Here is a 144,179-nt window from a genome sequence, read left to right as displayed (position 1 = left end):
GTTTAACAAGGGCTATAATTTGTGCAGCATGTGTTTGGTGTGGAAAGACAATTTAATGGAGGCATATTTCCTCCCATTTACAAATCAAACCCTCCTAATAACGTGAGTCAGATCACAGGGAGCTTAGGGAGATGCTTCATCTCTCATATGCTCTTTTCTTTCCTGGGTAGCGGGTGCTTTGAGGCAGCAGCTACATTTTCCTGTCTCTGACAGTCTGACAGAGCTCAATGAACTGTTGGCTTTAACATCTCACAGAGTATTATAAAATGAGCATAGAAGTGGCCTGTATAAAACCAATCGTCTCCTCTTCTTTTACCTTTGCGTTTTGTGGTATTTTTAGCATAGTTTGAGGCAGTGATTGGAATGAAGACGTCAAACTTGCACTGTGAAACCAGTTCATCCTGCAAACAGACTGCATATTTGGTGTTTGAAGAGGGGTGGAGTAGCGTATGCCACATACAAGCTCCCTTCAGCCCTTGGTTTGGGCTTAAAACTCTGGACTAAAGCCCTGGGACCAAAATGCTCTCGTCCATTCTTTGAACTCTCAGCAGGGAAAAGACGCTGCCACAGAGAGCTCGGACTCACGTTTCAGACAGCTTGGTGCAGGTGGTTAAAAGCCACAAAATGAAAGAACAAAATTGTGCAGAGTGAGAATGAACAGGATTCTGGTCATTATAACTAGCTCTATTAAGGGTCAGGGTGTTTGGGGTCCCTTGGGGCAGGTTTTGGGTACTGCAAAGCAAAGGGGCAGTCTCTGTCCACCGTTCATGGAGCACAGCCTGGGTTGACTGTCCCTTGCTGGCATCTCTGAGGGCTTTGGTGGTGACCTGCCTTGGGGACACGCTGGTGCTTCTGATATTTCCATTTTGCACTGCTATCCTCTATGACTCGGTATGGAGCTGTGGGTTACCTCATTCGTTCTCTAAAGTGGGAGCTGAGTGGTCTGGGCTCAATCTGTGTGACCTTCCTGACCTCCCGTTTTCTTGAGCTCTTTCTTTTTTAGTAAAATAGAGTTCTTTTTTCCACCTTGTCATTTTGTAAAACAGTTTTATATGTGAGTGATATGAAAAGTGAAGCCAATGAAGAGAAGGCCATGCCACGCTGTCTATTTATATGTCAGAGCACTTACTGAAGCATACCCTAATTTTCCTCAGATTTTTAAGCTTTTTGGGACAGGAGCTATGTCTCTCCATAGGTCTGAATGAGTCCTAAGAAGATGACTCCCAAATCTTGAGTGGGGTCGTTACGGAGTGATCATTCTTGCTAAAAGAGACACTCACAAGCACTTAGCAGTTGCTGAGGCCATTCAGCGAGATGTAAAATACTTGTGTTTGCGCAACAGCAGCATGATTCTGAGGAAGAGATTTGAGTTACTGGGGAAAAAGTTGTGAAGTGCAAACACGGGCCCAGGAGGTGCCTACTGGGGCAAGGCTGGTGAGATCCATAAAGATGACTGTGGATACACAGTATGTGTACATACAGACTGGGGAACGAGAGGCTGGAGAGCAGCCCCACGGAGAGGGATCGGGGGGTTCTGGTCGACAACAAGTTGAACATGAACCAACAGTGTGCCCTGGCAGCCAAGAGGCCAACCGTGTCCTGGGGTGCATCAAGCACTGCATTGCCAGCCGGTCGAGGGAGGTGATGGTCCCGCTCTACTCTGCACTGATGCGGCCTCATCTCGAGCACTGTGTGCAGTTTTGGGCACCACAGTACAAAACGGATGCGCAGCTACTAGAGAGTGTCCAGAGGAGAGCCACGAAGATGGTCAAGGGTTTAGAGGGGAAGCCGTACGAGGAGCGGCTGAAGTCACTTGGTCTGTTCAGCCTGGAGAAGAGGAGGCTGAGGGGAGACCTCATCATGGTCTACAGCTTCCTCACGAGAGGAAGAGGAGGGGCAGGCGCTGATCTCTTCTCCCTGGTGACCAACGATAGGACTGGAGGGAACAGCAGGAAGATATGCCAGGGGAGGTTTAGGTTGGACATTAGGAAAAGGTTCTTCACCCAGAGGGTGGTGGAGCTCTGGAACAGGCTCCCCCGGGAGGCAGTCATGGCGCCAAGCCTGACAACATTTAAGAAGCATTTGGACAACGCCCTCAGACGCATGGTGTGAATTCTGGGGTTGCCCTATGCAGGGACAGGAGTTGGACTCAATGATCCTTGTGGGTCCCTTCCAACTCAGGACATTGATTCTATGATTCTATGCTGGGTGATGTTTGCCAGCCTTGCCGTCTCCTCTGTGCCTTGATAAGGGAAGTGAGTCCACGAAGCCAGAGAAACCACAGTCCTGGCTTTGCATATTCCCATCTGAAGCTGCACCTGAAATCATGACTGTGTAAACACACATTTGCCAAAAGCACAAGGAAAATTCTCATGGCTGCAGCACTGAAATAACAAGATACTTCCTGAAATTTAGCTGCATGTTTGATATTGACTCAAACCGGTCTGAACACACAGTGTACAGGGGTGTTGACACACCAGCCTGCTTGGCAGAAACTCCATGTTATAACTCAATTTTATATTTGTACCTGGCCTACATGCTATAGAAGCTGGACCACACAACGATCTCAATGGGCTGACAATCAAAAGGAAGCCAAAGAACTGAAAAATAGCCATTGCAAGGGGAAAAACAGTGCTGTTGGCAGAACCGTAGATGGGAGTTTGTATTATATCTCCTTCCCCTTCTCCATGTTGTGCCTGAATAATTTGCAATAATTTTGTCAAATTCTCTGATCTCTTAGGACTGATTTGCACATGCAGGACCATGAAAAACTGCAAACCACCCAGGGGTGGAGTGCCTCAAAAGGTAAGACTCCGAGTTATTTCTTGATTTCTCAGCCTGTAGGTGGTTTTGCTGCACATGTGGATGGGTTTTTCTCTGCAGCCAAATCATGCTAGAAATGGAGGGGAGTATTTAAGAAAAGGCTAAGGTTCTCAGGTGATGTTGTTCCTACAGCTCAGGCTATTTAAAACAAAACACACAAAAGGAGGCTATGATACCTTGCAAAACCTCTAATGATAAAATCATGGTAAAATCAAGATAAACCTGGTCGTGGAAATACTTGTGAAAAATTTCTAGCATTGATCCTGTCAAAGTAATGAACTTGTGCCCTACTCACTAGGAAAAGCCCCTTCCAACTTGCTGCTTTGGTATCAGAAAATGTAACATTTGTCCATAATTTTCTTTAACTGAATTGAGCTAGTACTGACTGAGTAGTTTGCAAGAACTAATGAGAGCTGAACACCATCTGGGATGCCTAAATCAGGGCCAAGTTATTAGATGTGCCAGTGTGGCTATTTGTGAAGATGTTTGCCGTGCCCAAGTTAACATAATCATTTGGAAAGCTTGTTTGGTTACAAATCCAATCCTGAATCAGCAGAATCAAAAGTTGCCAATTCAGAGACAGCGTCGGTGTTTTCTAGCCCAGGTCAGCTGCACAGTCAGTGTACGGAGCAGAGAGCAGTTCACAGGAGGAGCCTTTGCCTCCCTATAAAATCAAATGAGGGGAAGAGTGGCACCTCATATTGTAAGTGGGACCACACCTGAGAAGTCTTTATCAACTCTATTGGGAGTTATTTTAGGGGCTCCGAATTACAGTGTTTGGGGGACTGGGCATTTTAGGGACAGTAGTACCTATGCTGGAGGCTGAGGAGGCTGTCTGCATCTGATCTTCTGTTGTATTTTGGTTTCTGGAGCTGGTCTGCAATGATGTTAGGGCTTTGGGAAGAGAGACTGCTACCTATTACTGCTGTAATCTCCTGTTTAAGACCTGCGTGCAGCTTTGAAGCAGAACCATATGAAGACATCACCATTCTGGTCTCATTCTGGTTTGAAACATCACAGAAGAAAATTAAATAAGGAGATAATATAACAACTGCTTTACAAATTATCCCACAGGTATTATGAAGGCGAAGCGGTGCAGATAAAATACATGGAGCAATTCCAAATCCATTAGCAGTGGATGTGCTTAGAATCCCCGTGTCTATTATGGAAATTTGTGGGCAGGTGTCCATAAATTGATAAAAACGCATACTCCAAGCAATGCTTACAAAGCTGAGGCTGGAACAGTAATGGGGGAGCTGTTCAAGGCACTGACGCTATGTATTCTCCATAGCTATACACACAGAGAAACAAGACGAAGCTGGGAAAATCAGAATTAATGGCAATTTAACTTAACAAGGAGAAGTGATAGTTTCACGAGTGCTTATAGAAGAAATTAAGTCTGTTTAATGCAGAAATTAGGAAAAAGGAGAAAAGACATTGGGTATAATCAGGGGCTCAGTCTGACTCACACCAAAATAAAAAGCATTTCAAAGGCATAGCTGTCTTTGCCTTATCAAGCCTATACTATGGAATAAGGTCTAAACAAATGAGGAAGCACATGGTGTTATAGATGCAGTAACTACCTGGTCATGGAAAAAGGGAGAAGGTATACAAATAATTCCATGGGCAATGTTAAAGCAACTTGTTTGTAGAAAAGAAGGTTCAGGGGCAACTGAGGAGGGTAATAAGATGAATTTTGGAAAGGAGAATGAAAGATGACTGTGGGCAATGCTGTGTGAGGTTTTAAAGCACAAAACACTCCCTCATGCATATGACCAAGCAGCTGAGGCTTGGAAGCTTGCCTAGAGGTGGGATTTGTATTACGGACATTGCTGAGAAAATTCTGTATAAACTTGTTTCTGTTGAAGTAAAAAAAGCAAAATAGGCATCAGCTGACATATGAGCATAAAAATGTCACCCACAGGATTTCAGATTCAATTTAAATGAATAAACTTGTTGTGGATTGAATAAACCAACAGAGCATATCTATACGGGATATCAAGAAGTGCAGTTGCTAAAAAAATTTTCTTTCCCTTTTCTAATGCAACACAGCTGAGGAAGAAAGCAAACTGACTTTATCATGTTTTTAACCACAGTTGTGCAGACACAACTGTTTGAATGGTTTGTACAGAATTTTATCACAGAGGGAAGCCAAAACATCTATGTCTGAGCTGCATGGGAAGCTGTAAGAATGCAAATGAGGAGAAGAAATTTATTTGATTTATATGGGAGAAATACGGCCATGTAAATTCCAGTCTCTCCGTACTGTAAGTAAAAGTGAGAAAGGGATGCACGTGAAGCAGAGACATCTTTGTATGATACCGTCAAACCATTGGGAAGTGCTCATGTAACAGCAGTAGGGTATCCAGGTACAAGCCTTTGTAGGCTACATTTGATTTTATTAAGTAAAACTACATGAAGGATGTGGTTGAACTTTGTCTGTGGAGCAGACGGATAAGGTGTCAGTGATCACACTGCAGGGCAGGGCAGTCTGGTGCATATTTGCGTGATGTCCTTTCTACTTGATGCCAAAATCAAATATTGCAGAGCTCTTGGGTGGTGTCAGCTAATACAGTATGGGGAGACTGCATTTGTAGCAAGACTAGGGCGGTCTGGTGTCTTGAGCTTGATGGCAGTATGTGAAAAGGAGCTACTCCCTTCATGGTGTTAGTTATTAGATATGTCTTCTTGTTATGCCAGTAAGTGTAATCTTACTACACAAGACTGGGAAGCACTATGGGGTCTTTTATTCTACCCTCTTTCCTGGGCCGTGGCTGCAAATGTTAAACTTGAGCCTGCTGGGAGATCTTGGGGGTTCCCCTGGTAGATGTCCACACGTGCATGAGCTCTCTGGAAGTGTGTTAGGTCAGCCAAGCTCTCAAAATTCTTCTTTACCTCCATTGACCAACAGGGTCCAGGTGAGTAATTCACATGTGAACATTTACTCTGCAGACATCTGGAGTTAGGAGAGATGAATGTCACCTCTGTCATCCACATTAGGTGGATCATGACCCAGCAAATTGTGTGACTTGCAACACAACTCCCTTCTCAGAGGGAAGAGGAGAGAAAACAGCAGAAGAAAAATAGGAAATCTGGCAGCAGGATCAAGTTCCTCTTTTTATGTTATAGTTGACCTGTGTGTGGCTGTCTTCATTTTGCACCTTTTTTGTTAGGTTTGTGGGTGAGAGGGGAAACGGATTGTTTTAAGATGGAGGTAAGCCGATAAGTGAAGTAAAATGAAAGAGAGCCTCTGTGCCTGCAAAAATGACAGTATTCTGGAGACTAATACTGTGTGTGCTTTCAGCAGAATTACAAATACTCCCGCTGTAAGGCAGTCATGTAGTAGGTGGGTTTGAGTGAGAGAAGATACCAGTGTTGTAGGAATTACAGCATGGGCTACAGAGATAACAGATCTTTGCCATGTTTGTTTCCTGGTGCTTAAGCACAGCAAGTCAGGGGGAAAAAAAAACAGAGCATTTAAGGCTGTCATGTCAGGGAGTCATATATGTGCCCAAAGTAACATCATGACTACATAGCCCCCATGCCCCTGGGTGCTCAGCATCTAGGCCTGCCAGGTGCTGAGCACCCACGATCCCACTGCAATCACTGGGAGCAGACTTTGCTGAACAGTCTCATGTTCTCCAGCCCATAGGTTTCACAGTGGTACAGCCCTTCTCCTTGGCCCTGTCATAACTTGTGCTGGAATGTGGTGCTCAGAGTTTCCCGTGGTGGACGAGAGGGCTTCCTGATGGGTAAGGTGCCACGGGGTACGCAGGTACATCACTTGCTCTGACACATAGCTGCCTGTGAATGGAGTAACCAAGCGTCCTGGTGGCCACGTGGCTGCTGTAGGGCTTGGGACAGATGCTGCTGTGGGTGCTAGAGAGTGGAGCCATAGAGGAGGACAGGACTGTGGTGGTCTCTCTGACCATGGTCGTCTTCCACACCAGCTGTGACTCACATCCTGCAGTTGTGTGACAGATGCCTGCTTCTCTCTTCGCTGTGCATTTGGAAATGGGGATGTCTTCCCTTGTGGTCAGGCTATGCTGGTGCTAATGAAGGGGGGTGGCCCTTCCTAAAACCCTTGTGGTGGTGGAAGCTGAAGTTTCCCCCCTCAAAAAGGCTATAGGGGAGCAGGGATGGTTCAGAAAGAATGGCTTTGATAATCCAAAGGATAGGAAACAGCTGAGAACAACAGAGTTTTGTGACTTTTTGAAGAGAAAAAGAGATGAGGGAGGGCATGGTAGAGGTCTATAAAACCCAGAGAGGCCTGGGAGGGGGTGGACATCATGTTCACTGCCTCTTCCAATGGAAGAACTCCAGGCCAAGCAATTGCACTAAAAGACAGTGTCAAAACAAATAATGTTTGGTTTAGGCAAGATTTAGGCATCAGGTTTAGGCAAGCTGTGGAGCAAGTCACGCTGGGGAGCTGTGGTTGCTAGAGGTGCTGGGGTGAAGTGCTTTGCTCTTCCTTCTCTCCCCTCCCAATTCAGCTGCTACAGACCAAGAAAATCCAACCCTTGGGGGGCTTGGCCCCCTTAACAGGGTTTCTCAGGAGTGTGCCCTGCCATCATTTCCCAGCAGATACTCCTCTTGCCATAACTGCTGCTATCTCTACTAACCAATTCAGAAAAAAGAGGCAGGGCTGCTCCTTACCTCCCTTTCTCTGGAAGACTTGGACCTCCAGGAGACCTCATGCCTGAACAACTTCTAACACAAGTTTTCCTGGAGAGGGTGGCCCAAGCTTACGCTTTGCCCAGGCTGTGGCAGGGCAGAGACGAGCTGCAGCCTCGCTGGTACGCTCCAGACTCCACACCAGCTTCAGTTAGGCAGCATAAGGTGTCGTCTGTGTGCCTTGGGGGTTCCTGTCAGAAAGCAGAGAGAAAGGGGCCATCAAACTTTTATGGCACGTTGTAGTTAATTTACATGAGAACTCTTCTTCCATTTCAGTGCATGGAAAATGGTTTTATAGTAGCTGTGTCTGTTCCAATCCTTTTACATCAATAACCATCTTTTCAGGACTGAATTTATTCATGAAAACCCAGCAACTTTCTCCAAGAAGTCTGAAATGCTAGAGAAGCCAAAAATGATGATTTATTAATTGTGAATTTAAAAAAACTTTGCTTTAAAAACCTACTGTATTTGAGAACCTTGTCCTCTGTGCTCTGAACAGAGTAGTTTTACTCTGAATTTGTTCTGGTATATCAACATTACATGGTCCTGCGCTAAGTAGCAACAGCTGAACTGCTTCATCTGTTCAACATTGTAGTTATGTACCTTATACAAAATGCTTCTACAGCGGGAAACTGTGAACAAGTGTTTCCTGCTCATCTTTGCCATTCCACTAATGATTTTAGAGGCTCTAATGTATCCCATCCATTTGTCTTTTCCAAGCATCAGTGTCCTAATTTTTGTAGCTGTAAGTTGTCTGGAAGCTACTCCATGCCCTTGGTCACCTCAGTCACTCTTCTCTGTCCCCTGCCAGTTTCTACTGTCTTCTTTTGGGAGGACTGCACAGAATATTAAAACTAGGTGTATAGAGTGGCATAATACTTTTTGTCACAAAACGAAGAAATGATGGATGCTTCATTCACAGAAAGGACTCTTAGACATGACATAAACAAAATGTCCTTGTAATGAAATCCCCGAATGAATTTTCACAATAAACCATTTGTTCTGAAGTGTATGAGAACATCTGCCAGCTTTGCATCTGCCTGGGTGGAGCCCTTTTCCTCATTGCCTGTTTTCCCAATTCTGTCCAGCAATGTGCTTTACCCGGACCGTGCTTCTCCTCAGCATTTCAGCGCACTACATGACGTTACTCAAACCCTCGCTTGCAAGCGTAATAGCACTGTTCAAACTAATGATAACCATATAATGAAAGCTAGCCACACCTTTTGGCTAATCTCATCTACACTCTCTAATCAGCTCACTCCGTCAGGGGTTGAGGAAATATTAGTGGTTAAACACTTGAGTCACAGTGGTTTCTAGAAGTCCTGCCCGGGAAGCAGGAAAATGTCTGGGCTCACGTAATCCCTCAGCCAGAGAGCCCTCCGCAATCAGCATTGCATCGCTGGAGGTGCATTCAGACAGACTGCTTCTGCCTTTTTTGCCCCCCTATAGAAACACAGAACGTTTTCCATGTTTAATTATCAAGTAGCTGTTTTGAAAAAAATATTCATGTGTTGTTCTTGTGTTATTAGTGTCAATTGATACCAAACCAAATCCCACTGTCGGAGGGCAGCAGGATCCCGCTGTGGATTTCCAATAGAAAATTCCAATTTCAGCTCACAGTTAGTATTTTGCAGTCTGTGCTGCCCCTGGGGTGTTCAAACAGATCAGACAAACCTCGCTGAACTCCTGGGTGACCTCCTCCAGGGCACTGAAGTGTCCCTCATTTCACTTTTATTTATTTAACTTCCAAACTTAAGCAAACCAAATCAAATTACTGTCATAGTAATTCTGAGCCTGTGTCTCTACACAGAGATTAATACAGTTGAATTTGTCCCCTTTAAAAGTTAATTCAGGCTGACTCCCCTGGGCCCCCTGTGCAGTAAAGCCTTTAGTGGTCTCCCACAGAGCCAGGATACTGGCTTCTTCCAGGGAATTAGATAAATAAAAATACCTGGGGTGAGATTAATGTCCCTTAAGCTCATAAAGCCCCTTTCTAGTCCCTGCAGGGCAGTGAGGCACAGGTCCGCTGGCCTCCTCTGGCCAGGTACATTAAGAAGCGCCCTGGAGTGGTGAATCACGGGCAGCTGGACCCTGATGGATGGCTGGCACCATGTGAGATAATTGTCCCTCCTTAAGATGGGTCAGTATCCTAAATGTGAAGGAAACTACCTCAACTCTGTAACGTAATGATCGGTGGTGACTATAACATCCACTGAGCTAATTGTTCTCCAGAAAAATGCCCCAAATAATTACAAAGTGAAAGAGCTCAGCACTGTGAAAGGCACAGTCCCTTGAATGTGTGAGCTGGACTGACTAAGAATAGCTTGGAATGACTTTCCAAATAAATCGAGTTTCCATATTTTGTTGTATTTGAATCAGTTTTCAGAATCAGCCCTGAAGCATTACCTACTGAAAATTAGTGTGTCACACTCAATCCCCCTAATCTCCTGTATCACATGCAAAATGGGAACTGTATAAACACAGGTATCTAGTGCTACTAGAGATGCCAGGGAGCTCAGCCACCCACAAGGGCTGGCAGGTATAGCACAGGATCCATAAGTCACCCACGTGTTTCTGGAGCAGTGAAGGCAGACCAAGAGGGATGTCCTTAAGCGTCATAGATGGCACTGCCCCTATGGGGGCAGAAGTGCTTTGCATCCTTATTTCTGAACCTGGGTCCTCTCCTGTCTCCAGTTGTTGTCCTGATGACCACCTAGAGGTACCTAGAGTCCTACCTCAGACAGCTGCTAGAACTACTTTGTTAGGATAAACTTATCTTTGGGTGAAGGAAGGAAGAAACAGCTCTCCTAGTACCTTCATAGGCCTCACAGGGAACTTGTGAATCTAGAACAAGTACTCTGGATTGTGGTTTCATCAGCATCTGAGCCAACCTGATGGCTCCATCTTCCCTCCTGTCCTTCCTCCTGCTCCCTGCTGCATGATGGCTCTCCCTCCTTTCCTCCTGGCTCCAGACTCCCTGGTTCCTCCTGCAAGATAGTTCCAAATTGTCCACTTGTTTCTGGTGGATTAGTGAATTAAACTGGCTCAGAGCAGCGTTGCTACAGTTGGTGTCGGAATACGGCTGAGAGCAGAAGAGGGGATTGGTAAGGGGCAGTGATGCCCCCACCCCTTCTCAGCAGCAGTGAGCTCTTAAATTGGCTCAGATTGCTGCATGAAACCCCACCAATGATAAATGTCTAAGCTAGATGGCACAAACATGTCCCTGTGTGTTTTCCTTAGCACCTAGAACATCTGTGCTGACTAGCCAAGTGCTAAACCAGCCATAAACCTTAGAAAATAAAATTAAAAAAAAATCCTAAGAAATGTTGATGCCCTTTATTGTGTCCCTGTGACACAACCTGTTTTTAACCAAGATGGAGAGCAGTTTCTGTTTGGAAAGACCTGAATTAACCTTTGTGATGTAAGACATTCCTCTTGCCAAGAGATCAGGATTTTCTTTTCTTTCCCATTTGCTCCTCAACACAAGTCTTTGGTAACACTTGAACATGAATTGCAAAGCGACTGAACTGAGTAGTAAGGTCTCCTCTTTTTGTGCTAATTGTATTAATTGCAGCAGATTGTTTATCCTCTTGCGTGAATGGCATTTTTTAATACATGAAACAGGTTTACTTTTGCAAAACTGTGCAGCACAGTGAAGCACGTATATACTTTATATATGAGAGATGAAATGATCAGCTAGTCAACACCCTCTGTATTTGGTCAGCAGGTTGATGTTCAGTTTTTTTTAATTAGGTTAAGCAAGACATTGCCTAAAATATGCTTGTGCTTTGTCCCAAAGTTTGCATTTGTGTTGTTCCAAGGACTAATGGAAATGTTGCGTTTGCTGTATTGTTGTGACACCATAGATCATAATTTCCTGTATGAATAATTTGAAAATTTTATACTGTGCTTGCAAACGCCCCAGGGAAATAAGGAACTGGAATCATCCCCATACTGCAGCTGCATAAGCTGTAGTTCAGAGAGGATGTGTGACTTGTGCGGTCACAGTAACATCAACATCGCTACAGGCATCAGATTTCATCCTCAACCCATGCTGTAAATCCTGATGTACCTGCACACACCATTACCAGTATCAGGATATAGGATTGTAGGATAGGATCACAGGAGAAATGAGGCTGGAAGGGCCCTCGGGCGCTCTCTAGTCCAACCCCCTGCTCTGCGCAGGCTCAGCCATGAGCGCAGACCAGGTTGCTCAGGGCTTTGTCCACCAAGGTATTGAGAACCTGCGAGGACAGAGACTGTACAACCTCATTGAGCACGTTGTTCTAATGCTGGGCTGTCCTCATCATGAAAACATTTCTTTTGTATATGCAGGACATATAGGGAGCAATATCCCTGAACCCTGGAGGGAACTCAGCTCCCCGGCTTTTTCTTGTGCCTATCCACTCCACCAGTTTCTAATATCTTGGCCAAACTCCCATTGATCTCATTGGGATATTTGTACACTGGGGAGAGTAGTCTGGACTGGCAATTCTGGAGAGAGGGTCTGCGCATGTGGAAAAGGAGTAGAAATTGTATTATTAGTGCAGCAAATACTTGAAGTGCATGAAGCCCTGTGAAAGGAAACACATACCCCATTTTGACATTGTCGCACCCCAGAACATCATGCTGTTGTGTTTGTGGAGCTGTTTTCTGAGCCAAAATGCTGGCTGAGTCATAAGCTGGTTCCACCTGACCGTAGCAGTGGGGAGAACCCACTCGTGGCAGGAGGAGGAAAAAATGTCTCTGTAAAGGGGCACGATGAGCCAAAACCACAGAGTTTTGCAAGGCTTCACTAAGCAGCTAACTACACTTGTACACTTCAGTGCTTTCGGAAAACCTATCTAGAATGAGTCATGTATATAATTAAGTGTTTAAACAGCCTCACCCTACTGTGGCAGATATCTCGGTGGGTTAATCAGAAACACAGGCAGAATCCCTATGGCAGCCAAGGGAACAAGAGTGGTGTGTCTTGCAGGTGCTGGATGAGTTGCTGAAGGCTGTTTTGACACTGGACAACAGAAAAGCATAGGAGATGGAGGAAAAAAAGCGAAGGTAATGTATCTTCTATTTTTCTTTTTTTTTGGCAGTGAAAACATAAGACATTCTGCAGCGAGAAAAATGAGGTTTAGAAATACTTAAAGACTTAGGCTTTTAACATTGAGGTGCTCGCATGAGGGTTTCACTTATGTCAGAAAATTTTGTATTTATTATTTTAATACTTTAAAAGTCTTTAAGGAAAGATCATTAATTCTACTGAACTGCAAATGGGAGAAGATTAATGTCTCTGGCAAGCATATTTTCATGTGTCTTTAGGGTTTTTCCTGTCCACTGTTTTTTAGAAATGTAGTGTCTTTGGGATTACCCTGGTTCACACTTGGTGTGCACCAACCAAGCAGTGCAAGTAGGAGAACAGAAATCAGACAGAGCGCCCTAGTCCGGGGCTTTGGGGTTTGAATGTATGGGAGTGGTTTCTATGGACATGTCGAGTGGTCTACCATAACTGGTATCTCTGCCTGAAGTTTTGTGATTCTGCCTTGAAGAAGTATTTAGAAACAACATGCCATGTTTCTTAGGTAGATGCATGTATGCTTCACTTTACCCAGTGAGAACTTCTTTTGACTTCAATGGGATGCATCTAAGGGCAAAATTTGACACTTAAATCAATGCTCAGGTGCAGCAGCTGGAAGTAATCTTATTTTCCTGAAATCAATCCAATTAATGAGCTGAGGATTAGCTCTAATTTGTGAAGCACTTGTTTTTCATAAGGAAAGGATACTGGCTTTTTGCTGAAAGAGAACAGAAGAATCTATGGGTGTTTGTGCCTATGAGTGTATATGTATGCATATAACCATGTTTATTTGTATGTTTCTGTATTTCTGTTTACAATAAGATTATTTAATTAGGATGTCTTGCTTACAGTGTATTTTCTTGTTTCTGCCTTCTTTTGCATTAGAGCTGAATGTGATACTAGCAAACAAATTTTGCCCTGGCTGTAGTAGACCAAACCCAGAACTTTTTCATGGATTTTGTAGTGTCTCTACAGACTCAGAGATGTGGAACTGAGACCAAATCTTGGCCAAAATGCTTAGGAGATTTGCCTGAGAATTTACCATAAATTCATTTATCTATCTAAATAGTAAATAAATAGCAGTGGCTAAATAAATTTAACGTAGTGACAAATTTTAATTTGTGCCTGTACTAAATTCTAGGACAACTGCACAAGGTTTTGTGTGTGAAGAGAAAGCCATGTTTTCTTTCAATAGTTTGCTTCCTTCATTGAAACAGTCTAGGAAAATGTACCTAAAACTGCTCTAGTATTAGCTCTGGTAAGATTTAGATCAACTTTTCTGTTCCTTCTGCTGAAATGGATTTGTTCTGCTGAGACAGCTACATGGTTTTGGAGCCCAAGTCATTTACTGTCCTGTGGGTCTGATCCTGCAGACAACAGAAATTGTCTCTGTCAGATGCCTGTGGCATTGGATTAGTCTCTGCACCAGAGAGTTCCCAGGTTCAGGGTTTTTAAAATTGACTCTAAACAATTTATTACCTTTGGAAAGTGGTAATGGTTTGTTTTTCATGGATTAGATACATCTCATTTCAGTTGATGTAGCTGATTTTTAAGAAACCATAGTTGCAACAATGCTAAGTGTTGTAAACCGCTTGGGAATTTGAATTGTTCACAGGAAAGTGTGAAATAACACAATGACATGAATCCAATCTAAAAAATATTAATATCAATTTCCTGTGGGTCCTTTGGTTAGATTGCTCACTCTGACATCAATAGATTTTTACTCTGAGAATGCTGAAGTATTTGGTATTTCATTCAGTTCATGGTCTTGTTTTCTTATCTACTGCTCTTTTAACTTGGGAAGTGAATCTAGTTTCTATGGGTACTAAGGAAATACGGGTAATCTCAGAGCTGACATTCTACCTATTGATTCTGTTTTTATCGCAGGTGGAGTTCTGGGATAGCTCTAGAGAAATAAGTAATTGCTTCAGAGTTGCCATCAGCATACCTGACAGCAGGATTTGATCCACTAAAAATAAATGATGCGACTTCAGCTATTTATTAAGGTGTAACTGACTGACTTTTTAAAAATTGCACAATTATTATAAATGAAACCAAAAATAATTTTACAATTGAAAACAAAGCACAGTTGTTCCCAGTTGTGTACATCTCTTTGCCACCCCATAGTCTGAACACTTTGAGGCTGCTGGCATGCAACTGTGTTGTGTGCAGCACTGGAAGGAAATCCACATTGCGAGGCAGCTTTGGGCTGAGGCAGGCATGGGGAGTTTGTCAGAAAAACCCCACGACATGCAGCAAGGAAGGAGCGGGGCCACCCCTTGGCAAGTTCTGGGTGGCTGCAAGAAGCACCTGACTATGCTGACACTGCTTTGGAGGAGGCTTTGGGTTTCTCTGTAAGTGCTCAGGGAATTGTAATCCCTCCTTTTTCTGCCCTGTGCTATGGATTATCACCTGCACCATTGCTGAGGAAAAGGCAGGGGGAGAATCGCCTCACAAGCTCCCTGGGAAGCATTTTGCTCTCGTCAGCACTGTGCCTAATGGCATAATGTAGTCCTTATGTGTAAGCATGAAATGAACATCTGCCAGGGCTCTGGGGCATCAGTTTGTTTAGCTGGATCATGATGGCATTTGGCACCTTGGGGCTCCGTTGCTCAGTGTAGCAGGTTGACCTCTCCTGACTTGGTTGGCTATGTCCAAGCATGGGATTTGGATGTGCTAAGTGCCTGCAGTTTGGCTTAAGCCAGCACATCCCCAGCTCCCATGTGTAAAAGTTCTGGCACATGAAAAACTTGAGGGTTCAGATTTAGAGCTCTAAGTATTGGGCCAATGCTCAAGATGCCCTTAATTCATAGCAAGCTGTGAGCTATGAACACAAGTTTTGCTTCCTGGGAAAGGCAAAATCCAGCTTGAGGGTTGTACGACTTGTCTGTGTAGAAGTAGCTCCTGGTGTTAAGCCTGTAAACACAGCGGAAAAACCTCCTGCTGCTGGTTTTGCACCTGGATAAAGTGTGGTGGCTTATGAGGCCCAGAAAGTGCTCTCCACTGAGAAACAAACAAACAAAAAAATCAGTGGAACTCTGAAGTATTTTGAGCAAGTACCTCCGAGCGCTTTTTGCCTCAAGGATGCATAAAATGCAGCCTTCTTCCTCTTTGTCGTTACATGCTTTGAATCCTTTTTTCATGGGTCAGGGTGATGTACAGGCATTGGAGAGCAAGTCTGTGTCTCCAGCAAGTGACCTGGGAAGTCCAGGGCAGCAAGGTCCTGGTTTCACTCTCTGCAGATGGAGAAAGCTGTCCTGGGAGAAGGGGATCTCCTCCAGTCCACTTTCCCTTGGGGAATGTAGAAAAACATCTGTGATCTTCTGTGACAACCAGCAACTTGCTGCACACTCAGTGGCGGTGAATCACTGGGACATCCCCTGCCAAAGGTGAAACCACTGCTCTTTGAATCAAGTCATTCCTCTTCTTCCCAACTCCGTGTTACTTCTTTATTGCTAGTTGTTTTCATTTTATTGCCTTTTTATTGTTTATTATGGAGCTACTGTAAAAGCTCTGGGAGGCTGGCATTCAGGTCTTGCTCCTAAAGCTGCTAACAGTATCACAGAATAACTTCACCTGACTAAGATGAATTGCATGGATAGAAAAGGTGACTGATGGTGAGGTCTTTGGACAGGACTTGGAAAACACGCATTGACCCCCGTGTGTAACACCAGCCTTGGGTCCTGCCTGCAATGCACATGTGCTGTGCACACCTCAGGGAAGTTTTGCTGAATTGGTTCTGATACAGCTTTTCCCCATCATTCCTTTCTGTTATATTTTATGTTACTTGAACCAATGTTTACTTCTGCCTTAAACTCTTTATTACAAGCCCATCAAATAAATACATTCAATGGGGACCAGGACTGTAGGCATCTCCTGCAGAAACCTTGCTGCTCACAGGACACAACTCAGCCCTTTTTATCCTCAAAGGATGCCTGTAATGACCCGGTGGGGCTTCGAAGAGGCACCACCAGGTGGCATTTGAGGACCAAAGCACTGGTGGCACAGACAGGTTTTGCAAAGTCACTTACTCCTCCATCAGGACAGGATGATGGATAATCTCACTTTGGAGTGGGGAGATCTGCTGACTCCAACCATAAGCGGGCAAGAACTCGCACCGCTGTCTCCCCTTCACCGACCCAGAGAAATGCTGACATCAAGTTACTTGTGTAGAGCCCTGAAGTAGAGCTAAACTGATCATGTTCATAAAAAGATGAGCTGTGCTCTATGTGGGGCTCAGTGCAAAGGCAGGGAAACAATTACATTTGGGCTTCTCAAGTGAAATCCCCTGGATTTTACAAAACCGTCTTTTTTTGGCCTCAAAACTCTCTACACAATCTCTCTGTATTTGAAATCTGTCTCTGTCTCATTAAGAAAGTATGATATATCTTTTTTTGTTGTTTTTATACCCTCCTGCTCAGGCTTGCCACATGGGGGTGGGATTAATCTGGACAAATGTAGATGTCTCAAGTGTCTAGACTCCCTTCCCAGTTGATGGGGAGAAATGAACACTTCAGGTGCCTGATTCATTTGGATGTATTTCTGATGTCTACTTGATACGTATTGCCTGGGATGACTGGCTGGGATGCAGCAGCCTACTTCTAGATATCTGAAGTTAGGTGAGATGAATCTGTCACTGGCGTCTAGATGTGTGGCAACAGATCACACTCAAATAAACCCCATATTGTGACTTTATGGGGTCTTTTTGTCTTTATCCTCTTATGCTTTCTGATGAAAGTGCTGGCCAGGTGGCTGAGCGGGATCCAGCTGGTGTAAGTGGGGAAACTGTCAGAGGGACTGTGCTGCTTGACACCAACTGAGCATCTTGCCTAAATTTCTTTTTCAATGTTGGTCCATATTTCCTACTTTGTTTTCATGTGAAAGTCACTCTGAAAGTCCTGTTTCCTGGGATTTTTTTGTTCTTTTTTTAAGCTGCACCTTTGCAAGTATAAAAATTGAACCAAAGTGTATTTTTCCTGCTAGCTTTTTACTCTTAGTGCCTCCTGAGGAGATGAGGTGGATTTTCTGTGTGTTTTATAGAATTTCTGAAGAACCTAATCTTTTTTTGTGATAATGGAGATTTTAAAATTTTGTGTTTCTGGCTGTGTGGGCTTGAGCCATGCAAAAAGCCTGGAAGAACCATTATCCAACCTGTACATGCAGACTGAGGGTGAGACATACACGCTGTACCTGATCAGCAGTAGCTCTGGGCTTCTATACTCTTAGGAAACAGGAGATAATTGGATTAAATTTAACCTGCAACAACAGACATATTATGTGAAATTACTTGGCATTTCCTGCAGTTAATGATCTGTACTGATACGAGGCAACTCAATTGTGTCTGAACCCTGTTCTCATCGGCTGTGTATCTTCCAAGCTGTAGCTCCGGGCTTTGGCTAGATCTAAAATGATGGGTTTAGCCAACACTGTCAGAAACGCTGCCCTGGTAGAAGTGGCTGAAAAAGGCACGTCCCTTACAATGGAATCCACAGATGGAAAACTACCAGGCTGTGGTGTGGCCCTGCTGAAGGCAAAGGGGTCAAAAAGCCTGCTGTACATCACTGTGGCTTTCTCCAAGAAAGATGTTGTAGGATGGTCTCTCCACCGAGAGCAAATGGCTGTATTGCCTCTCCCAGAGGGTCTCACATTGCTCCAGCTAAAGTTCATTCATACCGGGGATTTGTCGGTGGCAGGGAATTATAGAAGATAAAAAAGAGACTTGCTGTAATGCATTGCTTGTGACAAAAATAAGTAATCCTTTCTAAAGCTAAAATCAGCTCTCACTTCTCATCTTTTTTCACATGCCTCAACTATGTCCTAAATAATCCCGCCTTTTGGGCAAGCAGATAGGAACTGCGAGCTATGACTTATAGCCTAGCCTCTGTAGGACCATTAACTTCTCCGTTCCTTGATATTACCATCTTTAAAAATGGTAAATTTTTTAAAAAAGTCCATGCTTGCCCTTGCAAAGCTCTCTGAAATCCTCAGAAGAAAGGATTTGTAGTTATTATCAGGCAGATATTTCTGCTGCATTACTGAGGAATACATTTAAAATAAACAAAAGGAGGAGTCTTCTGAAAAGGGCTTATCACAGTAGAAAGGCAATAGGAGGCTGGATGGGATTATTCTGATTAATTTTAGGTATTATATAGGATCCAGGCTGCTTGTTGTCACTGAGGGAAGTATTCCTCCTGAAAACAATTCACATAATACCAGATAAGCCTTTGCTGTTACATGCTGTCTGGAAGAGCCTGTCTGTCTCCCCTGGTCTGCTAGGGGGGATCCTGCCTGCTAATATGGAGTGAGACCCTCCCTTCCCCAGCCTCAGCAATGGTGAACATAGTGGGTGACTTTTAATTCAAGTTTGGGGCAATAGTCCTATTCACTAGAGCACAGCAGCTCTGTTAGGGGCTGCAGCGCAAGGAAAAGCGAATCAATTGTGCTAGGGAAAAAATGTTTTTGAAATACTGGATATGGAAAATGACTTCAGTGATGTATTGATTTCCTCCTCCAGTAATATGAACACCCTCAGCAAGTCTGCAGATGACACCAAGCTGAATTGTTTTGTTAGTGGGAAGGGATGCCATCAGAGGGACTTTGACAGGCTTGAGGAGTGGGCCTGTGCGAATCTTGTGAAATTCAACAACACCAAGTGCAAGGTCCTGCACCTGGGTCGAGGCAACCCCCGGTGTCAATACAGACTGGGAGATGAATGGATTGTGAGCAGCCCTGTGGAAAAGGACTTGGGGATACTGGTGGATAAAAAATTGGACACAAGCCAGCAACATGTACTTGCAGCCCAGAAGGCCAATTGTATCCTGGGCTGCATAAAAAGAAGTGTGGCCAGCAGGTCAAGGGAGGTGATGCTCCTCCTCTACTTTGCTCTTGCAAGACCCCACCTGGAGTCCCCTGCCACCACTGCATCCAGCTCTGGGGTTCCCAGTACAAGAAGGACATGGACCTGTTGGAGCAGGTCCAGAGGAGGGCCACAAGAACCCCTCTCCTATAAGGAAAGGCTGAGCACGCTGGGGTTGTTCAGCCTGGAGAAGAGAAGGCTCCAGGAAGACCTTATTGTGAACTTCCAATATATAAAGGGGTCTTATTAGAAAGATGGAGAAAGATGTTTTACCAGGGCCTGTAGTGACAGGACAAGGGGCAACAGTTTTAAACTGAAAGGGGGTAGGTTTAGATTGGACATAAGGAAGAAACTTTTTACAATGAGAGTGGTGAAACACAGGAACAGGTTGCCCACGGGAGTTGTGGATGCCCCATCACTGGAAGTGTTCAAGGTCAGGTTGGACGGGGCTTAGACCAACCTGATCTAGTGGAAGATGTCCCTGTCCGTGGCAGGGGTGTTGGACTAGACAATCTTCAAAGGTCCCTTCTAACCAAAACCGTTCTATGATTCTACGAACAGAAGATTAATTATTTGTCTGTATGTTTACACAAAAGGGGGTATATTAGTAATTCTTCCAACAATGTTTTTTCATATAATAATCTGTATCTTATTTCTTCTTTGTTTGCTTTTCTTCTTTATTAAATAGTCCCAGTAAAATATGAATGAAATTTGAAGAACAAGGGTTGCAGACCTCATCTTTTGCAAGGAGGTTCATTCCAAATTTTTCTTTGGAGACAGGCTCCTTGCCAGACTATGCAGACAGCTATTTTTAACCAGCCATTTCCACCTCTGATACTAATAATGTTAGTGGCAATTGCTGGAACTTGGCTGCTTCCAAGCACCTTGAGAAATACTGCAGTAACCGAAAGTGCTTGGTTCAACCAAATGTGCTTATTGTTGACAAAGTGTGAATCATACCCCAGAACAGCAAACTCCTTTGAGTTGCACCCTGTGAAGGCAGGATGCTCTCAGGGACATTGATGGGAAACAAATATTGCAAGATAAAGATGTTTATTTTAGTCACTAGTAGTACTCTAGTCATTTTATACAGCCTTTGTTTGAACAGCTTCCTTCCAACACAAGTAAAGTAAAGGAGCAATATTGATGAATGATGTTATACTGATGGCTATGATAAAAGTGGAGAGAGGAGATGTTTGTCTGGGAAACCTTCAGGCCCTCTCATCTGCAAGATACAGCTGACTTTGAATGAAAGGGTGATCTTGTGGAAGGTCTGGGCTGGTTGCAGAGTTTCTTTTTGCAAGTTTGGATTTTCTGGTAGCAAATGGAAACTGAATTGCTGCAGCACCAGTGGCGACCGTTTTCCAGTCCAGTTTAAAGGCATTTGGCAGCACCAGCGTGAAGCACGTGTACTTGTGGCTGGCCATTGCTACCTCCCTGGCCAGCACCCCCAGCGGGTCACCTGGCGCTGAGTGGCAGCAGCCCTGTGTCCTGCTTATAGCCCTTGGAAGCTCCCTGGGATTTGGCTTGGGCAATAACCTACTGCTCTACAAATAATTGTTCAAGGTGATATTATTTTTTTTCTCTCTCTCATGACTAGTTCAAGACCGGAGAAGGAAGGAGTTTATTTGGCCTGGCAGGGTACGGGCTATCCACAGTGAAAATCAAATCACCCAGCAATGACTGCTGTCTGAACTTGGACACAATTACTGTACCAGCTATTTCATAAAATGCTCAGTTTAAACTTGATATCTACAGAAATGCTGAAGGCAGCATCTGCTCTTCTGGCTTTCAAGAGATATAAGTCTGTTACAAAGATAATCCTCTAAAATCATACTGAAGATTAATTTGAAAGTTTTGTAGAACAGGAGGTTATTCTGGAATATATGACTGTTAAGCTCTAGCATTTCACAGCCCCACTGAGCCAGAAATAAATGAATTCTTAGCACTTTAAGAGAAGTCGGATATTCATCCTGTTTCAAGAAATGTCAGAAACACCTGCTACTAGCCTCTTCATTTAGGAGCATCTTTTACATTGGTCAACGACTGTCTTGTTACTCATTCAGACTGGGACTGAAGTAGGCACAATAAGAATAGATTTATGATGGAAGGATAGATTTAAAAAGGAAAGAGATCCAATGTTGGTGATGTAGGATCACAGGGACATAGGAAGTGAAAAAGTGCTGTCAGCACATGGGCAATGCAAAAGTCATGATTTTAATATCACACATAGGCAGCTGTAAATAGACAACTATATTATGTGCTCAAGAATTGGCAGTAGCTTTTGGTAAAACTCTGGGAGGGCAACCTACATCCCTTATCCTCTACATCTGCCCATCAGGGTCCTTGCATGTGCCCAACAGGTCTCTTGCTGCTGGACCTCTGCGTTTGTCTCGGTAAGGCGAGCTACAACCTTTCTGAGGCTGGAATAAAAAAAAGGCTCTCTGCCAGGTGGAGTGACTTCTGAGCTGCTTTGTGCTCAGACACCTCTTTGTTTATAGAAATCAACCTGCTTGGCCTCCTGAACAGTGTTTAAACTTCATGGTAGAGAATCTCACCGTGTATGTGATGATGAGCTCAGACGCCGAGCACTTCCCACAGCAAACAGTCTGGTTTTGTTCCTATGCCAGAAAGGATTCATTTGGGATTAATACTTCCCTGCTGAATAGCCAACAGTTACGTTCCAGGGCAAACAATGTGCTGATGCAACAGAAGCATCTTTGCAAATGTCACTGCTTAATTGGCATTCACAGAATATTTTATGTCATCACTGGAGAGTGATGAACCAGCCAGCAGTTTGGGGGTCATATTGGTGGGCTGTAGTTTTGAGCCATGAGCCCTAATATCTGTACTGAGCAGAAAGCAGAGCTTCGTTTCCCCATCAGAGCACGGGAGACCTCACGGCTCTGCCTTTGGGACAGAGGGTTTGATACAAAATAGGGCAGCCCTAAGGATGTTTCATATCCATGGCCCAGGCAGCCTTTGACGACTGGGAACGCACCTATAGGGAAGGGAGGGAGAGGAGTTAAACCATGGCGGTTTAATTCGTATCTTGACAGGAGACTAACTTCTGACTTGGGACTGATCCTATAACTATGACCAAACCTTAAGTATTATTGTGCACTAAGTTCACTCAGATGGGACTTGTTATTCCTCTCGTCTTCTAGCTCCACAGTCATTTGCTGACAAATCTTGCCAACAGTCTTTGGAAAGTCGAAGATTAAGAATGTTGGTAGTACTGTAAAATAACAAGTCCCTCAGGGAGAAGTAGGATGCGCAGCTGAGCTGCAAAACACGAGCTTGAATGCTGAGAGCTGGCACTGCCTGTGAAGGGTTGAACCACTGCTTGTGAGAAATGGTTCAGTAAGGGATACTTGTCTGCCTGACTTCACGGGAGCAAAGCTTTGTCAGGAGCGGTTCCTGTCCAGGACGGAGACCCAGGTTTGTTTTTACACCCACAGGGCACTAAGTGAGGTATTAGCACTGATTATAGGCTGATTATAGACCCCTCCTGGCTGACCTGGCAATGAGGCTTCGCTCTGCCTTGCTGGCTGAGCTGGTTTCTTTTGCAGACCAGCACAGACCCAAGCCTGTCACTGATGCTTCATTACTTCTATAGATATAGTAGTTTTTTATGACATTGCAAAAGTAGAACCAAAGGCATTAGCAGGGGTCTGAGCCACTTTGTGCTACCTGAGCCACTCTGCAGCACTCGCTGTACAAGCAGGTAGGTGGGAGGGGAAGCAGAGGCGCAGAGACCTGCCAGCAGCTGCTTGGCTGCCTTCAGGCAAAGTTGGGATTACAATTCAGGGCTCGAGAATATGACCCCCTCTGCACTTCAGTATGTTTTTCTCTTCTTAAAATAAAAATTTCTAGTAATGCAAGTGCAAAAAGATTGAGTTAGAGATCATAGAATCATAGAATGTCCTGAGTTGGAAGGGACCCACAAGGATCATTGAGTCCAACTCCTGTCCCTGCATAGGGCAACCCCAGAATTCACACCATGCATCTGAGGGCGTTGTCCAAATGCTTCTTAAATGTTGTCAGGCTTGGCGCCATGACTGCCTCCCGGGGGAGCCTGTTCCAGAGCTCCACCACCCTCTGGGTGAAGAACCTTTTCCTAATGTCCAACCTAAACCTCCCCTGGCATATCTTCCTGCTGTTCCCTCCAGTCCTATTGTTGGTCACCAGGGAGAAGAGATCAGCGCCTGCCCCTCCTCTTCCCCTCGTGAGGAAGCTGTAGACCATGATGAGGTCTCCCCTCAGCCTCCTCTTCTCCAGGCTGAACAGACCAAGTGACTTCAGCCGCTCCTCATACGGCTTCCCCTCTAAACCCTTGACCATCTTCGTGGCTCTCCTCTGGACACTCTCTAGTAGCTGCGCATCCGTTTTGTACTGTGGTGCCCAAAACTGCACACAGTGCTCGAGATGAGGCTGCGTCAGTGCAGAGTAGAGCGGGACCATCACCTCCCTCGACCGGCTGGCAATGCAGTGCTTGATGCACCCCAGGACACGGCTGGCCTCTTGGCTGCCAGGGCACACTGTTGGTTCATGTTCAACTTGTTGTCGACCAGAACCCCCCGATCCCTCTCCGTGGGGCTGCTCTCCAGCCTCTCATTCCCCAGTCTGTCTGTACATCCAGGGTTGCCATGTCCCAGGTGCAAAATCCGGTACTTGCCCTTGTTAAACTTCATACGGTTGGTGATTGCCCAGCTCTCTAATTTGTCTAGATCTCTCTGCAGGGCCTCTCTGTGATGTGAACATCTTGTGATGATATCACAAAGCCAAGGTCACCCTGGATAGGGCACTGAACGTAATATAAATAAATGCTTCCACAAAGCATTTATTTTATTTATCAAATTTGAAATATTTTCCTTTACATCAAACATCCATCAGTTCAATATTCAGTAAGAAATGCACTCACTGAGGGTAAACTGACAGCCTTGCCCCACACCAGCCAGGACTTGCCGCGGTCAGCAAGTTCTGGCTCTCCACCCCTGGCTGACCACCCTGCAACACACTTGCCGGAGCTGCAGGAAGCATCGGGAAAATGCTCCTGCTATGGTCCTGTACGGACACTTCCACATCTGCACTTCTCTTGGCCCACGATCTTCTCGCAGCATCACTTACAAAAGTCAAATCCTGCTTTTTATACTAGGCTCCATCAAACGTCTTTACTTATTTTCAGCTGGATCATTAGCTGGATGCCTCTGCCTAGTTTTTAACACATAGATTCCTTCCTCTAAAATTACAGTAATCCCATTTCTCGGGCCACCCAGTCACTGAGATAACATGCCAATTTATACCTACTGAGGAGGTGGCCTATTTAAGCTTCTCAGTTTTTCTAACCAAGTATCACGTTCTCTTAAATAATGTTGTTTCAACACTTTGAGGACCCCCAGCACCAGACAGTTTGCGGTTCAGGTTTGCTGACATACAACAACAAGAATTAACTCCTATTTGTAGCTGCTTGCATTTGGCAGCAACGTGTCCGGTTTGGGACCATTTGGCTCAGTGCAGATCCCACAGAGCAAAAGGCACTGAGTCCCTCAGGGTTTCAAAGGTGATTGAGAAAAATATTCTGTACCCATTAGAGAAACCCAAAACAAAACATGTGAATCGCTAAGTGCCTATAGTAGTTGTGAGGAACCATTTTGTTCAAGGGAGTCTTTCCTTAGATGCACTGGCCCATCTCAATAAATACTGTGGTTTTGATCAGAGCACTTTTCAAACAACACTGAAGCCTCCAGATGCTTTTCCCGTGGGACAGGTAAATGTTTTAAATCCATTAACTGAACAGGCCACCCAAAGCTACATAACTTTATGAATGTGACAGGAGTGAACCTGGAAATAGGCTCAATATCTTGACTTTCTTCTTATCCCTTCCCTTCCACTGGAGACCTGGCTTAGCCCAAGACTGGTCTGCTTTTTTATGAGAGAAGAGGGGCTGAGTAATTTTTTTAACATATTGACTACTGAAAACCTCCCCTTATGTAAGCTTTCTGTTCCTTTACACTCCTAATCATCCTATAACTTGGTGCTGGGCACAGTCCCCACCTCAGTTTATCAGGCAGCTCAGAGGAACACCCCCTTTGTAAATACAAGGGAGTTTTCTGTTCAGCCCCAGATTCGTAAAATGAAACCCCAGCACTTTCTGTTCAGCTGTTCCTGTGGCACAGAGCACTTCATCAGACAGACGGATTACTGTCCCGTGCCGCCTTGCACAGCAGGCACGAAGGCATCGGTGCTGTGGCCGGTGGGCTGATGCTCACAGCCCGGCGCACAGGGTGTTTCTGCTGGACTGCAATGGGAGATGCAAAGCACAGTCAGCCTCTGAGCACAACAGGAAAAAATTAGTTCAACAAATATACTGGGGATGGATTTACCAGGGGAAGGGAGAAAAGCAGCAAGGCTCAGGGAAATATAGCCTCTCAGGCAGCGATTTGAGACGTGAGTGTTTTGCGATCTGTGATGGACGGATGGTGAAGGCAGGGTGCCGGCGGCGCTGTTTGCTGCCACTTTCCTGTGTTAACACCACAGCTAGAACCAGCCCCCTTTATTTCACACCAATTTCAATATGATGCTGTTAACCACCTGCTGAAGACAGCTTCAGTTTTGGCTACCACCTCCCTGAAGCCTGTTATCCCAACCCTGGACACCGTGCCCCACAGAGGGCATCTGCTGTGTGCCACAGCAATAGCCAGAATTATTCTGGTGACATTTTTCACTGCCCTTGAGGCGATGGCAGGTAGAGGCCAGGACCCCACCGTGTTTGGGCCAGGTTATGTGCGCAGACGGAGACAGTCTCTGTCCCGAAAAGCTTTTAGTTTTGCTAGCAAAGACAGGCAAAGGGTGGGGGGAAAGGAGTTATCGGTACAAAGTTCGTACATCACGTAGCCTGATTTCAATAATTCAGCACGTATCTTCTGTAGAGCAGCCATCACTTTTTTAGTGATTAATAATAAAAGGAAAGGGTAGTACCTAGCACAAGACTCTCCATTGTACCAGGTGCTCTGCAAACATGGATTGATTTCCGTGTATATATAGACACATATATGGAGTCTGCTTCTGCCCTATTTGTTGCACCGCAGCTCTGGAAGCGTGAACTTTGGGAAACATGAGCAGCAGTTGCAGCTGGAAGCATAGCAACGTGGTCCTTCCCAGCAGTGAGAACAGGAGATACCACCCTCGCAGCCTTTCCCTGCTGTTACTACATTTAGTTATAAAACAGTCAGTGGGACTTCTCCTCCATGCCAACTCTTGCCAGTTTGCAGGCACACGGACTGAGGAGCAGTGTACATGTGGATATCCATGTCTTTCAGCATTAAACCTCCTCTTAAAAAAGCCCTGTAGGCAGCTCAAGGCAGGCATCCCATGTAGCCTGGGGGCTGATTTACAGTTCTTTGCACATTGAACTTTGTCTGTAAGTCTGTAAGTCTGAAAACATTTCCTATACAAAATGAAACAGTCAAGACACACATACTCTCTACTTTCTGCTTCTTCCCAGCAAAGTGTCTCCTCTTTAGACCTTTTAATCAAGAGCTGGTTTTGTTACCACCTCAATAAAAAAAAAAAAAAAAAGGAAAAAAAAAAAGAAGAAGAAAAAAAGAAAAAATAAAGAAAAAAGTCCTGATTAGGACAGAGCAGCTGCTAAAAAGTTGCCTCAGCTTTTGCTACTCAGGTACTAATTGGGTGCTTGGTCTAGAGCCACTGTTTCCAGTTGAGGAAAAGGGATGCTTGCTGGCTTGTTTCGGGTCTTATAGGTAGTTTTGTGCACTTAGGAAAGATGCTGTTTGGGATCCAGCTGGTGTAGGTGGCTCACAGCCTGGCAGGAAGGCTCTCAGCCTTTGCAAGGAGTGTTTGGTTGCCTGCCAGGATGCTCGTGAGCAAAACTGATCAGCCTTTTTCCAGCAGAACTGCCAATTCAGCTTATTCAGTTGCAAATTTTAGGGTAAGGTAGTTAAACCATTCTGTATTGGTCATGAATCATTTCTGAATTCAGCCCTGCAAGAGAGAGATGGGGTTGGACTTTGTTGTTGGTGGTGGTTTTTTTGGGTGTTACCAGGCTGTGAACAACCCTCCACTGAGAGGGCTCATGGGCTGCTCATGGTGTTCAGGGTTTCATCTGGAAACAGTGCTTTAAAACCTGGCTTTGGTGAATGTGCTTTGAAGTGGCAGTGTTCTGTGGCATATCCCAGAGACCACACTGTTCTGCTGTCAGCCTAGTCTGCCTGGACTAGAAGTGCTATTATACACGTTGCTATACCCTTCCTTAGTGTAGCTCATGCTTTTCACTGAAAAAGTTACTAAGCCTTTTAGGGAATTAGAAAGCTAAAGCAAGAGTAACTGCCTGGGACATAGGCACATTATCACCCAAACCTAAAGCATGTGCTGCTGGTGATTTCTGTTATTATTTTTTTATGGTGGCTTGTTTGTGGTAGAAACAGAAGGAAGATGAAAGAAAGTAAGAAAAGAAATTGAAGAAAAGCACCCCCATAAGAATCCAGAATAAGAACTTTGGGCTAACTGTGAACTTCAGAAGGGTGAATAAAACAAAAAAGCAATTAATTTTCTGTTCCACTGGAGAAATAGGGATTTTTGCACAGGCTTTTTAATGATATAGGATCATATGAGATATGTGATTTAATTACCATTTCTCCTCCTAGAAGAGCTCTGCCCAACTGCTCAAGTCAAACACGAGTATGATTGGTGCCGGTGAAGGGCAGGGCAGCTTCTGGACAGTTAGGCTGGAAGCTTGTACCTTGTTGAACCGAGGCAGAGCAAATCATCCTGACCTGCAGAGGCAGCTGTTTCCCAAAAGTCACCCAAAAGAAACGAAAGGATGGAGAATTTTGAACCTGGCTGATCGCTTGGGTTAAGCTGCTTAACGTCGTTTCATTTCTCTGCTGCGTTTCTCACTCCAGTAAAACTACTGATGCCTCACATGCTATGGGTGCTTCATCACAGCAGAGAACTTAATTATGTATCTTGGGAAGAATGTATCCCCCCACTCTGCTGGGGTTCAAATACTTAATTCCAAAGGTGTCCTTAAAGAGATGTTCATCCTCATGGTAATAGACTATCCTCTCTATAGGTCAGTTCCCATCAGACAAGGTTAAGAACAGCGTGAAAATGGTCTTGTGGGAAGTGCAGAACAAAAGAGGCCTTGTGCCTCTGTAACCTGCTCTCAGCAAGGACTGGAGTCTGTCCAAGAGGAAATGTCAAGGAAGTAGCTGTACATACAAGACTGGAGGCAAGAGCTGTGAATAATGTGAAAGTTTACTAACTAAAAATAACATTTATTAAGCCTTTTAACTGGGGAGGTGGGAGGAGTAGAAGGGGGAACCACAACCCATAGCCTTGTACTTTGGGCTGCAATAGAGAGAAGTCAGGCAAGTTATAGGTAGAAAAAGTGAGAAAATAGAGAAGAAGAAATTATGTTCTTACTAAATAATAACTGGGTGTAAGTACATGAATACTTAAAATAGGACTGTTTTTCAAGAGCGTGGTGGCTTAGTCTGTCTGAAATCTAAACCTTTTCAAGGTGTCTTGGTGGGTATGAAAATCTCGGTGTCCTTTTAGTTTGGAGCTGTTGCTTGAGGGCAGCATGTGGCTCACTGGCTTGCTCCTGCAGGTCTCTGCAGAGTGAGAGGAGTTAATGTTCGTACAGGAATAAGTCTTTGTTCTTGTTCAGTGTTTACCAACTTGGCAAACCAGGCACCACATTTGCTACCAGCAAGTAGCAAAATTAAATGCAATCTTAAATGCAAATATGAGCTTGGAGAGCCTGTTTACAATGTAAAAGGTAGTGACTGGAAGAAAAACAGCAGGACGGAGCCCTCAGCAGTGGCACCTCAGGTGCACAGGTATGTCTAATACCCACAGGGAATTCTTCCAAGGTTTGAGTTAAATTCAGCTAATTATATTTAAAGACTTCTTCTTGAAGGAAAAAGAAAATAAACAAGTCCTTTAATGCTTGTTTAACTGCTCCTGGAAGATGTGATTGTTATTGCCAGTATTTATCTGTTCCATACTGCCTTGTGCTTTCTTTAATCATTTCTACCTGCACAAAGTCAAGGGAAGACTTTCTGAGATCAGCAGGTGATGGCTCAAGCTCCCTGTGGAGAGAGGAAAGGACTCTAAGAGGTGCAGGAACAGGAGAAAAGAACCCCCTGTGTGTAATAACTGCATTCTTTATTTTGTGGGCATATGTCATTATTTAATAAATCTGTTACCCAGCTCTTGTGCATTGATATAAGAAAAGTCATTGAATAGGACCTCTAATTTGCACCTGTTCAGGATGTGGCTTCTTTGCTGTCATGACTCATGATGTATGAGGATGCTAAATGTGTCAATAAAAAGTTATTGCTTTTCTGTAGAAAGGACGGGGTTTGAAAGAACCAAGTCTGTATGTGCCTGGGTAAACTGCCAGTGTTTGCAAAGGTCCCGTGCTGTGGTGTTGTTCAGAGTGTGTTTGAATATACCTGGTATTTCTTCTTCTGGATCATCTTTTAGTCTTTCTGCATATAACTGCATAGAGGGAAATAATATTTTTTAATTAGAATGCTAAAAACATGGAGGCAACTGGGTCAAACCATAAGGTCTCCTTCACCCCAGTTTCTGCCTCTGAAGAGAGGCAAAGGGTGGATACTTGGGAAAAGGGTCGGTGTAACAGGTATGAGCAAGTGATCCTGCCCTTAGCAATTTCATGCAGTTAGGAAGTTTATGAGCTGGATGGATATCGGACCCTCTGGCCCCAAACTCCATAAATTTACCTGAAATCTCTTTGAATTCTTTGGTCTCAACAACCTTCCTTGCAATGTGTCTTATGATTTCTGTGTCTCACTGAAGAACACTGCTTCTCATTTGTTTTAAACTTGCTGCCTGATAATGTCATTCAGTGCTCCTGTTTTGTGGTCTGGGAACTGAAACTGAGAAACTCCTCTATTCATCTCCCCGTGTCACTCATTATTTTACAGCTCATTTCCAAACACCACTTCAGCTGCAGTTAGACAATACAGTAAATCCAGGTTCCTCTCAAGAACAGGGTGATCACATCAGGCCATGCTAATTGGGGATGAACTCACCTTCCTGTTCAAGTGTGTTCCAGAAACGGATTAGTTTTTTCACTGTCAGGCTTTATGCTGGATTAGGTATAATTCTGGCAAAAGCTCGTGTTGTGTGCTTTGATCATTCTAACAGAAATGTGATAACGAACCCATACCTGATTCAAATCCAGCATGACTGCCAGGTGACCCAGCCGTGCACAGATCTGGTATTTATGACCAGGGAACCATCAGAACATGAGAAATGCCCTACGAGGTCAGATCCAGTATCTGTCTGGCAAGGTGCTCTGTCTTCAGCAGTGACAAAAGGAGGTGATATTTAGGGAGAGGACGTGAGCCTGGCCACTTTCTGTGGTCTGTTTCCCCTAGAATCCAGAACATTTTTATCATGAGTGTTAATGGATACATCCCTGTCTGGTCCTTTTCGTATTTTTAGACCTGTTTCATCAAGTGCATCCTCATTCTAGTGTTGTGGGTTTTGCTGACTAACAAGCAGCTCTGCTTTCACCTTATTCACAAGCTTAAATTTATAAACTTTGATCCTATTCCCACTTAGTCATCCCTTCTCCAAACAAACAGTCCAAGCTGTTTCAGTCTCTCTTCAGGTGGCTTCTCCCACCCTTTTCTGTGCCTCCTCTAACCCTGTTATTTTTCTTCAGATGTGGAGACCAGAGCTGCACACAGTATTCGAGATGTCAACATGAATTATTCTGTGATCCACTCTTATGATCCCCTGTGGGTTCACCAACATCACTGGCTTCTTCCCCAGTATCCATCCTGATGATACCTAGGACTTTTTTGACCAAAGCTGCACACTGAGCTGCTGACTTCAGAGACCACCAGTGATGACTCCAGGACCATCTCCTTGAGCTTGATTGCTGGTTCTGAGTTCAGCACTTCTCAGGCACGCTTGATTATTTTTACCTTGGTGCACCACCTTAAAAATACAGTCTATTATCTCTTTTCCAGGCTGAATAGACTCTGCCAGGAGCCATTACCCTCCTCTGATCACACTGAGCAGTGTGTTCTGCACATTGCTGAGTTTTGTCCTCTTTTCAAGAGGAGTCAATTGGAGCAGCAAGCAGTAGCCAAAATGGAGTAATTTAGTGGCATATGATGTTCCCTATCATAATTTTATCTCATTTCTTACACTTCCTAATGCCTGATTTCAGTTTTTGACTGCTGCAGTGCGATAAACCAAAGTTTTATAGAGAATTATCCACAAACACAGCAGAATTTCTTTCCTGAGTTGTAATAGCTAATTTAGAGCCTATTACTGAACATACAGGTTTAGTGTATAACTAACGTTGACCACTGTATTGTCACGTTGCAATTTTGTTTTCCTATTGCTGATGAGATATTAATAGTTGAGACAAGACATATAATGTCATAGCGTCACACAGATGTGAAAAACCCCAGGCTTCAGAACTGCTACCTGTGTTTGTGCCACAGCTGGCTTTTAAATAGCAGCTTGTCATACAGCATTGTGTGTTCACCTTCTTGAGGAGCTGAAGCTTTTCCATTGCAAATACTTGAACCTGTCAAAACAGCAGAACCAGTGGGAAATCAGGAAAAATGGAAACAAGTTAAGACAGCTAGTGAGAGCTCCAGGCTGTGAAAGAACCACAGCAGAAATAATGGATTTGGGGATAAAGGGAGTTTCGTTGCTGAATCAGGATAAACTATCTGACAATATACTGTATGAAGCAACTCTGCACAGACAAAGGAGATAAGGGAAGATTTTTTTCTGTTTATTTATTTAATTTAACTTCTGTAATCCTGAGAAAAGAATGCATGAAATGAGTACATCATTAACCATTCATTAAGGTGTCTCTTGCTTTCCATATGACCAAGTACACAGAAGCTATTTTATCAACCCACTTTGACAATTAAATGTAATGCAATAAATTTCTTCCCTGGGACTTTATTTATTATCACAAATGATGTACTAGCTTAATAAAAAAATGTTTCTGAATTAAGCAATTATGCTCGCATTATAGTTTTAGATTGATTAGGCTTTTTATTTTGAAGCTCCATCTTTGTATTGTAATTATGATGTTTTACTATTTGGGATGAATGGTTTAAATTATGAGATAATTTACTTTTCCTTTCAATTTCCTTGACTAGTACATATTGTGGAAGTGATAAAATGAGCCAATAGTCTTTCTTATGTTTTTGCATTTAAAAAGGAAAGATAAAACATTTTTATCACCTAGACAATTGGGTTCTTTTTGCTTGTGTTTCTTTGACGAAAATTAGAACTAATTGTGTGGAGATAATTATTCACCTGGTGCAATACTGGTTGATCTACTGCAAAACTCTCTGGAAAATTAAGTCTTGTTGAAAGAGGAAGAATTTTAAGGAGCTGCAAAAAGTACAAACCACCTTACAAAATGCAAATAACAGAATGCAAAGATACAAACCCACCTAACAAATTTTACATTCATGTGCAAGAAGGCTGAAGGCTGTTTTTCTTCTTTCTGCACTTTCTCTAACACTTTCTCAGTCAAGGCAGTCACTGTACCCATAGCTTTACAATCCTTAGGCACTGGAGCTGGCTCAGATCGGAGCTGCACAAACCTTTGATCATCCCTAACTAAATCATTCTGATGGTGCCAAAAAGTTTGCTGAGACTGCTGCTTCCAGGGAGGAAGACACTTGGAGGGGGGAAAAGCAGGGCAGCTGCTCCAATAAGGAATTTCTACTGCCAGAAGCACACTGGCAGCTCACTCACCCTGTCCCCATGAGGACTTCTGGATGGTCTCTGGAGACGTACTGGATAACGGTTTGTTTCTGTGTCTGCCCTCTATGTTTCCAAGTATCCCCAACTCCCACCTCCCTGGTTTCATTCCTCTGTGCCCACCATGAGCAGTTCACACATGAGCACTAGGGAAGGGCATCCCACAAAAATGGGCCTTGACAAGCATCTCGGTCTAATGCAGGTTAAGCCCAAGACTGGGTTTTGTTTGAACAAGAGGTAGAAAGCTGCACTGAGAGGGGCCTTGTGGAAGGGAACAGAAAGTCCCTCCTCAAGCTACCTGTTCCTGTGTTCAGATGGCTCAGGTTGTTCTTCTGACTTTATAACCAATGGAGAAGTGATTTCTGCCATCCTACAGCGAATGTCTAGAGTGAGTCAGATAACCTGTACCCTAGAAGTGCCCGTTTGTCTCCGGATGATGTGTGACCATTCCCACAGCAAGAAGCTATTCTCCTCATACATCAGTACTCTGAGCACATGGACTTCTGGAAGGGTTTTGCTGGGAAAAGAAACTAAGTTTAAACAATGTGGAAAAACTCCAAGGAGATTCCGTATTTAGAAAGGTCACTTGTACTCTCTCGCTGACAACTCTGAAGTGCTTTTTTTTGCCAGCTTTCCTTTAAATTAGACTGCAAATTGCAATTATCAGATATCTGAGAGAACATTATGCAGTGCAAGAAGTGATCATGAAGTCTCTGTGATGATGGGACAGCTTAAATGAAAAAGAAAGGGCATGAAAGGATTTTTTGGAAAGCTAACAAAGCTGGAATGCTGGAAGCTGCCATGGATAGATCTTGATGAGAGTAGAATATAGTTTGTGAGTCTTTTTCAAAGAGTATGAAAATTAACTCAGAGACTCAGTGGACCTGTGGCACTGATAATGGGAAATGAACCCTTGTATTTACAGATTTCTGGTGTAAATCTGACACAGTCTGAATATAGTCAAATGCTGTGGTATGGTTGGTGTCCCACTCATTTACTATTTGTATCAGGGAAACCTCAATGAATCACAGTCATAAACTAGGACCCACATTGTCATTGTACCTATGCACAAGTAAAAAGGTTGTCCTTACTCCAGAATTTTTTACAATCCCCTTGTGGAAGGAGCTGGGAGACAGTCCTCTTTGAACTAAGCAATGTTCTTGGTTAGCTGATGGCTGATTTTTAACTGCTTCCAATCAAGGCACTTACAATGGGAGACCTCCAAGGTAAGCATGCTGTTAGCCTGTAGGAACTCTTTCCTCCACCTTCTCTTTGGACGTGAATTTGTTTTATTGTATCTTAAATTAGCTTGTTGGCTCCAAGAAGGAACAAAATCCTTATCTGTATTTGTGTATCATGCAGCATATGGGGACTAAATCTTCACTGAAGTTTGACAGTACTACCACGATACTAACAATCTCCAACCTCACCACGGGTCACAGATGAAAGGCTTTTTCTGCACCCCAAAGGATCTGCACCCCAAGTCTCTCCTGACTTCCCAGGTTCTTGCAGTGCCGTGTTTGTGCCTTGCTGACAGTCAGGAGGTCTTGTGGGGAACATGGGAGACACTTCCTCACGACATCTTTGGGGTCTACCTAGAGGTGGCACACAGTTTTCTGCCTGGCTTAGGGATAACAGATGGGTGTGAATAATTTTGGGGACATTATCAAATCTTGTGAAACTGCATGGAAGCCTGAAACTTTCCCTTCTTGGCAAGATTTTCCTGTGAAAATTTACACAATCTCAGGGAGAGGGGAAGGAGTAATTTTCAAGTTTTTAGCAGAATTTATGTCGAAGCTGTGGTAAAAAGAAACATTCTTTGGGGCAATTTGAAGAAAGATTACTTTTTTTTTTCTTTCCAAGAGAACAAACTTTCTGTCACAAAAAGAGTATTCACAGAACGTTTTTAAGAAGCCTAAATGATTTTATTAACCATCATGGATGTTACCCATGTGCACAGTATTTGGAGCACGTACACTGACACTAGATGACAAGCAGTTTACATAGCAAAGTGATGGAGCCTCTCTGTTGTGAGGGATTGATACCTTCAGTTCCCTGAAAACTTCATTTACTTAGCTTAGACCTTTACAGAGAAGATTCTCTCTGGCAAATCCCGTGTATAATGGACGCTGCCCTGCCACCTTGGTGAACAAACCCACGCTCTCCTCCTTTCCCATAGCTGAGCCTTGCAGGTGGCTTGTGCTTGCTGCCTCTCCGGTGCTTTCAAGGAACACTTCTCTGCGTGGTCACAGCTGCCCTTGGCTGAGGTAACCAGTGGGGCCAGGGGTGCAGGAGAGCTCAGACGCACCCTGAAGCCTTTCTGTGCCCAAACCTCTGGCAGACTAAAAAGCTGAGACTGAAATCTGGTTTGCTTCAAAGATAGATTTTGCTGTTGGCACATGTGGAGTTATCTCAAGCTTAGCTGTTTCTCTTTCTGTCACTCCATGGCACCTTCTGCACTTCTCTCTTTAAGCAGTTGTGGTGTTATGTAAACACAAAAATCATGGAAGATGGCCCGGTTTCCATGTCAGGCTTTATTAATAGCCATTCCCTCCATTTGCCCTCTGACTCTTGCTTTGCTTGAGCCATTTTTTGTCTTGGTACTACATTTCCACTCGTACTGGTTGGGTTTTGGAGTTCTTTGGCACATGGAAGTTGTGCATTTTCTGCAATCGTGCCCAGCATTGCTGAAATTCCTCTTTGGCCTGGCCAGTAAACTTAATTTGCTTGCTCTGAATACAACTTTTAAATGTTATCAGCTTTCCTTTCCTGTTTGCTGTAACTTTTCCTCCATAGCTAAATGCACCTCGAGTTTGCAGTTGATTTCAGATGTTTGAGCACTGATTGCTATCAAGTTTTCTCAGCTCGTAGGTGCCTGCTTGTTTGGGCTAGTTGGGCTGTGTGCTTCCCCAGGTAAGTTTTTATTCCCACAGCAATTTAGGCAAACAAGTCTTCTGATGATAGGGGAAAAAAAATGTGCTGAACATTTATCACTGCATGCTTGTGGCTAACAGAGAACTTGAAAAATGTTGCCATTGTACTAAATCCCTTGTGTTTCCACTCTCACCACCTGGCTTGTTTGTCAGTAGAGTTAATAGCACAAAATTCTTGAGCAGCATAGGTTGTTTATCCCTCTGAAATATGTGGTGTATTTGTTTCCTTGAAAATACTGTAGTATGAAATCACGCCCACAGAGAGCTCCTCTTGAACTAATGTGACCAATAATTGGGAAAATAGTACAGAGCAATATACTATATAAAAGTGAAGTTCTAAGTGGGTTGAAATGCTCCACTCTTCACAAATTTGCGTGGGATTTAGTGAATGTTTCAGCTCTCAAAATGAGGTGTAAAGAAGTATATTTTCAAAATATAAAACCATGTAATTTCAACATTTCAAAATGAAGTTTCAGATATGCTGAAATGTTTTTCTTGACATTTCAATTGAAAAGGACCAAATTGCCTGCAAATAGAACCATGTATTTCACTACTATATAATATGAAATCGGAACTATGTTGATTTCAGCAAGCAGGTAAGATCTGCAACAATGGGATTTACATTTTTACCATCAAATAAAGCCAAGTGAATCATTTACAATGACCTTGGATTTCTGAATATAAGTCAGGTTGGTCTGGTTAATCCAAAATGGTAAGTCCACAGGCTTTTATTTAATGAAAATAGCCTCTCAAGCTTGGTTTGGTCCTACTGATTTCTTTTCCCATTTTTTCTTTTTTGTTTTAGTTCAGGCATTCAAAGCCAAGAGTGCATTATCACCCACTCCTATTCCAAGCACTGCCCAGTTTACCATTAAGGAAGAACTTTTGTGTATGTTTCCTGCATTATTGTGACTGTTTTACCAGACCTTGACTGGCAGCAAGAAAAGACATGTGCAGACTCTAAGGGTCATTATTAAACACTGGTTCAATCCTCCAGAAACCTGGAAAAATTAAACTGCATGCTCCAGTGCTCAGAGATTTGATTTCCACTCTCCACTCCCCTTTGGATGATGAATCATGCAGCTTAAAAACACACACTTTGTAAAAGGAAAAAAAAAGATAAGAAAACCATGAAGATAAACAAAAACCAGACAGTCCTTTCCCAAAGTGTAAGGATAACTGTGCTAAATTCCGCACTTTAATCTCTCAAGGAGGCAATTGCAGGACAGCCGTCTGCTTCCCACCCCTTCTCCAAAATCTTGGGTTGAAAGGGGCTCTCTGGGCATAGCTTTAATGCAGAAAATGGTGTTTCTCTTCCACGTTGCTAAGAAGGGGTGCTGCGCTGAGCCCTGCTAAGGGGCAAGGGGAAGAAGTTCTGTCTTCTTCCCACAGCTTGCCTTCTCTGCAGTGTATCAGCTCCTGCCTCGGCTCTAGGGTATGGCAGAGCAGGAGCTGGAGCAGTAGGTCAGGCACGAATTGGAAGCTGTTAAAGTTATTAATCTTGTAGTCATACTTCGTTCTGTGCTTGCAAAATGTCAGAACAGCATCGATTTCCTATTGCAGGACTGGTGCTCTTGAACCATGACATGGGGCAAACAAAGAATTTGGTGGGATGAGGCTGGCTGGCAACCAAGAAGGAGGGACTGGCAGCTATGGGAGGAAAAAGGAGACCCTTTGTTGAGGGGAAAATACTGTATCACATTTGTAGAGATAATTCCTTTTGCCCCCCCTCTTTAAAGCCAACTCTACAAAACACATCTGCTCTTTCTCTCTGCTCTCTCTACTCACTGAAGAGCTGAAGGACCAATGGAAGAGTAAAACAGGAAAAGGACAACCAGCACAGACCTCTGAACAGCCAAGCTGGGCCTGTGCTGTTGCTGGGAGAGGTGCTTTATCTTTGTCAGCTCGGCAGCTGTACCACCTCCCACTTTGGGGCCATGGGGAGTTCTGCCATCAGTTTCCCAAGAAGCAGGACTGCACCCTGGGTCCTTGCTGAATGTCCTGACATGTTTTATCTGTGACGGCAACCAAACCGGGGCCATGCTTCCCTGTCTGTGTCTCACCCCACGAACACAACTTGTTCCTGGATGACTATGGTAGGTTCCTGGCAAGGAGTTGTGGCTAAAATTGAGTTGAATGCAAGGAATGAGGAAGCTCTAATGAGGCTACAGAGCCACTTTAGCCAGGCATGATCTAAAGAATGACCTCATCAAGCTTTAGCTGGGTTGGTTAGTTTTAAACTGGATCAATTCCCTAATCCAGTAGAGAAAGAAGTGGGAGGCAGAAAAACCCCACGCAGTGGTAGCTGGGGTTGATGCTGGGCTGAAGCATCTCTGTAACACAGCTTGACGAGGAACCCTTGTCCAGTCCTGTTCACGGCTTTGCTGCTGGAAGGGCGTGAGAACTAACTAAATAAATGGCAAAAGCTGTTGTGGTGTATGTGCCACTGACACAGTGGGTGTCCTCACCAGGGAAGTTTACACAAATGCTTTTATGTTTATCTTAGTTCACTGGAAAACTGCTTTTGATCTGGAACCTCTAATTTATGAGAAGCTTTTATCTCTAGTCTTGTCACAGGCATAAGAATTATGTGTGTGGGAAGTCAGTAGATTGGAAACTTATCTTGGATTTCCTTTCTTTGCCTCTTGCTGTCTTGGTTTGAAAAGAAGTTTTGGCTCTTCTCTCAGTATATACACAGCCAAATTTTAAAAATAAACAAAATTAGATGAAGCATAAACCCAGAGTTTTCTCTTGTTTGCTTTCAATAAAAGGAAAATCAGAATATAATGATCTTGCTTGGAAATCAAAAATCCCTCTTAACAGCTCCTTGAGTTTAATTAGAGTCCAGCACAGAAAAGGGCTTGGAGATATTGCATTGACTTTGCTTTACTTTTTCAGAAAGGGACTGTTTGCTGGCATGAAGCTGAAGAAGAAGAAAAAAGGCGAGAAAGGGTTGACTATTGCAAACAAAGATGCACTGGGTAAGGCCTCATAAATAAATACTGCAACTGGGAAGAGCAGGTGGGGGATCATATTATATCTAATTTCATGTGAACTCATTTGAATTGTGTTTTAGGGCTTAGTATTGATACAACCGGCAGTAAACTCCTTATCACTCCCAAGTAAACAGAGAGCTAATTTTTTTTGCATTAACTGTTTCGTTAAGCCCATCTTCAGATTCTGTGAGTTCAGACTGCTATATCTGGTAGAGTAAAACAAAAATGTCAGCTTGACTTTTACCATAGAGAGATGACACATTTCTGAAATTTTTTTTTTCTACTCTAGAGATAGACAAGTCATTATAGGTGTGTAATTCCTCCAGAAGATCTGCTTCTTCTAGAAACCATAAGAACACAACCTGAGTAGGCTCTGATGGCTGGATGGGCTGGCTTGATAAAGCTGGGAGCTTTACTTAGCAGCAATTCTCCTCTTAAATGTATGGCAGTTCTTTTATTTTTTATTGTTAATAATTATTTTTTATTTTTAACAGATGTGGGTATATCCATAAGACATGCAGAGTCTCCTATTTTTTTCCCTTAATACACCATTAGTTTCCAAGCTAAGGATACGTTCCCCTGCACATCCTACCACTGTCATTTTCCTCCTGTCACCACAGTCCTCTCATTCACCAAAACCTGTAGTTCAGCCACAACAAAGTCTTCACCTTCTGTAGTTTTATTTTGCAGTCTCATGTCTCAAATTGCACAGAATTTTGAAAACATGGACTACTATGTGTTTAGTGCAGCCCTTGAATTACAGTGTTGTAATAAACCAGTCGTGTGTGTCTTGACTCCCTATTGGGCAGAAACAGGAATACATATTTTGTGCCATAAGCATCATTTAGCTAAAGGGCACTACTTTTAAAAAGATTCCCCTCTGGTCCTTACAGTAAGGGGTTTGGGCTTTTGGAGCAGAAAAAACCTAAAGACCATTAAACTTCTTACTAATTACAGATATGTTGGAGTTAGTTTATTTATCTTATGCTCCATGAAATATACCATGCTCTACAGTATGGTCGTCATGGGAACTTGGTGCTACAGATGCAAAACTATAGACAGATGCCTTTGCCTCAAGGGCTGAAAATCAGGCTATGCCCACACAGATACAGAGACAAGTTCACCTTCCGTGTGTTCGGCTGGACAAGAGCCAGAGGGGCAGTTGGGGAGCATATATGTTATATGAGATTGCTAGTGGAGGAACCTTCATTGAGCATATGTTATATGAGATTGCTAGTGGAGGAACCTTCATGGAGCTCGCTCATGCCTGGCTGCCTTGCAACACAAGCAAAAGTTGTGTCTGTCTGTACCTGTCTGGCGGTTCGCCTCAGAGTAGGGGCTTGTGGAAGCCAGCCGAAAAAGGAACATTCAGACCTGATGAGAGCTATCCAAGTGAGTTTTGCTGCACAATGGATGGTCCTTTGCTGCCATCGCCAGTTTCTAAACACCCAAGTGACCATACCTTTTCAAAGAGACAAGGAAGCACTATTATAACCCTTTGTCTAGTTTTGTGGTGGGAGCACAGTGCCATAGAATACTTGCAGAAAATGCACTTGGATGTGTTTCCTTTTGTTTGATCAAGGTCATCCAGAAGGTCACCTAAGCCCCTGGGTATTGCTGGGCAAGTCATCTTTACTGTTGCAGGTACCACTGAACAGCTTCTAGACCAGAAATAACTTATGTCCAGAGTCAATGAACATTTCTTGCTTATAAATGTAACTATTGGAATGAACTACAGGCACCCAAATTTTAAACTTTCACCTAAAACACACAGCTCCCTTCCCAAGGCAGGTATTGAACACAGACAGGTTCAGCAAGGAGCAGAGATGCTGGTAGGACTTCTGTCACACCAGAAGGACAAAGCAGAGCAGTGTGAAAAGGGCTTCTCTGGCCAAATGTCAATGTGTACATCTGAGCTAGTTGCTGAGATTTTCTTTATGGTCAGGAAGAAAAATAAGCACTTCTGGAAGCAATTTGTCTCACCTGAGTATAACTCTCTACAAGAGATCCCATGAATCATGCTCTTCAACTCTTTCTGTTCTTGATCTTCCAGTTCATCATCTCTGCAAAGAGGAAAGGTGAGAAATGATTTCTAAGCTAGGCTCCTCTTTGGTCGCTTGGAAGGGACTGAAGTGTGTCGCTGTTATGACAAACCATGGATGGCTGACTCACTGCTGCAAAGTAATAAGTGCAAAACCCAGCAATAATCTGTCCCACTGTCTTTCTAGCATCTCTCTAGAGAGATGGGGCAGTTGGATGCGACTAGTGTGCATGTGCCTGTTGTGGGTGCACATGGGGTGAAGAGAGCAGCTACAGCCACAATTTATATGGTATATGATTTTGCGCAGGAGGGGAGCTGCTGCTGTAATCAATGCTGCTCAATACAAACCACTATTGTATCTCTGATTGTGATACCCTAATAAATAAAATATTCAGTTCATTCTGATGAATTCACTGATCTGCTCAAAGCTAGCTTTTTGCTAGTAGAAATCAAAGGTGAGTTTTACTTTCTTGATTGTTTTCTTCATCAGGTGATCATGATGAAAGTGCAAATCTTCACCATGACACTCTCAGAAGACAAGAAGAGAGAGAGGAAGACTTAATGACCAGCGATGCACTGTCCAATGTTTTTGGACCCTTAAGCCCAAAGAGGAAAAGGTGCTCCTTGGCGTACCTTACCTAACATCCCCCAAAACACCTTTTCTATCCTTCTCGGGAATGGCATTGCCCTACGACAATACATCTGCTGACAGAAAATCCATTTGCTGACAGCAGTGATCCCTTCGCTCCTACTCTCCCACCTGACAGAGTGGGATGTACTTGGCAGCAAAATATTATCAGCTCAAGACAGATTGTCACCAGACTCTATCCAGTGCAGGGAGAGATTGAAATGGATGCTGAGAGTGCCTCAACTGTGCTAATGAACTCTGCTAACGAAAATGAGCCAAAGGGGACAGCAATCTCTATAGCCAAGAGCTTGTGTAGTTTTTTTCATACAGGGCAGGAATAGAGTCAGGTTTGATGGGATCAACAAGTGAAATCATGCCCATGCATGGCAGGTAGCTGCACTGGTCTGTGTGGATGCAAAACAATTCCCTATTACCAAGTCAATGAGAAAGACAGAGAGGGTCTCTGCTGATGAGATCAAGCCTAACAGTTCACAACAAAGCTACCTGCCATAAACAATGCTTGCTTAGTGATAAGAAGTCTTTCCAACATGTGTCCAAGTACCAGATCTTGCCTAGAGATGTCTAAGGACATGTTTTGTCATTCAAACAGGGCAAAGCTGGTGACCAGAATTCATGAAGAGGAGATGAAATCCCAGAACTACCAGGTGAGCAGGGGCTGATGGCCCTTCTGTGCCTGTGAAATCCCCAGGCAGGCTGCACCTGAGCCCAGGAGTGCGTGTGGTGTCCTTTTGCCTCACAGATTGCCATCACCATCATCGAGGCCAGGCAGCTGGTGGGTGAGAACATTGACCCTGTGGTGATCATCGAGATAGGTGACGAGAAGAAGCAAACGACAGTAAAGGAAGGCACAAATGCCCCTTTCTACAATGAGGTAGGTGCTTTCTCTTGAAGAAGGCACTTTATTCAATGGCTCTGGGTGGCCTTCACCACTTGGTAGCTCAAAAGGGGATGAACTAGGCTTGTAGCACCTTCATGTCTGAGCAGGGAGGTCTGTCCAGGAGCAGTTTGAGTTTCAAGATTGGCCAAGCACTAGCAATAACTCCCTTGTGTTTAGCTCTATTTGCTCTTTCTCTTTTCAAGCTCTGTCCATCCTGTTCCCCGTTCCCTCCACCGCATCCTGCCCTACTACCACTGCCTCTGCATTTTTTCAAATGATCCATTTGAGAGCTTTGTCTAAACTGCGCCCCACCCCCGTCCCCCCCTTCCTACCACTTCACTGTTTTGGCCTTTCCCTGACATGTATTTGTCCCAGCTGGTCACAAATGAGACCAACACAACTCCCAAAAACAAACGGTCCTTTGGGTTTCCTCGTGCCTCCTGTCCCTTTTGACAATACCCTCTGATGCACAGTGAGGGCCACGGGCATTTGTGAAGGGCAGTGCTGTGCAGCCATGCAAGAAGAAAAGTAGAAAACAGGTCTGGTCCATGGCAGACATGAACTAGGGAGCAAGAAAAGGGTTTTGCTGTGTCCACCACTGCCTCCCCAGCCCCCCCACCCCGAGTCTCACCGGGGCTCTGTGCGGTAACCCAAAAAGCTATACCTTGCTGCTTACAGTTCTGGCTACCAGCACAAGGACGATTCTGATCTGCTGTCCCCTTTTCCCACAGTACTTTGTGTTTGATTTCGTTGGACCGCAGGTGTTCCTGTTCGACAAAATAATCAACATCTCTGTAAGTACCTAGGAAAGCTTAGCACAGCAAGTAAAGGTCATTGTTACTTGTGTCACTTCAGCTCTAAATGATTCTTCTTAATGTAATTAAAAAGAAAAATAATTTTAGGTACCAAGAGTGCTATAAAGTAAGCATGAAGTATAGGAGGGAGAAAGGATAGGTGAAAGGTAAAGGAGGAAAGGCAGCTGGCAATGATTTGAAGGAATGTAACCCTAAAGAAAGAGTAAGTGTGTATTTTCAGGGACACTCATTGCTGGCTTGGCAATCTGCAAGGTAGAATGAGAAAATTCAGCTTAGCTAACTCCTGTTAGCATTGTCTTCATCCCTTTAATTTTCAAGCTGCCACTTGTTTCAAATGACTGATTTGAAACTTCTGTCTTATCTCAGTTCCTCAGATACGACTGTTTCTAACTAAACTCTCCAAGTACCTTATCCTCAGCAGCAGCTCTCGGGCTGTCCGGGAGTGTCAGTGGCTGGTTGCTGTTAGCATGGGAGTGGGCTCCAAGTGTTCAGTGCTGCTCCCACTGCTCGCTGCAAGTAAAGTCCCGGCGAAGCTATGTGACACCTCAGAACAGCCCTGATGAAGACACACATGCTCTTGGACTTGGGGCATTAGATGATGATTTGCAGTTTGGTAGGCCAGGTCTATGGAGGCTTGCTAATTATCTTACCTGAGGCTCCTGAGGTTCATCACCACATTTAGCAAAGCTGCTAAGGAATTAAGGAAGATCTCAGGAGACTCTGGACAGTACTGTATTTGTATTACTTAGAAATATCACAAGCTGTGCCATTCATGAGCTGTTTTTTGCATTTCTACTGCCAAAAGTCCCACCATTTGGCCAGAGAAATGAGCAGTGAGTTGGCCCAGGAAAGGTTCTTTTTCCCTGAAATGCTTTGTCCATTTCAAAAAAGTACACCAGGAAAGGGTCTGTGCTGGTTGTGCATGACAGAGAGAGGCAGTGCTCAGGAGCTACAGGAAACATCTGTGCAAAACCTCTTAGAGATGTTCACTGTGTACCTGCTTTGCTGAGCTGCTAATACAGTGACTTTTCCCAGCTACAGAAATAAAAAATATTCATTTACATGTAGCCAGCTGGACAACTATGTTTTCAATGCTGGTAGTAAATTAACAGTCTGAATCCTAAGCTCCAGTTCAAAGCCACTATATCACCTGCACAGCTCAAATATATGAACTTCATACCCACATAAGGTATCTGCAGATCTGACCTTCACAGGACAGAGTTTACTACAGGCTGACAATGGCCCATCTTTTGCATGGGAATAGATATCATCTCACTGTTATGACTTATATCACAGTGTGATATAACACATATATGTTTTTGACATGGTTAGTATCAGCACAGTACCGAGGCATCAACTCTTGTGAGCTACTGCTGCTTGGGGATGTACAGTTATTTTTCTCCAAGATATGGCCAGTCTTTCCGATCTCACATTCTTTTGAAGGATTCCATATATCCAGTGGTGGAGGGAAGAGTGCCAGCTTTCCGAGTGTGTTGGGGGTGTGGGGAAATGTGTCACCATTACCTGCTGTAAATCTGCATAGTTTCATCAGGCTCAGCAAACTCGTTTGATTTATAGCTGGTGAAGGTGCAACATTAAGAAATTAAAGGTCTTCTAGATAAAAATGACTTTTTTTTTTTTTTTAATCAAACTAACCCAGTGCAATGCTCATGTATGCTACTGAAAACAGAGATTCATTACCTTGCAACATAGTTTTGGAGAATGCAATGTATCAAGTGAATAGAAACCAATAGAGGAAATATGTGTGCTGGGAGCGAAGGAACTGCTGGGGAAAGTTTCACAGCACTTGCTTAGTATGAATCTCACTTAAGGAGAAACAAAGATTGGCAGCCTCCATTACCAGCAATCATTCATGCACTGAATTAGCTTCTTCTGTGAAAACGAACTCATCTGCATATGGAAGCTCAAGGAAAACAAAAAAGATTAGTGCCGTTGTCCATCAGTTCAGCAGTTAGTCTAACTGTATTCAAACCCTGCATTTGAGGGGAAAATGAGTTTTTTGATTTCTCAGCACCTGCTAATTAATAGAATTTTTATTGATTAATATCTTCCAGTGTATTCCAGCAACCTTGTAGTAATGCCACAGTAAAACTGAGTTGCCCCTTTCATCTAGACCTGTATCTCCAGTACTGAAATATTCCCCAGTTTAACACTGTGCCTCCTTGTCCTCATTCAGAAAATCTGAAGAAAATCCTTCAGTCATCTATAGAGTCAATCAAGTGCGAAAAGACACAAACCTTTAATTAGATACAATGTAGATATGATGCTCCCTCTCAGCGAAGACAAGAGATGTTTGCTATAAGCTTCATGCTCACTTGCTGTGTTACGTTAGAAAAAATACGCTTGGGGAAAAAGTACCAGGAAAGATGCAGAGGATTTAATAGAAGCAGTGAGTTATTTCCTCAGCAGTTAAAAGCAACATGTGTGCTACAGGGAGTGGAAACCCCTGTCATTTCAGGGGGAACAGGGGGCATTTACCCAAGGACACCACATTTCACACAGCAAATCTCAAGGACAGAGAAGTGAGGCTTACACATTTAATGCTCTCTGAAAATGCTGTCATGCCTTGGAGAGAAAATGCAAAGAGCAATGAGACAGGGCCAACTTGGACTCACCACATATCCTCCTCTTCTTTCTGGTCTTAAAGAAACTCCTTTTTATTTGGCTACAGAAAGGCTACAGCCTTCTTGCCCCTTCAATCCATCCCGTGTTGGATCAGTTGATTTAGGTGAGCTCCTATTTCCATGTAGTTCCTCCAAAGCTGTAATTTTGCCTGGCTTCAGGATGAAACCCACCAGTTTTCATGGCTTCTTCCCCACCGCCGTGTGCCCTAGTCCAACCTCATAGGAGCGAGGGTTCACGACTACAATGGGACCTGGCAGCATCCGGGATTGAGGAAAAGCAACACTAGTAGATGAAGCATTGGCTTCACACTCTCTCCTCTCCCACATGAAGGCTGCTTAATTTTTAAGCTTTAATAGTAGAGTAAAATAAAACTGCTCCTTTGTCTGCTTTTGATTTTTTCAGCCCTAGAAACTCCTTCCATGTTGAAGTGAGGAGTTACCAAGGACAACAGAGTGTATTCCCTAAATGACAGGGGCACAGTGGCCCCAGGCCTTTAACGCAGAATGACATTATGTTGCAACAAGAAACCTCCTGAATTTTCTGGTAGATCTTGATGAAGGTGTCAGTGATCTTTACTTTGGAACGTATCTCTCCTGGTCTTGAAGAAAAATGCACAAAATGAAGTCACATGACAAATCCAATGCAAAATCGCAGAAGTCTTGTATCCCTATCTAGGTCCAAAGCCAGGGTATGATGTCTTCCAGATTCCTAAAATGCTCTCAGAGGCTTAGTTGTTTAGCTCCAACATTTAGATTTAGCTTCTGTGAACTTGAATCCCATGGGCTTAGTTTCTCTTTGCAATTCGGCCAAGGTGTTCCAGACAATTCAGCTTGCTTTCAGAAGCTTTTCCACAATCAAGGAACAGGTTTCAATCTTTTAAGCTATTCTGAAACCAGGTGAGATACATTTTTTTAGAAATACAGTTCTAGAGCCATTCTTCCCTTAGAAGATGTTGCTAGCCTCTGCCTTGTCTGTAAAGTGAAGCACATGTATGTATTTGAAAACCAGGCACAGAAGTACATAGATCTAGGAATCATGACAAATGAAATTATTAATTAAATTTGAATTAAATTAAATTAAATTAAATTCATTACTTGGCAGGAAGGATAAGGAGACAGACTTGCTGGGGCCTGCTTGCCATCTCATTTACATCTATATCTCTTCTCTGATTTCATTAATATTGTGGGAGGTAAATCAGAATTTAGTCTCTTGGTTTATGTGCACATTGAAGTGTTGCAAAGAAACACTTGAATTCTTTCTCCTCTGGGTGTACTCAGTTCTTATGGCAATTCAGCTATTGCACAGAAAGTGATATGATTTCTGCAGCCTAGTGTGAAACCAATGATGCCCCATGTGTTTATATTCATTATGATTTATTTAAAACTGCCAGGATAAGTAATATAACTGTATCTGCTCTGAAGACACATCCATCTGATTCCTGCTCTATATAATCCTGGGACCTGAGATGAACCTGTGTGATTCCACTTGGATGCAACTATATTGGTTTCTAAATTGAAACAATATTGGGTAAAGAACAGATTTCAAATGCTTGCTGTATCTGCTGTGGCTATGTACACCCAGTTTTGAGTAGTGCTGGATGTCGCTGCTTAGTACCTCGGAACCAAACACGATCTTTGTTTGGATTGCTCTTTCTTATGCTGACTGGGAAGAGAAATAGTGACATTCTTTAACCAGCCTTTTTCTAACAGGTTATGCACAACAAACTGATTGGAAGTGTGCTGATAGGCTCCTTTAAAGTAGATCTGGGGACTGTGTATGGTCAGCCAGGTAAGTGGTGTATTTTCTGCCCTTTTTGTTGTTAAATGAGGCATGAGGCAGGGAAGGAGAGGAGAGGAGGTGTGCTGCTTTTCCACTTAGATGTTTGTGGTTTATGCCGAAGGATAAACTTAACAACGTTTTTGGAAGGTTGTTTTCCTATTTGGATACCAGAGCACCAGCCAAATTTTTGGAAGAAATTTCAACACTGAAAACACCTTGATAATCTGCCCATTGGTGGGAAGTACTTGTCAAGGTTGGCTTTTCTTTAGGGGGTCAGAGTGGGCAGCTCAATGCTCTACAAACCCAGCTCAACTAAATCATCACAGAGTATCCAAAGCTCTGCTGCATGTGTTGGGGTGGAGGAAGGGAGAGCGGGATGAAGCGTGGAAGGAATGGTGAGGAGAGCACAAGATGGGAGAAGGAGCAAACAGTAACAGGAGAGAGAAGGAGATGACAGAGGTGACCGTGGGTCACTTGCCATCTTCAGAGCTGACCAGTGCTTTCTGAAATTTGAAGCTAAGAAAAGATCACCTACCCCTTTTTTGGCCTTCTTTTACAACCATCCACAAAACATGTATCTTTCTCTCTTTCATAATTACTCAATGACCTGGTCTTTTCTCAGTCTTTGGGAATGAACATATTTAGGGCACTTGCTATAGATGTCACCCAGCTACAGCGAAAGTGTAGAGTCATTCAGACCACTCTCTCTTCAGGGCTCCGGCAAGACTTAGTAGAGAGAAATGGCCTGACTGAAGTGAGCAGTCTACGTCCGCACTCAGACTGCGTTAGCCTCTGAATTCTGTCCTGTATTTTCTGCTCATACTTTTACAGGAGGGTAGTGTCTGAGGGTCGATCTTGAGCTCATATCCCTGGTACACTCTGGTCTCTCCCTCCCACTCCTTTACACACCCAAGGTGACGGCCAAGGACTTAATGTAAGGTTTTTAGGACCTTGCTTGAGGGAGGTTGCTGAAGCAGGGCTGCAGCAAGGGCTGTTGTGGGTGAATTGTCTTGTGCATTTTCCCACTGGAAAGATGGAGCTGAACCTGCTTCTGGCTGCTGCTTCTTCCTCTGGTGACTGTCCATCCTCCTTCCTCTCTTTCTCAGCTGGCTGCCAGTGTTACGCCTGGCCATAGCTCCCCGCAAGGGTTTTTCTGCCGGAGAGTTCTGAGATCTTCAGACAGTTCTCATCAAAAAGTTGGCCTTTCCTCATAAAGCCTCAGCCTTAATTCAGCTGCTGAAATCTCACCCAACCTTCCACTGGTCTTTAGTTACTGATCTTAGTAACCATTGATGAAAATGAGCTTGTTCCTGATGAGCTCTGGATCAATCCTTTGCCTTTTTGGTCACACAACATTTTGGACCCTCTAGATGTTCCTGGTAAGAAAAAGTGTACTTCAGCATGATCCTCCTGAAAGCACAAATGTTGTTTGCATTGCCCTTTCTGGGAGTGGAGAGGAGAAACATTTGCATTTTTTGCATCCTCTGTTTGGGCGTTTAAGTTTCTCCATCTTACAGGTCATCAGTTTTGTGACAAGTGGGCGCTTCTCACAGACCCTGCTGACATTAGGACAGGAGCCAAGGGATACCTGAAGTGTGACATCAGTGTGACTGGGAAAGGTGATGCGATACAAGCTACGCAGAAAACAGCTGATACTGAGGAGCAGATTGAAAAGTACTGCAATGGTTTCTTTTTTACTGCTTTCTTCTTTACGAAGTACCTCAAGAGTCCTCTGCCCTCCTTTCAGTCCTTTCCTTGCTAACTCAGAGTTAAGAGCAGGATAGCATTGTACACCTGACTGTTCTGATGTGCTCAAAGAGAGTTTTTTACAATCCTCGCAACTAAATTGGAGGGCATGTTAGGGTCACTTCTCTGCAGCTGATAGAGTTGACCATGCCCTGTGGCTAAAAGTGCCAGATTACCCCTGACAGAAGGTTCATTGATCTGAAACCAGTTAAATATTTCTGAAAAGCAGTGAAGTAAGAAGAAAAAATATGAGGAAAAGCTATTTCTTCTCCTCTATCATCAGATGTGTGTGCATGGATATTTTCCATATCCTTAAACAAACTCAAGTGCATTAACATTCTGCTTGTAAAATACAGAAGTTCAAGGTGGTAAAGTATGTTGCCAGCATACTTCACATTTTATAGGAGCAGTGTTTCTGGTCAGTACTGACATACTGGACCAAGTCCCTGGAGAGTCACCAAGACGATGGAGGGCTGGAGCGCACAGTTTACAAGGAAAGGGGTGGGGGTGGGAGGGTGGGGGGGTGGGGTGGTTTCTTGAGCCTTAAGAAGAGCACATAAAAGGGTATCCTACATGAAGAGGGCTGAGCCAGACTCTTTTCAGAGGAATACATTAGAAGGATGAGAGACTTTGGACGCAGGTTAGAACAAGGGAATTTCAGAACAGATAGAAGATTTTTTTTTTTTTTTGCTATGAAGGTGGTCAAATGTAACAGAGTCCCAGAGAGAGTGGGGAATCTCTGTCCCTGGAGATATCCAGAATTTACTGGACAAAGTCCTGAGCAACCTGATCTAACTGGACCTGGTTCTATACCACATAGACAAGCTTGCTGAATAATGCTGTATCATTTCCTTATGGTAACCAGAAAATGTTTTGATTTAGATACAGAAGAAAATTCATACACCTTTTTGTGTCTTCTCAGGATGCAAGCTAACTTGAGACGACAATTTTGTTGGAAAAAATATCACTTCATTGTCTGAGTTTTCAATTTTAAGGAAATGGCTCCTTTTTTCTTTCAGGAACCTCTTGATCCCCAAAGGCTTTCCATCTGAAAGACCATGGGCAAGATTTTATGTGAGAATTTACAAAGCAGAAGGACTTCCAAAGATGAACTCTAGCATCATGGCCAATGTCACCAAAGCATTCATAGGCGACAGTAAGGACCTTGTGGATCCCTATGTGGTGGTCATGTTTGCAGGTCAAATGGTAATTGGGATCCTCTTGATCACAAATGTAGGCCTTCTTTGCTATTAGCTGTGCTACAGGCAGGTGATTATGCTGATGTCCTTTAACTTACAGTTACATAAATTAAATAAAACACATATTTCTGTCATCAGAAAGAAAAAATTCAGTTCTTAAATTATGCAGGAATAAAGTAATGGAAACACTTAATGCCAGCAGATCTAATATCAGCCTCACAGCAGTAGGTTAGAGTCAGGCAGCAGGAGGGGAAAGAGAATGCTCTAGATCTGTTGCTAAAACATCAAGTTACAGGACAGTGGATTACCCAGTGTGGTATTAGGTAAGTGCTATGTTCTGGTCTCCCTAGAGTGAAAAAAGGAAGCAGGGCTGAAATCAGTAAAGATGGTTCAGTCTGTTTTTTTAGGGCTGTGTAATCGACTTCTGAATTACTCTGCTGTAATTCAGGACCCTTGCAGCTTTTCTGTGGGTAGCAGAAGAAGCAGCATTTGAGTAGACTCTGTCTCAGTGTTGCCTAGCTTCATTGCTCCCAGAGCTCCTTCAACATCAAACATGGTGCTACAGAAAGCTGCTGAGTGGGGCCTTCTGACTTTGGTGGAAGAGCAGCGCAGAGGAGGTCCAGGGGCCTGGTTCCTCTGGATACACCCATGAAACACCATGTAAGGGAGCTTGTCTTGATTATTGGTGTAAATAAAGAGAGAATCAAACTGGAAACGATTTTAAGACAGCAATGCTTTCTGTGTGCAAGGAAGCCTTACAGAGAACTCCAGTTAGTCCTTTATAGATATTGCAGGCATGAGAATGAGGCCCTTGCTGCTGATTTTGTGTTTTCTTGCGAATCTAAATTGCAAAGCATTACATCTCAAACTAGTATGGCTTAAAACAGCCCAATGCATGCAGCTACTTCAGGTTTAATAGAGGGCTGAAGAAGACATAAGAATGGGTCACTGATGTGAGTTTGCACACTGGTGTGTAAAATACCAGTTTAGAGGTATCGTTGGTGGGTTTCCTGACTCGGTTCTCCCCACCAAATGTGAAAATAGAAGGCCTACCACAGTCTGCGGCTGCACAGACTGTGACACAGTCCTGCCATCTCCTCCAGACTAGGAGGAATAACTCTGGTCTCTACATCGCTAGCACACAGGCATATGTCCAGAACGTGAGCCACAGTAATCATATTTTATACTGGATAGATTGCCCCATTTAAGGTAATTCCATTGGTACATGCAGCCTGACAGCTGTAATGAATTTCATCTTTTATGAGACAAACTGAACTGCATTACTACTACCCAGGTATTTCAAAAGCCATTTGAAGATGTGCAGTTTGTAGCAGAAATGCCAAAGTCTGGCTTCACAGATATGATTTGTGCATAAGGGCCCTGAAGAATTAGATCTTATTCCAGGCTCTGCTGTGTGCAGGTGAGAATTCTGTAGCCATAATATGGTCTTTTATTAGATATGGAAGGGAAAATAAACAAGCTAATAGAAAAGCCAAAGTACTTTTAATATAGGATATTTGTGCTTTAAAAATGACCGGAGGGATGTTGCTAAGTGCAATTTGTGCTATACTCATTGCCATTCTCCAGAGTCTGACCCCAGAGTCAGATTAAATTTGCTGGACTTTCATTTCAGGGTCGCACAACAGTGCAGAAGAACTGTGCAGATCCAGTATGGCATGAACAGATTATCTTCAAGGAAATGTTCCCTCCACTCTGCCGAAGAGTCAAAATCCAGGTCTGGGATGAAGGCAGCATGAATGATGTGGCCTTAGCCACCCACTTCATTGACTTGAAGAAAATATCAAATGAACAAGATGGTGACAAAGGTAAAGGGGAAAATGTCTGTTCCAGAATATGCCCTTAAAGTAAAATCTACTTGCTTGGGATCTGGGCACTGGCTAATCCTATTTTAAGGAATGCCTAGAGCTCAGGTGAACTGCCATAGTTTTTGTTGGTTCTGAGAGACCTTCTCTTGCTTAATTTGAAGTTATATCACGTTGTGCTTGGTGCATGGTGGTCTGCCACTGCCTTTCTTGTTACAGGGCTGCTACATAATTTGGTACCTTCTTTGCGACTGTGGCAATAGTTTGCTCTGGTCCACTAGGGATGACTGATGTAAGTTTATAGCTTGTGCAAGTTTCTGTTGGGCAATGAAAGCAAAAAGTGAAAATCACGGGCAGAGCAGGCTTGTGTTTTTGATCTACCCTGTAAGAGCAAAGTGTTTAGGTAAGGCTCAGCTGAGTGCTATCATAGCTCAAGGAGGTACCATCGACTAGTGTGCTTGTCCTCATGTATGTGAGGTAAAGCTCACTATCTGGAGTCTTTTCACTGATGGCTGAGTCTACATATATAGCCTTATTTACATTGTGTGATCTCCGTGTGGAACATGGTCAGTTATCACAGCTCAGCAAAGGCACAGTAACTCCTTAAACTTGGCAATTCAAATGTGTATCTGAGTCCTTAACCAGAAAATAAAGGAGAAATCATATAAACTGAGTGGTGACATGGGCTTGGGAACAGTTTGGACAAGGTGAGAAAGCCTCTATTCCTCTCCCACCATGTCCCAGCCCTCAGTCTATGGGAGCAAGCTCTTTTTTCCAAGAGGTGCAATAGGCCTCATGCCCCAGCACGTGTGGTACAAACACCTTCTGAGAAAGAGCTCCATAGCAGCAGAGTCCCTGGTTGGGTATTGGCAGAGGCTCCTTAGTGCCTAAGAATAGCCTCGCAAAACAATGCCGTATATGAGGTGGTCCCCACCTGCATAGAAATGGGTCCAGGTTTCGCTTTTGGTGTGCAAGAGGCGAGATTTCTTGGAGCAGACAGTGAGGAGAGCATGCTAACACCTAACAGAAATGCCATAAAAGGTTCTTTATCTCCAGGGTTTTTGCCTACATTTGGGCCTGCCTGGATCAATCTCTATGGCTCACCCAGGAACCACAGCCTCATGGATGACTACCAGGAGCTTAACGAAGGTTTTGGAGAAGGGGTCTCCTTCAGGGGACGTCTCTTCATTGAGATTGCTGTGGAGATACTTTCAGGAGGAGCCCGTGAGTTGAAGTTTTCAAGTATTATCAAGGATATCAAATTGCCGTCTAAAGATAAAGACTTCAAAGCACCCAAAGGAAAAGACAAAACTGAGAAAGCAGGAGAGGATCGAAAGTCAGCTTCTCCTTCAGATAAGACGAACTCTACTGAAGTGGAAGTTGAGCCATTTGATGTGCCTTCAGAGGTCAGTATGATATTAAGAGATTGATTGACATGTGTCCCTAAACCTCCGAGGATGGCACTGATGTGTGTATTTGGGTTTAGGTCATCTAATACTGCTTTTCTGTGCTTCCTACAGCTTCTTCATGCCTCCATAGTCTTGGGACCTTCCCATAATCATGCAGCACAAATGGAGCATTCATGTGTACCTGTAACTCATAAAAAAATCTCAAGTAGGACTTGGTTTCCATAAAACTTAGTCTCCTGTCCTATTGTCCCTTCTGCACTAGCTGCATCCATGTGTTCCTGCTAGAAACTTATATGATGTAATATCTGCTAAATGACAGAGAGTCGATGGGGCCAGCTGATAATTATGAAGTCTGATTTCCTGCATTCATTTGAGAAAATCAGTAGTTGTCAATTGAAGTCAGTAGGGAATCACTGACATAGAATTTGTGCAAATTCAGAGAGATAGATACAGCCTAGCGTGTTTTACTCTACTCCTTTAACCCTGCGTTGTCAATGTGGTTGTAGATTGCTAATCTCTTTAGGTGAGGGGCTGCAAATCATGTACTCAGTCTCAATTGGTATTAACTGATATTACTGTCCTAACGTCACCTGTGGTACTGTGTTACATCATGGGGAGATCTGTGCTATGATGCTTTGAGAAGGTTGTGCAGCTGTGGCAGGGCATGTGGGCTCAGGTGCTGAGCCAATACTTGAGCTTTGATTCTCTACTCCATCACATCACCGTCTGGGAGCAACAACACACTGGTGCACACGCAAGCTCTATTTTTTTTTTACTCAATAAATAGGAAGAAAAATATTCTCATAACCAATTTTCTTCTCACTTCAGTACGTCATTGATCAAAATTTTGGCTTTTGTAGTGGGACTCCCACCTCAGTGCTTAAGGCACTCATGTCCTTTATTGGATCTGATTCTTGATCTTTTGACTCCACCTCTACAAGTAAATAAGAGAGGAGAAATTGTTCTTTGGTCTTGAGGCCTAGACTTGGCAAGTGTTCTTCCTTGGCCTGTGCCCTGGCATTGCATGCATGAGTGCTAGCTGGAGCAGGTCAAGGAGTGTGTTAGCAGAGAAATGGCATGGGTAATTGCAAGCCAATTTTGTGAACCTGTGCCCTGGTCTTGCTTTATATACTCATATAGTTGCAAATTGCCTCTGTCCTTCAGTTCTTCTCTGAAGATTGTAATAGAGTTGACATGAGAAAAAATTTATTTCCATATAGATTTTCCTCTATATGGAAGAAATCCATTATTGCGAGAGGCTCAAACACTATGGACTTAGGTTCTAGCTAAATACCCCAGGTAGAGGAACAAACCCTGCTGTAACACCAATAAATATTAATAGTAGTAATAAAGATTTATTTCTGGCTACTGTGCCTCAGTTTCAAATACAGAATGAGTAAAAGGCAACAACATAATACAGTGGTGCTTGATATTCTTTTGTTTTTGACATTCAGCAATATTTCATGCTACAGTAGACACAGTAATTGTATTACAGCTCTCTGAAAGGAAAAGCAGGAACTGGAGACATTACAAATAAGGCGAAAAACGTCTCATAGAGCCTCTGAGACAGTAGAGGCAAATTACCCAGCCCCACAGCACAACTTTATTGACCTATTCTGGCAGCAAGACATTAAACATTTGCAATTTGCTTTCTTTATAATGGGAGATAGATGTGTGTGTCATAGTTTCTGAGCCTCAGCTTTATTAGGCACCCTATGCTCTGAGTTCATGCTGAAAATAATCATGGTGCAGGGAAGCTAAATCTACTCTGGAGCTGCAATCTGTTTGTGGTGTTAGCTTTGATATGTGATGCTGCTAACTCTTTCACTGAAGACCTATGCCCTTTTACTGTGTATAGCAGAGGTTTTTCAAAATGAAATGATCACGGGCTGTGTCAAAAGCTGTTTCTGCTTTGCAGAAGTCAGGGAAAGAAATATTCGTATGCAAGTGATGTTTTATTCATTGCCTCACTCTTGCAAAAGAAGCTAGTACTGATCTTGCCTTATGGGCTTCAATATGCTCATGTCCATGCTGTGAAATGAGTAGGGTTTACATTGGAGAGATTGTGGCAGTCAGGGTGTAAATTTGGGGAGAACTCAAACCATAAAATATATCTCCTTTGAGCTTAGTCTTGGTTTGGGGTTAACAGCTTGTTTTGTTAATGACCCAAGAGCGCTAGAGGTATTAGCTGGCCTTCCTTGAGTGAGAGTGTGTGCCAGGGACAAGCAGATATCGAGTCTCCAGTAGATTTAAACAGAGCCTAGTAGAACCTTAAAACTCCACAAAAGGTCATTACACTTTTCAGGGTGTGCTGCTGTGCTGAGACCCTTTGGTTCCTGTGTTTCCAATTCTGTCAAAAGCTGAAAACAAGGTTACTGGGTTACTGTTTTCTGTGCTGTGATGCCAGGGAAGGCAAAGAGCGGAGGACTGTACCCTCCCACACTGAGACCCCACCTTTGGGCCTGTGGTTTAAAACACAGCAGGATAAAAAAAATGAAGGACTGCTTGGTTTCGGTAGGCTTTCGCACAGGGCTGCCATCTAAAATGTGGATACCAGAAATCTTTGTGTCTTAGTGGCGTCACTGGGAGCTGAGTGTCAAAGTCTTGACTTTTAGTAAGGTCAAAGTCTTGATAGTACAAATGCATGGGCAGTAGGCTAAAGTTATCCTGGGGAAAGCAGAGCTGGGCAAGCACTTCCCTGCCTAGATGCATTACGATGGCAGCATTTACTATTGCAGTGCAAAGGAAGACTACTGCCACACTCACTGATAAATTATTTATATTGGGATGGTGATATTTTGTTGCTGTTGCACTAAAAGAGTGCCCTTAAACTGCTCTTGAACTGGCATAGATGTTTAGTTTGAATGATGATAAGAGCATGTGAAGATGCTGAAACCATTTAATAGCGACTACTGGTGAGGCAGAGTATGAAGTGAGGGGTAATGACTTTCATGTAACCAGTTATGATATAACTGGACAATATTGGCAAGACCAAAGTCACACAAGCTTATCTCTTTTTCCAATCATATCAGTTTCTCAGAGAAGAGGTATTACTTCTTCCTACAAATTGTGCCTCACTGACCACCTCAGACTGATAGATCTACAACAGTAACACAGCTGCTGGAGACTCATAAAGACTCCTCTGTGCTGTAAAAAAGAGTAGAAGGTAAAATAAATGTAATTTTTCTGCCTCCTTTTTCTCCAATAGATCTACGAAGAGAAATTTGAGGAATTCCTTCTCTTCGGGACATTTTTTGAAGCCACAATGATTGATAGGAAGGTTGGGGACAAGCCAATAACCTTTGAGGTTTCCATTGGTAAGTGTGTTAAGTTCTTCTCCAAAGCAGCGAGGGAGTCTCAGGAGCAAGGGGACGCTATGTGTTATTGACAGCTGTGCCTCAGGGCTCAGGAGTCAGCTTCAGAGTAGGGCTTACTTTTGAATTAAACCCTGATCATCATTTCTCTGGATAACAGTCCGGCTGGGCATACTGATGCCTAGCTGTCTCTCCTCCCAGATGCCCTGTATTAATACAAATCCTCTCACCCACTATATACAGCAACTCGCCTAGTATAATATATATGCCTCCTAATCTCTCGGGAGACCAAACTCAAATAATTTACTCCAGGACAGAATTCATTCTGTGGTGCCCATTGCAATTAATCCATGGCTGTGAGGGAGCCCCTTTGCAAGGAGGATCCATGTGGACCATCTTGGCCAACCCTGTTGAGCTACATGTGGGTCTGTGAGTGTGGCATGGGGGTGGTGTACAGCCAAGCCTCAAAATGCATGCACCAGCTTGTCCTCTAAGATCCTCCTGGTAAATCCTGTCCTCTTTCTGACTAAAGCAGGACTGTACTGTGTGAGGGATGGTGGAGATGAATTGTCCCCAGGAGCAGACTAAAGAGAAAATGAAGATATTTTCATGAACATTGAGTGGATATTTTCAAAGCAGAAGGAATTTCCCTTAAGAGAGAAGCTTGAATTGGTCTCATTTCTCTTGCAAGGGTTTGCTTATCTCTGTACTAGCCCCACTTAGAGTCCAAGTGCACAGTAACACCCTGGCACTTCCTATCTTTGTGCTTGTGCACCTGAGCGTGCCCAACTGTAAGGCTACGTGTGCAGGGAGAGATGTCTGTGACAAACAGGGCAATCAATGAGTGGTATTGATTCCTGCTGAAACTTAGCAGGAAGCAGAGCTGAGAATGACAAGAAACTGATTTGTATGGTTGGGCAAGAAATTATACTGATTCTTGTCAGAATTAATACTAAAGATGAATCTGGCTCTGAATTCTGGACCTGAACATCTCCCAGCTACCTGTGCAGTTGCAATTTGGATCTGAATTTGGCAAATGGCCATTATTTACATGAAAGGCTGAACCAAAAGTCCAGATCAGGATGTCGTATGGGGTGATGCAGCACATCCTTCTCCTGCAGGGAATATTTTATGCCTGTCTCTAATGAAATCTGTAATTACCAGTCTGACGGATGCACCTCTTTCCCAGTGCTGATAATTGCCCTTTAAGGCAAAATCCTATCAGAGAAGACAGCTGTACCCTTAGCGGACTTGTCTGGCATTAGGCTTGAAGCTGGGGCCTCAAAGCATTGTTATTACTAACTCTGCAACCCTATTATGCAAAATTTGCTTCTCTGAAAATGAGCTTTAGCACTTCTGAGATCAGACTTTGAAATGATCATCCATACGTTGTAAAGAAGACATACATTTGCTGTGTAAATCAAACACATATTGGGGCTCCTGGGTCTAGAAATATCAACAGCACTATTGTTTCTGTTTCTGAATTTCTTTAGCAAAAGCAGAAGGTTCTGGGGGCCAGCAAACAGAGGATGGTATCAGTAAGTGATGGGGTTAGTACACTAGGTATATATCACATAGGGCAGGTAAGGAAGTGCTGTCCTGGAGTCTGAATAGTCACTGGGACAAACATGCCCTGTAAGGACCTTTATAAACTGTGGAATGGCCAGAACAGCTAATGAACAGGAGTGAACAAAGATTTTCCACTGGTATGACTGGTCTTTCTCTTTTTTTAAACCTCATTCAGGTTTTACCACCTCCAAGTAGTCATCTCTTCACTTGTAACCCTGTGTCTCTAGGTAACTTTGGAAATATTACTGATGGGGTGTCAGTAGGAGCTGGAGGGAAAAAGAAAACATGTGATGGAGAAGCAGAGAAAAGCCTGCTGCGTGAGGGGGAGGATGAAATTTCTCATGACCTTGGAGTACCCCTGATATCCACCACACCCCCTGAGAAGCCACTGATCACAGGTGGGAACAGGTGAGGATCTGTGTTTTAAAATCTTATCATGCAGGACTCTAGTTCCTATTTCATAATCCTGCAGGACTCATTAATCAACCCTGGCAGCATTAAACAGGTTGTGTGGAATTGAGGCTTTCAAATCCTCAATTACATCTTTCACAACAGTAAATTTTCTAGGCTCCACTGAAGTGAATGGGCTCTGAGCCATTTTACACTCATCTTCTGATCTTGGGCTCATGGGCTCTTGAACATCTGGTGTTTCTAAAAGGGCTGCATTATACCAACTATACATTGGAAAGCTATAGGAAGGTGGAACTCTTTCAGTGCTATCCGTAGTTTAGGGTCCCATACTCTGATCGCAAGTAACATCCACCTGGTGCCCAGCTCTAGAAGCAGAATAACACATCAATAATACTGAGATCTGGTCAAGACAAAGTCAGCTTCCCAGAACACTTTCCAGAGCTAATAATCATAGATGTAGACTTAAATAGCTAGTAGTAACAGAAGTAGGAGGAAATAATCCTTGAAAAAAAGAATGGAGCGACAGAGGAAAACATGCAGAACAATTCTTCTAAATGGCCTTGTTTATAAACAGAAGTGTAAAGGTTTAATTCATTTCAAATATGCTAATAAAAAGAAATATTTGCTTTGTTGCTTTGGTACGTAGAATGATCCCTGATATTACTGAGTGCCAAGACTAGAAGGTACCTCTTTCTTTAGAAGGCCAGGCACTGCCAAGCAGTTTACAGATATAAGGACCAGGTGGAAAATATCAGCCTGGATCTGTTTGGTTTCTGGACCTCCCTAAGGTTAGAAAGTACTTTTATCCTTTCTTGCAGTCAATGGCTCAATCAGATTGAATAAGAGCTAGTGGAAGAAAACAAGAATGAAAATACCACAGCAGAAATTTTTGTTTCTGCAGCAAATAAAGAGAAGGGGGAAAAAAACCAATGTTTGACAGAAAGATGGTTGCCTTCCTCATTAACAGGACTGCAGATTTGGGTACGTGCTGCGTTATTATCCTCCCTGAAAGACTGTGAGATTTTTAGTTTTTCCCTTAACAAGAATTTAGATTTAAAGAATCGTTGTAAAAGAATGAATCATTCTTCAATTCTGCTATTTGTTTCTTGGCTCACTCCAATATTAACAAAGTTTTCTCTCATTAAAGATCCCTTTCCCTCAAATTTATGTAAAATGCTGCATCTTTTTTTCCCTCCTGTGCTATCTAAAACAGTTTGGCCAGCCACAGATACCAACTAATGACTTTATAACTGTCATCTCATATTGGCATCTTACTGGTCTCATCACTGGATATTTTTAGTATTGATCAGTACTTAATGGGATATCCAATAATTTAGATAAATTCTGCATTGAAGAATCGTAAATGAACAATAGAAAACAATAACAAGAGTCCATTTTGGAGATTAAAACCACTAACAAATTAAAGGAGCAGGCAGAGCAATAAGAATTCTAAAGCAGACACCATGAAATTGCCAGGAATTTTCTACATTTATGTCAAAGTGTATAGCAAGAATAAACTAACACTGAAAAAGTGGTTCCCCAAAATTCTCATAGAGGGAATAATAGACATGAAAGTTGTCTTCCATGTGAGTTATTTCATGGCTATATAATTTTCTTAGTAAATCCTATGAAAAGACTCATAAGCTCTATGAATTTCAGGTTAAGAAACTCTGGCATTGGGACATAGTTAAATTGTTTTTCTCTCTTATGAAACCACCAAAATTAATGATTTCCCGAGACCTGTGTAGCTCTGCTATGCACCGAATTCAATGGGTAATGCTCACCTCGCTGTAAGTTATTGAGGAGAAAGTAAATGGGAAATTCTCTTTCTATTTTGATACCCCATAGGGTAGTAAAATGAAATTGCAGATAAGATCTTCATCTTTTTAAACAGAAACTTTCTCACATAACCCTATTAGGGATATGTGGAAGTTAGGAAGTGGTTGGATTGGTCTCTGGTTTGGTGTCTGTAGGCTTGGCTTAGTGGTGAAACACACGTGCCCAGTTCTATCTGAACTGACTGAGGGTATCTGAGGCAGCCTTGCAAGCAAACATGAGAGACCCAGCCCCTTCTGGATGCCCATGCTTAGCCAACTCAGCCTATTGGGGCCCTGGATTTCAGGAGCGGATGATCAGGACTTTCTAAAAATTTGGCTGTGCTCAGATATAGATACCTTGAAATGGAAGAAATCAAGTCTTCTCTCCATACCAAGTGCACTCTCCTTTCTTGGATACCACAGCCTCTCCCAGAGGAGAGGAAATGGAAAATGCAACCATTTTTTCTGGCAGTTATTGAACATCGTGAAGAGCAGGAGGTTCAGGTAGTTTTATTCTTTATTATTTAGGGAAGCAGTTTCTGTGGAGAAATACTGAAGGGTTACAAGGCAAGTTGTGGTCGTTTTGACTGCAATAGAGTTAATTTTTTCCATAGTAGCTTGTATGGGGCTATGTTTTGGATTTGTGCTGGAAACAGTGTTGATAACACAGGGATGTTTTCGTTATTGCTGGGCAGTGCTTACACAGGGTCAAGGCCTTTTCTGCTTCTCACACCACCCTGCCAATGAGTAGGCTGAGGATGCACAAGGATTTGGGAGGGGACAGAGCTGGGACAGCTGATCCCAGCTGACCAAAGGGATATTCCACACCATATGATGTCGTGCTCAGCATATAAAGCTGGGGGAAGAAGAAGGAAGGGGGGAATGTTCAGAGTGATGGCGTTTGTCTTCCCAAGTCACCGTTAGGTGTGATGGAGCCCTGCTTTCCTAGAGATGGGCTGAACACCTGCTATGCCAACTAATTAGCGAATTAATTCCTTGTTTTGATTTGCTTGCATGTGCAGCTTTTGCTTTACCTATTAAACTGTTTTTATCTCAACCCATGAGTTTTCTCACTTTTACCCTTCTGATTCTCTCCCCCATCCCACCGGGGGGGAGTGAGCGAGCAACTGTGTGAGGCTTAGTTGCTGGCTGGGGTTAAACCATGACACAAATATACACCAGAAAATAGCTCTCCAGTACAGCCTCTTCTCAGCTGCAGAGCATGTATTGGTGGCATTGGGTTAGAGCCATTCCCAGAAGTAAATAAAGCAATTTATAGAGCTTCATATCCATTAAAAAGCTCTCCACTGTCCCACGATTAGTAAGGAAAATGATGATACCTCTAGTGTTGAATCCAGTATGGCTGAGCATGGTGTTTCATAGGGCTATAGTATTTATATAACGGGAGGACAACGTGCTTATCAGGTACATGATTTTGACATAGTGTCTGCCACAACTCTAATTAAAACATCAAGCTTTGTGGCAGGTGTGCATTAAAGACTGCAGAGCCTCTGATTATGCTGGTGTCTTGCTCATTTTTTTCAGTACAAGACATTCATACAGCTGAACACCTGAAGAAAGCAGCATTACAAAAAGAGTCAATATGGCAACTTGGACCTAAGATAAAAAGTCAAAAAAAAGAGCAGCAGATGCATTTTATCACTGAGTTATTATGAGTTCGTTACTATCACTTTTACTAAGCAGTGTCCTGCAGATCAGCTTCTGCCAAGGAATGTCAATGTCCACTAGCTATTGCTTCTGAAAAAAAACATCCTGTGAAAGTAACGTGGTGGTGAGACTCTGCCATGCCTCTCCCGCTGTGCAGTGTGCGGAGCCATTGCTCTTGAAGAGGTGATCAGATTTTAATCTTTGCTCCTTTTTCCCTTGTTGCTTCCCACCATTAACAGTATTTCAGAGCTTCTCTGCATGCCTCTTTGCCTGGCTTTTCTCCCACCCTGGAAAGCACTGAAATTAGATCCATTGACTTCAAGCTTTTTCTCTTCAGGGATCTCAGGTAGCATAAGTGATGTTTGTGCTTATTCTTCCGAGTATTTTCTGGTTAGCACATGTGAACACATCCTGTCGTGTCTTTGGTTTCTGTGCTGTGAGAGAGCACCAGTTTTTCTTTCCTGTGCCTCCCCCTTTACGATCTGCTTTGTACTTTGTTTTCGCAGGAACTACCAGTACCTGCCATACGATGAGAGGAAGCCCTGTATCTGTGTCAAGAGTTACTGGGGCGACCAGACCTTTCGTCTGTACTCTTCCAACACTCTTGAGAAAATGGCGGATCACCTGGTAAGTGGCAACCATCCTCCTAGGCTCATGTATTTAGCAGAGTATGGCAGTGAGAGGACACGTTCCCCAAAACAGGCCTTCAGTTTCCCCCAACTGCATTCCTTGCTGTTCATTTTGTGTAAGAGTAGCTGATGTCAGCCTCTTCTCTTTTCTTTTTTTTCCAAGTTGCTTTGATCTATTAGAGCTAGTCAAGTATTCCTGTCCACAATTAATTTTTTTGGCTGTAGGGCTGTCTTCTTTCTCAGAAACATTCTATTCTTTGTAAGAGCAGTCAAACAATTCACATATGAGATATAGAATAATTCTGTCTCTTATGGCTCTTCCTCTGATGTCTTCTTGCCCAGACCACATGGTTTAGCCTGTGTTTATGTTGGAGACTCTTTAAAGGACACTTTTTGGTTTTAGTTTTCCTAAAAACATTGATAGAGACGAAATGGCGTATCATCTCATGGGCAGTCACTGTGGTGCCCTAGTCATAGTGTTTTCCCATAATGATGTTTTTTCCAACTTGTTTAAAGTTGACTATCAACAGTCTCAAGAAAGTAGTAGTATTTTTTTAAAGTGACTTCTAATGTTCAATATTTTAATTCTGGGCACTCAGATTAAGAGTCTGATTCATCCCTCATTTGTCCTCATATACCTCATGAGCAACAACACTGAAGTCATCCTCATGCAAGGTTGTATCATGAGAAGACAGTGGCTTATAGGCCAACATTTTGAACCCAGGTATTTGAAAAGAAAACATCTGACTATATATATGGAGAGATATATCTGTCAGCGTACCTGAACACCCCCAGGCCTTGCTGGAAATCCAGCCACTGATTTTAATTTGTAAGAACAGACTCCGTTTCTCAATGATAACAGTAGGTGTTGTGGTAGACCCTGCATATGGATTCAGGTGCCCACCGAAGTTTAAGAAGTTAACTCCAACAACTTGCTAAATTTAAGCAGCAGGGATGGAAACAGAACCAAGGAGAACTACAGTTTTTCCTCCTACCTAGTGGAGAACGTTTCCCACTGACTGATCTTCAGCAAAGAAGTAGAAAACAAAGCTGCTCCAAGCAGTAGTAGCTTGGACTAGTAGTTGGAGACATTGGTGAAAGGTCAAAATAAATCATGCTGCTGGAGTCTTTCCTCTGCACACTTCAAGTGTAGTGATATACCAAAGGCCCTGTTCTGTCAGGTTACGAAGTCGCCTGCCTCATTCTTGCTAGTCATATGGTGAATAATGGTGTTATAACACTGGCAGAATGACAAAGTGTCCTCTTTTACATAACGGCTTTTTCATGTGTTTTTCACAGGAAGAATCATTAGAGCAAGCAAAGGACTTGATCAAGGTTTCAGAGGTTGCATCTGAGGAGAAAATGAGGACGACCCTAAATGATTTTATCAATCAAAGCAGGTAACTACATTTACTAGAGGCATACAGAAAATTGACTTTATATGTTGGCTACAAATTCAAGGCTAGACAAGGAAACTGGTGATAATAAAAAAAAGTACAGTAAACTTACTGAGATGTATATTTTATTTTTTCTGTTATAAAAGCAAAGGCCTTTCCAAATTGCAGTTTCTATTTATACAGAGAAAATACTTTATTGTTATTTCCAGTATTCAGTATTGACAGTAGACTACTGCCAATCATTGTAATATTATTTTGGCTTTCTGGACTCTAAGAACAGAATGTATATGGGATAAGTAGGATTTAATAAAGTGTGTGATAAACATACTGTAAAAAAGGATAAAGTTAAGATAAAAAAAAAGGATTCCACATGCTGGGATAAATCACCCAGTGGGCTCTGTGTCAGATGACATGATTGGACTGAAAATAGATATAAACCCTAATTTCTAGATATTAACCCTGTTTCTGTGAAATGTGGTGTAGAGTTTTTGGACTCTATTCTTTGAATCTTATAGGTGCTCAATATTTATTTTAGAGAATTTCAGTATCTCTGTCTTCTGGTTCATGTACTGCAGCAGAGAGAGAACATTTCATTTCAATGTATTTTAGCAGCTCACATCATTAAAAAAATAACACATTTAAAGAACCTGTTATTCTTGTGTCCTAGGGCCTTCATTGCCATTGCTGAAAAGAAACCCAAAGGGTTGAACTACACTGCTTTGGACAAAAAGAGACTCATGCTGTTCAAGCAAGAACTGGTATGTGTTTTTTCATTTAAGCATTGATGCGATGATGTTAACTGAAAGCACACTGGTTGTATAAATCTTAATTTATATTTGATTTCATCATACTGGAATGCTTTGTAATTAATATGAGTATAGTATCCAAGAGCATTTTTTTAATAAACCCCGCTGTTCTTAGTACAGAGTTGTAAGATACCCTAAAAGAACTCCAAACATGTTTTTAAATATAAATGCGGCATATATATAATAATGAGTTGATTTTTCTTTTCCATGCATCTTAAAATGGGATGATGCTGAGTTCAGTGGAAAAACACCAAATTAACACTGCTGTTAGGCATTTAATTACTGTGGTGGGGCTGAACTTCAAGACTAGTAAAGTCTGGCATTTGATATTCCTGCACTTAGTCACCTCCTCCAGGGAACAAGTGAGAAGAAACCAAACTTGGTGGAGGTCGTCTGAATGTTTATTAGCTTTATTTACTGTTTGTAGCACAGAATTTTGTTGTGACTTCTGTCAGGACTGAGGCCTGATAATTCTAGGTGGTAATCACATGTCTCTCAGGACTTCCATACATGTGGTATGCATACAAACAAAGAGAAAATGGGAGACATCCACATTTTATGTTATTCAGCTCCAAAGAGTTGATCACTTTCTGTTGTGACAAAGAAGGTAATTGCTACCTTGAACCAAATGTCTCCATCTTCTCTTTTCAACTTGAATTGAAGACTGTTTTCTCCTTCTGTGTCCAGTTCAAAGTACTTGATAATGTGTAAAAAATACATATTGTCTTTCCTGACTGCAGGAAACAATGTCCAGTGATGCCAAGGGAATTGCTCAGCAGCAGAAAAAGAAGATGCCACTGGATGAAATGATGCGTGAGACTCAGAGCTTTATAGATAAAATTCGATTCTTGATTGATGAGGTAATCCACACAGAAGTTCAGATAAATTTAAAATCCAGAGCTTGACTTTGATTTTCGTAATCCCATGTGAATAATAACTCCTGACCTGGTAATCCAAAGATCTCCTTTGGATATCTGGACCCAATTCTGTTTTGCATTAAATGTAGCTGTTAAGAGGCTGGTATAGGAAACACTGGGATATGTGGTATGGGGAGGATGAGGTACGGAGGGTCTTTTCTTCTTTTTTTTTTTTTTTTTTTAAATACGATCCTCCCATATGTGTCTTAGTGGTTTGGAGACAGCTTGCTTTCTCATCTGAATTCATGTCTCCACTTGTATGGACGTAGTGATTTAGACTGGTATGAGCTCAGGGGTCTCTATACTATACCTCATTTCACTGTACAGACACTGCTTAGACATACTATTAAGCCTGAGAATAACAGCAGAACAGCCATATTTGGTCAGACCAAAATCCAGCCAGTGGAGTGCTGTCTTTCTGAGAGTTCTCTGTGCTAGCAAACTAAACAGGGCCATGGCTATTCCCTGGCTCAGAGAGCAAGTGGCGCAGCCTGGCATGGTTTGCATCCTATGCCCAAATTCTCTTCCTTCCCAAAACAGAGTGACCTTGCTCACAGTGCCTCCTGGGAACAGCCCCTGGGCTGGTCTTTGCTTTGAACCACCCTCAGGCTTTCCTTGGGAAAACGTTATTTGGGGAAGGGCAAGGCCATGGCATGGAGCATCCTCACAAGCAGAACAGATGATTGTGTGCCAGTGCTTGAGTTTGGCCCTGGTCCTTTTTGGTCTGCTGGTATAGATGAAGTTGATGGTATTTCCATGCTACCTACTTTCAGCTTATGCAGTCTGTGGGTAAGTTATTTCCCGAGACACAGTTGTACCCAGATTTTTAGTTTTAGTTTCTCCTGAAATGATTTATAGAGTGGGTGCTCCTTCGTTACTCTGCAAGGCTCTTTACGTTCAGCTGTGCTTAGGAATGGAGGTTTGGACTGCAAAGCATGAAGACTCTTTTATTCTGGGTGCATATCTGGCACTCCACAGGAGCCATGAGGGAATCAGCTCTTGGTAGAGAGAGTTTTAACAAAAAATAATGGTGGTGGCTCATAGAAAGAATTCAGTTTTAGTTCAATATTCCTTGTCATTTAACAGCCACAGAATACGGTGCCTGATGTGTTTATCTGGATGCTCAGCAGCAACAAGAGAATTGCATATGCAAGAATCCCAGCAAAAAACATACTCTATTCCCCATCGAAAGAGCAGAGAGGCAAGGACTGTGGGAAGATTAAAACCCATTTCCTGAAAGTAAGTCTGGGGCGCTCTGCAAACAGAGGTAATGCCTGGGGAGGATTCGGTATTCAGATTTCTTCCAGGGATGGTATTTTACAGGCTCATCTTCTTAATATACTAAAAATGTGTACACTTTTATATCCACCATCTATTAATGTTTACTACTTATATTTATGCTCATCCTTCTTTAAGCACTGTATCATTGCCAGGCTTTTGGTGTCTGAGTAATTAATTCTCTCACTTGTTATGGAAAGTTTATAGCATTGTTTATCTGTAGCTATATACATAAACAGATAGAAGAGGTACAGCCTCTTTGCTGGCAAAGATGTCAAAATGCAGCGCATGAAAATCTGGGAGGAGACTGGTAAGAGATCAGCATGCAGCAACACACATAGCAAGGAAACCTAGGTTTTCAGAGGTAATATAGCAATTATTTATGCTTGCTATTTAAAATGTGCCTAGGTTCGTGCAATATATGTCCAAAATATTGTTATGGGATTATTCATCTTGAAGGAAAGTCTTAGTGGATATATTCCTACAAAAGCAGTGTGACTGGTAATACCCAGCAGTGGAATATTATGCAATGTAATTGTTACTATGGCCTGCAAGAAAAGCCCAAACACGAGACAATAGTAACTTTATATAATGTCTTTTTAGTGCTTTTTCACCTGGAGCTGCTGGGAGCACTCCCATAAAGCACAGCTAAAGAGCAGACAGAAATATCTAAGCTCTTGATAGCTGCCATAGGTACTTGTTAAGGTCAGTACCATTTGCCTGCACGAACAAAAAAATACCACAGTTAACTCTCCAGCCCCTTTGTTATCAAGAATTACCTTAAAAACAGATAATACTAAACACTGAGCTTAGCAGAGCTAGATGAAGTGGGAGGGGAGAGGAAGGAAATAGTAGTATTGTTTGTCAAGACTAATAACTTTTTATATTGGAATATGTTTTATGACCTACCTAGTGGGGTAATATTTTTAGTAATACACAGGATTAAGTATTGGAGACCAGAAAAACTGCATGAAATATAAAGTGGGCTGAAGTCTGGGAAAAGTAAGGTACCAGCCAGCACTGATACGCTTGCAGCTATTAGCTAGTCTGCACAAACCTCTTGCATATTAGCCAGTATACCATTTATGTAGACTTTCAACCAAGCAAACTACTCATTTCTTCCCTAAGAACACAGAATTTCCTTGTGCTAAATGGGTCTCAGGGCCACTCACTGTGGAGAAATGCCATTTTTCAGTATATCAACTCAGTGAATGCTCCTTTATTTCACATTGTCTTTGTAGGACTCGGCATCCAGCCATCTCTCTTTCTTGAGTTTGTTGGTGATAGGCGGATTTTTTTTCTTCAGTTACCAGGCAAGCGCCCGCTGGGCTGGACTGTGCAGGCAAAGGTGGACGTCTACCTATGGCTTGGACCTGCCAGCTTTGCCCATAACATCATGGAGAATTTACCTATAGGATATGAGACTGAAATGCCATCCAACACCAGCTCAGGGCACAGCGTGGTGCCCTCACCTGCCTGCTTGCTGTATAAAAGTAAGGCACTGTTTCTTCATATTAGCAATTAAGAGGGCTTGTAAGAAGCACATGGCCCCAAAAGCCCTAATTCAGAGGGCTGCAAAACCTCTGTTTAAAACAACTGTTCTAACATGATCACGGCTTAGCATCTTTTGATCAGAAAAGGCTGGTTTCATTGCCAAGTCATCAGTCCTGCCACTGACATTTTGCAGATGTCAGGGAAAGAAAGGACCTGTCCTCTTGCAATTTCTGTTCCCTGTCCCATGGGTCTGTCTCCTCATAACAAGGAAGCATCTTTCAGTTCTCCTGATGAAGCTACTGTGTTGAACACCTAGTAGATAAACCAGTGATGGGAGATAAAAACTGGCAGTTAACAACCTTGCAGTAGAGACTTACGTCAGACATTGATTTTAAGTGAATACAGAAGTCTTACACAACTTCTGAGTGTCTCAGGTGTTTCATTAGTGAGACAGTGCTAGCAACAGTTCTCCTTGTCAGATCTTGGTTGGATGGCGGGTGGTGAATCTTCCCTTCCTACATATGTGCTGCATCATTTCCATGAAGCTGACATTACTCTTTTCTTTGCAATGATGCAGCCCCGCACTTCTTCCAGCTGAGAGCCCACATGTATCAGGCAAGGGGGCTCATTGCAGCTGACAGCACTGGACTTTCCGATCCTTTTGCAAAAGTTACTTTCACATCACGCTGCCAGACCACAAAGGTAAGTTCCAAAGTCTCTTTCAGTAAAAGAAAACACATTTTTTTTCCCAATTAATCCATGAAAAGGAAAATTCTTGGTTTTGCAAAGAGGTACCTAGCAGGAAAAATAAGATGCCTGCTCTTAAAGGGCAACTCCTGACAGTCCACTGCAAGCAAGGCAAAAATTTAGGTGTAACCCGCTACTCTAACATGAGGTGCAGTAGTACTAGTTTACTTTAACTCCTTCAGATGTCAGATTCTCTGGGGCTGCTGAGCCTCTGCAGCAAGTGAATTACCTTTCTCTACATCTTTTTCTATATGTTTTAAGTTTGGGCTGTTGTCATTGCTTGGTATGAAGACGAACCCTCATGGTTCTCTTTTCCCATAGTCTATGCGTGCAATGATTGAGCAAAGAGTGAAGACCTTTATATGGCTTCTGCAGCCATGTGAGCGAGCGCAGCTCTTTGCGGTAGAATTCGGGAAAGGACACTGGTGGTTTTAGAGTGGCAAAGTTGAAATGAGCTGAAAACAGAGAGGTGTGACACTTTCTGCATCACTTAAATGCTGCAAAAATGTGCCCATAGGGAGTGGTCTCACGCCTCCCTCAGGCATCTCCAGGGGACAAATGGTCTCCTGTAGACATTTGATGGAGCCTCTAAAGAGAAGGGGGAACTTCTACAGAACTCCAGCGAGAAGGGTTGAAGTACAGTCCTGGTAAACGAGCAGGATGATGATCTCTCACAGAACATGAGGACTGACTTTCAGAGGTCCTGAGACCTCTACAACTACCCTGGAGTTAAAATGGGACTGGGAGTTCTGAAACCTGTGCCACAAACAGAATTTGCTGGGCCAAACATGGTCTTGCTTCAGAAAAAGTATTTAACTGCTCCATCCAACCCTTCCCCAAGAAAACTCCAAGAAGACTGTTTTAATTTAACTAATTCTAACATTCCTCTGACACCTTCTTTTCTTAGGAAGCAAGTTCTGTAGCATGTGCCTAAGGGAGTGGGAAGCAAAAACCTTTCTCTGCTCTAAGTCGTAGGTGATGGTGCTGCTTTTGCCTCAAGGATACAAATTGATTTTTTCCTATAATGTGATCATAACTTCTAATAAAAGCTGGTGAATGAAGCCAATGAAGTTAGTGTTTAGATGCACCAGATTCAGGAAAGCAGAATTTGGCCCAGGAAAAATAGCATTTTATAGGCACAGAAGTGTTAAGTTTATTCACTGCCTGAATAAAATATTGCAGCCAATAACTTGCATGCTTTTAGAAGACTGTTAGCCAAGTGCCAATAAACTGTAGTCAAGAGCCTTATTTCCATTTGAAAGAACGATAGCAGGTTATGAGTCATTTTGCAGTTGGCATATTTTTCCTCTTTAAATGTTATCTTTGTTAAATATATTTCCTGCTGAGACAGTTAAAACATTGTTTATGATGAAATGCCATAAACATCCACATAAGCCAAATTACAACAAATTAAAAATTGTTGACTTATTATGAGTGATTAATTAAAATATATTTTTCTTCTTTTTTTTTTTAAAGTGTTATTACTTCAGTGTCATTACACCGAAGTAAAAACAAGGTTGAAAAAATGTACCCTGGAGAAGTGAAAACTGGCCTTGGTTTAGGGCAAAGGCTTTGTTTAAATAGTATTGGGCATGCACCCACTTTCCTAAACCAACAGCTTTCCTCTATATTTAATACTGATCTTTGTCTACGAAGACTGGTGGTCATGTATTGATATGCCTGTGGGGGGTCTGTGGGGCAAACAGGGAAATGAAGACACCAAAGATACTGGCCTCAAAGTGAGAGAATCGTATTCTTCTGGCTGGGAATAGCTGCTGAAAAATCCGGTGTCTCAGACAAGGAATTGTTCAGGCTGTGGGAAAGGACGTCACCAGCAGATCAGCACGTCCTGCTGAAGGACTCCCAACCAACCAGTTCATAGCTCATTAAACATTTCCTCTCTTTCATTAGATCATTTCTCAGACGCTATCCCCCACCTGGAACCAGATGCTGCTTTTCAACAGCATTGTGCTTCATGGCGACAGAGAGGAGATCGCTCAGTTCCCACCAGAGATCGTCATTGAGCTGTACGATGACGATGCAGTGGTAAACTCGAGATCCTTCTTAATAAAACCCTGGGCTCTTACATCTTACTGCCAGCGTGAAAACAAAGCTATGTCACTGAATAGGCATTAAATGGATGACCTTGATGAATGGAACTTGGTGTTTTGCAGTTTAACATCTGAAAACAGCCCTGAGACTCACTTTATGTCCTTGCAAAGCTGTGGCCTTGTTTTTTCCCAAGTGAACCTTGCTCCTGAAGACTGGCTTAGAGAAATCAGAAGCATCTTGTCCCCACCTCCCTTCCACACAAGTGTAAATATTGTGTCTAAGTCTGGAGAGACATGGATTTATCTCTGACCGTGCAAACTCTGGCACAGTCTCACTGGTTGAATGTAGAGCTCAGAAACTTTGGATGCTTTGAAGTACTAAACACTCAACTCCTTCATTTTCATAGCTGCCTTGCATTTTACTTTGTTGTTTACTTCAGGAGAAGGTTTTTTTCACAAATACTAAACTCTAGGTCATCTTGGCTCCTGTGACAGCTGTGAAATTCAAATGCATTTGACACCTATATTCTCCTTTATTTAGGGTAAAGCAGAATATATTGGGTCTACAGTGGCTGCCCCTGTGGTGAGACTTGCTGATCAAAACTATGAACCACCTAAGCTTTCTTACCACCCAGTGTATTGTGGAAATCTTTCAGGAGGAGACCTTCTTGCCACATTTGAGCTTCTGGAGGTAAACTAGACTTTCTGGACCGTTACACTTTTATACCCTTGGCTCACAAAAGCAGGTGTGGCATCAAGGCCCATCACCCTCTTGAATTAGTGGGAATTGCAACTGGAGCAGGATCATTCTGCTGTTGGACCTCATAGTCCCCATGCAACCTCTGTCGCTGCCTCCACCCTGCCAGGGGAACAGGGGCCACTGCCCATGCATACACCACTGCCAGCCCCTCGCATGCTCTGAGCCTCATTTGCCCGTCACTTGCCCTGCCCAAAATTAGGCTCTGGCCTGAGAAACAACTGTGAAAATCCCACTGCCATTGCAAGGAGTTGCTCTTTGGAGTAGCACATGGCGCTGACTTTAGCAACCCCAAAGATCTCAGTACTACTTTCCCTCTTAGTAAAAGGGAGCGGTGAATAATAAGGATTGGATTAGGGAGACTGAGTTTTCAGACACCCCCAACATATTAAGAGAAATGCTACGCTGGTTTCCAACTGCAAGACAAAAGGCAAATTCAGCGTACCTCTGGGGCTAGCCCAGCGAATGCATCAGTGGGGTATATTGTGCCTGGGATTTCAGGGAATTTCAGTGGAATTTGCAGAGCCACCAGTTAGAGGAAACCTCTCTGCTGAAAACCTACAGCAGTTTATTCTGAAATCTGAAATAAGAAAAATGTGGAACTCTGTGACAAGTTTTGGAGATATTCCAAGGATAAAACAGGCTTTTAAGCACGATGGGCTAATTATATTCTTGGTGAGAGCCAGAAATATGACATCACGTGGAACATTTCCTCATTAAGGTGGGTACCCAGGGACAGAGTCTAGTACCTTAGCTATAATTTTCACACTTTTTTCATGAAATCCACTTTTTGGTGAACAAAGGGAACATTGTATTTTGTTTTGCCATCTTTTGGGACAAAGGAAGCAGCACTTCTTTGGGGATATATCCAAATATACCCCTAAGACTTCTCTAGAGAGTTGACAAGAACTGTAAGTAAAGACCGTACAGTCCTTATTTTCATGCTCTGTATTACTCTTGTCAGTGCCAACACTCTAGAGCTTCTCACATGGCAGATGATAGCAATATGGACATTAAATAAATTTTCAGGAAAAGATATATATAAACATCTGCGAGGCTTCAAAGCACTCCCAAAACTGATGTGCCGGTGGCTCCTTCCAACATTAGTGGCTTCCTGATGATGCTCTGTGTGAGGATGGAAACAAAAATCTCTCATTACTGACTTATCCTCATTCTGAGCCCATAACCTTTCCTATGACATACTGTGCTCGATAACTCTAATCTGCAGGTACCATTTGGTTCAGCTGAAGAAGTGTTGTATAAGAAGTGAATGCTCCTTTCTCAAAATGAATGCTGTCATGCTGGGTCTTGCTGGAGGGATAAAATTATTCTTATAACTAAACATCCTGGCATTTAGAAAAATAGTAGACTGAAAAAATACAGACTAATGAATACTAGGAGTCTTGATTTTGCTCAAAGTGGGCTCATTATTTACTGAGGGTTTGTTCTTTTTTTTTAATCAAAAGAGCAAAATCCCCCTGAAAACACACTTTGTGGTTACTTTCCTCTACTGTCATTTGAGTGCTATGTCATTCTTCACCTCTTGTTCTGTGCAGTTTCACTGTGGCCATGAAGCAAAATCCTTTCTGAGTTATACCAAGCTAATTTCACTGACATTAACAGAGTTTCACTGTGTAATACAGAAACACTCTCAAACAAGTGATTGCTAGATCTTGGAAAAGTGGGGACCTTCCTTGCAATATATTGGAGAACTGTTCAGTTAACTGCAATGCTTAAAAAGAACAAAAGTGAAGATCCAGGAACTCTTGATTTGATATGAGTATTAGGTTTTGCAGTCCTGGAGTGCAGTTTAATAAAACCGTTTAAGAGGCAGTTCTGTCCTCAAATGTGAGATCTTGGCAGCCTTCCTCCCTAAGCCATGTCCTTTGGAACTAATCCTTCCTCACAGCTGTAAGAGGAGACACAAATAGCTATGTATGTCCTAGTTTAAAAAAAAAAAATTAAAATAGATGGTGCAGTTTAGAAATTACATATGCATAAGTCACTGTATCATGCAGATTAATATATTTTTCTTGATCACCTGTCATCAGTACCCAAGTCAGATAATGCAATGACAGCGGGTACCCTGAGACATGAACGGTGTGCAGGGACATGACATCTGGTATGTGATGTGGTTCAGGTGGTCTTTGCCTCTTGTTTTATTTAAAGTACCAGTTAATCTATTATGGGGTAAATTTTTGGAGCGTTTAATGTCCGTTAATATAGAGTTGGAAGCTCTGAATATAATTAAAGCTAAACAGGTGGATTTCTAGACAGTCAGTTATTGTTCACAAAGTTGTGTGTTTCTGTTTGGCTTTTTAAACAGCATCACAGAGGTGGCTGATAGAAACCCGATACATTGGGGAACAACAAAACTAGACCTAGATCTCTGGCCTCAAGTTCCACAAAATCTATTAAATGAATTGTTTTGGATTTTTACTGATAAGAAGCAGTAAACATGTACATGTGAATTATTGCTGTTAATTATGTGAATACTCACATATGCTGCAGGTGCTATGCTAGAAGATATGTTTTCCACCCATCTCCTCCTTCACCTATGAGGTACCAGGGAACACATCCTTTCTCCCTTACGCTAATTAAACTCCCACACAACTGGGTGTAGCTGCAGATAACAGACAGATGGCCTAGTTAAAAGAAGCAGACAACTTCAACTTCACATGTCCTTTGAGAGCTGTATCTCAGCTGCTTCACCTTTCAACAGTGACAAGTTAGCTTAGGAACGGTGAAGCACTCCAGAAGTTGTGTTTCTTTTTCCCCGAAGCCATACGTACAGTATGCTTTATGTACCATACTTCATGTGAAAGCCGAGGAGAGCTCTGTCTGTAGGTTGTTAGCTCACCCATGAAACCTGTCTTCCCACTGTTCTCTGCTATCACAACTTGAGCTTCTGGTAGGACTGATCATCAGGTCCTGGCTTCAACTGTTTCATGTAGAACTTTGCTAAATTGGGCCAGGCTTCAGATCTGCCCTGCGTGAACTGAGAAGGTCATAAATACACTGTTGAAAATTAGGAAGGGATTGGGAAATGAAGCCAGGGAGCTTTCCCACAGAAGGTGAACCAAACAGGTGGCAGAGCCTGGAGCACGGCAAGAGGCAAAGAGGTGGTCAAGCCTCAGAGCTGCGGTGGAGCGTGCTCTCCTCCCACCCACCTGGCACGGGGCAGTCGTGTACGCCCAAATAAGCTCCTGAACATGGGGCAGGCTTACGTGCAATCACACACAAAGAATGTAAGTGCTGCCTGCCGCAAGATTTTAGTAGTTGCACAGAGAAGACCCAGCCCTAACGCTGGAGATGCAATTTGCAAATTCGCAAATGCTGACAGCATGCAATAATGCAGGACCGCTATTCCATAGTGGCTGAAGAGCGTTATGTCTGTCTGGCAAATGTGCGGTCTAGCTGATGTGTACTGTCTGTTCACGAGCCTTTTTTAACTAAAATCAGATCTAGAATTTTCCTGTGAAAATCTTCTAAGCAATTTTGCACAGAATTTTTATTAAATCGAATTACCATGCCTTCCATTTTTAATAAATGGAATTACCATGCTTCAGTACATGCGTGTCTTTAGGGCAGGCTATGTCCTGCTAGGACAAAGGAGACATTTTTTAGAAAGGTACATAAACCCAATCTATTGAATACTCTTCCTGCCAAGTGTTTTAGCATCACAGCATGACAGATGGCAATTCAGGTCACATTCCTCTCACAGCACAACCTCTTTGCTCTGCAACAGGTCTTGTAAAACTGCATTAAATTGATGTGTTCTATGTACCATTCACAGATACTTTTGATACTGGTTTTATTCTTCAAAAAAACAGCCTATGTTTTGACTGCTTAATTTTTCAGATTCCTGAGTCAGATCCAGACAGACTTCCCCCACTGGATCCACCAGATGTTGGCCAGATTTACCCAGTCCCAGCTAACATCCGACCGGTTTTAAGCAAGTACAGGGTGGAGGTGAGTTATTTCCATTTCCAGATCTCATCTCCCTTTATTCTCTTACTGAACTCTAACAGTAAGGGATGACAATTTTAGAATCCCGTAATCATGTAAAATAGCATATGGATACCAAAATAGACATGGTAAGCTCAGATCAAATCGATTCTCAGAGGCTGGGCATGTGAGGCAGTGCTTCCACCTGAGGCCAGCAAAGGTTATGTCCCAATCCTGACCTGCTGGGAAGGGATTGCTCCCGTGGCAGAGCATGGCTGGTGGACCTGAGCTCTGTGCAGCCCAGGGAAGTGTCTGCAGGAGATGGAGAACTTCCCCTTGCAGCTGACCTCACTGGAGGTGAAGTTCTACATCAGTCACCTCCCAGGCTTTTTCTGGATCCCAAACTTCAGCCAAGCGATGTGACCTGCCTCTGTACAAATGTTTGCAACTTCTCTGCCGTCCCCTCTTGCACCTGTGAGCAGTCAGCTCCCATTTGGGCCCAAAGTCCCCTTATGTTAGAAAGCAGGGAAATGTGGCAGCTTTTCATGTCAGTGTAATGCCTAGATGCTGCCCAGCCTCACCACTCCCTGTCGCTCATCCTGCAACCTTCACACCAGCTGCTTATTTGCCCATTTAGCGGTGCCAAGTCAGACCCTGCTTGCATAACCTGGTGGCCCTTCCCCAGAAATACTTGTTTGGGAGCCCAGAAGCAGTTCCAGCTTTGCCTTCAAAGAGCAAGCAACTGAGGTGCTGAAAAGGAGAGGACAATTGTTAACTCTGCTGTATCATTTAGTTAAACTCTTGTTCTCTGTACATAGAAAAGAGTTTTTGTTAGCAGTATTTTTTTTTACACCAAACCCTTCAAGGCAAATAAGCCCATGAACTACTCTGCTGATGCGAGAGGGACAACTTAAATCCTTAAACTTAAGTGTTCCTCTAAGTATTGTGCTATGAAGGCCTTCCCACTGCCCCTGCAGTACAATTGCTTTGTGCTGCTTGTACATTTTCTATTTTACACTGCTGTGACATCCATCCCAACCAGCTCTAAGGCACCCAGCTTAGAAGCAACCTCACTGTAGGCTTCTTGTTTGGGCAGCTGAGCAGAGCAGCAATCCTTCCAGAGTGATTCAGATCTTAAATAGATTAAATTATGTTTTCAAAATGCATCTCTGTCTCCTTTGCTTCTGGAGGGAGCCCAGGACAACTCCACTCCTCAGTCTGATACCTTGGGCGTCTTAAAATCAGGGAAATCGCATCCAGATCCAGTTAAATTGCTACAACAACAGGTTTATAGTTGAAGTGCATGTATACATAGTGAAATATGAACTTTGGAGGGTATCCAGCAAGGAAATAACACAGAATGAATATAACACAACTATTTTTGCTAAGATATTATAAACTGTATCTCACACTGGTGGAAAAGGCCATGGAGCCATTGTAACTACAGAAGTGTGCCCCAATTTTAACCAGGAACCTCCAGCAACAGAGCAGGACCTTGCTGATCTTCACACCCCTCCAGTGCCCCTTGCCACTCCCTGACTCACATAAATCCCCAGTCCTGCCAGCGGTCAAGTTGTCCACAAAGCTCCCCGTGCTCCCTTTTGGTTTCAGTCTTCATTTCAGGCTTCAGACTCACAGCTTCTCTCACCAACGGTAACCATCTCTTGTTGCCTCAGCCCTCTCCTTCAGGGCCCCCCAGTGCGTGCTGTATATTCTCATTTTTCCTGCAGACCCCTGTTTTACAGACCCAATCTCCTTCTTGTCCTCCAGACCAGGAGCACGCTCCTTTGAAGGCAAATTGCTTGGAGACTTCCCGCCATCCATTGCAGACCTGAGGGCTAGCTCAGCTGGCAAACCTCTGTGAATCACCTCTGCTTGTATGGGATTTGTTTGCTCCTTCAACAGCTCTGACACTTTAAACAAACCGAGCGCCTGCTATTCAGATGAATAGTCCCCTTGCCCTGCTGAAAAGACAACACTTGCAAATGTGATTATTATGGCTTCCTGTTGGCAATAACTCCTCGATAACAATTGGATGTTATTAATTTCTTTAACTTCCACCATAATCCTGATGGTTATTGGATATCAGATTTAAGTTGTTTGTTTTTTTCTGGTAGTCCTGCATTCCCAAAGGGATACGAGGTGATGGGATCCCAGTAGGAGCTTCCCCCAGACTGAGGGGTCTCTGCAGGCTACTGATGCTTCTCTCTGCCCACCACAGGTCCTGTTCTGGGGTGTTCGAGAGCTGAAGAAAGTCCAGCTCCTCTCTGTAGATCGCCCCCAGGTTCTCATCGAATGTGCGGGGAAAGGAGTGAAATCCTCTGTCATCCAGAGCTACAAGAAAAATCCCAATTTCAGTGGCCTTGCAGACTGGTTTGAAGTGGTGCGTACAGCATGCTGCTCCTTGCCTGTCTGTTCTCTGGTTAGGCAAGGTGTTAATTACTAATTTCCTTCCTTGTCAAATAATTTCCTCTGTGTCTTGATTAAATACTAAGAGACACCAGTTCTTATGCAAAAGCTACTGATTTGAAGATGCTTTAAAAGAATTTTGCTACAAATGTATGGTAAAAGAAGATGATGTTCCTCATGTTATTTCCCAAGTAGGCATACGGAAAGGCAAGGAAATATGTTGCAATCAGATTTTTACTGAGAAGTTGTATCTTTTTTCCTCCTCCTTTCCCTTTTTGCAGGGTAGTGCTCAGTTTCCTTTATTTTCTTTCAATTCTTTTAATTTTCCTTTATGTGTTACTGGGCTATTATGGGGATTGATAATTTCTGGCTCATGAGCTCTGGACCTTTTCATATTGTAACACTAGCTGTTATGAAATTTAATTATCGCCTGTTGGCTGGGTCATAGGAGCTAGTACTTTCAGTGGACAAAGGTCAGCATCAGAAAAAAAATCTGATTTGCTCTAGTTGCTAGCATCGAGAGAGAAGTTTATTTATAAGACAAAAGGATCTCAAAACATTATATCATATACCGAAGTACAATTGCTAGATTATTTTTAGCTTCCATTGTATGTCACATGTTCAAAGAGCTGTTTTCCCTCTTGTAATTCATTCTACAAAGCATGTAACCACCCAGTGTCCACATCTCAAGGTTGGGCAAACTGAGGCAGAGAGGGTTAATAGCCTTCGACAAAGCAGCAGTGGCATTAAAAGACTCACAACTTCGAAAACAGTATTCATTCATTCTGAGTGTTCCTGATTCTCTCAGTTTATTCTAACAAGAGATGCTTGTATATGACAGCATGGGACTCAACTCAGTAGCACAGTCCATATGGTCCATGCTGTATTCTTAAGGACAAGGCTTTCTCCAGACTTTGCAGAAAACTGTGAACAGAACTATATTGCCTATGCTGTATGCATTTTGTATTTTGAGTATATTAATAGCTGAGGAGGAGAAGGGAGGGAAGAGTAAAAGCCTCATTGCTCTGCACGACATATTCTGTACCTGTTCTATATTTTCTAGCAATTCTCATGCTGCTGTCTGTCCTCCTCCACTAGGAGCTGCCTGAAAATGAACTCTTGCATCCACCACTAAGCATCTGCGTGGTCGACTGGAGAGCCTTCGGGAGGAGTACTCTTGTTGGAACGCACACCATCAATTGCCTTAAACAATTCTTATGTAAGACCCAGCTGGGTCCTCAAGCTACACCAAACAGACTAGACATTGTAGAAATTGAGAAAGGTAAATGTCCAATCCTGACCCCAAATAAAAAGACAAAGGACCGACTCAGAGGTTTAACACTAGGCAAGGACTTGGAAGATACGCTTTATTGTGTTGAACGGAGGTTCAAACCCTTATTAATATGCTCATTTGATGATCACCAAATGTGATGATAACATTTCTGATAAAATCCTACCTAACTTGCAAAGTTTCAATTTCAGCTTCACCTGAGTCATCCCAGCCTGCTGAGTTATCCCAAGAAGAACCATTTTTAGCTGATCTCATCTACGCCGAGGTGGAGCAAGGTAAATGTAGAGTGGTAGAGCCAGACCCAAATCTCACATCAGTTCCTGCCTCTGAACCAGAGTGCTCTGCCTCTGAGCCAGGGAAAGACAGAAAACAGAAGGTGGGTATAGCTGAAGCTGCCAGCTAACTTTCTGTTGCAGTCTTGCAGACTTTAGCCCTTCCTTATAAAATGGTAATCTCTTACTTATCTCAGGCTTAGAGGTTCTGGGTACTGATGTTAACACCCATGCTATCTTGCTGGCCCTTGAGAGAACTAGTTAGCAATGTGGCTTTGACCCCACATAATTTCATTACTTCCATTAATATATACTTCCTTTCTTTCCTTTTGTGCTAGACGGTCTTCTCATGGGCAAGTACTACTGGAGTATTAGGATTTTTGCTCTACCTGGCCTTGAATGATCTACTTAATTGCAAAACTCTCACTGTGAATGACTGTTTCTGTATCCATGGTGTTTAGGGAGGGATGAAAGCCCCCTTGTGTTAGATGCAGTACAAATGTGGAACAGTAAGTCTGTTTCCAAAAGATCTTACAGTCAAAGTATAGAACTGGTGTCAGTCTGTGGGTAGAAGCAGATAAAAAAGTACAGGAAAACAAAGCAAATCTGGTCAGCATGGTGTTTACAGTACAGTATATGCTCTAGATTATGCACATTATTTTTTGTTCAGATGCACACGCTCCTCCTTTCTCTGTAGCTTCTCCCATCACAACCACTCTTTTATTAACAACAATAAAAGCAGAAATGCAGGACTGAGTTTCATTTCTGAAGCTGTTTCTGCAGCTACATAAAGCATCTTTCTTTAACCTTTGATGCTTCAGTGGTCAGATGTTTCCAGCATCCTTCATAATTAGGAGGTCAAAGAAACTGCAAGGATGTCTTGTTCCCTAGATGTACATGCCAGTCTGGATCTTTCATCTGGTACAGAACAATTTTAATGTACAACAGCAAAGTATAGTAAGAAAAGAGGTCTAGAGGGACCCCTGTAATTTAACCACCTGCGTCATATTAATTATCATTCCCACTTATCTATCTATCATTCCCAATTATCTATCTTTGCTCCAGCCTCCCCAGCCAAGCTGACAACTCTCTGCAAGGGTGTAGGATGAAACACTCTCTTTAACAAGGGCCAATCTTTAGGCAAGAATGAAGTTATCAAGATTTGCCACATGAGCAGGTGGTCTTCAGGATCTGATTTCAGCTTTGTTGTGGGAAGAGAACAGCCAAATTGCAGCAACTCTTGGGACTCTTTCTCCTTCCAAAAGGCAATAAAGTAGAAATGGGAGTTCTTAAAATACTTGCAGACTTAAGTGGAAGAAACTGATTTGTACCTGAATGTTTAGATCCCTTAAAACATCATTATCTATTTCTCTGTGTAGATATCTATTCCTCTATGTAGCCTGTTGCCTGGGTTGCTCCTGTGGCAATGTCTCAAATGTTCAAAGTTTTGAGGTCATCAGTAGGTAATGTAGAGATAGCTTTAATAATATGATGATCTTGATGAAGTGTCTTGGAATGAAAGACAGAGACACTAATTCATATTGTATTTTATTTAGCTCTTGGAGGTTGAAATTTTCTTCGTCTGTTCATGCTTGATGTCACGAGTCAGCTGATTAGTTTTAATCAGTTCTAGAGTTCAACAGTGTTTTCCCCATGCTTTGGTAGGATATGAAAAAATTAAGCCGACGGTCAACAAAGAAGAGAAAAAGAACAATTGCAGAAGAATCAGCTGAAAATGTTATTGACTGGTGGTCAAAATACTATGCTTCTGTGCTCAAAATACAAAAGGTAAGTCACCCAGCATGCCCAAAACTCTCATGGATTGTTTAATGTTATAAAAGTAGATTTACTGCTGAATGATTCCTCTTCTGTATTACATTCATAATGAGGAGCTTGTCCATCATCTTTTTCTTTTGAAAGGCAAAAGGAATTCTTTCCAGTGAGGGAAAACCTGAAGACAGTAAGTAAATTATTTGCATTTTTCTATTATTTTGTACTACTAATACTTTACCATCAACAATTAATGTCTGGTAACAGAGTACTGCCAGTGTAAAGGATTCTTTCCTCTACAGCTGATCAGATGGTGGGTAGGTTAAAAATTCACAGGCAGTGTTGGGTTAACATGAGTTTCCTGTCATTCAAATCTCTTGCACAAAGATTTGTAAAGTCAAAGTCCTAAACAATAGACGGTGGAGATTATCCTAATCTTAGATTGTATTTGTAACAGGTTCAGAAAAATAAGCTTCTCTCAATTCCGAATCCAATTCAGGATCAATGATGTAGGAACAGCTTCTGCTAGGAGACTCCGTAGTCATGTGTGTTACTTCCATAGCTGAAAATCTTTGTGTATAGCTCAGGTTCTAGTGGAAAAATTTTTGCACAAGAACCTAAAAGAATTGGCCAGAAATAGGCTTGGTGTATGTGCATGTATATATGTATCCATACATGTATGCTCCATGGCTTAACAGGTCATCCCACAATCAAACAGAACTCTATAATTTTTTTATTTATTTTTTTTTTTTTTTTTTTTTTTGACAAATGTGGCTGCTTGAGCAGATTGGGAAAGAAAACAAATGTTTACTGTTTACACAGAGCTGCTATTCAGAATTAAACTATAGCATCTTCCCATGCCAGAGCTGACTGCACTTCACCAGTGATTGAGGTGATTTCTATTTTAAAGGAGGTGTTGAGATTGCTCTGGATGGAAGACACAACCTAAATGTCAGATGGTGTCATTCTGGAAATAGTGGCTGACAGTGTTTCAGTGATCATCAGGGCTGCTGAGAGATGAGGCAGAGATCAGTTTCTGAGTGAAACTCACTTGTTCACATGGAGGAAATATTTAGATAGAAAATGTTCTACAAAGGTGTGATGTTCACTTACAATTAGAAATTTACTTGACGTTGTGACATCCACCCACATGCGTTTCAGGCAATTGTGGCATATTGGTTTTGACTATGACTTCAGATCTTGTAAATTATCTTCTGATAGTTTTTGTTACATATTTTCACCTATGATTATAAGCCTTATACATACAGGACAGAACTGATATAATATATACATATATATATATATATTTCTGAATATTTAGTAGTACCAAACACACATGAACTACTCAAAAAAATGAAAGTAAATTGAACTCAAAAGCCAGATTTCAGCCAAAGAACTGAACCATCTCAGTGCCATTTTTGAGGGGTCACCCTCTATTTGTTGGGAAGTCTCCTCTCAGTGTTTGGAGTCTGGCTTGAGGCCAGTCAGATACTTCCTCCCATTTCTCATACTGCTGAGCTTTCCCAAGGTGAGATACATTCTATTTTGTGATGCCTTTGAACAGAGAAGGACTTGGATCACCTGATATCTGAAGTACCAGTCAACCTAAATAATGGCTTCCAGTTTTAAATAAGCCCTAAATTTTATGTGAAAGCTGTTAAGATCTGTTAGTTTGCACCTGGGAGGAGCCAGAAAGGAAGGAAAAAGGTTTTCTGGGAGATGGCCATCAGAGAAGGACTGATACAGGACACCATCACACTTGGTCCACCAAGCTCATCATGAAGACTGTTAGCCACAGAGAGGATAAAATGCCACCTCTCTGCTTGGAAGGAGTGGTGGGAAAAGAGAGGACCCTATGCTTGGCAGTAGAAGAATGAATAGAGAAGGAGTGAGGGAGAATCTTCAAAATGTATTTTGCATCCTTATCTGAAACATGTGATGTGCTTTACTCACTGAAAACCTACATGATGTCATGAAATCTCTGCAGATAAGCAGACTTCTGACCACATTGCATTGATCATAGAAGAGGATCCAGACAAAAAGAAGAAGGATAAGACATTGAAAAGGAAACAGAAAGACACTCCAAACCTAGCAACGCTACAGGTAAAAGAGAAGTAAGGCTGAGGCGTAAGGCTGTTATTCACTGTCTCCCCAAAGCTGAGTTTAACAATACCCTCCTTACATTTATTTCAGACACTTTGAAATGAATAAACCACACAAAACAATAGTGACAATGCACATCAGCACATGGGGCGCAGAGGAAACCAGGGTCTTGTAGGGTGGTGTGGCTCGCTTGGCTTTAGACCTTCAATTTACCAGTTTAGACACACCCAGAGAGACTTAAGTGAAAATTCAGTTTTGTCGGTCACCTATAGAACACTGAATTTGGAAATTCCAAATTCCATGTTGGAAATATTACAACCTATTAAGAATGACTTAAAAAAGAGTATAGAAAGCATGGCTGCAATTGCTAGTGCATCTTCCCTGATGGGGAGGTAATATTCAGCTCACATTAGATTTGGTTGGGTAACGACAGAAGGAATTCAAAGAAAACTATATGTGTTATGCAAAATGACTGGAGAGATGAGGAAGTTTTACAAGATTAGGACTGCTTGGATTAGATTATAGGTGAATAATGGGGAATTTTAAACCGCTGTTTCCATTTTTTAAGAGATGGCACTAGTCTAGGCCCTTCTATTTCAAACTGAATAACACTTCATAAATTACAGGGGGAGAGTGTTGAAAGAAAAAAACGTCCTTTTAAAATGATTTGGCCTTTTTACGTATCCTAAAGCTCTGTCCCCCCAGCACTTCATTAGAGTCCACTTTGCTCTCATGTTCTGACATATTAACATAATGGAATGGGTCAGTACATCAAAGGCACATTGCGGAGAGGAAAGCAAAGCAAAGAGCAGCACATCCACACTGTGCTTATAAATGTTCATTCTGGCCCTTCTAGAGCCACTTCTACCTGCTGCATTAACGTGCTATTCCAGTAGTCGAGAAGGACTTTGCTTAAAGACAAAACTGCTCCTGTTTTAAGTGAGGAATTAACTTTCCTTCCTCAAGGATTTTTGCGAAACCTTGGTTTTATTAAAATCTGTATTTTGAGTCAAAATGGATTTCTAGTCATCCCATAATAAAAAAGTTGCTATAAATATATTCACTGCACCACAAATAATAAGCATTCTCCTATTTTCAAAGATTTATGAAGGAGACTTGGAGAGTGAATTTAATAACTTTGAGGACTGGGTGAAAACTTTCCAGCTCTTAAGAGGGAAATCTAATGATGAAGTTCATGCTGACTCTGAAGACAGAATAATAGGAAAATTTAAGGTGAGCTTTAATGTTGATTAAATGGGTAATACTTTATAGACTTTATGTTTTCATGCATATTTCAGCTATACCAAAGATGAAAGAAAAAGACATTGACAGTCTGTTGTAAATAGTTATCTCTTTTATTGCATCTAGAGTCATATTTTCCCTTTCCCATTATCTGATAGATAAAAGCAGCATCCAGCACTAGGTGTTCACTGTTGTTTTGAAACAAGGAATTACAAAAAAGTTTTGAATCACAGAAGGGGAAGAAGAGATATATTATGTAGTCCAGACTCTGCTAATGCAACTTTATTACCGCACTATCAGTTACAGCACCTTATATGTAATATTCAGTAATTTAAATGGAGGCACTTACAGCTACTCCAGTTGAAAACAATTGCACAGCCTGATCCGGGGCGCAATTAGGCAATCTGAAAATGTAGTTCAAAGCATGAATAATGTTAGTAGGATTTCAAGCACTTTGTAGTTTAGAGGAACTGATTAAACTCATTGATACCTCAATTAGTTTGCAGCACAAATTTCTGTTCAAATGACTTGCTAGTTGCTTTCAGGCAGTATGAGCTACTCAGCAGCATGAGTCAATATTGATTTATATGAGTTGTACAGTGGCTGCAAAAGTAGAGTTGGATTCCAGTCACACTGTTGTGAAACTAACTCAGTGGAATTATCAATTTGCAAATATAGAGTTAAGGGCAAAATATTATATTTAGGATATCAATACTAAGAAAACTAGATTTAGAACACCTGCAGGTGTTAGTCCTTTAAATAACAAAATAGAAAGCTAAGAGCAAGTACTTCTTGCAATCATCTAGATGTGATGATAGTACATTGTTATAGAGAAAAGACATTTTAAAAGATGATGTTTAGTTCACTGACGCCTTTATTCCCTTTGAGTGGTACGACAAAATGTGTTGTGTATATATATATGTGTATGTGCTGCAGCACAGGCTGCATGAACGATGTTTTATTTGCATTCAAAGGACTGTTCTTGCATTGCACTTGATCTGTGTTTGAGAGAGATAAAAGACAGTGTATTACCAGGGCTCCTTCTGCATATACCCAAGTCCTGAGGATGGCAGCTTGCTGGACGGAGGGCAGCCCCGCATCCTGCAAGGGATACCACCAAACCACTCCGTCAAAGTCCTCATCAGGGTTTATATTGTGGCAGTAAGTAGACAGATGTTCTTTTAACCTTGAAATAACTTGGACATTTCTCTTCAACTCAGTTTACCTCCAATGTCTTTTTGGTGAAGCCTCTGAAAATCCTCGTCCATGGCGTAGAATTTTTTTTGTCATATTTCAGACAGTGTTTCATGTTGTGGAAATGGGTGTTCAGAGTAGAAAACGTTACATATTCCTCATGATAAATCACAAGACTGGAGAATGACTTGACTTGTTCAGACTGAAAGGGCTAGAGACACAACTAACATAGTATGGACAACCTGTTCCAACCACATTATGCAAATGCAGCCAGTTTTAATCAGTAGAGTTATTTCAAAGTGACAGACATTTAAACAAAGCCTTCTTAGTAAGGGGGAAATGGGAGCATATTTTTGAGTGCTGTGAATTGCATGTAATCAAAGCGGTAGGTGTTGTGAATAAGTTATGGGGTGGAGAAAGAGGTAGAAATACAGAGGACAAGATGATGAGGGAGCGCGATGTGAGAAGTGAAAGGGGTAGAAGGAGCTGGTATTTCAGAGAAATGAGAGAGTTGCAGGTGATCTAAGAGGGGAAGAATGGAATGCAAAGAGACAATGGCAAACAAAACAGAAGAGAGGAATAAGAAGAGGTTGCTTTATTTCTGGAATATAAAGACTTCCAAGCCATCTTGTAAGTACAGTCTGAAGAGTTGTTTTGCACTGTTCAAGGATCTGGACTGATATTTTTGGGAAAACTTTCCTGAATCTTACATGCACTTGTGCAGCCAGATTCTTCCTCAGTGTTGCCTCTCCTGCTCATCTCTTTTTTCCATCTTAATTGTGGGACAGCACTTACATCTGCTCCGCCTTTGCAAACTCTCTTCTCCTCCAGATCATCTTTTCCCAGTAGCCTGAAAAGCTAAATGCCAGATTTTATATTACACAAGGCAAGTAAAGCCCCTGCACTTCCAGAACATCCAGGACTGGGTAGGAACCCCACATTCCTGTGTCATGACCATGCTGCATTTAAGCAAGCTTCTTGAGGGTGCAGTCTTTCTTCCTAACAGGCGTTTAACCTCAGCCCAGCTGATCCAGATGGCAAATCAGATCCCTACATTGTGCTGAGACTGGGCAACACAGAAATTAAAGACAGGGAAAACTACATCCCCAAGCAGCTAAACCCAGTATTTGGAAGGTCAGTGATGGCTTATTTTCTTATTCAGGGGTGATTTCTGCTTTATCACTTGCCACCACTGTTGCTGTTACTATTACAAAGTGTTTGTTATATGCTGATTTCTGCCTGTTCGGATGTTTTGTAATTCTACTGGTTAAAATGTTGATTGAGAATTGGTGTCATCCTGTATGCTTACAAATTATTTCATTTTCATAGCAGTCAAAAGACATCACGGAATGCAATCTGTGAGAGGTTTTGCAAAATGATGCATGAGAGGAAATGAGGCAACAAATGATCTTGTCTGTGCAAATTAATGGAATTGTTAACTTTAAAGTGAAATAAATTTCAGCACAGTAAGGTGTGATTTCACAATCTTTGTTGCTATTTCAGGTTGAACAGAGTGTCAAATAAAGCTCGTAGTTTTAGGACTAGGATCAAAAAACCTAGTTTTTTGAAGCCACACAGTCTTCAGAATGGGGGAGCCAGGGGCAAGCTGTCAGTAAACATCAACTTTGTATTATCAATGCTTTATACTTATTTATATTGTTAATATAAATGCTAATAGCTGTGATTTTTTGCCAGTAAGTTTCCCTGGTTTAAGAAGGTTAAAATGTTTTGAATTGGGATGGAGTTATTCTGTAAGAACATTAAGACAGAGAATCTATGCTACGTTGGACTGAAAGCCCCCTAGGCTAGAGTCCTGTCTGCAAAAGCAGATACTTAAAGAAAAAAGTGTAAAGAGAAAAGACAAGACCAGAGTGGTCCCTCCGTAGCATGCCATGTCAGTGTCTGTGATTTAAGCTCTTCCTTAGTAGAGGTTGCAACTGAACCATCATTACGATAAACTGTAAAGCATAGCCATTATAGATGCATATAGACAGAATGGGAAATTGCCACTGTGTGTGTTTTAGACAAGGTTAGGAATGGGCTGTTCATTTGGATAGTGCTTGCTGCAGCTGCCAGTGGCAACACTGGGGTGACTGGACCAGCAACTCCTTTGCAGCAGCAGCATCAGTCATGATAACCACCTCTCATCATCCTGGAAGCCCTGGTCAGCATGGCACCACCAACTTCTAGCAATCCCAGACCATTCCCAAACCTCTCTCTCCTCCAAAAACTGCTCTGCTGTTGCTACAAAATTGACTTGGGTCACTTTGAGAAAAAGGACAAAACTCGTCCTTCAGGAGACAAAGCTTAGTTTTGCCTGTGCTTTGGAGAAATCTGGAGCCAGTGCTGTGCTGATGAGGATGTCCTGTCTTCCACTAATTTGTCAAATCCCTTTTAAAAATTACTTTTCTATTTTCAGCTCCCCTAAACATCTCAACGACAATGATTCCTGTCCCTGAAAAATGCACTGAGTGAAAAGGGAGTTCTGATCTTTGCTTTTTTGAGACTTGTCTAAAGCTTTTGCCTGATCATTTTGTATATAGATTCCTATATTCAATATTTAACCTGGAGCTTTTGAAAGAAAACAGAAAAGACTCAGATGTCCCTTTTGAGGGTTCTGAAAAGCATGTCAGAACTCTTACATAGAACTTTGTTAGCCTCGTAATTTCCATACTTCCACCTCTATTGGATTCAGGATAAATCACTGCAGCTGACCCATTGCTCTGTCCAATTGCTCTGTCTACTGTAGACAGGAGCAATCTTAAAACTGTACAGGGGGTGGTAGGGAAGCAGGAGAAAGAAAATGCTTTTGCACTGTGTGTTTCCAGTATGTTCAGATATTTCACTGAAACAAAAAACAGAACAAAAAAACCCCACTGCTTATTAGAAGAGCCACCATCCAGAAGTTGTTTGCACAGTATTCATTAACTTAGTCTTTTAGGCTTCAAAACTGATTTGACTGCACGTAGGTCTCAATTTTTGCTGTAGATCATTTGAAATCCAAGCCACATTCCCCAAGGATTCCTTGCTCACAATCCTGATCTACGACCATGACTTTGTGGGAACAGATGATCTCATTGGAGAGACTAAAATTGATTTGGAAAATCGTTTCTACAGCAGGCATCGAGCTACCTGTGGGTTACAAAGTCAATATGAAATGTAAGTACATCTTCAGACAGCAACAGAGCACACAATGAATGATTTGAAGGTGAAATTCCAGATCACTTGAAGGTGAAATTCCAGATCACTTGAAGGTGAAATTCCAGATGTGGCTAAATATTATGCTTTCTCTGGCACGAAAGTGTCACAGGAGGTATTTTAATTAACATTCATCAAAGAGCTTAGCAGTGGCTTTGGGTAGCTGCCAGCCTCAGTAGGAAGTGGATATCTTAAAATTAACAACACTGTTTGTTCACCAAGTATTTTAGGTAGTAAACAGCCTATGTATAACATACCTGCTGGATAACCTGCCTTTGGACAGGCATAAAGAGCAAATGGAAAAAAAATCTGTCAGAGAAGTTATGACAGGGCTCTACTCTGTTCTCCATTATTCAGCTGCAACTGGAGTGATTGCAGCAAGGCCGTTGGGACTGGTGTGGCACTGGGGGGAATGGGAGCAGAGCAGGGCTGCTGGCATGGCCTCTGTAATAGAGGTGAATCACAGGGCGGTGGTGCTGAGCTCCTGGTCCCTGTCATATGGCTGCGCTCTCAAGGACGTTGTGCGCAAAGATTAATTAATGCAGAGGAAGTCAGACTAAAATAACTCAATGGCCCTGGGGTGGAGCACTGACCTGGGAGATGTGGGTTTGGGGTTCTTCTCCTATGATTGTTTCTCTATTTTATCTACAAATAAAGGGTGGACAATGTAAAAAAGCAATCCAGGAGCACAGACCAAACCCCAAGACTTTCCTTGCCAGCTCACTCTCCAGTGTGAGGTATTTCTTTATGTGCTTGTTCCAGGTCCCAGATAGTCTCGGCTTCTCTGCCCGTGGGAGCCGCAGAACACTTCTCCTTAAATGGAGGTAGAACATGTAGACTTGAATCCTTTAGGTAGAACGGGGAACGAGCTTTGGTCCTTTTCCTCTTGGGGAGCATGCCAATGCCTGGGCTACTTTATCTAAGCTGTGGGTAAGGCTATCTCAACTTCTCCTGTGTTTTAAGAGAAAAGAGTGGTTGGCCATAGGACCTGAGCAGACAGAGTGGGTGTCTCAAGTAAGAAGTAGTGCTGGACAGTTCAAAGGAAAAGTTTGGCTGAGCAGATGTCAGGGCCACTGAACACGAAGCAAATCTCTACGTGGGAAGTCCTGATTTGCCAGTGCACTTTGCTGAAGGAAAACCTCACCCGTTTCTCTTCAGTCTCTATTCCCTCCTTGCAGAGAAGGGTACAATGCATGGCGAGATGCAACCAAACCAAGTGAGATCCTCACTAAGCTGTGTAAGGACTACAGGATAAGTGGACCCTTCATGCGGCCAGGGGAGATACAAGTAGGAACAAAAGTCTTTAAGGGACAAACAGTCTTCACAGAAGATGAGAACGGTAAGGAAGTAGTTCATCATTCTTCAACTGCATTGTAGCAGTACCAAGATCCTGCCCAAGCTGTATCTGGGGCCCTGTTGTGATATGCACTCTAAAGTCAGATTACCGGAACCTGTCTCTGCTTTGAAATACTCATATAGCTGTGGTGATGAATGCTGTGTCTATATTAGCTATTGCTGTAGCTTAATTGCAGAGAATCTGCAGGGTGAGACAGGTATTGCTCATGACCTGACATCCCCATGGTAGGTGTTGGGGATACTTTGGACTAGCTCCTGCCTGATCCCAAGGATGGGATGCCCAGGATTGGCTGGAGTGCAGGGGACTGTCTTGGAACATGTTTTCTGGCTTAGTTTCTTCTGAAAGGAGTCCAATTTGCATGCTCTGAGATCCTCCCACACAGCAAATCGAAGCATGGGAACTCAGGGAGAGTCTTTTCAAAAATTCATTCCCTGTCTAAACTAAAACAGTAGTGTAGACAGACCCAAGAATTGAGAAGAAGGGGGAAGGGAAATACAGATGTGGAGTTACTCAAGGTCAGACAAGTCCTCTGTTTGACCACACTTAAGTTCCAGGCCAGTTACCTGCCAGTCCTACCTTACCTACTTGGCTTTCCTCTCTGTTGCTTTTTTTTCTCCTCTTGATTATTAACACTCTGACTGCTCTTCTGAAGCACTAACACAGCGCTGTGTAAATCCAGGTATCTGTGGGGTCCATGAATCCAGAAGGCAGGACAGAACTTGCTTTCAGAGCTCCCAGATTAAAAAGAGGGCAGAGCTACCAGGAAGTTGAGTGTCCATATCACATAGGGGTGGAGTGGGACAGAGCTATCAGTGAAAGATGTCCCTACCCATGGCAGGGGGGTTGGATGAGATGATCTTTGAAGGTCCCTTCCAACCCAAACCTTTCTATGATTCAGTTTTATACTTAGGGCAAGGAAAAGAAGTGTGAGGATGGAGGCTTTCAAGGGGGAACAAAAGGAGCCGGTCTTGGAGACAGTAGTGGATGCTATGGCAGTGTAGGGAAACCTCTACTCCCTTATCTGTGTTTATTCATCTCTGAGCAAATTCCCCTTGGCAACTACAAAATATAGCTCACACCTCAACTGGAAGGCTGCTCAGGTAGCACTGCTGAAGGGAGAAGAGTTGATCCGTTTTTGGTTTCTTGGCTTGAGAGAGATTTATGACTCCAATATTGCTGTTTGTTTTCTTCACCAGCAGACGACTGAGTGAGCCTGCCAGCAACAGGATCTCTTGATCAAAATTCTGGTTCACTAAAATGAGCTTCAGACAAACCAACATCAGACAAGATGATGGAAACCAAAAGCAAGGAAATACAGAACCAGATGGCAAAATACAAAGTACTTATGTACACAAGCTTTTCAACATGTTATAAAGAAATAGTTTACAGCATACAGTCTTCTGCATGATCCTTATCCAGACTGCTGTTCTGACAAGTACATCTGGGTCCTTATTTCCTGCTGGGTTCCTGTGCTGGTCATCATTTGGGTCTATAAAACTAGCAAAGACCACAGATTTGAGCTATACAGGAGTACCAAAAAGGGGGAGCAGTACCATTTCCACTTTATAGGCAGAGAAAATTACATTTGTGGGCCTTACATCCAGCTTTAAATTGCAAGGGAAAGAATAATTTAACGTTGCTCTAGGAGGATAGAAATAGAATAGAATAGAATAGAATAGAATAGAATAGTTCAGTTGGAAGGGACCTACAACAATCATCTAGTCCAACTGCCTGACCACTACTCCCAGATAGTCTAGGACTACCTGTAGCCAATGGGAAGAAGTAAGCATCTTCAGAGGATGACTATGTGTTATCATGGGACAATCTGTCCTTGCTATTGAGGCTGCCTGAGTGAGTAGCTCAGGCTAAAGACCTTGGTTTTAGCTGGCTAAAATTAGATGAAACACATCACATCTGAAACACGTCAGTCTACAAGAGGGAACTAGGACTCATAACCACGGGGTCATCCTTCCTCCCTCTCTGAATCATTAGGAAGGGTTTAATACCTACTGTTTAAATCCCAAACAAACCTTTTTGTCTCCTACCGGCAACTCAGAGATAGCAACACTGCAGGAAAAGCGATAACTGCTGACAGAAAGAAGTCTTAACTTTCTTCTCAATTGGGTACTCCTGTCCTAATCTAGGAGACATCCCTCCTCAAAAGTCTGGGTTCCTTTTGTGTGGAGCCCACACAAAAAGGGAGGAAAGAGAATCTCAAGAGCTCAAACGGCTTTCTCTGCTTTCCAATAGACACCCTACCTTCAATATCCTTCCTTGAGGTGCCATTCTCTGGCATCTCCCTTCCTCCAGTGGCCAAGCTGAGCTGGTCAGGAGGTGACATGTTATTTCCCATGGACTGCAACCCTCTTCCTTTGAAGTGTGATTCAGTTCTCCAGGGGAGTGTTTGCTGTTGCCATCACAAGGCAAAATGAGGTGTTGATACAACTCCTAGTGCCTATTTACTGTCAGCTCCATCAAAATCCAAGTCTCCTTGTCTTTCATGAACCATAAAAAAGCCTCACATTTGCAATTTTCTGTAAAAAGAGTAGTTCACAGGTTTCTTCTACCTTCCTGTTAGAAACTGCTGTTGTAATAGTGAAATGGTTCACCGTGTTTTATGAACTACTGCCTAAGTGCTAATCTTCTAGTTACCCTGGCGGGTACTCTAATTTACAAGAACTAAATGCATCTCAAGACCCTTCTTTACTTAGCTGGGATACATAAAACCTTCCTTTTAACTCAAGCAGATTTTTTAATGACCATCTTTAATAATTAATGGAACATATTACCAAGTGGTTCAACATTATAATTAAGCTCTCTTTGTTCTTTTTGTTTTACTTTTTCCTACAGAGGAACCAGTTGAATCGTATGAGCATCTCTCCTTAAAGGTTTTACATGCTTGGGAAGAAATCCCTGGAGCTGGATACAAACTGGTCCCAGAGCACATTGAGACTCGGCCTCTCTACCACAAGGATAAGCCAGGCATGGAACAGGTAGAGCGGCTCAGAGATGGTGGTGATGGCAGACCCAGGAGCAGTTTTCCTTTCCTCCAGTTAGTGTGGTTTCTATTGGTACCTGCAAATTTACAGAGACAGCATCCCAGTGTTGTACCATATATGAGATTTTGTACAGTATCAACCTGGAAATTGTCACACATATATGTATACAGCCAGTTGCCTAAATGCACAGTAATTACACAAGGTGTGACTGCGTATTTTCATTCTTTTAAATGCTTTAGTTTATTAAGTTAACACGAACTCTGCCTGTATTTGGGTTTGGTTCTTTTTTTTCCTTTCATCACATCCTATTTTTATATGGATTTGACCTTGAAGTTGCCAATGTTCGAGCTCAGTTCCAACTTCACCAAATTCCTGAGAGACTGGTAGAATACTTGTATGAAAAAAATATATTGTATAGTAAGTTTATAGATGAAATCATAGTTACAGGGTAGTAAGCTAGTTGGTGCTTACAGAGGAAGTGGTGGTTTTGGATGTCAGAACTACATTTAAAGCCTTTTAAAGTCTCTCTAAAATAGGGTTACAGAGATGTTTATCTCTTTGTTTTCAAGGGTCGTGTACAGATGTGGGTCGACATGTTTCCTAAAGAGATGCCTCTGCCAGGACCCCCAGTGGACATTTCACCAAGAAAACCCAAAGGGTAATACTCTATGCTTTCCTCCCAACACAGTGCTATAAATCTTCAAAGACTGAGTCTTTCTTAAGTGTCTGGAAAGAACTATAAAAAGAAGTATCACAAACAGTCTTCTGTGATCCTGAGAAAAGATTTCTTAGGTTCACATGACTTCAAGTCAAAAGAGAGCATCTAGTTTGGTCTCCTCCATCAAACAACTCAAAGAACTGTTGGTGATTTTTTCATTAAGGGCTATCACACACCTCTTTTAGAAAGATATACCTTTTTCATATAGAGATTGCAGGTGGCTAGAGACAAGAGTCCCTTAATAATTCTGATGTTATCATCCACTTGTTGAGCTGAAAGAAGTAATTCTGGTTTCACTACCTCTTTCAGCTAGATAACTTACTTGACCCTGGTTGAGATCTTTAATCTGATGCAATGGTATTACACCTATTAGATTTCCAGCACTTCATTCAAAGATAAGATCAAGAAACACATAAAGCAACGACAGAAAGAAGAGATATGTTGGGAATAACCTTCTCCCAAATTTCGCACAGATGCTTATGCTGCTTTATATGCAACACTACACGTAGTTCTTCAAGCTAATTGAATGTTTGTAAATGAAACACAAAAATGAGCAACAGAGTTCTCAGCCCATCCTGTATCTGCTTTATTCCGATATTTTAGCAAGGCCTTTCCTGAGAATTTTATGTCTGAAGCAACACCAGATACTATTCTTGTATTATTTATGTTTGAACAAGAAACAATGTAATAAAAACTTGTTTCTTTTTCTTTCCTTTTACAAAAGCCAAGATCTGACAAAAATAAGAGCCTGTGTAACAATTACTTTCTTCAGACCAGACCTTTCTGTAAAGGACCTTAACAACAAGCACTTTCCAATCCAAAAAGATTTAAAACTAATCATGCCCACAAAACCAAATTGTTGCTGCTGTTTTTGTAGCCTACAAAAGCAGGGAAAAATATTGTCAAACCATTAATTATGAGAAAGAAAGTAGACATGCAAACATGAGTTACACATTTGGCTGAGAAATGCATGTTTGCTGCAGCAAAACAGACTCCAGGCTCCATAAGACTTCAGACACTTTGTGAAACATTTCTTATTGATGATCTTCGACTGAACAAGGAGCTGACGGAGCACTGCAGATGAAAGTTTCTTTGGCTAGTGCAGAGGCTTGGTGTTCATGGTTGACATCTCCTTCAGAGCTCCATGATGTAGGGTATCTGGTAACTTCTGGGGCAAACTGTTTCATACCCGAGATTGAGGCTATTTCCAAGACACCACATGTCATATCTGAAAAGTGATATGTTGGTGTTCTCAGACACGTTTGGGTTTTTTGTCTTTTTTTTTTTTTTTTTTTTTTTTTATTTTGCAGTCATACAATGACACAGAGCATACCTAAATTTTTGAGTATCAATTTTTTATGTCACCTGCAACACCTATATTTCAGTTCAAGCTTCTAGAGCTTTGGATGGCCACCATAAATGTCTGTATATAGGGAGTGGAAAGGATAGGAAAGTTTTAATTCCTTTTACTGTTGCTTCTACAGCTGATTACAGTTGCTTAAATGCAAATATCTCTAAACAGTGCTTTTCTTCCCTTTTAATGCACTGGATTGTACCAAATACAAAGTTTTTGGGCATTTCTTCCGAAAAGCACCTCCCAGGGAGCTCTGGTTTTTATTAGCAAGCTGCTCACTGTTTTGGAGACTGCTCTGATGATGTTGTTCAGATCAACTTTGCCTTGTTTCACTGCAGCATTTTTGTGAAAAGAATTGAAAAGGAACAGGCACATAAAAGCAAGGAATTTTCCACCCCTCCAAAGCTGACTGTGACCCCGCTGTTGTCCAGCATACTCCAAGGGCTGAGAGGAGCCACCATCCCCACTCTATCACTAGACTTTTGTAAACAGAAGAGGCCTGAGGCTTGTGCTATTTTAAGAGTTTTGCACAAACACAGCATTTCTCATGTGTCATGGTTTAACCCCAGCCAGCAACTAAGCACCACACAGCCGCTCGCTCACTCCCCCCCGGTGAGATGGGGGAGAGAATCGGAAGAGTAAAAGTGAGAAAACTCATGGGTTGAGATAAAGACAGTTTAATAGGTAAAGCAAAATCCGCGCACACAAGCAAAGCAAAGCAAGGAATTCATTCACTGCTTCCCAGGGGCAGGCAGGTGTTCAGCCATCCCCAGGAAAGCAGGGCTCCATCACGCGTAACAGTTACTTGGGAAGACAAACGCCATCACTCCGAACGTCCCCCCCTTCCTTCTTCTTCCCCCCAGCTTATATACTGAGCATGATGTCATACGGTATGGAATAGCCCTTTGGCCAGTCTGGGTCAGCTGTCCTAGCGATGCTCCCTCCCAGCTTCTTATGCACCTGGCAGAGCACAAGAAGCTAAAAAGTCCTTGACTGGTGTAAACTCTGCTCAGCAAGAACCAAAACATCAGTGTGTTATCAACATTATTCTCATCCTAAATCCAAAACACAGCACTCTACCAGCTACTAAGAAGAAAATTAACTCTATCCCAGCTGAAACCAGGACATCATGTTGTAAAAGCATGGTTTGATAGAGGTTTACATTAGTGTCTGACCAGAGCTTGAGTATACACAGGCCTACTTTCTTTTCTTTTTCAGCTATGAACTGAGGGTAATAATCTGGAATACCGAGGATGTAATTCTAGAGGATGAAAATATCTTTACGGGGCAAAAATCAAGTGATATCTATGTAAAAGGGTAAGTTCTTCAGGACTTGTCTTCAAAAGAACCTGTAGTGTTTCATTCAAAATCGGATGGAAAAATTGTGTTGTGAGAATATCTGATAAGCTATTTCTGTGACCTTGGCACTTTGCTCTAAATGCCTGCCCATATTACTCATCTATAGTGGATACTGCTTCTTTTTTTTTTTTTTTCCCCTCTTAAAATCAAGTAATTGTAAAATGGCAGTAGTCGTGGCACTCAGGCAGAGATGGCACAAGAAGAGAACCAAGCCCACAGTTTAGCTAACAGAGATCAAACACTTACAGAACTTGAACTGTAAGAGTTTACACAGATGCAGAGAGGTTTGATATAATCAGAGAAAAGGTAACTATGACCACAACAGAAGCAAGAAAGCATATGTTTGCCAGGCTATTTCTATTGGAAATATTCTCTAACCTCATGTGGGGAGCATGTGTGGGTGAATGACCATGGCCGTGCTGAGGGGAACATCACGTGGGCACTTTCTGCTCTCCATCTCCTTCCTGCTGCAGCCAAAACATCTGTGATGGCTTCACAGATGTTACTGGTATAATCAGTAAGCCCTATCACATAAAATGAAAAGAGAGTGAAAGGGGAGCTTGACACTCAAACCAGCTCTTTCCTGAGATTATAGAAGGTTACTTCTAAAATTACTTGCCTGTTTTGCAGTACTGCTTTGCGCTTGCTGCTTCTGAGCAGGGTCTGAACACAAGTACCAGAGAGGGGTGGGGGGAAATTATGGCGTAAGTGGCTGTAGGAGGTATTGTAAATCTCAGGTGTGAGACCGGTCTTAGATTTCTTGCCGTGTTTCCACTACTAGAGAGTGAGATTAATATGCCAATATGAATTGTGTCAATATGAAGTCCTGGAAAGATCTGAATTTGTAGAGCACTAGGCATATGGAAAAGTGAATTTCCCGAAAAAGCTGTTGCAGTATTGCCAGTGACCAAATGCGAAGAGCTGGAGGAGGGAGCACTGGGACTGATGGAGCAGGGAAGGGAGGATGTTTTCCACTTTGCAGGTTCTGAAAATCACACAAACATAATAAGAAATCCAAAGTAAGCGTAAGGACAGGGCAGTCTGGTAGCAGCTCTTACGCCTGTGTAGGGTATATCTACAAGCATTTTACCAGGGAAATTTGCGTTGGCTCTGACCAAGCTGTGTGGGGCACCAGGAGTGGTACCCCTCGTCTGGAGTAGGTGATATTAGCCCCGGTGAAGCATGCACTAATACAACCATATGGCCCCCAGCATGCTGCAAGCGTGGTTATTGCCCACACTGGCTGAGCAAACCTCCCTTGCAGTTCCCTGAGAGGAGCTACTCTGAAATCACTGGTGTTCACACAGATATATCCAACTTAGCAGTAAACCAACGTACTCAGAGCAGTAGCAGAGTAGCTCTGAGAGCACAAAATTGAGGAAATAAATAGGGAGCCAGCCTTTGTGCTGAGCTGTGTGATAACATGAGGACATCACTATCAATGCCAGAGCGGTCTGACAGGGAAAGCCAGGAGTGGATAACTTTTTGCTTCTGTGCCTTAATGATGAAGACACAAATCTCATTATGTTCACACACTGTGTGTGGCACTGAATCTGTCACCAGGCATGGATTTGCACTGGGGGCAGTACCGTGCTTGGGATTGCTACTGATTTTCCCAATTCCTTTTTGAAATAATGGGGCTTGCAGGGGAAAAGCCACTCTGGATGCAGCGCAAAAATGCTAATCTTTACTCAAGCTGTGATAAATCATCTTCAGAACTAAAACATACCTAGGTGGATCATTACCTTGATGGTGCTCTTCAGAAAAGAAGATTATATTTAGGAAAGTGTTGTCCTTTTGTAACATAGCATTGCATATCAGATGTTGTGCACACTGTAGCAGAAACCAAGAGGAAGTCACCAGAAAAAACAAGGAGACAGGTTAATTTATTTATGGCATATTTATATTCCTAAACTGCAACTGCAAAGGGTTTAGACTCTAATACTGAGCACTTAAATCAGTCTTGGGACATTGACACAGAATTTATGAGTGTAGCACAACATGAATACAGGGCGGTTAGTAGTGGATAAAGGAATGATGCTGTCTTTGCATGTCCCAAACAAGACAGATGTCTTGGCCAATAGTAAATGGCCAACTGGTATTTTGGGGTCTGATCTAAATAAAAATCACATTCTCACTCTCAAATTTTGATCATCACTAGCCGCTGCTGCAGCCCCTGCCATGGCTCAGAGGTAGCTGAGATCCCCAAGCCAGGGCTGTCACTGAGTGTTGCAGTCCTGAACGGTGTGTTACCTAGTACTGGTTAGGGAGGAATTAGTAAGTTATCATGCCTGTAACTGAATAATGACAACCACAACTCCAGCTCCCCCCGTGACAGCAGTGTATTGCACTATGTTCTTGCCATAGGTGGATAAAGGGCCTGGAAGAGGACAAACAGGAGACAGACGTACATTACAACTCCTTGACAGGAGAGGGCAACTTCAACTGGCGCTTTGTGTTCCCGTTCTGCTATCTCCCAGCAGAGAAACAAATGGTGGTTAGTAAAAGAGAAAACATATTTTCCTTGGAAAAAACAGAGCGCAAAATACCTGCTGAACTGGTGCTGCAGGTGTGGGACTTCGAAAGACTCTCTTCAGATGATTTCTTGGGTAAGTATGCAATGAATCTGTCTGAACTTCACCTGAGGACTTGCCAGACCTGTATTTTATAGTGGTATGTACAAAGAGGTGTTTGAGATCCAACTTTTGCTTGTTTTTCTCTGAACTACCACATTGCAAACTTACTTACACATTTCTTGGAGAGGGAATAATTAGGAACTCAGATGAGACGATGTCAGGGCAATACAAATGAATGGCTTGTGGTGCAGAGAGATCCCTGGCTACGAAGCTTGGGCCCAAGCTGCTGCATTGCTCCATGTATCTTACCTGGAAGTTGCTGTTTGAGTGTGTTCATATCTGTCTGGTCTCTGAAGGTTGTCACACTACTTCTCCCTCCAGGAACTCTTGAACTGAACCTGAATGGGTTCCCTCGAGCAGCAAAGACAGCCAAGAGCTGTGACCTAGGCATGGTTGTGGCAGCAAGTGACGAAAAAAAGATCTCCATATTTCAGCAGAAGCGAGTCAGAGGCTGGTGGCCTTTCGTCAAAGCTGGGGAGCTCACGGTAGGCAGCTCATGACAGATGAACAGCTTTTCTCTGGGGCTGATATGCTCTGCTGAGCTCCTGAGACAGACAGATGCTAATTTTGCATGTGGCATCTGAAGAACCACCACCGCTGGCAATGCATAGGACTCCTCCAAATGCTTCAGTGGTCCGCCATAGATTTGGTTCAGATAATCCCAGGCAACCAGAGCACTTTGTACTTTTACTTTCCTGCTTTCTTCCACTGTTCGTCTCCCAGCACACCAGATGGGTAGAGTGGAAAATTAGGTGTTTCCAGCCAACTTTATGTCAGCTGAGGAAATCCTGGGAGGAATCTCACTTGCTTATTTATTTCTTTTCTATTTATTTCTCACTTCAACCAGGGTGAAGGAACTGATTTTGGAGTCTACCATTATTGTCCTTGCTAGTGACACAGCTCAAGTAGAAAGAGCACAGTTCTCTCTTCCTGTTGAAGTGTGCTCACTAAGCCAATATTTTTTTGGTTTAGTGGCAGGATACAATTGGTATAAAGGAATGCAAAGGATAATGACAGCTTCCCCCAAACTCTACAAGACTTGTTATGTTAGAAGTATCATCCTAAGAAGAACATACATGCTGTCCCACAAATTTTCATTTACCTGAAGCCTCTAGCATAACAAGGCTTGCAGCAGGGTGTAAATCTTACTCAGTGTGTACCTAGCTATTTATCTCAGAGTTTTCTGCTGCAGCCTCTCTTCATAATGTTGTAGTGCTTTCTGTGTATAATCTGGAGCTACACTGAAATTCTCAGTGTTTAACACAACTTCTCCATTTTCCCTGTCTTTAAGGCTTCTTTGTACTGTTACAGCAGTACAGGGATCCTCAGTGTAAGTGAAAGACAGCTCTGCTCCTCTGTTTCTTAGGTGGAGTGCATGTATCTAGGCATGAAGTAAATCCCAATAGTTAACTCTGCACAGATCACTTTGGGATCTTGGATCCGAACCTGGGCATCCGTGCAGCCCAGTTCTGGGATTAGTGTGGTTAGTTACAGAAAAGATATTTATGAGCCTGGAAGAAAACATACTACCTGTCTTTCCTCATGGCCCTTGAGCATAAGTCAGGAATTTGGTGCTTGGGTTTTCCTTTGTGCTTTCTCTTTATCTGCAAAGACTTCCTCTTATTTTCTTTAATCAAATTCCTTCACCCTCAGCTCATTTTGTAATTTCTCCACAAGCTGAATCCTGCTGTGATTTAATTATAAAAACCCAGGATTGGATGCTTACGTACCATCTCTCTGATCCAGGGCAAAGTGGAAGCTGAGTTTCACTTAGTCACAGCAGAAGAAGCTGAGAAGAATCCAGTAGGCAAAGCTCGAAAGGAGCCTGAGCCCTTGGAAAAACCCAAGTGAGTAGGAGCACACTCGTTAAACAAGCTGGGGCAGGGGCGTTCAGCAGGAGATAAGGAAGAGCAGGTCTCCTTGCTCCTCTCCTGACTTTTCTCCTTTTTCCTGCTGTAACTTTGAGCGAGCCATTTGGCAACTTGTGCATCAGTGGGTTCCCTCGTGACGGGGGGGCAGCTGGCACTCATAGTTGGCAGCACCTTCCAGGCTAGCAGAAATGCCTTCCTCTGGAAGCCAAAATAAATCTGCCCATTTGTCCTCAACTATAGTTCATATGTGGGCTCATTCCATAGCTGACCTGGCACATGATAACCTCTTAAACCATCATAACTTATGCATAGATGGATGATATTTATTATATTAAGAGGATAATTATAAGCCATTAATGTTTAAGTGCTTTGAAATGACTGTATGAAATATTTCCTCTGTCTAGTTGTTTTTTTAATATGACCATTAGGAGACAGAGCCTTAGTATTAAGAAACAAGAACTTTGGGTATTAGGAAAAATTCCTTCAGTGAAAGGGTTGTCAAGCATTGGAACAGGCTGCCCAGGGAAGTGGTTCAGTCACCATCCCTTCAGGTATTTAAAAGGCTTGTAGATGTGGCTCTTTTAGGGACATGGTTTAGTGGTGGACTTGGTAGTGTTAGGTTTACGGTTGGACTCAGTGATCTTAAGTGTCTCTTCCAACCTAAATGATTCTGTGTTTCTGTGATTCTATGATTCTAAGAATTACCTGTACACATTTAAAGGTGTCTTAGTTGCTGCATATCCACGGAAAACTGACTTATGCTTACATCTAGTTATTTTTGCAGGAATTAATCACTTTCAGATAAAGCACATAAAACATGAAAATCGGGTCATACAGGAATGATACAACTTTAACAAATCTATCTCTAATTTTTTGGTACTTCATAATCAAAGAATGAAGATGCTTATTTTTCATCATAAGACTTTTTAATGAGGACATTTTAAGTGGTTTGACAAAGGCAGATGACCTAGAAGGAGCATTTTGTCCTTCAGTATTTGTCACATTAAAAAAATATTATCAGCTGAGATTTTTGCATTCAGAAAAAAATGTACTTCTAATCTATTTTGGCTCAAGTACTTTGTTCTACTAAAGTAATGAGCTAGATTAAAAAAAAAAAAAAACAAAAAAAAAAAAAAACAAAAAACAAGAGAGAGAAACTGATGTTGTATTTCCTGTTACCAAAGCTTCTAAAAATCAATTGCTAATCATAATGGTAATCATTGTACATTCTGTTTAATTTTGTTGGTTTGAAATATATCTCAGGATAAAATGAAAAAGGAGAAAACAGCATAAAGGTGGAATTGCCAATACCTCTACAAAGGGTATAAATTTAGCCTGAAAATTAGATGTATCAGAGACTTGTTCAAAATTAGCCTTGGAAAGACTTCAATCAATCATTTCACCCAACATCTTTACTCAAAGGCAGGATGATCTATGCCTGACAGATGTCTGTATGAAAGATTCCCAATAATGGAAACTAAAGCAGTGTCTTAAAGAGAAGAGAGGACTAGGACAGCTCTGAAATACATCTGGTGGGAAGCAATCAGCCTAGGCAGTTTTAAGAGGGAGTGCAGTGTGTAATAGAAAGATTACATGTCCAGAAGGTTGTCAACAGGACGTGCAAAGGCACCCTCTCATTTTCCTCTCATTTTTTCAAGCCCAGCCCATGCACAGCAGGCAGCCTGGGGCTCCAGGGCTCCCTGCATTTTCACCTCAAGGGCATTTTATCTGCAAATGTGCTGTTGGGCCAAAAGGTTGTCACTAGCCTGGTGGCCCCTTTTCTGCTGCACAGACAGCCTGGAGGTGTTTTGACCCAGAAGCCACAAAACCAGAGTCTTCCTCCAGATCTTGCACAGAGGCTCCACATCTAGGTTTTTATGATGAAATACATGGTGAACACATGCCTCAACCCAGTTCTACTCTTAATTGAGATATATGCCTCAATTAAATTAAAATTAGGAATCCCATTTACCTAACACATATACCTTAAGATGGGAGCTGGGGAAAGAGATGGATCGTCCTCTAGAAGGTCCTTCCTCTACACATGCAGACAGCTCACATGACTGACCAGGCTGGGCATCTAAGTTTTAAAGTTAGGCAAAATAAATCCTGAGGTTACTAAAGCAATATCAGCATGTGGATAGTAAATACTATTTTAGCTAGACGCTCACTTACTGGAAAGAAAATAAACTCATAGCTGAAGACATTAAGACATAAGGCTGGTACCAGCTCAGTGCCCCCGAGTGATGGAATATGTGGTTCATACATGCAGAGCAGTCAAAATCAACTCAGAGAGAAGAGATAACTGTTTCTGCACTTCAAATGAGTTCTCTTCAGCAACAATTGGATCTCAAGAGGCTTTGTGTCATGACCTCCATATCTCTATGCTAGTACTGTAGGTTCACATTTTTTTTGCTAATCATGTAGGCTCACACAGAGGAGCAGAGTAATTTTCAGATTGTTTTGCATAATTAAGTTTTTAAGTTAAGAAACAAAATAATTTCAAAACCAAAATTATCTTCTAGGAGCTACTAAATGATAGCAGACTCTTTAATGTACCAAAGCAAAGGCGGACAAAGATTAAATGTCTGGGAACTAAAGAGAAACATGCAAATGAGAAATAAGGTTCAGTGAGTGTAGTATCCTGCTGGCCAAAGCACCATGAGGTTATCCATGTCTTCATCTCTGCCGATCAAGACAGGATGCTTTTCTGGATGTTATAACAAGTACGCTGCTATAACTGCTACCAAATTCTATTGCCTATGTTGCAAATTAGATGAGCAAGAGTCTGGCTTTTTTTCCCTGTGTTTAAAGGTTATGAAAAGCCCTAAAGCAGTTGGAACATACAGACTAATGGTTTTGTTACTCAAGTCTGTGATTCAGTAAGTTTTATTCTTTAGAGTATCCATTTTTTAGTAATTCCTTTTAACCTGGAGGTTAAATTACTTTGTTGATTTATTTCTGAGTCATTTCCATCTCAGTAAAAAACACAGTCTTTAATTAAAAGATATTCAGTTGGCCTTTTAGATTTATAGACTTTCTGTCACAGTGGCATTCACTTCCACATGCTGAATCCTGAATTCTCCAGATGACTAAGACGTTGCTTAAATTCCTTAAACAGCTTTCTGGAGTGAGACACAGCCATCACTTTTTGTGACCCTCATTCTTAATTTCATTCTCTTTACTGCTGCACCATCTGCACAATTACAGTGATCTAGGATACGAAAGACAACATGTGCCCAATGTTGCAGGTGTTAATGTTGCTCCACACCACTGTACTCTGCAGGTCACCCCATCATACAAAGCCGACAGATGTTGCCTCAGGTCATCACAGGGGTAGGGCTGTTGAAGTCAGAGACATAGTGACCTCCCAAACTGTCGCATGCCAGAGGAGGCACTATGCCAACATTTTTCCTAAGGAGAACATTGTTTTCCTCTCTGTATGCAGCCAGCTTTGCTATACAGTGTAAAGAAACACTTGGTTATGGAGGAGAATACGACATGTGGCAACATTTGGAATAAAATTAGGATTGTGGAGTGCAGATATTCTCCACCAGAAGAAGGTGGCTCTTCTTTATGTACCCAGGCAAACTACCTAGATTTCAGGCTTCATCTCATCTCCTGTTTTCAGGAGGCCTGTTTTAAATTTCCTTCTGAAAATATGCCATTTTGGGCCATATGCCAGGCCTGAGCTGGTCTGTCTCTTATGGCACCATGACTATCATTGAGCAATCAGATTTTTTGTAGTGGCTCATTACTCCTTTTACAACGCTAAATTCCTTACAATGATTAGAAAGCTTTTGTACTCAAGTTCAAGACACCTGCATTTCTTCTTTAGGATTTGTCATGATCTTGTCTGTAACTTTGAACCCCATATCTTGCCTTAAATTGGAGTAGTTATGAAGTGTGAACTGCAATTTCATTCTGAGTGGTGTGTGGATCTTGGGCTCAGGGACGGATGGAAGAAGAGTGACCCAGTAGTATGTGAAACTTGTGGAAGTTCCCTCTAAACTCTTTAGTGGGTTCCCAGGAGTTAAAGGTCCTTTTTAGACTCAAATATATATTTTGCAATGCGGTAGCTTTGCAAATAGCTGGATCTGCCTTTACAAAAGTTTTTCTCTTTTTCTTTCTTCCCCTTTAGCCGACCAGACACATCCTTCTCTTGGTTTGTAAATCCCTTCAAGTGTTTGTATCACCTGATCTGGAGAAATTACAAGAAGTACATCATAATTGGCATAATTCTGCTTATTCTCATTGTCTTCCTGGTGCTCTTCATCTACACGCTGCCAGGTGCAATCAGTCATAGGATAGTTGTAGGATGAGCACAGGTTATGGCTCTCATTGTAGCCAATCATATACTAACACTTCAGTTAAAAATAAAAGTCAGGCATACAGAATTAATCAACTTGAAACACATCTCATTCCTTGTAAAAAGAAAACATAACTATTCATATCAGAAACTGGAGCTCTCTTAGAATATTTTAATATCTTTGGCTGCTCATTCAGACCCAGCTTTAATGTGCATTTTCATTAACATGCTGCTGCAGCTTTATTGACGATGAAAGTTTGATTCTGCACCTAAAATTGAGTTTGAAAGTAAATTCCTTAATGCTATGCAGAAACTGATTTGTCAGTCAAGTTTTTATTATTGTGGACAAATGATTAAATATTAAGAGCAAAATCTGTACTCAAAGGTAAATGTATAGTTCAGTCTTTGCATAGTTTTGTAATTAATTATTTGAACTATTTTTCAATGACCTTATAATGGCATGATTATTTTGAGATAAAAGGTTTATTAAAAAAAAAAATCCAAGGTTAAATTGTCTCATTTGGTGTCATGTGCAGAATTCACCCTGCACCTCTCAGTAGGAGCTCTGTGCTCTATAAGGACATCTCACACACTTATAAATGAGGTAAGTGTTGGTGACGGGGGGAGGTAGAAGCAGAGATGGAAAGAACTTTTTTCAGGTGCAGTTTGAAAGTGCTGGAGGTCGCTGGAGGAGAGGGATCAGAAAGATGAAGACTCAGCCACAGGCACTGCGGTAGCAAATGATCCTTGCAAAGGAGAGGGAACAGGGAGAATCCTGCTGCTTGACGAGCAGAGGGAAAGAGGAATGGAAAAGAAAAAGGCTGCAGAGTGGAACAAATCATGAAGGATTAAAGAAAACAAGGAATAAAACCTTACACAGTCGTCAATGTGAAAATCCTCAGCCTACTTAAGAATACAGAAAACGCTGCAACCTATGTCATGCACAAGGAAAGGCTTGATAATGACCCCACTTGCTCTTAAAACGAGTGAATATGATTTGAAGTAGCTATACAAATCTCCTCTAGTCTCATCCATGGTTAGACATGTTGCAAAGGTGACCTTTGAGAAAATGGTTTCCTTCATGTTCTGCTCATACAAAGTGCGAGCACCCTTTGTAAATTTTAAAGTATCAAAAGGCAAGAAAAAGAAATCCGAGAAATGCTGATAATTTTACCAAGCTCAGGAATAGAAATGTAGGCATCTGCATCATTCTCAGAGGCCACTTCTATGGGAAGCTTGTGTGGTACTGCTTGTACCTGGCCTGTTAAGGCTGTGCAATGAGCCTCTGTGTTCCCCTCTGGCCTACAACACAGGTAATTGCATTATTCTGAAAAATAGATGTCAGTGAAACTTCCACAGAGAAAATATTTCACATTGAAAAAGCATTTTAGAGGCTTATTTTGGATGGGATGAATTGCTCTAAAAGTGCCTCTTCTTCATTCCACTGATGATAGAGGCAGATGGCTAAAGGCAGGCTGAAAGCATCCCATCCCCATCCCATCCAGCAGATTCTGACTCAGTATTTCTTCTAAATTTCATGTTCTGAATATAAAATAAATATAACTAAAGTATTTAGGTATGTATGTGAGTAATTACATTACAACTAGACATGTGGCAAAGGACCACATTGGATGGATTTCATTGTTGGGCTATTTTCCTTTAGAAGTGTATTTAATATGACCAAGAAATTAGAACACAATTACATGGTTGAATCTGTACTAGTTAAACGTAGCAATGCAAGACAGTGATGTGGAAAGGTGCTGATCACCCTTGAGTCCCTCTTCCTCTCATATCCCTCTGCACTGGGCCCTCGTCTGGTGCCGTCTCTGCTTACACAACGTGTGACACATTCCTCTGACACCCCTTGTTTTTCAATTTTGTGCTATTTCGGAATTGAGCTGGTATGAAACAGAAAAGGAAATGTTATTTCTCCTAATATGTCTCACCCTACCATTAATTTTGGAAATGCAATTTAAAAGCTCCAATAAGAGCAAACAATAAAATTATTTTGGTGCAAAATGTGGGGGATGAATTGTGACGACTGGAGTACATTGTGACAGCCATAAAGGCAATGCCTCTGATTTTTTTCCAGTGTGTCAGGGCAGTAGGCCTGATCCTGCATGGCAGCTGCTGTGTCCTTCTGTCCTTACTCTGCTTGTTTGCCCTTGCTGCCATGGACTGTGTGAAGCACTGGACTGTGGCTTGAGCACCCTGCCCTTGCCAGAGGGTCCTCCTGCATGGCTCCAGGACCAAGCCTTGGCTCTGAACCCCAGCAGCAAGCACACAGTGGCAGCAGCACTGTTAGGACAAGATGGCTGAAATGACATCCCCCTCCAAGTCCTGGTCTGAGTCTGGATGAGCAGGGACCATGCAAAGACCCTGTCCCCCTTAGTTCCTTGCATCCCAGTGCAAATAGCCATCTCCTTCACCCCTGCTGCCCTGGGGTCTTCAATCCTCTGCAGCACGACCATTCCTGAGCCCCTTGTACTGCTGAACACTGAGGTCCCCTTACCCCTGCATAGCCCTGCAGTCTGGGCTAAAAAGGGCATCATGCAGCCAAAAAGCAAGCAAGCTAACACTTCCACAACTCCTCTTAAACAGCCTATCACTACACTCAACACATGTAGGTTGAGCTGGATAGCATTGTCTTATGGGACAAAGCTAAATCAAATACCTTTTCATGATCTTCCAGATGGCTGCAAAGTAGCTGGAGAGGTAGGGCTGTCAGTAAGTATTAAAGAGACAAAATATAGCAGCACTCAATGCTGGACTACTCATACAGATGCCAGATGTTACGGTTTTGCATCTTAAGTGAATTTATGATGACATGGGCTTTGTGGCTAATAGGGAGTGAGGTTTATACTGAGGATTGTTGTTATTGTCAAGGGTTCCTATCTATTTCATACAAAAAAAAGAGATCCTTATCCTGAGCAGTTATCTCAACATTAGTCTGCAATTATGCCGGCTCAATTTTGAGGCCAGCTGGTACAACTTGGAGTTTTACCAACTAGTTTCTGACCACAAATAGCTCATTAAATAGCTGAGTGCTACCATTGGCAAATACAAGATCTGTGGATATAAGATTGTGCTCTTGGAATGGGAATGCTAGCCAAGAATCCCAAAAATATTTGGAAATAATAGCCTACCACTGCTGATCTAAAAAGGCACGTCCTGCTTTGAGACATTTGGCTTGCAGCAATAAATACTGCTTTTTGCATATAAAAATCTTCTCAGGTGGGAGCAGATGTTATCCTTCTAGGGGGGCAAACCTGAAAGCGGGAAAGACTTATGCTGAACTGTTGAAGACAGACTCAAGTTTTGGGGTGTAATAATTTCTGAATGCGTAATTTCATGTACCCTGTGTTAGGTTTTTAGACGCAAACTCATCTCCTGCTGGTATTTAAAGAGCAGAGTGGGAACAGACTCCCATTATTTAATGTTGTGGAGCAAGTTGGGCATTGATCACCTCTTCCTGCTCTAGACTCCAGTTGTAGCTGATTCGACCTACGGGCACATCAAGATGGGTGACTGGGGGCAGACACCTCAGAGGGTTGTGCTGACCAGATTGAAGCCAGCTCTAGCCTGCAAACTTGCATTGGTGCCAAAGCCTTGCTGCTTTCAACAGGACACAGAGCCAATAGTGGCCTGGTGTCACCCACGCATGTGGTCATTGTTGTAGGTGGATGTGCTGCATTTTCAATCACCAGGCAAAACTTTGCACCAGAAGAAATATTGTACAGGTTTATAAATGCTACCAGCAGATGTCCAACAGCACAGTGGTAGAGATGGGGCAATGGGGAAGATGGACCTCTGCCTTGCTCTGATGATACAGCTGAAGAACATCTGAGTAAAGGAAATTGAAGGAATTATAAGAAGGAATTATAAGAAGGAATTATAAGAAGGAAAAACAAAGCAGAACCTAATCAAGATAGGATGTAAACCATGAGAAGAGGAATGGTTCTCTGCAGAGAAAAAGCTCAGCTCCAGGCATATTCACGGGCACACTAAAATGAAATCTTTATAAAACATTATTATTACATGAGTCAGAAGGAAGACACATTACTGCCATCGCAGAGCAGAGACGTGAAACCGCTCACTTTAACAGAGCAGGAGCAAAGCGATAGAAAATCACTATCAGATCTTTGCTGTCAGGGCCTCCCATAAAAGGGAACAATACTGAAAAAAAACACCAATGGATTACTGAATTGTGAGTCCTTGAGCAAAATATCTATTCATTTTACCTGTCATTTCTATTGGCTCCGTTCAGGAACATACAGTGGCATGGTAATACTACAGGTAAGAAAGAGCATGAAATGCTTAAGAAGCAGCAGAAGTTTTGAGCACATCCAGTAAAAGCAGACGGTTACCAGTAACACCAACACAGCGGGGTTTGCCGCAGTCTTGCCTGATTTCCTACTGTAAGAACAGAAAAGAGCTGTTATCACTGTTTTGGCTACATGATGACCAGATACATGACAGTAAAAGGTGGGTCTTATGGGTATTGACCTCTTTTGACAATTTTGCATTTCTATGTAGCTAATTAGAACAAAAAAAAAAAATCTTGTCTCACACTGCACAGTATAGCAGCTCCCAAAGAAAACACTTGCTATTCCTGACTCTTGCTACACAAGCCTGCAGTAAAAAAACATTTACCTGCATACGCTAAAGCTACCCCGGCCCAGCTGCTGAAGACCAGCTGTTTATGTGTGCTCGTCTGGAACACACTGCAGTGTGAAATGACCACTGGACTCACTGGGAGTTAAGGATGGGGCCACATGCAGCACCCATCACCAGCTAGTCCCAACTCATAACATCCCAGCCCATCACAAAACCCTCAGGAGAACTCAAGCATAGGCATCCCTCCACTGCCACCACAATTCAGGAGCTTAAACACCACAAGATAAAAACGGATGGAGGAAAAACCCCATCATTTCTAATTCCTGCTCCCTGTCCATTGAGTGAGGCAGAGAAAAGCAGCACTTAATTTCCCTGTGAGCCAAGTTGCCATCAAGCGCCCATCGATGCTGAGCTGGCCAGCAGAGCCAGGACAACCACAGCATCCCAAGCAGCCCCAGCTCTGGCAAGATGCAGCCCTGAGGCTGTGCTGGAGGATGAGGTTTCAAGCCCAGGCTCATGCTGGGCCAGCCAGGACATGCCTACCATCATCTGCAAAGTCATTTCTGCAGAACTCCCCAGGGCCCTGACAGTTTCTGTGTGTTGTGCAGCTAGTCTGCATTTCATATAGCGAGGCAGCATCCCAGCAGTGCGCAGGACCAGGCTGGTACATGGGTTGTCCAGATGGGCTACACTCGCACCTGCAGCTTAGTGCTCTCTCCAGAGACCTTCTCTGGAGATCTGTTTTCCTTTCTTTGCCATGTGGCCCCTTGGCGCTGGCATGGACCCCTTGGCAGCAGGTACATCCCTCTCCTCTCTTGATGTGACCTTGGCAAAGGGCTGATTTGCTTCTGCTGTGAATGAGGCAGCATGTCTGCCTCCCTCTCAAAATAAATGGGCTTGGGGGGGGGGGGGGGGGGGGTGTCATCTGACAACCTAGCTGATGGACAAATGTTTCCAGGTCCTGTGCTGAGAGCCATCACGCTCTGAGTGCGTGCTTGCCTCCCGCCCCACACCAGTATAAGCCAGGAGACTTGGGAGAGCCTCTGCAGCCACCATGAGAGGTGCTGGCAGGCTCACAGGAGCTGCACCAGCCCAGCCTGGCATGTTGGCCTTGCACTGCTCAGACTCTGGAAGAGCAGGACACAGAGGGGAGCAGGAGCATCAGAAGATCCCTTTCGCACATGGGAGAAACTCCAGCAACTCACACACTGTGCTTCTCATCAGAGATTTTCTAATTTGTTTCCACAGGAGAAGGAAGCTTTGCTGGCTATCATTTACGCAGTTCCTCCCATTTTCAAGGGAGCAATGGAAATACATGTTTTTACTGACTGCCCCAACCTTTTAGCCACCCCGTTGCAGCAGCTGGCATCTAATTTGCTGCTGGACCCCCCCAGCTGCTCATCCTGAACCTCAGCTCTCTCAAATGTATCAGTTGCAGAGCCGTGGTTGCACAGCCATGGTTGCACAGCCATGGTTGCCTCATAGCAGCTTGCACCTCCATACCAGTTCCGAAATGCCAGAAATGTCACAAAACAGCCAGCTCAGCCAGTCAATCCAGAGGAATTGTGACTGATTGAAAACAAACTATCAGCCTGTATCCTTGAAATGTTCCAGGGAGACTAAAGCCTTCAGGATAAACCAGGCTTCACCCAAGAGACAGAGCAGTCCTTCCCTGTGCAGGGACATGACCACGTGTCAGGCCGGGTGCTGGTGTTTGAATTCTCCATGTAGAAAAGCACCACAAATAGAGAGATCTGACATCATCTCCTGGCTCTGCCATGGACTCCTTTCTGCCTTTTTAAAGGGCACAGAGAGTCAGGTTTTCATGCAAACCATGAAAAGCATCAAGAACTGATTAAATCTGTAAAAGTTCACATGTAGAGACACCTAACTATTGACTAAATTGTGATGAAGGTGAAAGGACTGCTTTCAAAAATGTATCCTCCAATTTTCAGTCTGTAAGGAAGGGGTAAGTTTTTTTGAAATCATAGCCTTTTTATTTTCTTAGTTTCTTGCAAACATTTTAAAAAGTGAAGATAGAAATGGCAGAAATAGTGGATAGCGTACTCAATTAGTTTTGGTGGGATTACCGTACTGAGAGTGGCCATTCGCAGCTAGACTGCATTAATGTACTGAATATTGAATTTGTGTATTGGCAGAACAATTCATCCTACAAAGCAAAGGAAGGGGGAAAAGCTAAGTTCTAAAGTAGACTGTATACATCTTTATCCTGCAGTTATCATTCTTCTGAGACAACAAATTTGACAGCTCTGTGCCTCTTGGCAGACTTAATTCTCTGGTTTTTTTAAGGCCAATATGAAATAGCCTGGATCTCCTGGATTTGGGGAGTTGGGAATTTTTTATTTAGTATGTGGGTTTGTTTTGTTTTTTTTTTTCCCCCAAACTTTCTTGAAAGTTAAGATTCTGGACAAATTGAAGAGATTTTACCTGTAAAGAGATTTCTTTCCTACTCAGAAAAGTTTTGAAGGCATTATGGTTGATGTTCATGTGATCATAGCTCCAGAAGTTAGTTTATCTGGAGGTTCAATACCTGGGTTACACCTACCCCCTGGAGATCTCCCTTTTTACATTGCATGTATTAGACCATCTCAAGCCAGTCCTGGCACCTTGCAGTAAGTGCAAGGTGTCCTCCACTTCCACTCTGATTTCAGCACAAAAAAAGGTGGTCACCACCACTCAGGATATATTAAGGACATATCAGAAAAAGGAAGGCATTACCCAGACCTTTGAATTGTATTGCTCACCTAAAGGTACCCTAGAGCCTTTCATGTTTAACTATCACCACTCTGCTGTCCATATAGATAAGAGACAGTTGTATCCATCCTACATGGAATATTATTGTAGCCTTTCAGTACTTAAAGGGGGCCTACAAGAAAGATGGGGGATAGTCTTTTTAGCAAGGCCTGCTGTGACAGGACAAGGGGTTTTAAACTAAAAGAGGGTAGATTTAGGCTAGATATAAGGAAAAAAATTTTCACAATGAGGGTGGTGAAACACTGGACCAGGTTGCCCAGAGAGGTGGTAGATGCCCCATCCTTGGAAACATTCAAGGTCAGGCTGGATGGGGCTCTGAGCAACCTGATCTAGTTGAAGGTGCCCCTGCCAATTGCAGGAGGGATGGACTAGATGACTCTTAAAGGTGCCTTCCATCCCAAAGCATTCTGTGATTCTAATATTATAAATAAAATCTCCATCTCAGTGCACCGAATTGTTCCACAAAGCACAGAAATATCTTGTAACATTGCAGTTGCTAATGCTTCTGAGGTGTTTGTTGGGAAAGTGGTTTGGTCGGGGTTGTGAAGCCAGTGGGGTCGGGGGGGTCTGCAGGGGGCTGCCCTGCCCTGCTTTCTGCAGAATATTCTGTGCCTTGCTCCCAGCCCGTGAACTGCACTGCACCCAGCAGATTGGTCTTATAGTGACTATTGACTACAATAAAATAGCTTTTACGTTTGGAAGAAACAAATCCCCTGATGAGGTGGTATAAGAATTTGTTTCCTCCACACGTTAGTCACAGAAACAGCTTTTGATTACCAGGAAGAGCTCCTCATTGCTCTGCGTGCCGGCTGCAAGCTCCAAAAGGGATAGTTATGAGCTTGGCTGAATAGCTTGTTTGTCTTCAGCTCTGAACTGCAGAGTGCTGTCTCCTTCCAGACTAATTTATACGTTTTCTACCAGCTATTTGTGACTGGGGAAACGCTCAACCCAAGATCTGGTTCCAGGCTCCCAAACATTTGGTATTTGACAAACACTTCTCCCTTCCACTTTCTAATTAAGTCCCCATCTCAAAAGCAAGCAAACAACTTTTCACGTATTCCTGATGGAGAAAGAATGATTTATAGAAATCTTCCAGACTGCATCTCTTTTAATCACTTCTGCAAGCAGGTATGGAGACTAATCAGAGCTACATTAATTAGCAGAAACTATTCATCTTCTTCCTGGATGACTCTGCCATGGCTACAGGACTCCGCGGCAGTAACGGAGGCCACCTTCATTAAGATCAAGCTGGAAAGATCTTTGGCTGTTCCCTCTCTCCCACTGACTGAAGAGTTACCCTGGCTGAACTCCCTCTGATGACACTGACAGCTAATTAACAGCCTAATCCAGCACCCTGCTCTTTCAGAGTTACCTGCTCATCACAGCACAGAACTTTTTTCATATTGCAGCTCCTCAAAAAGGCTGTGCTTGACCTGCCGGCACAGGAGGACACCATTACCAGCAATGCCTCCCCCTTTTGCTGCACCGGTGGCTGGTACTGTTTGTGCAAGCAGCTGGCTCTTGCCAGCGAGCAAGATGGAAAGCAGCAAGTCCGCTGCATGCAACTGTTGGCTCAGAAGCTGGAGTGAAGGGGAGGCTGGCAGAGGGGAAGGAAACCATCTCCAGTTTCCATGTCCAGCCCCAGCCTGCATTTTCCTTTGCCATTCAGGCACTGAAAACATGGCAGACTTGCAGGTGGTATCTGCAGGTGCTATAAGACTTCTTCCCCAAATGTCTTTTAAGAAAGGCATGTACAGGAATTTGGCATCCATTAGTAGTCAAAATTGAGAGTCATTGGAGATTGGGAAATACTGTAATATATATTAAAATACATTAAAAATACATTCCAAGAATTCTTCAGATGTCTACATTGCTAGGTGGGATGGTTGAACAGTATAGTTATACTGCCGACACCTTCCTCCAGTGATTTCCTTTTACTCTAGTTCTTTGTTATTTTCTGCAATTCTCATCCAGAAGGGTCTCTATAGGCCCTCGGTCCTTGAACCAGGGCAGTTGACCACTCTGAAGTACCACATCTCAGAGGGATTCCTTCACCCACTTTTGCCAACTGCAGCTTAAGTGGATACAGCTGGTCCAGCTGCCTTGTTTGGAAGCCCTGCCTCTCAAACCTTCATCCTTGCACCCATGAGCAGTGGTTACAGCTGCAAGCCCCTGCTGGGCTAAGGGACAGATTTCAGGCACAAAGAAATCCAGATAGGTTTGTCATGCCCCGAGTACGCTGGTCCACGTTGTTTAACTCTGCACTGCAACTTACATGCCAGATTCAGGAAAACATCAGAAAAAGAGCCAAATGCAAAAGCAACTCCAAAGGCTGTTGGCACATCATGAGAGACAAGGATTAATTTTTTTGTTTACTTATTTGTTAGTGATGTTTCTTTTTCCTGACAGATAAGCAATAGTTAATCCACTCCAGAGACAGCACACAATTGTAATATACTGACAAAAAAATTGGCCTGTCAATATGACTGTACAGCAAATAAACGTTGGCTGCATTTGGTGCATGTGATGACCTTTTAATTAGCCATTGCAATAAAACTTCACTGAAACACTAAACAAAGCACTTTTCAAAAGCCTCCAGTCTCTTGACGCCATCATTATGTTCTTGGCTCTTAGTGTGTGAATAGCTTCACCCAAGAGAGCAGCTCTGCCTTCGACCAGTGGCTCTCCTGAGCTGGTACCCCCAATGCAGATGGATGCACACAGCTTGTGCGAAAGTGCTACACTATAGCAGCTTCAAAGGCTATTTTAGAGCCTTGGAACACAACTGCAATGAATATCGTACAGTAAACTCAATATATTAAGCAAACCGTAATAATAAGAGCAACCTGTTAATCAGAGGATTAGTGAGAGTCATCTTGTTCTGCTCAGTTCACACATTTCTCCTCCTTCAATATCTTTATTTCGAAATGGTTTGCATGTCCCAGGCTCTGTTTTGACTGATTCCTGATGGGGTGCAGCTTATGCAGATGCCCCATCGGCAGCTATGACCACAAAGAGGGCTCACTCACAGCTCTGGGAGCATGGGTGGATTTTGATGTACCGGGGCAAGGTCTTCCCGTTCTTGGCACAGGGAGCTGGAGCAGCTATTTGTGAGGAGCCCTTATGGACTGGATGTGTAAAACGTGACAATATGGAGGCTGGGCTTCAAAGGCAGGCACTGCAATTTCCCTTCCCATGAGCACGGTAAACCCTGAACAGAGCTGAATATCTGCCTTCTCCAGTGTTGTCTGTGTGATCCTGGGTCAGCATCTCTCACCAGTGATGCTCACTGCCCACCAGGACAGACCTGTAGAGGGTGAGGCCAACACATATGCTCAAGAAATAAGAATTTATTAGCTCCTCCAGTTGTTTGAGTTTCAGACATGAAAGGTTTTTCAGCTTGAAAAGTGAAGCTGGGATGCTTTGTGAGCATTTTTTTTTTCTGTAACATCTGTGATAGGGAGAAGAAAGATGCAAAGGCCAAACCCTTTTTACTGACTCCATGGGCTTTGGTCAGGGTCTTTTTGGTTTGTAAAACCAAAGATTGTGCAGGCAGCTAAAAAGGGAAAGTTTGGGAACAACTATGTTTGTAGTCAAAATCCCATTACAGGCCTCTCAAATTCCAATGACTATAGAGACCCTGCAGCCCCTCAGGTCAAGTCCCAAAACATCTTTATTTCCAAGAACCTCACTTTCCCCCGAATCACCTTCGATTTTGGGGCTGAAATTTTATATATTGGCTTTGGTGTTTCCATTTCCATTTAGTAGTTTCAGAAGCCAGCTGGATTTAGGGACAGGGAAGTGCAGACTGAGCAGAACTTGGGGCTGCTGCATCAGGTTGGACCATGAGCCATCAAATCTGGCTGCCCACCCAGCAGCAGCTGGCAGGAACGGTGGCAGAGCTGTGCACAGAGCCGTATGAGGGGCACGATCCAGGCTAAGCTCTTGCATCAGTCCTTGGGGGCCTGTATCACAAACACACTCCAGACAGTGAGATCTCGCACAGCTGAATTCCCCCTTGCCAAAGCTGTTTCTTACTACATCAGGCAAATGATTTCCCAGCAGACATTAGGTTATCCAAGGTGTTCTTCCCATTGGACCCAAAAAGGGAAGTTGCACCTGTAAATCACTTGCACCTGTAGTCACTGGGATGCTGACTGAATTCCCTGTGGCACCCAGGCATGTGGGGCATCCCCAGACATTCAACCACTTATGCCAGAGACAAACCCTTTTTTAGGAAGAGGAAAAAAAAAGGTCTAACATCTGCCTGAAAGGTTGTTCCACTTGGTTAGTATTCAAATATGATGATTTATTCATGGCAAGAAAATTATCTTGCTACACACAAAACTAAACGCTGACTGCTGCTGTCACTTAGACAACAAGCGATGGGTTTGACTCTGAATTTACTCCCGTTCATTTTGCTCTCCCTGCGAGGGAGTTCCTCATGAGTCACTGTGAGCATCCTGAGGACCTCCCAGACAGGCTGGGGGACTGACACCTGGGGAGAGAAATAGCAATTCACTGAATCTGGTCTTGGAAAAAGTGTAATATTTAACAAGCCCTGCTGATCATGCCTTGCTTTGTTAACTGATCCCATCCGACAGGGCTGAAGGATGAACAGAGTGTGATACGAATCCTACCCATTAATTAGCTTTTAGACCTCTCCTCTGCATGCTTCAAGGGCACGAGGCTTTCCCTGCTGTCCCTGATCACAAGACAGCAATGTTTCTAAATCAGTTTTCACTGCTAAAATTAAACATTCACCATTGCCAAGTGATCGGCTAAACCCCCTGTTTCTTTTCCCTTGTGCCACCCGTTCCCAGTACTGCAAGAGCAGACAAGTAATTTCCTCTTTGGAAGAGAGCAACCTCATGGGTTCTTCTTTCATTTTAAATACCGATGGAGCAAGCTCATCTTCCATCAGCAATGAAAAGTAGATGCACACCTGGTTTAACTGGGCTCGTCGTTGCTTTGAGTGGTACAAAGTACCCACAGTGTGTCATTTGCTGACCCTGTATGATTGACTTTCTTCAGTTATTGGTTGTAAATTAAAAGATAAAAGCAGGTGGATCACATCTCTGCAGTCATTGGGACTGGGAAACATGCAGCCTGCTTGGAAATAAGTGAAAACGAGTTACAGAAAGTGCATTTTACAAGAAGGTTCGGCAGCACAAATCAGACCAAGACCTGGAACCCAGCTCCTGTGCATCCCAACCCACAGCAGGAGCACAGAGGAGGAACCATCTCCAAATTCTCCAAATTTTGCAGCTGGTCCTGCTACCGCCAGGTTTCAGAGCAGCTTGAGCACAACAGAAGCAGACTTACCAGCTGGACTGAGGTGCCCCGTGAGATGTGTGACAGAGGATGGGCTCTGATGCTGCCGAGGCTCCTCAGCGCTGATCAGGATCAGCCTTTGACAGCACTAGCCCACCCCTACATGGTCTGGTCTCATGTCAGCTCTCCGGGTTTGATGGCATTTCGGTACTTTTGCAGGTCTTTATGCAAGTTTCTTCCTGGCTTCGGTGGATTCAAAACCACTGGCAGTTTCTCTTGGAACTGAGTTAAAGAAAGGATGATCCCTGTCTCAGAAAAACAGGCAGTATTGTTTTGTCAGTGCTTTTGAGGGGGCAAGACAAATTTGTCAGTGAAAAATGTTATTTTAACCTGGGGCAGCCTGCAAGTACTTCATATGTGAAAGCTCTTTGATTGCACTGCTTATAATTACATTAACTCAGAGCTTTCACCAGGCTCTTCGCTTATGAATATGCATGACTGTGATCTCTTTTTTTAATCCATCAAAATACCTTTCATCCCAGGGTCTCAAGGAATTCTTGTGGGTTAGTTTTACTTGCTACCACGTACCTCACTGAAAGGGGCGCAAATGGAGTGCAGCTCCAAACGGTGTGTGTGCAGTTGCAAGTCATCTGCTGAGCTGCGTGCAGCTGGTGCGCGTCCTGCTTGCACCTTGCAACGCTCTCACAGTGAGACCCGCCATCAGAGCAGAGCTCCTGAAACGTTGGTACACCGAACAGACAATATGCTTTCTGTGGTCAGTCATCCCTGGCACAGCTTAAACATTAATCTGAAATGACTCTGTGCCAGTGTTCGGCCCCGGTGTAGCAAAGCATCACACGGGAAGCAATTCTGCTTTTGCCAAACACCGTGGGAGTTTCATTTCTGATGCGTGCAGGGCCTGAGATTGCTAGACTTCAAGCAGTCAACAGATTGAGAGTAAGTAACTTTTTGCTGCTGAAGGCTTTGGAAAAAACCTGTTGCTTCTCATCAAATACATGTGCTTCTGATTGATAGCTTTGTATTGGAAACTGAACACACAGTAAAGAAAGAGACACTGTGATCAAATGCTGCATTATAAAAAAGCTGCTAGTAGCTTCAAGATTTCACATTTTCAGACTTTTGTTGTGCAGGACTCAAGATGAGGACTGGGGGAAAAAAAAACAACAAACTTCTTCAACAAACTTCAAATAAATAAAAAAAAAACCTCTCTCAACTCATGCAGTTTGATTGCAGACCTGGAGATCAAGTTCCCTCATCCAGGATCACCAGGGGCAGCTCTGAAGCAGTGGCTGGCATGTAGGAACATCACCTGGGAAGACACCAAGGCAGGACTGACATCAGGTGACCCATTTTCACTGCTATGGTGGCACAGGAGCTGTGAGGCAGAGCAGAAGCAGGACAGTCAGCTGCAGCTCGAGTACGGTGTTCAGTTTTGGGCCCCTCACTACAAGAAGGACATCGAGGTGCTGGAGCGTGTCCAGAGAAGGGCAACAAAGCTGGTGAAGGGTCTAGAGCACAAGTCTGATGAGGAGTGGGTGAGGGAGCTGGGGTTGTTTAGTTTGGAGAAGAGGAGGCTGAGGGGAGACCTTATCGCTCTCTACAACCACCTGAAAGGAGGCTGTAGTGAGGTGGGGGTCGGTCTCTTCTCCCAAGTAACAAGGGATAGGATGAGAGGAAATGGCCTCAAGCTGCGCTAGGGAAGGTTTAGATTGGATATAGGAAAAATTTCTTCACCGAAAGGGTAGCCAGGCACTGGAACAGGCTGCCCAGGGAAGTGGCTGAGTCTCCATCCCTAGAGGAATTTAAAAGAGGTGTAGATGTGGTGCTTGAGGACATGGTTTAGTGGTAGACTTGGCAGTGCTGGGTTAATGGTTGGACTCAATGATCTTAAGGGTCTTTTCCCACCTTAACTATTCTATGATTCTATGACCCCACCATCCCCCATTGCAACACCTGACGTGAGGACCTCACCAGCCCATCCTCACCACGAGATCTGCAGATGCTTTTCCCAACCTGGATATGAGCTATTGCTGCAAATTACAACTTATGGGACATATTGAGATGGGGCAGGTGATGCCACAAAGCATTTTTAGCAGTCAGTGGCTACGGAATTGAACCCTCCTAGTCAAGAGCACTTCAATGCTGGAAAAAAGGAGCGTACAGCACACACTAGGGCAATTCGAAGTGATGGCAGAGAGAGATCTCCTGAGGTCAGATTGCTTTGCATCAGGGACACAGAACAAGATGTTTCAATAGATCTAGCAATCAAACATCATGGTTATGAGATGGTGCTGGGTTAACAACCAGAGAGTTCAGCAGAGCAAGGCTGGGCCAATAGACAAACCTATTGCCTTTCTATGTTGCTGATTTCAGTCCTTTTATTGCAAAAGGTGGAAAGAAGTCTAATTAAATCATTTCTCAGCTGTGGTAAAAGAATGAGTAACATTTCAGTTTGAAAACACGTAAAAATGGAGAATATGGCCAAATGAACGAGGTGGAGAAGATTCTAGCACGTCATTTGTGATTTGCAACCACATCTACCATTTTTATTGCGATGTCAATTTTTATCCATAATCTGGGCTGTGCTTTCACTGATCACCTCTTATTGTTGACTGAAATGGAGCAGACTCATGCCAGAAGTCTCTCATCTCATCATAATTCCCTGGAAGTTTATATATTGGCTTGCCATAACCCAACTGGTAAAGTGACTGGTTTCATCAAAGGGTGAGATTTGAGTCACCTACCCCAGAGTATTACCATCTGTTCCTTTTTCCTCATTTCCTGCTTGTAGAATAAGTAATTCATAGTTATATGCAGTTATATTTTTTGAGTAAGTCAGTCCTTTAGCAGAAAAGCTTTTATGCCAGTGCAGTTACCACACTGCAGGGACTCTAAATCCACCTGGCCTAATGAGGATGTTGGTGATGCAAATGCGTCACTCCCTACACTGCAGACAAACTGCAGCACCGAGCTCAGTCATTCTGGCACCCTAAAGCAAATCCCTATGCAAACATTTCTTTAAAAAATAAAGAATATAAAAATTATTAAGTCAAGACAAGGTATGTAAGTTAAGACACCATCTCGTTTTAGACCAATGAGCGCAAAAGGAAGAATTAGGCAAGTTTTTGGTCACACAAGAGCTTCTTCAGATCTGCCATAGAAGCAGGAAGCTTCACAGGCACGTAACAGCAGAGAAAAGTTGTCACGGTTTGATGAGCTGTGTATCAGACCATCGCTGAAGGAAATGTGGTTGGTACGTCTCAAGTGGAGAGATATTAACAGGATGGAGACAGAGGTGCTGAGGTAGATATCGCCTAAGGAAAGAGATGGCAAAATACTGTAGAAAATGTCAAGCACAGAGAAGTTATTAGGGAGAAGGGAAATTAAGTGCCATAAAAGCAATATTGCTACAGAACCACTGATTTTTGGTATGCAAAAGGAATATGAGTTTTAATTCCCAGGCTCATATTTCGCAGAAGTTTTGTAAGTTTCCTTAATTTGGTTTTTGAGAGAAGAACTAGGAAGAGTTTGGATTTTAGGAAGATTTTTTAAAGTCTCTACATAGCAGTATAACTTAGCTGGAATGTGTGTGTGAATGCAGTATACTTTGTTACTGCTTGAATATCATGTATATTCAAATAACATCTTCCCATAACCCATCACGTTGTCTTTAGGGAAGACTTGTATCCACTCTGAAGAGCTGAAGAGGACATAGCCAGGATGGTGGGTTGTGCTCAATGCCCTTGTGTGGCTACTGGGAATGGAAGTGGCTGCTTTAACCTTGGTGGAACCAGATTAAAAAATACATCAAGTCTGTATGATTACACTCTACTTGCAAAATCATTTCAAGGCTGAGAATTTGTAAGGTTGGGAAAGGTTACTCCCAATGTGCTGCCTGCCTGAGGTGGGCATAGGGAATGGAGACAGGATTTCTGGGTGGTCAGTAACTTCAGGGAGCATACTTGCTGTATGAAAATTCACTATTTGCAAAGAGAGGCTGAATGCTGTGACATTGGGCACTCGGGTGTGACTTGTAGCTGAGCACCAAGGCAGCTCTGAAGGAACTGCAGTAGCTGTGGCAGGGCGTACCCATCCCTTCTGTTGCTGGCTTACAAAAGGCTGCCTCTTGTAAACAAAGAAACCATAAACTGCATAAAAAAATTTACTACCTTTAGCAACTCTGGTGCTTTCATTTGACTTGCATCCATTTTCAGCTGTACCAGGGAAAGCTGCTGGAGGTGGAAGCTCGGTGAACACGCTGTCTGGAAAAAAACAAGAGCTGTAGTATCTGATGCACTTTTAAATTACTTCTAAAAGCTAAAATTTTCTGAGAGTTTTACAATAACTATTCTGATTCTTCCAAGCAGCAAGTTTGTTTTTCAGATCCCCAGTGCAGAGGAGCTGCCACATCTCACTTTTAATGGAGAGTAGTAGGGGCTGTGCAAAAACTACCTTTCTTCTTTGTGCCAGGAGTTGAGACCTGGTAGTCCAGGATAGTGGGGCTCCAGATTACATGTCCTTATCTTCGCTGCAAATGCATTAGTGAACCAAAAGTCAGTGTGTGTCTGGTTGTCCCTGGCTGATGTGTATGAAAATGGGCATGTACTGTATTGCCCGAATTAGAGACAAGTGAGCTCTGTGGCTTTGAGACTACCCTCCTGCCTAAATCCTCTTAATACGCTCTCTGAATATCACCCTCAGGACCTCTTAAGCTTTTCCTCACTTTACTGATCAGTCTGAACAGTGTACGTAGCCTGATCTTCCTACATCTTCCATGTCAGAGATTTCTGCAATGTTACCAAGCCCTGTAGTCTTTTCCAGCTCAGAAATCTCACATCTGATCCATCATTAGCAACAATAAGGGTCCTTCTGTGCTTAGTCCACCAGAGGCCCGGTGAAGCAATGGGAGGTTTGAACGAGGCCATATTTAAACTCACTATATTGCGCTGGCCTTGGGAATCGTTGCAGTATTTTCAAAATATACAATTAGAATTGAAAGTTACTTGTTCTTCTCCCGATGTGTCTGCAAATGAACACTCTTAAATAACAAATTTTTGCAGCAAAACTACTGCAGCTGCAAACCTCTCCAAAGACCATTGTTTTTCTGAAAAATGTGAAGCTTTTCTTTTGTATTGCAGAAAACCCACCATATGCTCTTCTGCTGACTGGATGCTCAGCATGGCTGGATCTATGGTGCAATCTGAGGGTTGTTTTTTGACCTTGACCACCCTGGGCTTCTTCCAAACTTCCATAGCATCCCCCCTCACACAAGCACTAGGTAATTAATGCAAGTGACCTGATTCAAACACTTTATTGAGAAAAAAATAATGCAGCTGTTCCCTTTAGCAATGGCTTCTGCACTGAACACCTAGTTAATGATTTGGAGAATGAAATATTTGCAAAGCTAAACACAAGCTAAGCACAGGCACACATATTGCAGGAGCCTGCAGTGGGATCCATATTTCAGAAAGAAGTTTACCTTCATTTCATCATCTCCTGAAGCTGGCCATGGAGTCATGCTGTCATGTGGTAAGGCACGTGAAAGCACACTGCTGCCTATGGAGTACCAGAGCTGTTGTCACACTGGTGCCACAAAGCAGGTACACAGCCCTGGCCTTAAGTTGTCTTTTTCAGTCCCTGTGCTGTTCATGGAATTGGGAGACTGTGTAAAATGAAGAAATGGTTCCTGTATTTCAAATTGTGTCCTTTGTGTCTTGTCCTGTCACTGGATGCCACTGAAAGGATCCTGGCTCTGTCTTCTTTATTCCTTCCCCATCAGGTATTTATACACATGGATAAGATACCCAAAGCCTTGTCTTCTCCAGGCTGAACAGTCCCAGCTCCAGAGAGGTGCTCCAGTCCCTTAATCATCTTCATGGCCCTTTGCTGAACTTGCTCCAGTATGTCCATGTCTCTCTTGTACTGGGAGCCTGGCCCTGGGTACAGCACCCAGACATGTCTCACCAGTGCTGAGCAGAGGGGAAGGATCACGTCTCTCTACCTGTTGGCAATGCTCCTCCAATGCACCTCAGGATGTTGTTGGCCTCTTTATTACTTATACTTACAACTTTTGTTTCCATCTGTAAAAACTGACATTATATCAGGGAGGTGATAAAACTCTTTAAAGAGTTTGAGGCACTTAGAAAGTATGCCAACAGAGCCCTTCATAGTTATTTAAATCAAGGAAAACGTTTTGCTCTCAGGTAGTGACCAAAGTAATGAAAAACCATTCAGCTGCTTCCCCCATACCCCATGGCACAATAAATAAGTAAATACTGACTTCCCAGCGAGCCCTCTGAGAGGTGTGTGGGCAGGCGTCAGAGTGAACAGTTTGGACAACTCCATCCTCCGCATTAGTGATGTAGCTCTCGGTCCCTGTGGAGAGATAAAGCTCAGTAGGACTGTGGGTTGCCTACAGTGTATGTACAATAAATGCATCTTACAATATGTGATTCATTACAGCAGAAGGAAGGTCCCAGCCAGAGAAGACTCTAGAACTGAGGGGCTACCTGGGAGGACAAAGGAGCTCCTGTTACTTTTGCATGTTATACCTCCAAGTCTGTCTCCAAAAGACATGACAGAGGAAGGTGTCAGAGCATATGGTCCCATATAACAACAGTCTGAGCCACCGTCTGCCTTCCTATTACAGGGAAGAACCAGCAAGTGAAATTCAAATACAGCTGGGAAAGGAGGTCCATCACAGATAAAAGGAGCAAGAGAGAGCTCAGCCACAGCTGCCCTGGGAGGGATGGGGAAGGTGTTTGGTTAGGGCTAAGACTTCAGGGGTTGAAACCCTTTCAGGGTTTGAACACTAAACAGCAGCATGCGGGGAGGTGAGTGGCGATGCCTGAACTCCTTTCTACTCTCCAGCAGCTGAGAAAAGCCTTTGGGCATCTCAGCAACTACCAAGGAGGAATATTTCTGCACAGGTAGGATCTGAGGTTGGGTTCCTTTATTCTGCCTTTCTCTTCTGTTATCTTTCCCCCTCTTGAAGTGCAGCTACCTATCCTTTGGCTTGGCTGTAATAAACCTGTCACATTGCCATCCCTACTTTGCCTGGTGTTAGAAGTCTTGGGGAAGTGAGAAGACTCTTCAACAGTAACAAGGTGAATTAGACATGTGCACAGGCAGCACCACTGGGACCTGCCACTCAGGACAACCATAGAATCATAGAATCGTTAAGGTTGGAAAAGACCCTTAAGATCATCAAGTCCAACCATTAACCTATCACTGCCAAGTCCACCACTAAACCATGTCCCTAAGCACCACATCTACCCTTCTTTTAAATACCTCCAGGGATGGAGACTCAACCACTTCCCCGGGCAGCCTGTTCCAATGCCTGACTACCCTTTTGATGAAGAAGGTTTTCGTAATATCCAACCTAAACTTCCCCTGGCGCAGCTTGAGGCCATGATGGCATGTCTCCTGCAGAGCTTTAAAGGCAGTTCATAAGGTGGTTTTCCCGGGTGCCAGCTCCCAGACAGAAGTGCCTCTCCGGCAGCTGAGGGACAGCTTCCAGCTCCAGGTGCCCTTCTCTCTTCACCTGCTCTTGTCACATACCTCACTTGTTTGAGGGAATGGAAAGTTTTATGCAAGGAAGTCTCCAAAAACACTTGGGTCTTTCCTGCCTCAGAGTTTGTTTTCTGTATTTTGATCCTGCTGAGATCACAACCCATGCCCAGCACAACTGCCCCAGCAGGTATCTCTGTCTCCTCACATGGACTGCATTGCCTCATCTCAGCCAATGTGGGGGCACGACCCTATCTGAGATATTACCATGAAGAAAGGAGAAATTATCTCACCTCCATATTTGAACAAGTGAAAAAACCATTATCCTTCTATCATCACAGCATTTAACCATCAATCTCTTTTAGAGAATATATATGTTTATTTTTCTTCAGATGGTGATATCATTCCTGCATTTTCATAACTGTTCTGATACAGAAGTTTCTTGCATTCCTGCCTGGGGTGCAGAGCATTGCTGTTCTTCAAGTAATCAGCTGGAAAATCATTACAGAGACTTCAGAAATCAAGTATGCTCTTCCAATCTGCTAATTACTATTATTAAAGCTAACTAGCTGAGGAATTAAACTGTGCTGCAAATAGGTGTTTGATTAAAAAAAAGCCCATTTCATCATGAAACCAGCCCAGAAGCTGAATGCTGGTTCCATGAATGGCAGCAGGGAACAGATCCGGAAGGCTAACAGGATCTGAATGGCCCTCTCCCCTGAAAGTATCAGCGGGATGCGGATGAAGGCACGGGAGCTTTGTACAGCACTATGGCAACAAAAGCAGCTGGTCTAGTGACCCTGGCAGACTGACATCAGACAGATGGCAAAGGGCTGTGCTTCATCTCAGTTTCCAAATTCAAGGAGTGTGTTTAAAGGTAGAAGAGATAAGGGACAGAGATAGGTCCTACACCAATTCTTGGAAAGGTAGCCGTGCTTGTGTCACTTTTTCATTTGGTTTACAAGGGAAAAAAAAGCTGCATGTGAGACATTAAAGGCATCTTGCGAGACTTCCACATACCATGAAAAGTAGCAATAGAAGGAACTTCTCCAACACCTGATCAAACATCATTTCAAGAGCCATTAGGCACTGAGCTCGATTCCCTGAACACAGAGTCTTTCTGTTTGAGAACCATAAAATAGGAATGTCTCTATTGGGTATGTACAAACAGAGGTTTTGGGTTTTTTAAAGTAGCCCCTCCAGCTTGGTTTGGATGATAGAGGACAGCAAAGACTGCAATTTTCCCAAACCAAATCCTTCCAGTCCAAGTCAGCAATGGAGCCAAGAGAACTGGTGGAAATTGAAACTTTGTCTCTGCAAATTGTAGGCTTGGAAGGATCCTGCCTTCAGAGCAGGCAAGTAGGTCATTCCTCATCACTGATCTCACAGAAAGTGTCTTCTGCTCTCCAATTTGTACCTTCTTCCATGTTTCTTTGATTACTTCTTATCCTGCCCATCATGGGATGGAAATGGGGATTACTCCTTTCTTCCTTGCAAGAACTTGATGTGTATTTCAAGACCTTTTTAATGTTTGTGGTGGGTTGACCCTGGCTGGATGCCAGGTGCCCACCAAAGCTGCTCTATCACTCCCCTCCTCACCTGGACAGGGGAGAGAAAATACAACGGAAGGCTTGTGGGTTGAGATAAGGACAGGGAGAGATCATTCACCAGTTGCCATCACAGGCAAATGAGACTGAATTTGGGGAAATTAATTTATTACCAATCAAATCAGAGTAAGGTAATGAGAAAATAAAAACTAAATCTTAAAACACCTTCCTCCCACTCCTCCCTTCTTCCCGGGCTCAACTTCACTCCCCATTTCTCTGCCTCCTCCCCCCGTGCAGGGGGACAGGGAATGGGGGTTGCAGTCAGTTCATCACACGTTGTCTCTGCCGCTCCTTCTCCTCAGGGGGAGGACTCCTCACACTCCAGCGTGGGGTCCCTCCCATGTGAGACAGTTCACCATGAACATCTCCAACGTCTCCTTCCCACGGGCTGCAGTTCTTCACGAACTGCTCCAGCGTGGGTCCCTTCCATGGGGTGCAGTCCTTCAGGAACAGACTGCTCCAGCGTGGGTCCCCCACGGGGTCACAAGTCCTTCCAGCAAACCTGCTCCAGCCTGGGCTCCTCTCTCCACAGGGCCACAGGTGCTGTCAGGAGCTTGCTCCAGCGCGGGCTTCCCACAGGGTCACAGGCTCCTTCGGGCATCCACCTGCTCCAACGTGGGGTCCTCCACGGGCTGCAGGTGGATATCTGCTTCACCGTGGACCTCCATGGGTTGCAGGGGCACAGCCTGACTCACCATGGTCTTCACCATGGGCTGCAGGGGAATCTCTGCTCCAGCACCTGAAGCACCTCCTCCCCCTCCTTCCTCACTGACCTTAGTGTCTGCAGGGTTGTTTCTCTCACATATTCTCACTCCTCTCTCAGGCTTCAGGTTGTTGCGCAGGTTTTTTGTCCCTCCTTTCTTAAATACGTTATCCCAGAGGCACTACCACTGTTGCTGATGGGCTCAGCCTTGGCCAGCACTAGGTCCGTCTTGGAGCTGGTTGGCATTGGCTCTATTGGATATGGGGGAAGCTTCTAGCAGCTTCTCACAGAAGCCACCCCTGTAGCCCCCCCTGCTACCAAAACCTTGCCACACAAACCCAATACAATGTTTCTGCATCACTGCCTCTGAACAGACCTGAGTGCTCCAGCTGAGACCTCATCCATGCTGAACAGGGCAGCAGGGAAACCTTGGGGGCCTTGTAAGCTAATTGCAAAAGTCTCCTTAATAATTAGCCTGGTGTGACCAGCCAAGCTGTATTGCTTGGGGAAGGGTGGGAGAGTAAGGCAGGTCCAGTCATTTACTCTGTTTTCCATGTTTCGTAAGCATGTACTGCAGCCAGCCCAGGAGAAGGAAGAAAATGGTCAAAGAAAACTGTTTATTTTCCCCATCATTAATCTCAGTGGATCTGTAAAGCTGTTATTAAAACTTTTCAGTTGCAAGGTGCCTGGGGAGCATATGAGCTTAAGGACAGATGTGCACAACACATTGAATTGTGGAAGATACCTTATTGTATCAGGCCACTTCTAAATAATTTTTCCACCAATGTGCCATTATGTGCAGAGTGACCTTACGGACTATTATATGCAGAATCTGAGCAGAAGAGATAGCAAGAGCAAAACTCCCATTTCAGAGGTTCAGAGAGAACATGGATACTTCAAAAACCAAGGGCAGACGTGTGGCTTATGTGCATGTCATCTAAATTTTATGTCTTATCCTGACCTCAGATCAGAGCGCAATTCTTAAGTGAACTTTGTAGACCAGACACAAAATGTCCCACATAACAGTATCCCCCAAAGACTGTCTCCAATGCAAACACACCCTCCCACTTCTGTTAATAGTGGATTACTTGTGACAAGCTAGGCAGAAGATTGATTATTGTTATAAATTATTTTATAATCTTTCTTCTGGTGCAATAAAAGGCAGTGATTCAGCTATCCAAAGAGCAGTGAATGAAAAGAAATGAAGGACTTTTAGTTAAGAGTAATTCTAGATCAGAAATTGGTTGATAGAAAATCGTTGAATCCATTTAAAATTCCACTCAGTTATTTTTATTTCTGTAACATAACTCCATCTGAAGTCAATCAGCTATAAAGCCAGTAGAACTACACCAGCATTCCACTGTATGAGGTTATACCATAGCCAGTGACGCTTTTTTGAACAGTCTATTTCTATTTTAATGTATTCTTCTGTTTAATCAGATTAATATTTTCCCAAGTTTTTTACAGAGTACTGCAGTTTCTTTATCTGTGTCAATGCAGCATAAAAATATTTCAGAGGCTGGAAGAGAGGAAATACAGAAAAAACAGAAAGTGGTTTCTACTAGTGGAAGAAATTAATGTACTCATTGTAAAATGGATTCTAGAAGGAAATTTAAAGTGGATATTAAAAGGATATAGCTACATATCAATTCAGATTTAAAAGGTTAGGCACAGAGGATTTTTTAAGGAAAACATGCAATATTGCATCAAGTAAGCCCTGGGAGTGACGCAGCATGGAAGAGTCTTAAAGATGAGTGAGCGAGGTCCATGAAGGGGATCGGCAGCACGCAGCATCCCAACACCAGGACTCAAGCCGCTTGCCCCATCACTGAATCCCTAGTCCTGAGCTCAGCACCTAAACTCTCGGTGTGATGCAAGAATCATATTACACAAGTACCACAGTGGTAGAGTGGTGCAGTCCCTAAGCCACAGCAAGACATGTGACAGGGAGAAGGAGACAGCCTAAATGCTCCTTTCTCTATGAAACTTTCCCTGGTGTTAATGCTTCAGTCAGGACTATCCTTTCTCATGGAAAATGGAGAAAGAAGCTGTTTGTGTCCCATCACTCATTAAATGGAGCAATAACCCCGTGATGGCAACAGTTCAGCTGAGGAAGGCTGAGATATAAATCCTGTTTATTTCTTTTCTGCAGTTGAAAATCAAATCTGAGTTTTTCTTTTTGCCCAATTTCTCAGTCACAGAGCAATCTCTTGTTTGATTCATAAGAAAAAGCCACTTCTGTGGATTTGAATATAGCTTAAATAATACCATTTTGTGTATGCAGACTCCATGTTGTTTGAATGAGCAGGTGACATATTACCTTGTCTCACTGTTGTTTTTGTTCTTCCCGTGCCAACAGAAAATGATGTAAATTCAGTTAGCCCTGATTGCTGTTGCTGGGATACTGTAAGCAAATAAGTGCGAGACAAGGCAAAATAAAAGGTGTGATACTGCAACTAGCAAGTGACAAAACATCACAGATGCAAAGTTTCACAGTAAAGGACCTAAAAGGTAGACAGAAATCACTTTATTTGGGATTCATCCATATCAAGGCATTTAAAGATAACCAACTGAATGTCAACAACATTTTAAATTGAAAGGAAAACACAGTAAAAAGAGAGGCTGGGACCTAAAGACTGAAGGATCGTCAAGCATGTTGTAGGAATTACCCTGATCCTGTGGCTGGAGGCTTGACCAGTGAGGTCCTGAGCAAGAAGGGATGTCCCCTACATACAATACATTTTTTTGTTATTCTTCTTTACCTAATGTGGCAATAAATTAATCTAACCTGTATGACAAGGTCCTAGGGTTTTTGTTGTTATCTTTGCCTGTCCAATTAAAACAATGGTGTAACAGGTTAAGTGATTATTTACTTAATATGTAAATATGTAAATTTACTTAATATGTAAATGCTAAACACTTTCAACTGAGAATTAAGAGCTGGTATATATAGTATCTAGGAATAAGAACATTCCCCTGGGAATCAGAGTGCTTTTGTCAGATAAAAAGAGTATTTGAGTAATGACTATCATATTTATAGGAATAATGGTCTGAAGTAAGGCTTCAAGTGGATTTGGCATGTTGCTTGGTGTTATGGAACGTGATATTATTGGGTTTGCTTTTATCGAATATCAAAGCCATAACCTGAAAGCATTTTCATGAAGTGTTCTTCTTCAGACAGGGGAGAAGTACATCTCCATACAGCTGTATCTCAGGTATCGGCTACCAGATCAAAAGTATCTCCAGCTGCCATAAATCCAGTGCCAAGACCATTGCCTCTGGCTCTCTCTGCCAAGGACTGTGATGGTGGCAGCCTCTTTAAGCTGCTTTTGTCAAGCTGGCCAAGAATTGGTTGTTGTATAAAAATTCTCATTAAAAGAGATGGTCTGTCTGTAGGAGAGGCGATCATAATTAATTGGATTTAGGGTATTACATCTGTCTGAGCACTACTCCAAAAATTACTATGTGGAATTGAATGTAATTACTACAGACTCAGTGATGAGAACTGTTTTAATAATAAGAGAAGCCAGGTGGTCTTGTAGCCTGGATAGGTTTGCACCTGCACACCGTTCCTCTGAAAGGCATGGTAAGGAGATATGACTGGGGCTTTTCCCAGGTCTTTCATTCAGAATAGGGGGAACATGCAGTCTCCAGGAAAGGGAGCAGCTTTCCAGCCCTGGAAATTGTTCTCCTTCACATATTGGTCAAGGGTCCTCCTTCTTGCCTTTCTTGAAGATAGGAGTGACATTTGCTTTCCTCCAGTCTTAGCGCACTTCTAATCACCATGATTGATCAAAGATTATTGAGTAGCCTTGCAATGACATCTGACAGCTCCCCCAGCATTTGTGGGTGCATCCCATCAGGCCCATGGCGTTATGTACATCCAGTTTGCTTAAGTATTCCCTAACCTGATCCTCTTCCACCTAGGGTACATCTTCCTTTTTCTTCAGATTTTTCCCCCTGATCTCTGGGACCTGGGATTCCTGAAGGCCAGAAAAGCATCAAGCAGTAAAAAATATATGGAAAAGAGGGATGATGAAACTATAAACTGGATAGACTCATTTAGCAATGAAGAAAAAGTATGTTCAATTTTTCCCCCCAAGCAAGAAATCATATAATTTTCTTGTGCATCCATTTACATGTTCTTCTAATATAACTCACCAAATGGGTCTCGACTGGGGTTAATCATTCTTAAATAGAATCTTCCTGGATACATCTTTAGAGTGATTACTTCTGAGAAAATGAAAGAAAAGATCCTGGTTTATTCTTTCTCACAGGAAGACATGATGCTCGATGTTCTCTGCGTGTTTCCCTGTGGCTGTTGTGCTGATGAATCCTGGGAGGAACCAGTAATGCACAGCTGAGCACTATTCCTGCTGCATGCGCTGAACTTCATCTCATGTCCTTAGTGTGAGACAGGTCCAAGCTTTCATCCGTGGGATCTGGATAGGTTAGGAGCAATTACTCAGTTGGCATTGAGAAAGCCGGCAAAGAAAATTCATTAAAATATAAACTATTGTAATGCCACTATTTTTAAACACCAATAACCACCATTTCAATGTGGAATTCTACTTAAAAACAAACAGATTAAATTAATCCAGGTAGTACTTCTTATAATTCATCCATCAATAAATGGGAGGAGGGTGATTGATAAATTGAAGAGGAGCCAGGAGGATCCATGTGTCAGTACCTTTGCAGAAAAAACATATGGGCTTATATGTTTGTGGTACATTACATAGACAGTAAAAATGACTTAGTGCCTCAGCAAAATGTCTGTAGCTGATGTCAGGCTCTATGTCAGGAAACCAAAGCATGAGGTCTGGAAGGTCCTCAGCCAGAAGGACCTAAATGGTGCTCCCAAGAAAACTTACAGGTTTTAATCCAGTGATGGTTTGATGTAAAGCTATGAAGAGTCAGGGATCGTACATGTGCACACCAAACATACCTGTTTTGTTGATACACACAAATAGAGAGCACAATCATCTTGACACACAGGATGGCTGGGGAAAAAATCCTTTCCTTCTTCCTGGAGATGGGTGGGCTGGGGAGAGATGATACATCCATCAGGTGTCCATTCACATGAGGCCATTTGTCTGCTGAGTGTCAGAGGGGCTCCATGGGTTTGTGGCAGACTCCAGGGTGACCAGTACTCCAGATTATAGCATGGTGCTCTTTAAGAATGCACAATTTGGAGGGAACAAAGTTAAAATCTATTTTTCAAGCCCTTGAAACTGAATTTGAAAACTGCTATACTTTAAAGTAACAATGTGGTTTTCAGGGAAGGCCTTCATCCTCTAAGCATGGGTTTCCACAGCTGGGGAGCACAGCTCTCTGCCACCTATGTGACAATGGCATGCAGAGGAAAGCTTATCTTCACGGTGTCCCAAAGACGTCTGTGGTTGGTGCGTGACCGACCAACCTGTCTGCATCCAAGCCTCTCTCTACCCCAGTCCCCTGCTGAGACCCTGACTCACGCCTTCCGCAGGGTCATCATGCCTCTCTCCGCTGCTCAAGCTGCCTTTGTGTTTTCTCAGGCACTACTTGCCCCAGGCTTGGAGAACTGCTCAACTCCAGAGCTAACTCTTTTTCCTCCTTCAGCTCCCTCCTTGTTCCTCTGTTACAACACATTTAATGTAGTTTATAATGCTGATATCCTGAAATTGCAGCCTTACATGCTGGCCAGTGCTATTTTATTGTTGTCTGGCATGTCCAAACCAGTCTGTCTGTGTCCTTTATCTCTTATTCTGCCTTTTTCATGGCATTCATCTCACCTACCTGTAACCATGTAACATTTTCTTTTGTAATAATACCTGACAGCAGTTTCAAAGAAACCAAAGGAAGGATTTATTCAAGTTATACCTAATTAAGCTGTCAACTCATTGCCTCAGGGTGTTATGGGGGGTGAAATGTATGAAAGGATCCAAAGAAAGGCCAGAAGGAATTTATAGTGGAACAGATACATCAGAAGCCATTTAGCATGATTTTTCATATGTAAACTTTGTATTAGAAAGTCCCCCAGATGCTGCTTTCCAGACGTTGGAAATATCGTACTGAGGGAAGTATCACTCTTGTTCCCCTGTCTTACCTTCTTCCCTAAGCATCTGCCACCAGCTGCTGACCGAAGGGCCCTTGGATGGGCCTTTGCTCTGAGCCACTGTCAGTTCTCATGTTCTTACTCAAATAGTTTCCACAGAATAAAATAGCACGATTCATTCGGCTGTCATGGTCTCATTTAAACCAATCTAATTTAAATTAAGACAGGTAACTTCTCTGATCATCTCGTCTACATCAAGCTAAATGGCCCATGAGGTCCAGAGGCTTGATCAGCCCATGTCTCAATGAGCCATGGTCCTATCTGACACAGCTCTTGGTATCTCAGCACTTTGCCTCTGCTAAGGCCTGGGATAGGGTCTTGGAAGGGCAACCTAAAGCTGTTTCCACAGTACCTAGGCCAAAGGGAGCCATTCTGCCCCAGCAGATTGGTATAAAAGGGGCTGGAAAGAAGTGCAGATCCTTCCTCTGTGAGGGCTCAACCTACTGCCCTTGGCACATGAGCTCGTGGAAAAAGGAGGCAGCTTTGGTCCTCCCCTGCAAACGTGCATTGCACAGGCCATGCCTCCACAGTGTGTGAGGCAGCAGGTAATTGCATGAATTTCAGAGTCCATATCTCAACCAAACTGTGTACTTCAGTCTGTGTCATGTAACATCCACTGTACATGGCATTATAAAGTAACAAGAAAGACCAAATTAATCCCTCGTATCTCCAGGGACACAAGAACTCATAATTTTCCAGTGCTGAGAATTCGGTGAGGACAGAATGCCAATAAAACCTCCTTCCCAGCTCTGAGTTTGTTACAGCTTAATTTCTTTCAGTCAGCAGTATCTAGCATTCATTGAGCTGCTGAAATTTGTGAAGTTTACGTTTTCCTCTGAGTTTGCAGCCTTGTATTCTTCAGTAAGAAAATCCAGCTATTTAAAATGTCTACCTCCTTTTTTTTGCTTGTTTTTGAGGGTAGAAGGAAGAAAATCAGTGAAACTTTAGGTGAAAGGCAATGAAATGTTCAAGAAAGGAGCAGAGAGAAAGAGAGGGGTTACTTTTTCCTAGGAAAAAGGGGCACATCTGGAAAATTTGGATTGGGGAAGCAGCTCTTCTTCATGGTACAGAGACATAATACATATATTTTCTCATTTATAGCTCACACATAATTCTGAACAAGTGATATGGCAGGTAAAGAGTGCTCTAGGAAATAATGACCAGGTGTTATGTTTTTGATCCAGGGAGGAGAACTGCTGAATGAGAGGCACAAGGGAGGCAGAATAGGTTAGATGTGGATGTGGGAGGCCCACTGTCCAGTCCCAGCTATGTTACTGGTCTTCTGGTGACTTGGGTCACCTGCCTCCCTCTATCCCAGTAAAAGCTGGCTCCACTTGGAGGTTTGTGACTCGCTCTTCCTTGCTTCTAACTTTCCTCCATGGAAAATAAAACCAAATAATAACTTTTTGCACTTGAAAATCCAACATAATACCTAATTTTTTCTTTCTCGGAAAATTTTTCTTTCCTCTCTAGCCAGGCTTGCACTCTATCACACGCTGGAAATGTGTGCTTAGGAGAGTTTTCATCTCTTTCCATCTCCTATGCACAGAAGTCTTAGAATTTGATGTAAACGACTTGATTCATGCTCCCACCTGAATTTGTTTTTCCTTTTTTCCCCGCTATCCTGGCTGCAATAATGTCTTTATTCTCAGAGCCATGAAATTAAATATGTCTCTCTCTCTCCATAAAAAAATTCAGTGTGAAGTGAAACCTGCTTTTCTGTTTTCTGGATGTGTTTTGAGAGCAGCTTACAGAAAGCGCTGTACAGAGGGAGCCATTTGCAGGGCACGGACTTCTCCCCAGCCTGGGCCACCCTTGGGACTGCTCTGGGTATTCCCGAGTGCCATCTGCTGGCACCTCCACCCTGGAGCTCTGGTACACGGAGATCAGGCAACGCTCCTCAATCCTGAGCAGTCCCCAGGGTTTGCACAGTGCTGCCCTGACGGACAGGCGTGCTGCAGCCCACGGTGAGCCTGGTCACTCCATCACCAGGTCAGAGGCAGTCCAGCTGGAGGCTGTATAAATCACAGAAGGCCAAATTTTCAAAGATATTTAAATGTGATCATGCTCAGCTTTGCCCTCTTCTAGAACATTTCAGCCTTGAACCTATATCTTTCCTTCCAGGAATGGGGATTTATGAACATAGCTGGCTGGTGAGCCACAGACAAGTCCCAGACAGGACTTTATCCTCTATTTCCCTCCAGGTCACATACGTGTCCTGTCTCCTTTCTGTGAAACACCTACGGTGTCCCCCTCCCACTCCTCCTTTCTGCTCATATTCCCCCATCCCACCACATTTATACAACCAAGTACTTGGTACTTTTTTGAAAGAGAGTTTTGTTGCCTCTTTTCTTGTCTCGTGGTTCAATAGGAAGCAGAAGGTGCCAGCAGGATTTTCTGAAGCTCTCTGTTCAAGGCAAATCATGGTGTGAGGCTCTTACCTGCAGCTTTGTGGGCCTTTAACCCTAGGTAGGTTGCTGTACGTTACTGTCAGTGAATTTGTAAAAGCTCAGTGGCAGAGAAATATAATGTCTGAGAGATCAGGGTGGCAGGCTGAACTGTGTAAGAGCTGGCTACACCCACATGGCAGCCTGCCTTGCCTAAAGGGGTAGATGGGCACCAAATATCCTAGAGAATTTGGGTCTGGGTGTACAGGAAGATGTCACCCATGGAATTGTTGCACTAAGGATTCAAATTCATGAAACTCAGTGACTGGAGAGTGTGGCAACAGATGCAACTTCTTGCAGTGTGTTTTCTTTTGGTAGTGAATGGATACTACAAAAATGTAGAACGGTGGCACACAAATCAGAAGGGGAAAAAAGGAAACTAAAACTGCCAAAAGGAAAACTTGTTCTCTGCTGTAGCAGTAGGGCACAGTATGAGAAGAAAAGACAACTGATTTCAATTATTACTACGGGCCTAGGTACCATGGCAATTAAATAATTTGAAAGAAAGATGGTAGGTTTGTAGGTGGTTGATTTTTTTTTTTTTAACTTTTCTCTCTCTGTTTCTTCTCAGACCACCAAGGAGATGGTTTCTTCTATTCTTACTGCATTTTGTAACATCTCAACAGCTTTATACAGTCTCTTGATTTGGATACTTTTAGGTTGGAAGGCATCTCTGGAGGTCATCTAGTCTGGCTTCCTGCTCAAAGCATGGCTAACTTCAAAATTAGATGAGGATGCTCAGAGCCCTGGACAGCTGAGTTTTGGAAATCTCCAAGGACAGAGATTCTTCCATCTCCGTGGGCACTTGCTCCTGTGCTGAACCAACCAACATGACCCCACACACTGCTTTGTCTAGGCAGTCTCCCCTCTGTACAGGGACTGAATGTACCAGCACAGGAGATCCTTGTTTTTCTTCATATTCTCATCATGTTCATTTTTAAATGGTTACAGACCTGAATTAAGAAATAAAGTTGCATGTGTAAGTAAATGCGCATCGTAAAGAAATCTTGTTCTGTCTCTTTTTGTTCTTAGCACTGGCTATTTCTAGATATTCTGAAAGCAGGTACGGCGCAATGCTTCATATCTAAGGAAATTCAAGGAGTATTTCAAAGGCACTGTCAAAGAGGCAGCTTGAGGAAAACATACAATTTCTGTTTATAGATTACACTAGTAAATCGTTTAATGCATTAGAGGACTTTACCTAGGAATATTTTATGTTGCTAATGGCCTGTGCCTGTGTGCAAAAATCCAGCATTTACGATGCAGATGTTAGACAGTATATATAAAAATCCATCAGCAGTCAGTTTGGATTCTCTGTTATAATTCTGCGGGGAAATGAGGCACAATTCAGCTGCTACTGAAATAAGCACATGTCTCCCCAGGGATTCCTCAGTGGAATTGGACTGAGTACAAGGGACTTGAAGGCATGTCCATCTTTTCAGAAGCCTGTTTCTGAAAATAGCCAATACAGGTATTTCAGCTACTTCCAGACTCATGGTCTATCTTTCCTTCCACTTATGGTAAGGTCTAGAGCAGTCATCTCTCTGAATAACAAAGGAATCATTCAATCAACCAGCTAGCTGACATTTAGACAATAAGCATAGCTTGACATCTGAAATTGTTTGTTCTGCTCATGCTTTTGTGTAGAGCAAACACGATCCTGTACTAAGACAGCGATGTCAGTTAATGAGTGCTGTGAGATGAGAGAGCAGGCAGTGAGTCAGTTTTGAGCTACTCCTGCTAAACAAGGTATATGTGACTTGTAAGAAAATGTCAGTCCACGGGGACACTCGGCACATGACTTTCAGATTTGGTTGAACAGAACACAAAAATCCGTTTCTTCTGGGCTTTTTACTTCCTCTCACTGTTTTTTGTTGGTTTGTTTGTTTGTTTGTTTTCTTGTTCAGCTATGAATTCAATCAGCTCAACTTAGGAGAAGACGATGACATTGGAATATCCAGAAAATGTGTTTATACAAAACTCCTCCTGGAAATGGACATGATTTCAAGCCCAGCATGACTCAGATAGAGCTGATTCTACCCTGCTTAGACAGTCACAAGAACGCTGTAAAAAACAAACATATTCTTCCTTTACATTTCAGTTTTATTTTTGCTGACCTGGCCTGCAAAGCTGTCATCTGTGTAAGACTTAACCCAGAAGAAATGGAGTCCTTGTTATTTGAAAGACAGATGAAAACTGAAATGGTGATCAAACTGTCTGGTCTTTATCTTTCTCTCATGTCACATATGCAAATGAATGTCTTGATTTCTTGAATACAGTATTTGCTTCTCAATATGATTTCATCTTTCCTGGTTGATTATATCAGAACTTTTTATCTCAATAATTAATTCAGCCAAATGGGTATGATTCTTTAAACATACCCATCCTCCTGCTCCATTAAAATTATGTCTGAGATGTCTTTTTTTTAATCAGGAAGAAATTATAATATTTTGTCTCCCTGTTTCCTCTAGTTAAATCAACATGGCCCTTTGAGGCACAGCAAAATGGTTCCTGTGGAACTAAGACTATAAAGAGGGTCTCAAATGGAATTTGAGAATAACTGCCTCAAAATGTGTATCCCAATGGCTGTACAGGCAAAGATGGAATGACTGTAATTCCTCCGGGCTGAAGATGGCTGTCTGTGCTGAGATGAGCTGTCTCACAGAGTTACGAGACACTTTCCACACTACTTACTCAGGAGATATGGCTTGGGTCTTATTTACTGGAAGACATAATGAGTGAAAACTTCTTCATTTTAAGTTTATCAATCATCATACAAGATTGTGAAACTGAAAATAAAGAAAAAAGGAATATGACATGTTCATGTTACCTAGAGATCTTGGTTCTGCATAGTGCCAATCCTCCAAATGTTGTTTTCCAAAACAGCCAGCAGGACCGAAGGCAGGTTCTAGTGAAGCAGCTAACACTGAGTAAACTTGATAATCTGGTAATTCAGAACAGGACATTTATTACCGAGGACTGGCAATGGCCCAAGCTTGGAAAAACCTAGGTCTCTTCAGAGATGTACACCAGAATGTAGTGGGCGGGAAAGACATGGCTTTCAGTAGTCACAACAGTCTACAGAGTGATTTCTTGTCCAGTTGTTCTTTTTTCCTGTTGTTTATCTTCCTTAGTCAAGGATAATTGGTTCTAAAATTCTCTATAATGCTGACTAATGTCATGACCACAAAAATGGTCCTTTCATCTTGTTTTCTCACCCTCTTACACTATTTCTGGCTGACAAGCAGCCTTCGTAGTCATCTACTTTGTAGAACTTTTCAGTTACGAGATTTGCTGAATCCATGAGATAAGAACTACAAGTTACACCCAAGACCAAGCAACATCAAACAGTCTCACTTGTACCTTGGAGCTGAGTCTGAACATGATGTGCATCACACAGCAGCAGGTAGTCTTGATGGTGTATATCTAAAGTAATCTCAGAGAACACTGACATTTATCACAATGGATGAAATGCGACTCACTGAACACCAGCTTCTAAAACATAGATATCAGTTGCCAGGTTAGGCATCACTAAATTAGCTTTTTGATCAATGGAGAACAATAGTTGCTGTTCATCTCATCCTATTATAGACATGATGAATCATAGTCTACTTCTCTCCACTGACTGGAAAGGAAACCTAGGGTGACTAGTTCAAATGGAGATGTCTAAAGTTGGGTGAAATGATTCCTATCCCAGTCTTCAATAAGAATTGCTCTGTTGGGTGACCCATAGCTACAGAGGAGGCATGTGCAACCAGTTAAAACTAAACATGCAGACTTTTAGATGTCTAAAGACTGGCACAGATACTGCCCTACAGTCCTTCTTTTCCCCTTCTGTCTTAGAGACTTCTGTCTCAGAAGTAGGAGATGCCAACTTACAGACATCGTTGAAGTGTTTTGAGAAACATGAAAGATATGAGCTATAAGATATTACAATTTTTCATTTCACTTACAGATGTCACAATGACAATTTTCTCCCCTGACGACTGAAGGTGCAGAGAGCAGACTGGAAAAGAAAAGAAGGAAAGAGGAGGAGAGGTTGAAGGTGTTTTACCAGTGAGATCCCTCTACAGGGCAATGTGGGAAGAGGATGCCAGTCGAGCTTTGGCCTGAGCAGAGCTTACCCTGACGTGCAGCTGTTGCTCACGGAGGAAACATTAGAAGGCCAGGACAGAGGTGAAGTGAGGTGATGGCTGCACAGTCCCCATGGGACTGGCTTACTCAGCAGTGCTCTGCTGGTTTTAGGTGGGACCCAGAAGGTACTGAAGAAGTTCATGTTCAATTGCCCACAATATAAAATATCCTGTCCCTCTTGTATCTTGAGCATGCAAATATATGCACTCATATTCCTTTCTCTAGTATATGCACAGAACAAAATCCCTTTGTACCCATTGTGCTCTTTCTGATGCTTCATATCCATATTTTCTATGAGCTGGAGAAAAGCTCTTCAAATTCACTTAATCAAATCTGTCCCTTTATTAGGTGCATTGGTTTACACCAGAGATGCATCTAGCATTTCCTACCTTGCCACAGAAAAGGCAATAACAAGAACAAAGACACTTCATTAGCATAAAAAGAAATACAGGGAAAATGCTCATCACCTGAGTGTGCACATAAGGTCATTACTGGCATTACAGCATGACATTTTAAGACTGATCATTACTTTTTAATTGCACAAACACAGAAAGTGATTCCGTATTTTACAGCACAGCTCATGACCAGAAGCCATTTGCCAAACAGACATCGCAATAGCAAATAAACTTAAAGTTGCTTTGAAATTGGAAAGGCAGTCACAATATACATGCTACTGTTTATACCAGCTACCCATAGGCTATCTGGGGAAAAGCTATTTGAGTAAAATTAGCAAATGTTACAGAACAGCATGCTGGCAAAATAATCTCTCTTAAGCCAGTATCCTCTCAAGTGAATTTAGTGAAGAAAGTCAGAACTGAATAAGGAGATAGACTTCATTAAGTTTTGGCTGAAAATATCCTAACTAACAACTTTCCTCTGAAAAATATTTGTTCAGTGGAATTCAAACTTTCCTCCTTAATTCCCCAGCACACAGCTACATCTGAAAATGTCTGTATTGGCATAAAATTTCAGATTTCCAATTTTTCTTTCTGGTTTGGAATGAAAGGCCAGAAATGCTAGAGTTTCCCAGTGGTGGAAACTCCATTCCTGAGGAGCTCAAAGGACACAAATGATTCAGGAATGACCTCCTCAGATTCTGATTTCAGGCCTACTGCATGCCTTTCAGATTCCCTTGAACAGATACAAGCTTGCAAAGGGAACAAATTCTGTGGAAAAAAACAAAGAAATGGCAAGAAGCTTCAGGAGAAAGACAAGGAGAGCAGGATACATCTACAGCAGAAGCCAAGTGGAAATGAGTCACCTAAATACCAGAGTATACCAGAGTGTGCTACTGAAGACCAAAGGATTTGGGGCGACCTTATCTATGCCTCAGATCTTTACAGGCTGATATATTACTGTCAATACCTGTTTCATCAGAGTGAGAAAAAGAGTAGACTGTCTGTCCTAGCAATATGCTGTAAGGTACTCTGTGAAGTACAGCTCTTGCAGTCCTTATCACTGTTAGGAAGTGAAATGGGTAGTGCTCAGGTGTCCCTGAAGATCATAGAATCATAGAACAGTTTGGGTTGGAAGGGACCCCATCCTCCTTGCAGTGTGCAGGGACATCTTCAACTAGATCAGGTTGCTCAGAGCCCCGTCCAACCTCACCTTGACTGTTACCAGGGATGGGGCATCTACCACCTCTCTGGGCAACCTGTGCCACTCTTTCACCACCCTCATTGTAAAACATTTCTTCCTTCTATCTAGTCTGAATCTACCCTCTTTTGGATTTAAACCATTACCTCTTGTCCTATCGCAACAGGCCCTGCTAAAAACTTTGTCCCCATCTTTCTTACAAGCCCGCTTTAAGTACTGAAAGGCTGCAAGAAGATCTCCCCACAGCCTTCTCTTCTCCAGGCTGAACAACCCCAACTCTCTCAGCCTTTCTTCATAGAAGAGGTGTTCCATCCCTCTGATCATTTTTCTGGCCCTCCTCTGGACCCGCTCCAACAGGTCCTTTCCTGTGCTGA

The 144,179-nt window shown here is 42.8% G+C and overlaps 1 protein-coding gene across 1 annotated transcript; it reads left to right on the top strand.

The window, feature by feature from the left end:
• Nucleotides 1–26,165: 26,165 nt before the first annotated feature.
• FER1L6 (fer-1 like family member 6) lies at nt 26,166–107,041 on the top strand (the record flags this gene model as incomplete). Its single annotated transcript, XM_082315756.1, has 42 exons — nt 26,166–26,172; nt 29,119–29,290; nt 39,062–39,144; nt 41,691–41,817; nt 42,439–42,493; nt 42,589–42,720; nt 43,458–43,520; nt 47,897–47,975; nt 49,484–49,640; nt 50,732–50,918; nt 52,545–52,737; nt 53,791–54,140; nt 57,352–57,460; nt 59,254–59,434; nt 63,429–63,549; nt 64,851–64,951; nt 65,616–65,706; nt 66,495–66,614; nt 67,758–67,910; nt 69,256–69,442; nt 70,021–70,145; nt 72,102–72,236; nt 72,783–72,932; nt 76,860–76,970; nt 79,168–79,329; nt 80,454–80,643; nt 80,838–81,022; nt 82,584–82,706; nt 82,839–82,878; nt 84,676–84,791; nt 85,893–86,024; nt 87,069–87,194; nt 88,234–88,361; nt 90,216–90,386; nt 91,604–91,764; nt 94,633–94,775; nt 95,351–95,439; nt 98,072–98,170; nt 100,580–100,821; nt 101,170–101,333; nt 102,595–102,695; nt 106,861–107,041. 42 exons carry the CDS (start codon nt 26,166–26,168, stop codon nt 107,039–107,041), a joined length of 5,742 nt encoding a protein of 1,913 aa, XP_082171882.1.
• Between the last annotated feature and the right edge of the window lie 37,138 nt (nt 107,042–144,179).

Source organism: Platalea leucorodia, assembly GCF_965183815.1.
Source record: "Platalea leucorodia genome assembly, chromosome: 1".
In the NCBI taxonomy this organism is placed as follows: domain Eukaryota; kingdom Metazoa; phylum Chordata; class Aves; order Pelecaniformes; family Threskiornithidae; genus Platalea; species Platalea leucorodia.
The sequence above is the reverse complement of the archived record's forward strand: the minus strand, read 5'-3'. Positions and strand labels throughout refer to the sequence as shown.